The sequence below is a fragment of the Melanotaenia boesemani genome, chromosome 19 (genome assembly GCF_017639745.1).
Source record: "Melanotaenia boesemani isolate fMelBoe1 chromosome 19, fMelBoe1.pri, whole genome shotgun sequence".
Taxonomy (NCBI): domain Eukaryota; kingdom Metazoa; phylum Chordata; class Actinopteri; order Atheriniformes; family Melanotaeniidae; genus Melanotaenia; species Melanotaenia boesemani.
Genome location: NC_055700.1, coordinates 11,536,370 through 11,651,503, shown reverse-complemented (window position 1 = coordinate 11,651,503; position 115,134 = coordinate 11,536,370). Strand labels below are relative to the sequence as shown.

Genomic DNA, 115,134 nt, shown 5'->3' with positions numbered 1-115,134 from the left:
ATGAAATAATTATCTGTGATTCATTAGCCATCTCATCATTTTCTAGAAAACAACACAGAACAACAAAGGCATAAACTCTGAGTGCTTGTGAGTTTGGCTTCTAAACTCAGAATGGATTAACAGGTGGACTAAGGCACTGAGTGGTCCCAATATTTGTTTTCTGCTCTCACATTGCAGCTAATTCAAGTGGTGTTGTTGATCTGAGCTTGGAGTTTTTAAACCCTGATGGATTGATCATTATTCTCTCACTTAACAAGCAAACTAACTCTTACTCAATCTGTATGTTCTGCACAGAGGAAGAGTCTCCTCAATTGGGGAGAGCAAATGGTTCCCAAATGAAATAAGACAGAAAAACAATTAAAGGGGAAAGGATTCAGTAGGCAGGGGTTTAGTGTGGGAAGAAGTCAGGGCCAGAATAAAAAAGAAAAAAAAAGTACTAGTGACTGGACTGATTAAGGAGCCATCATTAACATCTCTGCAGGGGAACAGAGTTAGACTGGCTAAAGGTAGAAATGATTCCTTCTGATGTAATCAGTTCATGTAGGCTCAGTTCATTTGTTTGGCAAAAGAAGTCTCAAATGACATGCTGTAGTACACCGACGAGCTGTGCAAACAGAACATGTGCCATGAAAAGTGATTCAGTGTCTTGAGGGTTGCTGACATTGACATGAACCTTTGCATGCTTAATGAATTCTACACCAGGCAATGCTGCAGCAGTGGAATATGCCCAAACTCTCTTTTATCCCCTCAGTGCTTTCACACACGTGGGATGACAATGAGAATATTGCAGGGAAAGAGCATCCCCCCGCTGTCAAACTTGCCTTTCTCTGTCTTTCTCTTCCTTCACAGTGCAGCACTGCAGTGCTTCTCTGCACATGCCCAGACAGACTGAGGGAGAGCCACAGCAAGTTTGAGCTCACAAAAAATATCATCATGCATTACAGACACATTCATGTAGCCCTGCAAGCAGGCTTTGCACCAGGAAGAAATGTCCACCTCCACATGGGATTACTAAAAGGCTGTTGATGTGGACACGTTCAGCTAGAACCTATGTTTTTTTTTTTTTTTACAGGGCTGGCTGTTGTCTCAAGGTCACTGCTTTTCACATGCTCAAACTGTTCCGCATAGAGTGATAAAGTGTCAGTAAAGCTTAAATATTCAAGCATAACAGCATTTTACCACCTCTTTTTTTTTAGCTATTTAGTCCATTACAGATTTAGGGCTGTTTAATGCTGTATAATTTATTGCTGTTGAGTTAATTATTTTCTACCACTGTAATGAAAAAAGACATTTTTGGGGTATAGTTTACAACAGGCCACTAGGTTGCTTGTTATCAGGCTTCAAATTGTACTTATTGTTATAAATCCTCTCAGAGAATATATTTAGGCATGTTAAGTAATGCTCTTTACAAAAAGGAAAAAAAATGGGGGATAAAATCCTAAAACCCCCCCATCAAGTGTCTAGTTCTGCAGTAAGACTCATACATAAAAGGCCAGATGGAGCTAGTCAGGTGTATAGTAACCTTAATGGCTAAAGATTTTCCATTTTGGGATGTCTTGATGGTTGCATGTTGCTCCTGATATTCTCTCCTTGTATAATATGACTATGTAGATTCCTTCTTTACTGTGGTTGTAGCAAAATCGGATGAATGGTGATAAAATCATGACAAAATGTCATGAAGTGTATTTATTTTCTGAACCCTCTCTAATGTTTAACATGGTTGTACAAAGAGCTTCAATAAAAGGTTGAAGTCCTCCTCTTTTCTTAATGCTTCACTAGTAGAGAGGAAAATAGTCCCTCTTGTAAAAGATTACATTCTGCCAACGCTAATATGTTACTTGAACAATCTGAGTAAGACAAATGAGAAATAACAGCAAGTAAAACCAAGCTTAACACACACTGATGTGTTTTGCTGCTATTTCTTTTTAAATCTGACCTGCTTTTGAAGCTGCAGTCCTCCAAATCTCTTCACTGGCTTCCTATCTGTCAAAGAATTCTTCAGAAAATGCTGTTAGTTTACAAAGCCCTGAATAGCTTGGGGCCAAAAATACATTCAGGATCTTCTGGTTTGTTATGAACCAATCAGATTCCCCAGGTCATCAGGGTCAAGTCTACCTTCTGTTCCCAGAGTTAGAACTAAAGATGGAGAAGCAACATTCAGTTTTTATGCTCCTCACATGTGGGAAACTGCAGGTCTGCTGAAACTCTCAGCTGCTTTAAATCAAGGTTAAAAACATTTCTATTTTCTCAACTCAGACTGTAACTTTATTCCCTGCATTTTATCTTATTCTATTTAATTTTTTTGTCTCTATTTAATTGCTTTCATTTCTTTATAAAGTTTCTTTTTAATTTACTTTTTAAAGCTTTTTCTGCATCCCACTGTGATTGTTATGCTTTATATAAAGTACTCTGAATTGTCTTGTGCATGAAATGTGCTATAAAAATTACCTTGCCTTGCCCTTGCCCACAGTCATACCCAAAGTAAGATACAGATCATGGGGTTTGCAGAGTATTTTGCTGGAATGTTTTGGCTTCGCTTTTCCTGGTTACTCCAATAGATATAAAGCTGCTCTGAGAGATCACTGATTAAACATCTCATGTGAGTGGTGTTTTCCAGGATGACAGTGCTCTTTTTGGTAATGGAGTAGTGGGTCACTGAGTGATTTGATGATTATGAAATTGATGGGAATTCAAATTTTTTAGCTTTTATATCTCCAATTTGTAGCTTTTAACACCTATTGGAGATTTTAGACCAACATGTTGGACAGACAGCACTCTCCATGATAAATGATGGATTATCATTTGGTGAAATGGTGATGGAGTTTAATAAAATGTAAGGATTAGCAAAGTGGATATACACTGAGAGTACCATGTGGTGGTCCAGCACCTTGCTAAGGTACTCTATGTTTTATTTTTAATTTGTCATTGAACTTCACTTTGTCCCACTAAACAAAATAATAAAGTTTTTATATACAGAGATGTGCAGTTACTTAATACAAGGAAAATCAAAGTGGCACAATGTGTTCCTACCATCATGGTTGTACTGTCAACTGTTGTGGCAGCAGGTTAATGTACTTTCCTTACTTCCATCTCATGAGAACGACTTCCCCTTTAACATGTTATTGTGACTCTGGCTCTCTGTTTGCAGCAGCTGTTCAATGGTGAGTCACAATTGGTGCAAAGAGATGTGCTGTGTGAGGAACTCTTGCTTTTTAGTTGCTGTAAATATCTACAGACACTTGTAGAAAAAGCAATCTGTTCTTGGATTTAAAGAGAAACAGGAGAGTTATCCTTAGCCAAAAGGGCATGACTCCAATAACACCTCAAAAGCACAGTTTCATAGAGAAAAGATTTAATCTATTTTCATTTGCAGAGGTTCCACAAGTGTAATCTTGCAGACTCCCTGTGGAAACAATCAAAATCTGGATTGCTGTAAGCTGACTTAAAGCACGTCAAAAGCATACAAAAAAAAACATAAACACTAACAATTGCACAAAGACTAGAATTTACTTTGAGTGCATTTCACAGCACATGTTCCCCTACATGAAGCTGTGATCAATAAATGTAACCTCCGTGTAGTGTCCTTGAAATGGTTACAGTTCACTGCTGCTCCCTGTTATTATGTTCCTCTACCCTACACACCCCCGCCTCTGGTTCTCCAGACTCAATTTTACCATCCAGACACATATGTTCACAAACATAAGTACAGTTCACTACATCCCTCCTTAAATTAATATTTCATCTTTATCCTCAAATCAGATTCTAATACTTGTAGATCGCCCATTGTGTTGCCCTTATTGAGGAGCTACATATGTTTGTGTGTATTTCCGAAGTGAAAAAACATGAGGAGGAAAAAAAAAAAAAAGTTTTCATTTGACTTGAGTAGGTGGGCATTCCTGATTTACTCCTTTGGGAAATGTTCTGACAGGACTGTTGATAGATACTATTCTATCATGTACCCCAATTTAGAGTCAGATAAACAGATGAGTAGATTGTTTCAACCCATACAGGAAATAAGAATAAGAAGAATTACTTTTCTTTATCATACAGTTAATACTAATGAAAAACATAAAATAACGTGTTATGTATTTTCTTTATCAAATAATAAGTTTATCAAAATGTGCCATGATGTTTTTGTAGCACCCAGCACCCTGGAAGGTCACATAGACCTCTCTAATAAATATTTTGTCACCTTCATTTGAAAAATGGATGTAATGAAACTACCATAATAGAGTAAATAACATTTACAATAAAAAAAAATGGCTACAGTACAGGCAAACATGGATTAATCATGATCCCTATAATCAATGACTTAAAAGTTTATTAATTGAACATGTATAATAAAAAACATTAAAAAATATTGCAATTAAATGTTAACCATAAATGTCAGTATAAGTAAGCAAGTTTAACATTAATTCTTTCCACAACATTAAAAACGAGCTCATGGTGATCAGGAACAACGCAGGTCTTAAATTATGGCTCATCATTATTTAAATTAGTTCTGAAGCATTACACATCATCCCTGGAGAAAATTTATGGCCCAGTTGTGGCAACACACACCAGTACACTGAGCTATACTGGTTTGTGGGGAAGCTATTAATATCCCCACATGTTTCCTAGCCACTGCCTTGAGATAATGAATCTGCAGAGCTGTGACAGTCATCATTGATTTTTATAGTCCAGCAGCTATTTTTTTCTGATATTTTTCTTGAAAACAAAAGACTGTTTTAATGTGTGTGTGTGTGTGTGTGGGTGTGTGTGGGTGTGTGTGTGTGTGTGGGGGGGGGGGGGGGGGGATCATAGTATCAACACAATGCCGAGGTGCACCTCTCACAGTGATCATTCTTGGCATGCTGTAAACACAAAGGCGAGGACGTTGCCCCCGGATGGATTACTTCCTCTTCTGTCTTGTCCAGTCTAAGTCAAGTTACAGCAGAGACTGCTTTAAGTAAACAAAGACATTCCTATTGTAGGAAATCATTGCATCTTCTAATTACTGTATTCTGAGATTAATAGTATTTATAGTTTCTGTATGTATTCATGCTAGTAACTTTGCACTATTCTCATGTGCTTGATTTTCAGTGTTTACTGGAACTGAAAGAAGCAATAAATGATGGTTTCACTGTTTAAAAATTGACTGATTCTGATTTTTATTTCCCAGTGGTGATGGCTGGCAACCCAAGTTTTTCAGAGTATACATTGCCTTGTTATGTTTGTGATAATCACAAATATATTTAAAGTGGACCTACTATATAGGCTCTTGATGTTATCTAAAAGCATTTACATTGGGTCATTGAGTGGAAAAGCACTGTTTTCCTGCTAGAATTGAACTTGTCTGTCAGTTAAAAGAACATATTTAATTCATCCATTATTCCAACCTTTATCCAAATAAGTCCCCATGACATATTTTCATTCTTTACTTGGTTTAAGCGTTTTAAACCCTTTAACGTTTACACTAAGATAAAAAAGGCAAGAAACAAATGCTTTTTCTTTGGACTATAATTATCTGAATATTTTCTTAGGTTGAAATAAAAGTTACAATATAGTAACAGCAGTGAAATGGTGAAAAATGAAACAGTAATGGGAACAAACACTTATTTTTAGCCATTAGATACCCAAACCCAACATTAGCGTTGGTTCAGGCAGGTTTATTTCCACATATTTTTAATAGAATTTATCATAGTCACTGAAAAATTTGTTCTACCAAATGGTAGAGCAGGCTGTTAAAGCCAGACAGCAACCTGAAGCAGGCATTGACAGTAATAGGTGGGAGTATGTGTGTCTCACCAGCAGCTCATGGTTTGATGGATTGGATTACAATTTCGCAACCTCTTATGTGATTATAAATCTATTATTGATGCATTTTGTGTTTTGGTTTTTCTTTTGGTTGTTTTTCTATACAGGGATTTTTCCTCATTGTGTGGCTACTTGGTACTTTTTAAGCAAGTGTTTTAAACAAATTATAATTAATTTATTTCCAACTTATTTTAGAGTAATAATAATATTTTTTTTGATCTAAAGTGAAAATAATTCATCTTTAATTAATAAAAACAAATAGAAATAGAGAAGCCAGTTGACCGAAATGCTACATTTGCTAACATAGTATTTCCCAGCACTGTAAAAGATACATGAGGAAAAATGTGTCTGTACTTGTAGTAAATGAATACATACAGTATATTCTGAATCACTAACAAAAAATGATAAAATCCTGGGCAATAAAAGATGTGATGAAGTTTGCTTCGCTTTCTCCAAGTTAGGATGAAATTTCGACACTTCTCCATCGAAAGTCCTCATGATGACAACCAGGTGTTTTTCATCTTTCTCTGGCTGGAAACGCGGAATGTGGTTTCCAAAATATTTTAGTGAAGCTCCACATAAGCCAAAGTTCTCTCATTTAAAGAAGAGGCTGATCAGATCTCTCTCTCTCAGCTACAGTATCTTGTGTGTGTTTTAGACCATTCAGGTGCTTCATCCTTGTGAGTTCCTCATCTTACAGTCTGGCAAAATCTTATCAGTTATCAAAACACAAATGAAACAATTGAAAGATTATTTCTCCTACTCTCATTAACAACACAAAGGATAGCTAAAATGAGACAAATGAACTGTTTTAAACTGATCCGCTGAGTCCTGACCTAACCTTACTTTCACTTTGCTGAATGTTATATAGCATTTTTTATGGTGCAATACCTTTTGCCTGTGTTCCACTAATAGGAAGGACAGAGGCTAATGGGTTCATACATGTTTGCTATTTTAGTTGTAAGCAAGTCAAAGAAATATTGTTGTAACTTTCCATTAGTACTTTCTATGTGCTAAGCTCTGCTTGCTTTCACATGGAAAAGAGTCTATTGTAGTTTCCCCTTTAGGCTATTAGCTCAGGTGTTCTGCAGAATGAATGTCCTTTGTTATATACATAAAAAAAACATTTTCTCTCTGGTGCCTTCTTTATTTGGCATCAAATGTTTGTGGGAGAAATGTTCAAAAGCAAAAGACCTCACTGAACTCCTGTGGAAAGCCTGGAGCTTGTCGAAATCTTGGCAGTTACAGTGCAGTGACTGGCAGCTTTTATCAATAACACTCTCAATAATATAATTACCTGCTAAATCTTTTGACAGGGTTGCACTTAACAACATTTACTGATTTATATTTTTCCTCATCAGGTACTTGGCAGAGGCTTAATAATTCTCCACTCAGTCTGACATCTCATGCAGATCACTGCTTCACTGCCCAGCTGACCTGTATGAGCATCTGTCCCTTGATTGAATTACATGGGCTTGAGCCAAGATGTCAATCACAGAACACTGCCAGCCAGCGCCTCCACTTCTTGTTTTTCTTGTTTTATATTGATTTGCCCTTGAGAAATGCCATGCATTGGTTAGTCATAAATTTAAAATGCCAGAATGGTGGCAACAGTTGGTGGAGCTGTAAACAGAAAGTCATGCTGGCTGTGTAGGTGGTGGCCACAGCTCAATATATCCAGCTGTGTAACACCCCTCAGAAGCACATTAAGGGCAAATGCAGCATAGACAGAGGTAGGGAGCATCAACAACTGCAGAACATCTCATTTTTGTCAAATCTAAATTTGTATAACCTGAATGATATCACAATAGGTACATCGTTACACTTTTGTGTTCAAATTTATAGACTTTAATGAAAAGTCTTGACATGTATACTACCTCAACACATACTGTAAAAGCATGTCTCTTAAGCCTGCTGATCAGGCTAAAATCAGGGACCTAAAATTTCCTAGCGTAAGGACACTGGGACATCAACTATGACATATACCAACCAAAAAATATTTTAGTACCAATTCAAGGATAGATGTAAGAGCTAAATATGTTTTTATGCCTATCCCTGATTTCCAGCTAAGTTTTAAACAGCTGACAGTGAGTCTAACAACACAGAATAGATTGACTGCCGTTAGACATTCATCACAGAGAATATTCAGACTGTAAAATGTATTTAACTTTGATTTGATCCAAAAGGCTAAATTAATTTCTTTTTGTTATTCCTCTCCTGCATGTATTGTCAGAAAAAGTGTTGGTTTGTTGATAACATTAGTACATTTAAGTAATTACTCGATCTTGAAGTAAACAGGACATCATCAGTTAATTTTTTTTTCTTAAAGATACATAAAATATTGTGCACATTTTTTCATTGTCTGCTTTGTATCTTTATTGTTTGTATTACTGAGAACCTTCATGTGCACTCGCTGCCTGGTAATGCAAGTTTAGATTTTGGTTTATTTTTTTCAGCATCCTCTGGTGTCACATATTTGTGTCCCCCTCTGTTGCAGATTCACCTACACTGTTAACGTGGCTTAAAATATATGGTCTTACCCTATATGGTTTGAACAGTGTACAAGTACTGTAGTTTAAAATGAATCTTTACCAGGAAACATACTGTGAAAAAGAAATATTTCATTCAAACATATTTTAAACTCTATATTTAGAAAGCATTCATTCATGCAGACACACTATCAAATTAACATGCATTGTACACTCTTTGCTTAGAGGAATAAAATGCCAGGATCCAAAATAAATAAACATTTTATGTAATAATGTATGTTGCTTTGAAATAAGCCATCATTGGGTCAAACTCTAGCTGCTGAAGGGAATATTTTACTGATGTGTAATGACTTAAAAGCAATTTGGAGCAAAACTGGCTGGAGGCAAAGTGATGTGAATCTACTGTATATTGCCAGTGTAAAACCCCCTGGATTACACGCATTGTTTGTCAATTTTTTCCTCTACAATGGGAAAATACTTACATCCCATGTGGCTTGTAACATTTCAGAAACAAATGCACTTATTGTACTGCAGGCCAGAAAAGTAATCATTACTTTAATCATGGAAAAAGCACACAGCATGACACAACTCACTGGCTGCTTGTTTGATACTCATAAACAACATTTTAAAACCATTTTTACACTTCACATATGGATGCTTTGTGCAGTACATGCCACTTCAGTAAGTGCTTCCCACTTCCAGCATTCCTCCCTTCTTACTGATTGAGAATTTTCAAAAGTAGCAGCGTTAATAAGGTAGTAACAATATGTATTTCCCGGCACTGTTGAAGCATTAAATATCATACTTTACTCGTAGTGTATATGCTGATTAGTACGTTTGAAACCCTCAAGCCTTTTAAAGATACATTAAACATTAACTTTCAGGCCATTGCTGGGAGGCGGTGGTGGTAAATACTGCATCAATATGGATGAATCTCATGCAGACTCATCGCTGGAGTCTTAGCCACTTTGCTACTTCTTTCCTACTTTAGCCACAGTCATATAATCCCCCCCTCCCCCAACTGCTCTCATACTGTATATCCAGTGGACACACACACGCATAACATATTTACATACTTATGATAGAGCACAATGCACAAGACTAACCTTGGTATCTGCTGATTTTGAAGTTATTAATGGCTTTTTTAATGGCATGATATTTGTACAGAATAGTATAAAATTCAAGGGATACCCTGCATTGTGTGAGATATAGTAATATGAAAAACGAAGTACACCCTCTTTTAGTGCTAAGGTTTGATTTATCAGACTATAACAAAAATTCATCTGGTCTTCAGCAGATGGTAAAAATTCAGACGGGGTAAACAGAAACAAAGACTGACAACATTAGATGATAAATTGGTCTTTGACTAGACCAATGCAACTGTCACATCCACAGGCCTGTGGCATGTGTATGTCTGTATGTCAATACTGCTGCTTGGTTGCAACCCTGCAACTGGCTGTGGACCCAACTGAGACCACCCTACTCTTCGGCCTTCCGTGGGATTGGTCGCTGCCCATTCAGCCTTACCTTCGGTGGGACCAATCTCTGAAACCATTTGTCAGTGATTTTTTACGACTCCCTTCCGGCACTTCCTCTCTGACAGCCAACCAGCAGGACACCTGGCCTTTAAAAAGGAGGAAGCGCCGGCAATCAAGGCAGCTGTGTTCCACTAGGCCCACAGCTCGCCATCTGGGATTGTTGCAGTGTTGCTGGTCTGAGTAACCGTATGGTTGTGTAAGAGCATTAGTATTTCCACTTTGTTTAGTTCACGATTGTGTTTGGATTGAGTAACTGAGAATATTGCACTCTCATCGTTTGTGAGAAGCTTTTGGGTTAACGTTTGCATAGAACTTTTGGTTGTAGTTTGAATAGCATTTTGGTTTGAGTATTAAGCTAGCGATTGGTATTGACATTTTGTTTGGATTATATAAAAAGCTCCAATTTGTTTTGTTTTAGGTTTAAGGTTAAGATTAAGGATAATTGTAAGACTTTGAGTTTGTATAGTATTTTGACATTTGTATAAGTAAGTAGATTGTTTATTTTATATTTAATTTTAAAGGTTAATTGTTAATTATTTACTGTTAATTGTTACCTCCTTGAGGACACCTTTTGTCAATTAGTTTCTTTTTTTTACTTTTTCCGGACTAGATATTACCGACCTATAGGACACCTTTTGTTAGTGTTTATTGAAATTGAAACTGGTTTGAAATAAATCATTATATATATCTTTAAGTTGGGTCCGACCCTAATCCCCTGGAATTGAAACAGCAACACTTTGATTGTTTTCATTTCCTGTCATTCTGTTGTAGATTTGCTTCTGGCTTTGGATCATTGTCCTGTTGCATGACTGTTTCAGTCAAGTTATAGCTTTCAGACAGATGGACTCACATATGACTCCAGAATATCTTCATATACAGAGGAATACATGAATGACTCAATGACTGCAAAGTGTCCTGGTTCTGTGGCTACAAAAAAACCCAAATCACCATCACCCCACCACCATGCATGACAGTTGGTATAAGGTGTTTGGTTTTCATGAAACATAGTCCTGTGCATTTGTTCCAGAAGTGCTGTGATTTGATCAACTGCAATTTTGAAAACCTGTGCCACTGCACCATGTTCTTGTTAGAAAACCTTGAAAGTCATTGAAAGACATAGAAAGTGTATATCTATTGTATTTCTGTTTTTCAGTGTTTTTCTCTTTCCTGGTTATCAAAGGAGGTATTTAGCAAGACAACAGCATCAACATGGAGTGAAATCAGTTGTTCAAATCAACAAAGAGATAAATTATTGAGTGGCTCACAATATTGTTTCATCTCCAGTGCACTCTTCAATAGCTCTGACCAGAGAAAGTTGATTAAAAAAACAGTGTTGGTTATTCACAGGACTTTGAATGATATGAAGTGTTGGAAGTAGCCTACCTGCACATGGCAATCAACGAGTTTAATTCACAGCAAGTCAGCCTCAAGGACAGAGGATGGAGGTGACAAATTTGAAATTCAGAACATGATAGAAAGAGACAGAGAGGAGGAAGAGAGGAGAATAGTGCATAGCAGGAGGTGACAGAATGAGAAATGAGTTCCTCTCATACCTTCATAGCATTTACTAAATCACAGCTAAACACAGAATAAATAATACAACAGCAGATATTGACAAGTCCAAGAATATATGCGGTGATTTACTTTCTAACTTGATGCTTTAAAAGGGCAAGTATGAGAGTGGTGGAAAGAGTTGCATTAAATCAGCTGCCAAGAGAAGAATGCATGGATGGCTTCCGCTGGCTCAGCAACAAAATCATCTCTTTATCAAAATTCAATTATAACTTGACTTGTAACACAAATGGAGTATGGGTTCAGCGATGTTTCTCTTACTGTTATGTTCTGAATTATGATCGTGAAAAAAATCTGGGGACTATAGAAATATTCTCTCAACTAAGCCTGCACAAAATTTTACTGTAAGACAGATTTTGCAGTCAGATTTACTTGTTCAGTTCACATCATGGGTAAGGTGATCCACAGAGTTTTGGCCAATTACAGTGAGAGGCAGATGACTTTTATGAAAATATTTGAGTTGCTTTGCAGATCCAACGGACTTAGGAGAGTCTGACAGTAACGGTGTGAACAGTCTTTAGGTTTTTTGATGAATTGCCTCACAAAATGCCACAAGTTTGACGATGAAAGAGGCTGCGTGCTCCCTGCAGCTTGGTCCTCACTTCTTCTTAAGGTTAACAGCAGGAGGCAACACTAGCCTCTTCAATCATTAAATCCCAACTCTCTGAATAAACTGTTGGTGATCGAGTTGTATTATGAGGTGCAACAACCAGGTTCTGCCAAGCGAGAGACATTTGTGGAAAATATGACATTGCATGCTTGCTTCAGAAATGTGAAGGAATGTTGTGATTTATGTGAGTTCAGCTATTGTCTGCATGATGTCTAATGCAGTAACACTACACATGGTTGCTCCTTTCATCCTCCCAAATCAGAATAAGTCTGACACATAAAGAAAGCTACTCAGACTCCTCTTATTAAAATGTTTGGATGGTAAGCACTTCATAAGGAGAAGGTATAAAATCATAGCCATACAATTCAACATAACAAAACAGCAGCTTGCTTGAGGACAGACAATTTACCAAAAGAGGAAAAAAAGAAATCTCTAATTTTACAATGACAAGAACACAGTGGATATCACTCTGAGCCCCAGATGAGATAGGATGCTTTGCTGAGTGAGCCAATAACAAGAGACAGAATTGGTTCTCAAAAAAATGTGTGTGTTCCACACACACACACACACTCGCACACACACACACCCACACTGTTGCTGCAAAAAATATAGCACAGATGATGGACTGAGCATTATGGGAGTACAAAATTTTATGTTTTGCTTAAAAAAAAAAAAAAGTTTCTCTTTGCAGCCAAAGAACAAATGAAACAATTTTCCTTTTTGTCTCTGCTAATGATGCTATCTAGATGGGTGTATATTTATTAAAACAGCATTTGGCATACTATGCTGCATAATGCTTTGTAACAAATGCAGGCTCACACTCGCCAGTGCACCTTGCATGGCTCTTTGGGATGGCCTTCTCCATACCATGCAGATGTTGCTGTTAATTGCAAAGACATTGTCAAGTAAATTACTTACTTACATTTCTAACCTTCTGTCACATCTCACCAACCAGTATAATCCTGTCTCCACAACTAAATTTATTTAAATGTTTGTAGGGTGAAGCAAATCTGTTTTCTCCTTCTATACTCTGTAAACATGTAATTAGCTTTGAAATACTTATTAAAAAATCTCTTTACATAGTTTCAAAGGTGTTTTAAAAACTATTTTTAAGAACTACTTCTAAGATGTAAATCAAATACCTAATAAAGCCAAACTAGTAATTACAATACTTCTAGATTATATATGTTGATAAAATGTGAATATGATGGGTTATTTGAGATGAATAATCTTTCATTAAATAAAGTGGTTGTAGACTGGTAGTTCTTCGGGTTTTACAATCATAATAATGGTCGTAAAAGCACATGCTTACTTAATAACTAAAAGAAATATGGTGAGAAAAAGTAAATATGTCAGTTTAAAAAAGATATTTCAGCCATAACACCCTGTACATTTGATTAGAATGCCTTCTGGACACCTCTCTAGAAAGGTATTCAACTCCCAGGGAGACATGCGCAGCATGCTGGAGGGAATACGTCTCTTGGCCGGTGTGGGAATACTTTTGGATCCGCCCAAACGAGCTGGAAGAAGTGGCCAGGGAAAGGGAAAGTCATAATATGGATAGGTTGCTGGTGCTGTCAAAACCTTTCTGACTAAAAGCATAGACAGAATGAATGAATGTGCAGCCTGTAGCCGCACTGATCTCTTATGTTGCTGGAAATACGTAGCTAATGCATTTAATGTTGTAGATAACTTTTATTAAAATATTCTACAAACAAGTAATGAGGTTGTGTTGCCTGGTTAAGGTTTACCAAGAATGTTTCTCGGTAGGCTTAGGAACAAAAACTACTTTGCTAGGTGTAGGAAACATTGTTGTGTTTAGAAATGAAATGGAAAAACATTCCTTCAGTTGGGGTAGGGATTAGAAGGAAGGAAATCTTGACCAAATTTTGGAACCATTACTGTCCCAGAGCTGGCTAACCATGAACACAGAACACAGCTGGCTCAGCTGATGTTACATCACCCAGACTGACGGATGTAGAAAAACTTCTTTTATTCCTCACCAACGAAGACTGGCATACCAAGCAAATGTCTAAACATAACAGCACTGGACACATGCCTCGAAAACAACACACATTTTTCTTTTTTTTTTTTGTCTCCTCTTAGTATGTCTGATGCACTGAGTCACAAAGTGTTTGCTCTGCCCCCTACAGGTGACAACGGTAAACTGTATAAACTAAAAATATATTTGGATTCACAGTAAAACTAAACATGCAGATTATTGAGCAGAGGCATCAAACAGAAACATTTCCTCATAGGTGCTACACTGACACATCTAAAAGAGTCCCGTCCATTTGGACAATAGTAAGCTTACTGATGCACCCACTGAGTCCTGATCAACTAAACAACTAATGCAATTAATTCCAACACTTTGTCAGCAAAATTCTGGAATTTGGGTTTCATCTCATTGTTATTCTGCTGTCTCTTTTTAAAATGACTATTCTAGCTCATTTTGTTGTTTCTATTGTCACTGTTTCATTGTTTCTAAGATCTAAAATCTTAGAGAAATAAGCCAGAGAGACGAATGCCTCATTGGCAGTGAGCAGAGAGGTTTAGTTCTTTTTTTTTAGTGTGAAAAGAATCCAGTGAAAGGTCAGTCCACATTTGAGTGAGCTCAGAGAAAAACTAGACAGACATCTGTATGTGTCAGTGGATAATGTCGATTGACAACTGCTAAATAACAATTATGATAAAACTGAGTTTGTTGATTTTGACGGTGACTTTCAGGAAACCAAATGAGGGTCCCCCTTTCAAAAATGGAGACTGAAATTCAAGTTCAGGTCGATCAGACACACTGCCAATGGGTGCTCCTTGGTCACTTGGAAAATCCTGTTTATGATGCCAAAAATTAATTACCAAGAGTCTGGATGAGTGAAGTTTAACAAAGTTCCTTACAGAAAAGAAAAATAAAGATTTGTACAAGGAGAGCATCGTATCTGACCCGCACAGTCTGCTTCTCTCTCATAACAATCTGTCTTATCTTGCAGATGTCCTGTCTTCATACAACCCAGTGCCCCCTATGAGAACCACAGTGTTTCCAGTCCAGGGTCAGAGTCTCTCAGGCCATCACTTGTACTCAGAAAAATACAGACGTATATACTCAGATAAAGATATTGCATAAAGATGGCTAAAAATTGTTGCACACTATAATGATTATAATGAAAAATGTGTAAGAAATGTAATAAAGGTTAATGAAGTGAATTATTCTTCTTAACAGCTTCATAACACTCAAGAGCACTTTTATACTATCATCCTGTATTTTGATAAGGTTTTCCTTCTTATAAGTCAGAGGATGACTCATTTCTTATCAAATTTCAAAGCACAATTAGTTTAGGTGTTTCACCAAAAAACCATAAATTTGAGACCCATGAAGCCTCTTCAGGAAAAGATAATCAACAAAGTGAGAATCATGCATATTTTACCAATTTTTTATTTGTCATCTCTTTTGTTCCAATACATTTTGGTGCAGACTTTTAACTGAATAAATAAATAAACAAACAAATTAATAATAAATAAATAAATAGACTATATCTGCATGAGAGCTGGTATTCATGGCCCTTTGTCTGGAGAGAAATGTAAAGATTACATACTATGAGGTCAATGCTTCTAATGTATTAGATTAAGCAGTTTTAAGCTCCCACATACATATTTTAAAATTTAATTAATGATGCGACTTTGCTGCTTTGGCTTGACTAACTGCATAACCGCCACATGGCCAGTCGGTGTACCTTCTACATTATTACTTCAGGCTGATTATAAGCATGTGGTTGGCCACTTTGTACCACATCTGTACATGCCCTTTCATTTAGTGATGTAATGCTTCCACATAATGAAAGAGGAAACCAAATGATAATCACACAGCTTCTGTCGGGGCAGCAATGGCAGGTCCTGCTACATGAGGGTGATTTCAGGTCACACAGATGGTTTTATGAACATATTGTTCTGTCATGCTCATGTTTTCATGCTTAGTGGCTTTCTTCTCCCTAGTGCTGCTTACTTATAGTATTTATGAGTTCATGTAAAAAGCCATTTGACCATTTTCTTTATCCTTCCTTTGTTTTATAGAAATTAAGAGATAGGAGCTTTATTCCAAATATAAATGCACTCTGAAAAGCTGTGAAAAAAGGTTGGACTAAATTGTGTAGATTTACTCTACTTACTTACTAAAAATCTCCGGTGTACAACTAAAATCATGTAATTAATTATCTCAGCCAATTTAGCTCTGTTTTTAGCCTTGTGCTGGAAATTGTATAATAAAATGAGTATATCTCTGCAACCACAAGGTCCATTTGACAATTATGGGAGTCATAGTAAAGAAAAACCCTGAGAGATTAGTTAAGATGTGTAAAAATCAGTGTTACTGGTGAATAAATAAAGACATCACATGGCACAAATGAAAAACATTAGGACAATATTTGAACATTATCTCTGCAAAGACCAGCTCTGACAAAGCAAACCAGAACAAAAGTAGAAAGGTTTTAGAACAGTGTTCAAGTGAGGTCTCCAAAAATGTCCATTTTGGCCCAGTTTTCACCATCTATTGCCAAAGTCCACCAATTAGGGACCTAAAAAGTTTAAAAAGTTTTTAAAAATTTTATTTTGCTTTTAACATCATTGCACTTATTGTTAACTGACCTCCCCGTATTGCACTTATTGTTTGTTTGTTTATTGTTGTAGTCTCTTTTTGTTAAAGAGCCAGATAGCCCAACGGTATACAATGTTTCTTAGTCTGTGTGTTGCCTTAGAACTGCAGGTTTGATGGATCCCAGAGCATCTCCATTGCCCTGTTAAGCCCCTGAGTATCAGCAATGTCTTCCAGGGAGGGCAGGGGGTTGCCAAAAAATTTCTGTGCTGCTTCTATGACCCCCTGAAGAACATTCCTGTTCTTTCCAGTGCAGCCAGCATACCACTGTTATGCACTAAGTTAGCACACTGGTAGAAAGTTCTCAGCAAATTTGCCTCCAGGTGAAACTTCCTGAGCATTCTTAAGCAGATAGTGTTACTTGTAATCTGGTGCTTATAACATACTGAAACATCTTATAAAGGAAATCAGAACAAATAATAATGAAAGCAATTAAAGATTTTTGTAAATATTAAAACTGTGTGCTCCTGAAAAGATTTTTTTTTCTTTCACATACCCAACGTTTGTTATGCACAACCAAGTCTTTGTTGGTCATTTTAATGGTCAACAGAAATTTTCATAATCATGAAAAAGATAATGATCATTTGTCCCTGTGCCTTACATAGATTGTAAATGTGAGGAGATTAAAGCAAGAAGTACAAAGAAAAGGTAAAACATTTGAACTATTTTGTCTTTGAGTGTTAGTTGGTCATAGTATTATTTTTATTTGGTCTTGAACCATTAGCATGCCTTATAGTTACACAGTTTTAGTGGCCGTTTTTTGTAGTTTTACTAGCCTCATGTCAACACAAAACAGGCAGGGGAAAACTATGATTTGACTTCATGTCAAGGACGTTCTCTCACACAAATACCGGGGGTCCCAAATAGAAAAAGAGAAAAGAAAAAAGGCTAAAATCTCTAATGGAGCTTTAATAGCTTTAAAGGAAACTAGCAGTACACTTGCTGGGACCATGGCAGAACAACTAGTTCCTATCAAAATTTATTTGGGGAAAAAAATAAATAAAATGAAAGCTTATGTTGTCTAACAGACGGTTCAGGATTCCACAGCTTAGATTTAACAGACTGCAGAGATTGCCAACTCCTTAATCCATTAAATAATGAATACATATTTTGTACATCTGTGCATCTGATTTCCATCTAGAGTCATCTTTCCCTCAGTGTGATGGATGTATGTCTGCCTGTATGTGTGATGACCACAACAGTTCTGCACTATGTGCTCATTCTTGTTCTGATAATAAAGAAAATAGGGGAGAATCTGTTAGTTATGAAAACTACAACAAACAGTGAATTCATAAGGGATTTGCTCTAATCTGACTGGGTTTAACGATGGAGGGATTATTTACTGCAAGGCAGGAGGCTTTGGGTGTCACATGTCCATGGAGTCTCGGACAGAGACAGGGCTCCATGTCAGAGGGAAACCTCTAACATCCCTTTGCCCTCCAACTGCCTAGATTAGTTCTGCGGATGACAAAAATGTGCATAAACACAATATTCTCGTATTCAAGCACAGCATCTTTACCCAGACTGTAGACATATGGGCAGGTACAAAGTGCTCACATTTCAAATTTATGATTTTTTCCTGTAGCATAATTTTACTGCCATAATAACTTTGCTATCTGCATAGAAATAAGCAGCTCAGCATACTTATCTAGAACACATTGTTGAACAATATTTTCTACATTTATGTGAATAACAGACATTACATTTGAAAGAGACTCTACCATACTAAAAGCTGGAAATGTTTATACACCTTTGGTACCTTAAAACACATCAGGAAAAACAAAAATAAATAAATTTGATTGAGAATTCCTCTGAGAAATTAGACTTTGCTGATGATCAAAATGATTATGACCTCTCATTAGTATATGAGGTTAAAATTGAATGGCCCCGCATGTGATGGATTGTCTGACCTGATCCAGATCATTCATGCTTGAACTCAATGCAGACGTCATTTCCTCAGATCAGATATAATCCTGCACTATTCTACTTCATTATTAATTGTTCTCTGCAGTTTTCTGAAGCAGCAGAACTGTTTTACTCACAAGGGCCTAAACAACTAGCTTCTTTGAAGACTGATGATATAACTCAGTGCTGTGATGTGTGCTGCAATTATGTAATCTTATATAATTTCCGATTACTATCGCTAAAATGTAAGCATCACATAAAAAGTCAATTTTCACCCGTTTCTACTGTAATAGGAATTTCCCTCTGACTATGCTGTGACACTACTAGAAAGGAAGAAAATAAGCAAAGTTACACATTTCATTATATTTAAGTAATTCCTTCAAAACATAACAGAAATCTAAATTTATTCATATTTACTCTTCTGCTACATCCCACAACAAAAGTTGATATTAATAAGAGCTTTACAACTGTAGCAATCTTTTGTGTATGAAATATATTACCTATAACTACTGGTACTATAACTAAGAATAGATTAATCTACATCTGTAAATTGGGGATAATGCTTTTTGGTCTCAACTAAATGTGCTTAAAGTTACGTTTCACTGAATGTATTCTTTTGCTGCTGCCGTCAGCCAGTAATAATTGCTGTTGGATGTCTGCATCTGCAGACTGAGCTCAGCCGTCACTGCTGGTGACGTCACTCTTAATGCACTTATGCAGCCAGGCAGACAGGCTGTGAGCAGCGTCTGAGTTTGTGACAGAAAATAAATACTTTCAATGTAATGTAGAAAGGAAATGTTTCTTTTAGTCAGCAAGTAATTCTTTAAAGGGTAAAAGTGCTTTACTTCAAGGGCTCCAGTGTCTTTGTTTCTACAGATTGAGGACATGCTGCTTTGGTTTATTGGTGTTTCTAAATTGGTAGGTGTGAGTGTGCATGTGAATGGTTGCGTGTGTCTCGGTGGCAGGCCGGTGATTGACTGGCATCTTGTCCGTGGCGTGCTGTGCCTCTAGCCCAATGTCAGCTGGGATAGGCTCAACATAAATCCATTAGCTGGATGGATAATATAACACACACACATACACAATGTGGTTCCAGCCTCTCAGCGTGAGAATTTTATATTTTTAGAATTACATGTCTTTCACTTCTGTCAAACAGAGGTGTAAAAAAACAGAGGGCTGTACGCAAGTATAATACAACATTTTAATGAATCCTTTCTTTCTGTTGGTTTGGAGACAACAGATTTGACATTTAAAAACATATTTTTCATTGGTTATGTTTTGGTTCCTCACCAAGTTTCAAAGAGAAAATATTAATTTGGTAAGAAATTTATTGAACATTATGAGAATAATAACTGTGTTTTTAGGGTTGTCTAAAATAACAAGTTAACAACGTTAACTAATTCATGTAATTAATTGTGTTAAAATTTTTATTGCAATTAACGCATCCGTCATTTCTCTGTTATGACGGCAGGACATGGAGAAGCATGATGGAAAAGATCAGCTGGGTGGTTCTATGGATGGATTTGAGAATAACTACAGCATTAATGGAGCAACCCATGGACGTCGCCTCCATGGAGAATGAGGCGTCCATCTTTTCCCGGTGAGAAGATTCCACACCTGCACTTTTCTTGCATTCATTTTTAAACTTGCAACAGCCCAGCTGCATTTTAAACCAACGTGTATTCTCTAGTGACTCTGGTTGTCTCTGTTTGTGTAGAAATGGCTGTTGGTGATCAGCTGATCGGTTTAACTCTCTAGACCTTCTCTAACACAGTAGTTGACGAAAGGATGTAGCTGTAGAAAGGATTTATACTTCAGCTTTGCAGGGGTGGGGCTAGAAAAGTTCTGATGGGGGGCCAAGCAGGAGCACTGACCAGGAAAAGAGAGGCAGAAATTAAACCGTTTTTAGGTCTAGATTTTTGTCATGTTTCATGATCTTGGCTTATATTCTGGTGTCTGTCATGTTTAGTTTCTGTTTAGATCATGTTTGGATTTTTTGGTTTTGTCATGTTTAGTTCAGTTTGTAGTTTTCCCTCATGTGCTCTGTGTTTTCTGTTCCTGGCTCATGAGTTCACCTGGTCTAATTATTCATCCACTTCACCTGTTCCTCATTGCTCCCTCCTTGTATATATGCTCTTGGTTTTCAGCTACTCCTTGTCAGGTCCTTTTATGGTCTATGTCAGGGGTAGCCAACTTTGAGGGCGCCCTCGAGGGCACCAATCCAGCAGGTTTTCCAGATTTCTGTGCTCCAACACACTTAGGTCACCCAGTAAACAAAGTTTAGGACATGCAGGAATGTTACATCTAACCCATGTTGATAAATCCTCACAAACCTTATTCCAGAACTTCTGGACAGGTGCACAAAACCATAAAGCGTGTAAGTAATCATCTGCTGTGTTACCTGTGCACTGTGTGCAGATATCTGAGTGATTAAGACCCATCTTGAACATCCTTTGTCCTGTATAATGCGTTCTATGGAGGACTTTGTATTGTATGAGTTGTAAATTTGGGCTGTCTGTCATATTAAAGGCATTAAGACATATTTGTAGCCAAAATGGTTGACTAGGATTGATGGATAAATCTATCTTCCATTTTGAAGTAGGTAGGGAATTTGAGTCATCTATTTTTAACATTAATCTGTATATTTTTGAAAGTAATTTGGGGGTACAGAGGTCCATAAAATCTGCTACTATTGGAGGAAGTTCCAGGTCTGCCGCTGTTTTTAATGTACAGCATTATTGTATTATGTAACTAATTCAGGCAGTTACTTATTGTTGCAGTCAGTCCTTTGCTGGCAGCACATAGCTGATGCTTTCATACTGAGTTAGTGCTGCTGGCTGAATGTTGCAGCATTTTTTCCCTGTTCCGTGCATTACTGTTAATTAGCTGGACTTTTTCCCAACATTAGACTGATTTACTGGGGACTGTAATGGCTTCATTAATGCCGTGTTCATCTCCCAAAGCATTTGAGTGAAATAAGACTCCGGTTCTCTGAGGGAATTCATTAATTTAAGTTGGTAAAGTTTATTTTTTTGCTAAATATTTTCAATATTGTAAGCAACAATTACAGTCAATTTCTTTTCAGTGACAGTTGCAGAAAGTTTGATTTATATAATGTTGTTGTAACAATGAGTCCTGAGGACATTAAGTATAGCCAACTGACTGATCTCTCACTCCCACTAACTAGTGCACACCCCTGTAATTAATCAGAAAGTGATGCTAAAATCAACGATCATGATTGCAGAAAATCTCCAGTTCAAACAGGGAACAGAAACCGAGATTCAGTGATTTAACAATATGTTAATTTTCTCATCATCTAAATGCAAAGCATGTATAAAACTTCTCTAATATAAAGCAGTCCAGATAATCTTCACAGCACAAATTGATTACCACTTTGGCAATCTAATCAGAATAACCATTAATCTTTGGAAACTGTCAGTAACCTTCTATGTGTGTGGTGCGCCATCATTCTAATGGGATGTCTAGAAATGAGTCATTATACATATCCTCTCTACAGTCAAGTGGAAGCTCATTACCCTGTAAAATGACTGACATGGATAAAGTGTCTAGAATTGTGTCACATTCGTTGCATCACATGTTGCACTCTGGGAAACTGGGACATTGTCCAACAATATTCTGTAACAAGTAAAATAAGATGTTAAACTGGCACAACTTTAGCTGCAGTGTCCTGTTCAGAAGTATCCTGAAACATTTAGTCCATAACTGTATTTCTTTGTTTGCAGTTTTATTATAAGCATTTTAACTTGTTCTGACAGCTGTATAGCATTCATCAATGCTAATTCCTCTGTTAAGGTGAATGGTGATTTTACAGCACAGAAGAATCCAGTGTATACAGTAAATTTACATGTGCAGGGATTTAACTTCAATATGAACAAACCAACCAGGCTTTCTTTTTTTAAAATTTTTTATTTATTTTATTTATTTATTTATTTCTACTGAAACTTGCAGATTGCTCATGCACATCTGATTAAAGCTTAGTGGATACTTGTCAGCAGTATCTGTTTGTGTAAAAGGACTTAACCACAGGTAGATCAGCAGGTCAGGTTTACCTTTGTTCTTTTCCTTGTTTATATTACAGGCTGCCATTTCTGGGAAAGTATTAATCCTGGCATTTTCAGAGAGATTAATGTTGGAGAGAGGAAGAGTGGATCTGTTGAAGGGATATTGGATGTTGTCCTTTATGCAGGTATAATCTGCCGGTTGAGATAGTTTCACAGAATTCCGACACCTTGTGGCATGATGTATTCACTTTTGAGTGTGTCATCTTAAATAAAGCACAGGACAATATTATTTAGTAGAATGTGTCCTTTTTTTTTTTACACTCAGTGTCAAACCGATTACTGTAGACACCTGGAGGAAGATAATGTCTGAATTGCGTTAGTGCTGGCAAATGAAGATAAACGATCACTGGGAAGTCCTAATAGTAAACTTTTACAAGGAATTTAATAACATTCTCACTGTTATATCATTCTGCCTGGAGTTAGTCAGCGGTTTATACAGCTATTAGCTGTAAATTGTAAGTCTGGATTGGACTGATTAAACCCTGTGGTGCTCAGAGTCTTTGTAATGATTTTAGTCCTCTGATATGCACATATTGACATTTTCATTTGTGCAGAAGTTAGAAATTGAATTTTGCTATGTACCTTGTGGAGAAACTAAATTAGGACTTTAAAATCCATGAGGAATTTTTTTCTTCATATAGCTAATTGCACTCAGATTAACATGTAATTTCGTCTAATAAACTGGAGTATTTCACCTTTATTTGTTAAAGTCAGTCAGTGTTCTCAATAAACTTAATTGCACTTATTGATTAATGTCAACTTTGTGTACAGTTTTTGAAGTTTCCCCTTGTAACTCAGACCTGGCAATAAATTTAAGGCTAAAGGGAAGTCAAGGGAGGAAAATCGAGCTGCACGAATTGGCTTCATAGTGGAGAAATTTTCCAGGTATAATTGACGGAAAGATGTGTTGCATGAAGGAGATGATGAACACTGTGCTGACAGTTCATCAATACACCTTTGAGTGGTGAAGGCAAAACTACAACAGCTACATAGATCTGTGGGTGACGAGTATGCTAATAACATTCACTTGTGTTTTTACCTCACATCTCCCCCCAACGCTGTCCAATTTATTTTTAATTTATTTGTTTATTAACCTCTTTCCTCAGGTAAGCTGTCTTTGTAGCACAGTTTTGCTCATAATGATGATTTTGCTAATGATGAAGATATAAGGGCATTTGTTCTGGGGGAAAACAAAATATGTGTGTGTATTTGTGTGTGCCTGTTAGAGTTTGTTTGAGACTTACGGGATAACAAGAAGCCTCTAGCCTCTGGTATGAGGTCAGCGCAGAAGCCCAGCAGTCATTTCTGAGGTTAAACGCTATGTGAGAGCAAGGTTCTTTAGAAAGGTTAAAGTGACTCACCACACATCTAACCATCACGCAGAAGGAAAGAAAAAAAAATATTCTGCTAGATGTAGGAAACCTTGTGTGCCTTCACTGTTATCTCTCTACAAGACATTTTTTTTAATAAAAGCATGCATGCTGCTTTAAGATTTTAAAGGGTGCTCAGGTAGTTGTAATTTGAAATCATTAGGTGGTTACTGTACATTTATGGAAATGTAAGCATTTCATCTTCAAATAATTCCACTAAACAATTAGTGCAGGGTTCTGCTCTAAACTAACTTTTACCAGTGTTGCTCTCTTTTGAAAACTTAAGACTATAAAATTAAGGGGAATTGCTTGAATCATCATTCAGTGCAGCAAACCACTGTTAAATCCATCTTAACTAAATAACTAAATATTAAAAGCAAACAAATCGTCCTAAATTTCTTAAATAAGACAGCTATTTTGTTGAATATTGAAGCAGTGTCAGATTTAGAATTAGAAAAACAAATTAATAAGTTGCATTCAAGGTTGATTTTATATTGTCTTTGTATCTGCTGTAACTCTGATGTCTTGTATTTGCCTTAATATTGCAGTAAAACACAATAACTTGGATGATACTTGCAGCTTTTCCCACACAATCTGCAATCTGTATTGAATTTTATTTAATTTTAGACTTTCTTGCTGACTGATTCTCAGATGTCTGCCTTTAAAATTGTGTTTGCAGAAGCAGTGCATTCACTTCAGCACATCTGTTTCTACGTAGAGTTTTATTCTGTGGCTTCATGTTTACAGTTTCCTGTCACCTCAGCAAACAGTCTTTTTTTGCAAAAGTTGCATGTCACCAAGAGCATGAGAGGTGCATACAATGTCCCCATTATAATAAATATGGAGAACTGTACTTATTATACTGATTTACAAAAACTATCCCTGATGTAATGTCATGATATTTGCTCTTAGCTGTTGTAAAATGTTGGAATTTCACATTTTTAGAAACCATACATGTGTGTTATTTCAACATTTGTGTTTCTAAAGAGTCTGTAGTCACACAACCCTTTCATATGATGCTTTGTGACATTCAGGGTTTTTAAAGGCTGTATTTTAGTAATAGACCATAATAGATAGATAATTTATTCCTAAAGTCTTCATCACAGAAAGGAAAAGTCATTGTGCAATATAGTACTGTGTTTAGTTAACACTTGCAATTGAAAACACAAAACTTTGGTTGTAGGTTTCTAAATGTCAGCTGAGACTGTGGCAACACTTCAGATTTCTGTGTGGATATTGAAGAAGGCCTCCCATGAAGGGCAGACAGACACCTCACAGAGTTAATCTTGATTGATTTTTCTCTTGTTGCAGACTTCAGTATTGAGCAGCTCTTCCTCCTGCTGCGTCTTCGTTGAAGAGGATTCCCACTATGATGACCATTTCCACTGTAACAACCTGTCTTCTTGTTGTCCACATTGGTTTGTGCAAACAGATCAAGATTGATCTACTTTTTTTTTCTTTTTACTCCTCTTTTGTTTTATATACATCATCAGAATTTTTATACTAATCTTAATTATTAACCTGCAGACATGGAGCATTAGTTACAAAAAAGCCAAGCATGTGATAAGATGACAAGAATTTTTGCTTCTACGTTAATCAAACGCAAAATGACTTCGGGGTTGGATTATAATCACATGATAAGTTGTTCTTGTGTTTTTTAAACCTAAGTACAGATACACACAGCAACAGAGTAGCAGAGGAGGAGACCAAACAGCAGCAGGGAAGCTTTTGCATTCTAATCAGAGTCCTCTGTTTTGGCTCCAGGAAGCTTTCACCCAGCAGGCCGGGATATGTCTATCGGGCACAGAAACCAAGTAAACATGCACACTGACCAAGCAGTGTGGCACAGGATAGATATAAAACATTGGAGGTGAAAGAAGGCAGGTGACTGCAGGACAAAAGGTAAACTAGTTGACTTCTGATTTGATATCTTTCTATATCTTTGATATGACCTTCTAGACATCACTCAAAAGAACAAGGATATTTATTTTTATGTTACAGGTAATTTGATGGCCTTTTCAAGGGTAAATCACATGCTATCTGCAATACTGAATACTAAATTACTAAATTGCAGTGCAGATGGATTTTTCTGTATGAAGCAATCTCAAAGTCAAGTTAAACCAACAAGGAAACATAAAAGATACAGTCAAACGCAGGAAAATAAATCATTTCTGTAAGGTAAATTAGCAATAATGCTACATATCGCAGTATAAGATAGATAGATAGTAATAGAGGCCTACTAAACATTTGTCAACCTTAAGTTACAGCTGGATAAGCGGGGCTCAGGTCTAAACCTGCAACCCTACTCCTGTTGTATTTGAAAGAAGATAAATCCCACTAATCCTAATCGTAAACATGCATGCCTGAGAGAGAAGGAAAAGGAGTGACAGCCTGGGGTAAAAAAAGGTTTTGATTCAGATTTGTTGCCAAGTGTGGAGTAAGAAGTAAGACTGACACACTCACACACACAAACGCACACACACGTACATACACTACCAGTCAAATAGACCAGCTTTCTGTCTATGTCGGCCCTGTAATAAACTGGCAACCTGTCCAGGGTGTAAATGCCCCTTGCCTGCTCTGGATTATATATATATATATATATATATGGCATGAAAAAGCAGCAAGAGAAAGCCATTGTTATCGATATATCATCCAGAATGATGGCAATATCAGGAAAAAGTAAGATGGAAAACTGGTCATTGAAGCATTGGGGGCAGTGTCCACCACATATCATTATGCAAACTGTGGAAACAATGAAATTCTTGGAGTACTCTAGATCACCTTTCTTTTTATTTCATGGCTAATAAAGTTTACCGTCAGTATACTTCTGATATTTAAACATGCTAATCAGGCTCCTCCATCAAGCCATTAAGCCTGGCTATCTCTATAATTACAGAGACGCTGAACAGTGTTACTGGCTGGATGTAAGAGAAGTGGTTGCTGTATGTTGTTGTTGTTTGGTAGCACAGTTATAGAGAAGCCACCGATGACCTTCCACAGTTGTATGTGCTGTTGAACTGTAGAGACCTGCAGAGGTGGATAAAATATAGAGTGGGCTTGAGTTAAGGTTATTTTATTAAACATAAAAAAATATATATATATGTATATATATATATATATATATATATATATATATAAACCTAGTATAACTTCCCTGTCCACAGCCTTGTGTACTAGCTTTGTGACAGTAGAGAGACAACACATCATAAGTCTCTCTTAAGAACTCTAGAGATATAGCTCTAGATATAGCCAGTAGTTAAAATTAAACATTTCCCTATGAGTGCTAGAAAAGAATGAAAAACAGCTTTTTTCCATTTTCTTTTTAAACTGATAAAAGCCTTACTTTTTCTCCCCCCTCATAAATTTCCATAAAAAAAAAACATATATAATAACTACCAGTAAACAATAGTGTGCTTTTTTTGGAAGGGTTCTCTTGTGATGGGGTTGTATGAATCTCATGGAAATCCAGCTGTCTTTCAAGAAAGAGATTTGTAGATAATAAATGGAAATCCCTGTTGGCGACCAAGGTTAATTTTTCTTTTCACCTTGTCTGTAATCGCTGACAGAAACTGTTCCTAATTACTTTCTGAGCTTCTCATCCCTGAAATAGATGTTTTACTAATATGTAAACAGTCTGCCTCCACTGCTTACCAACAGAATGACACACATTGCTTTTAAATGACAATATGTCGTTTATTTTCTATATTTTCAAGGTTTAATATTTACAAACAAAATAAACAAAACAAAACAAAAAAAAAAAAAATCAAAAAAAGTTTTTGACAAACACTGTTTGTCTGCATATTATTGTAAGAAAGTTTACATTAATCTTTCTTTCATCCATATTAAGTAACCATCTGACAGTTCATTTTCTCATAAGCCTTGGATTACATGAATGAGCGTAACAATGACCATGTGAAGGGGGTGTAAGAAGACCGAGCAGCTCCTTGTCACTACTGCCCCCCTCTCCACTACGCATATCATCAGTAAACATATGAAATCTGTCATCATCAAAACCAAAAAACATTTGGTTTTTCCTCTCTGGGCATTAAAAATTCTTTTTGCAGCTCCCTTTTTTTTTTAATATCATTTTTCTTCAAACCAACAAAAGAATAAACAAAAAGAAACATACAAATATATGTGCTGGTTTGTTGACAGTCTCTAAACTGGTAATGTGTAAGCTTGTTAGTTTGTGTTATAGATCACCATTAATGCCCATTCCAGTATGTTAGTTGCGATTGATATTGTGAAAAAAGCACATAGTTGGGAAGCTTTCCCTCCAAAGGCAGTATCAAAAACAGCACAAACCAACAGTGCTGCAATCCATCTTGACTGTGTACTAGTTCCTATACACTATGGCATATTCACGATTAAGCGCTTTCTGTTGCAAATAGAACATCTCCCCTCATTTAGAACCTCAAACATGATCGCGGCAGCACAAGTTCTCAGGGAAATTGCTCCCTTTCTAGCTCATCCAACATCTAACCTAGCAAAAAGAATCTCTACCCTTTATAGTAAGTCAGAAAGTGCAATTTTAAACAAAGACAATGACTTAGAATGTTTTGCTTTGGCCAGTTTCTTTCCACACATCAGTATTCAACCCTAACATCAGTAGCTAGCTACAAAGAAAGGTATAAAGGTGCTCCAAATTTGTACAATGTCTCATTGAGCGTGATATTACTGCAAGTCTAAAGATTGCACTTTTTTTTTAAAACTGTACATGACCTCATGACATATTCTATATAGCTCGACTGAGAGTGATAGAAAAAAAGCCTGCCTCTAGAAGTTCACAATGTGAGTGAAGAAACCAATTAGATCAACTGAGACATTTGGCCATCATCATTACTAACTCGCTCCTTGTTTAAAAACACTGAGACATAAAACACATAGAGTATAGTAAGAATGAATGCGCAGTTGTGTGCAGAAGTGACCCTTGTATGCACCGAGCGGACACTCATAACAAAGGATGGAACATGGCGATAGCTTAGGCACAAATACTTCAAAATGTTCATGTAAAGGTCAATGCTTCTGTTCACGCACAGATAACATCTAGGCAGACAGACAATGAACAAAACATAATCTAACATTACATTTAACGTCAACATTTTTGAGATAGTATCTTTTTAAGTATTTGTGATAGCGCATGCTTTCATGACATTGGTGGGTTGACTGTATTGGTACACTATTGACACAAACTGTAGTGAAGACGTGTAATCTTTAAAAACAGTATCTCAAAGGGCTTAGTCACTGTGAACTGATGGGATATTTGCTGCCATGAAAACTGTGACTCTAAATAGAAATTCTGCATGACTGAGAACTTGTCAAATTTGATTAAGAAGACTGCTGGAAGGCCTTGAGCACAATTTACAACCAACTGTTTATGCAAGCAAAGAACCCGTGAGCTCTAATGGTCAGCTTATTCCAGTTGAGCTGTCAGATGATGTTTGATGAAAAAAACTCATTATTATCATAGAGTCACAATATTCTCACTAAACCATACGTCCGTGCCTTAATGTCCGGGTCAGTTTAGAGTACCTAAGCCCCCATATGATGGATTTACATGAGACAGAAACCTTAATGCAAACCAGCATTTCTTTTCACCCACTTCGAGCATTACAAAAACACTGCCCAGTGAACGTGTTTCCCTGTACACTAGATCATCTGGATACCCAACATCTGTGAGTGAAAAATATGTGTTGAAAAAAGGGTGAAAGATTGTTGAGCAACGGTCTATGGCTACAATAATAATAATATGACAGCTTTCAGTCCAGTCCTAAACAGAGGGCAGTTGAGCAAGATATATATATATATATATATATATATATATATATATATATATATATATATATATATATGAAGTGCAGGCAGTGCAGTTCAGAAAAATCATTAAATGATCTTCTGAAGTTTTGGGAAGTGATAGAAAATATACATTTACTTTAAATAGGATACCATATACTGTGTGTTCAACTGATGCAAAATCAGAAACTACAGTCAAACTAAGAAAAGCAAACAGACTGAGAGGACAAAAGGGATTATTAATGTCCCTCAGTTAGGTATTTCTCAGCATGAACTGGTGCTAGCTATTGCATTAAGGTTTGTTTATCTCTTATGAAACATAGTATTTTGTCATTTAACCTTTGTCGCATATAGATGATTTCCAGGTTCCTGATAGAAGTAAGACATTGTTATGATAGAGAATGCACAACACAGTATCTGTAAATTCTAGATCTACAAAACTATTTACAGCACACATATATAATCTTTATATCACAGTCTATTGCATAATGGTGATACTCTTTAGTTTATAAATATTATAAATATACACAGAATTTTTAAGCCACATTACATAACATATTAGCCATCTGAAATTAGAAATAGAAAAAAAAAGAAAAAAAAAAACAATAGCATCCATCCATATCCATCTCTGCACTCTATCTTCTTCAAAGATTAACAAAAAAAAGCAGCATTTCTTTATCTATTCCCTTTGGACCCATAACACTGTCATGGTTCAAATGTGAGCCGATGTGGGGAATAAAGCGGCTCAGCAGACTGTATTCTCATTGCTGACAGCAACATAATACTTGGTTGCAATATTTATGTTGATTTCTGAATTCAGCAAATTATTATGAGATTCATTTTATGAGAATGTGCTTTTTCAATGTCTCTGTCAGAGTTACTTGCATTTATAATTCCACAGTGGTGCCTAAAGCTGCTTAATAGGAAAAGACAATTTTCCTCTTCATTTGCTTAAAAAGGAACAACAAGATATGCACAATGCAATCGAGTTAAAAAAAAAAGCAAAAGAAAATAATAAATAAAAATAAAAACTTTATACATGATATATTCCTTATGATTCTCAGAAAGGAAGACTCCTGTTTATACTACAGCTTTAAATTGCCATTGCCAATATTTTAGTTGGATCTCACACACACTCACACACACACACACATTCATTCATCATCAGTATATATATATATATATATATATATATATATATATATAATATATATGCTGAAAGAAAGTGATAAAATGTACGTGTTTAATATACATTCTTAAGTTTTCTTAAGTTTAGGGAGACAAAATTGTCTAAAATATAATAATATAATACAAGGGCTTCTATATACAAGGTTTCTATGAGGTTACTTTGGAGGAAAGTTGGAGAGAAATAAAAATGCTGAAATTCCTCATTATTACCTCTTTTGTTATATTTCTGTTTTAAAAATGAATTAAAACAAATTTAAGTTTAAAAAAAGAGAGGGGAGGGAAACATGGGATCATAAATTCGATGCAAAACGCATTTTGTCTTGCTCAGTCTCTGTACTGCTCAGGACAGAATCTCTCCTAGATCCGGGGGATTCCCTGTGCTGGGTTGAGGACGATGAGGCTGCCGCTGCCGCCGCTGCTGCAGCTGCAGCCGAGCGCACTGGAGGCAAGGCTCCTGACGACATCTGGCGGAACAAATTGACCCGCTGGGGTACTGTAGTGCGGATGCCACTTTGAAGATTCATTCCCTGGATTGCTGCTGCTGTTGGTGGCACAATGGAAGCCAGAGAGTCTCCTGAAGTTGGATGAACTCTGGGCCCCAGAGATGTGTCATGTGGCAGTGATGGTTGGGAGGCCGATAAGTGTCGGACATCTCTACTCAAGCTGCCTGACTGAAGAGCCTGTGTGCTCTTGTGGATGTCTCCCCGCTGAGGTGAAGGGACCTGCTGCTGCTGAGGCGACGGTTGTTGCTGCTGCGCTGCCGAGGCTGCAGCAGCCGTTGACCCAGCAGGCTGCTGACCAAGCTGTTGCTGTGAGGGTAGAGATGGCTGTTGAATAAGTGACAGCTGGGAGGCTGTGGGTGAGCCATACTGGAAGCTCCGGCTGGCCAAGGGGGTCTGAACCGGCGGGCTACACATGGCTGCTGTGAAGGAGCAGGGTGACATGATTGCTCCTTGCTGCTGGAGTGGTGTCTGTGGGTTGGTTGAGGAAGAATTCAGGTTGCCATGGGAAACACTGGCAGCTGGGTAAACTCCCTGTGCTGCAGCAGCAGCAGCGGCAGCGACTGGCAACATGCGGGCAACAGAGGCATTAGCAATAGCCGAAGCACTGTAGGTCATAGGTACAGAGGACTGCTGCAGCTGAGTGGTGCCAAAGGCAGTGGAGTAGGGTGGCTGGGCTGGTGAGTTAATGATGGAGTTTCCTGACATTGGTGTTGAGTTCATCCCGGTGACTGACTGCTTGCGGTCCACCATCATCACCATCTCCCTGTCCTGACGGATAATCTGCTTCAATATCTCGTTCTCCTGTGTGTTGAAAACGCCGGCGTTCAGATCCTTCTGGAACTTCTGCAGCAGCAAAGAGTTCTTCTTCCCTGTTGGGAAGCAATCAGAAGAGGTGAACACTTACAGCCATGGCAAACTTTGGTCACATTACACAGGAGAAGGTCAGGATTCAGGGCAAAAAAGAGGTAGCTTGTAATGTTTAAATAGGTCTTAAACACATGAGAATGTTTGTAGTGTTTAAGACTCAGTACCTTTTCAAGGACTTCATCTTAGTTTTAACTAATTTATAATTAATTTCCACTGATTTCAGCCTTACAAGCTACATCTTTTTAGACCCAGTAAGGACTATTTTCATGAATAAAAACTGTGAAGGACATTTAATGATCATGACTATGGGAGATACACAGTTTGAGAGGAGTGAAGAACACATAATGAGACATATTACTGAAGGTAGGACATGACAGCATAGACTGGGAATGTGCTGATGTTTAAACACAAAAATACTGATGAATTGTACCTGCATATCACAATTCTAGAAAGACAAAGCCTAAGCTAAGCTACAATAAAGTCACAGTCTATGAAATCACATTGCTCACTCAGCTAATATAACACATCACAAGGACTTATAAAATAATATCTCCCACAGCAAATATATTTACCTAACATAGTACTATACATATATATATATATATTACTGAACTATCGATAAAAGTTATATAAATTTATTTATAAATAATAATAAATTTGTAGGAAGTTTTTTCAGCAAAAATACTTAGACATTTTGAAATATCTATAATATTATTCTTTTTATAAATTAATATAAACCTCCTTTGATACAACCAAATAACAAAAAAAAAAGTCCAGAAATGTTGAATAAAGGATACTTTGTGCCAAAGACAAATATTTAACAGTTTGCCACAAGTTATGGCTTGTGCTAATAAAAGTGTGACAGATTTCTTTCTTTTAAAAAATAAACAAATAGCTCTGGGAGCAAAACATTGTGAGATATTAAAGTCAAAATGTCTTGAAAACTTAAAAGTGGCCACTTATAAAAAGAACAGCCACATTTCTGAGGAGCTATTTAACATATTTACTTTGAGTGACTGCGTCTGACTGTCTTTAGAGGACGCACTTCCTGTAATTACTGTTGACCTTGTGTATTGACAAGTTGTGAAGCATTGTCGGTAAAGAAGACAGAGTGGACTTTTAGTGTGCTGAAGGCTTTAGCCACAGTCGATCAATCATTAAGCCCTATCCTTGAGGGCAGAAAATTTCTCCACACATTTTGCCACTTGTTCCTCTCAAGGCTGCCGGTAAGCCATGCATTCGACTATGAGAAAGAAATTAGGCATCTTCTGAAAATGGATTGATGTCAAGTTTTTTTTTTCTTCTTCTCAGAATTAAGTTATCTAAAGTGGATCAGTCTGACTGTAAAAGTCACTACAGGGTTGGGTTTTTAAAGAACTAAAACAAGCACCACAGACCAGCTATCAGACTACTGTCAACGTACAAACCTTACATTATAATTCTATAGGTGTTTGGTGCAAAATCTGTAGATTGAAAGCAAAGTACATTTATTAAAGAAAAAATAAAAATGAAAAAATTATATATATATATATATATATATATATATATATATATATATATATATATATAAGATTGCTGTTTTAACAGTAACTTCTGTGTGTGTCAGCAGCAGAGTCAGACAGACACGGGGAAATTTCTATGATTTCAGATCAACAGGTATTAATCTGTTAGGGTTCAGTGTTGTTATAAATTTATAATATGTAGAAGTGAAATTAGAGAACAGAATAAACTTTATATATTATATAATATTTTCATTACCATGCATTACATCCAAAATGTCAGATTATGATTCCTATACAACTAGTACAGTCTGCCTTCTATCTTTAGTCATGTGAAAAAGAAAGTTCATAGTCTTTTAATTCAGATCAGAACATACTAAAACAATTGTCTGGTCCTTACCATACTAAAAATGAAACTGGTGAGCAAAAAGACAGCCTTATCACAACATGCCCTCGTGGTTTGTTTAGAGTCAACTTTGCAAACCTAAACTGTGCTGTCATGTTCTTTTAAGAGAGAGGACACTTTTTCCAGGCGGCCCTTTGAAAGAGGCCATAATCTTTCAGTCTAATTGTACTGTTATGAACTCACAGCATGTTAAATGAAGCCTGTAAGGTCTGTGATGTAGTTATTAGAACTACTGAAATTACTCTGAGCATGGTCTGATCAGAGGAATCTCAGGACAAACCAGGGCATCCAATCTTGGCAAGAACTGGTTAAATATTTTACACTTGTGAACAGTGTGAACAGTTGAGACCAGAAAGCTGACAAAAATCTTCTCCTTTTATAAAGACGATCACACCTGCTGATGATCAGGTGATCCAGTGGATTTGATTAGCAGGACATGGCTGCCTCTCACTCTTTTATTTGCAATCAAAGCAGTCAGAGTGTACTTAGTTTGTCCACAATTCCTCTTAATCTAAACGTTAACATAATAAAACTGTATAAAATCCAATAGACACATAAACCAAACAAATAAAAAACAAATGAAGAACATAATGTGTACAAACACAACAGAAATAATGAAGGCCTATATAGTCAAATTCTGAGAGACAAAACCAGAGGCTTCCATGGATTTAAAGATGACACATTTTATACTTTATAACTCAGAACAAGAAGTACCCCAAAATACTGCAGAGACAACATGTCAGATGCTGAAGTTGTGGCATTTAGCTGGGTTAAATAAATAAATATTCACAAACATTTGGACAGGGATAATAAAAAGGTTAACACACACACACACAAAAAAAAACAAAAAAACAAACAAACAAACAAAACAAAACAAAACAATCTGATCAAAAATCACACATAAAAAAAGAAAGTAAAACTGGGGAAGTCAAATAATTAAAGAATTTCAAAAAGTGAATTGCAGGGAATTTAGGAATATAACAATATATGTTTCATTTTATCATTACTATAATTATCATGACTGGAAATTCTGCCACCATCTCTGGGTCAATGATCAGTTAGGAGTGGCGGAGGTTAAATGAAAAACTCCGATCTGATAAATAAAAATTAGATTTATTCTTTTAAATCATTGACAATGCGTAACCTGCTAGAGTGTGGGGTGCATTTATGAAATTGTGCACGATAATGTGCACGTCTATGCAGATATCAGTAATGCTTAATAAAATGTAAATGTACATTTTTGAGCAACATTTGAGCAATACTTTTAGAACTATAGTGATGGATTTCCTCAGTTACCAAACACTGAAAATGGGTTTAAACTGCAACATTTGATATGATGTCTCTGTACAATTAAAATAAAACTGTTTTTTATATATAATTTACATTGCAATATGTTCTTTAATATTATTTTACACAGCTTCTCTACCTTTTGGAGACAGATTTGTTGTAATCTGTAAATTGCAAAATGCCACAGAGCTGCTATAATAGTGTTTTTCACACTATTACTACAGACAGCTTTGAAAGGCTCACTGGTTTAAACTTCACACATTCTGTATTTATATAAAGTTAAAGGCTTAAAGTTTAATACAAACAATTTGGCTCATATTCACTCAATCAATATAAATTTACAATATTTAAACCAAGACAGAATCTATATTCGAATCAGACAATCAGAAACAAACTTTTTTCTAACTGGTGAAAAAAAGATAAATAATGAAATGGGAAGTGGCGTGTAACAAAAACTTTATGCTGCATTGCATTAATAAAGTTTTTAATCATTTCCAGATGTGATTTGCTTAGTGAATACACTTTTAGAAAAGGATTCGTACATTGAATTAAAATGTGATAGAAATAGAAGTGAATATGCACTCATAATCCAGCAGATTGCTCAGTGAAGTGTCTGTAACAAAGTAAAGATGGTGAATAAAATAAAAGACATTTCTTTGTTTCCTTGATTGTCGTAGCTGTTTACATTTTGTCCATCATATCTGCAGGTTTCATGTGGGTGGTTTGAGTTACGTGTCACTGATGCAGAAATTAAACAGTTAATGTAATCTTCAGCAACAAATCATAGTTTTGGAGATGAATTTGAGACCGGATCCATTTAGCAAGCCTCAACAGGTCAATTTCCCCTGTTCGAATATTGGAATTGGAATAAAGTGTTTACCTTGTGCCTACTCGTCGGCCAGGACACTCTTGAAAACGAGATGTGCTCGTCTCAAGACGGACTCCTGGTCAAATAATTTTTAGATAGATAAAAGATAATGTCAAATGTGCAACAGGTTACTGTTTTCAAAGCATGGTTACTCTTTTTCTTTCCTTTTTAGAGCAAGACAAGCATGTAACCAGATGCAGTCCATATGTAGAAACGATACAACCAGCACGGATCATGACAAAATATCTTCCATCGTATGAGACAAACCCCTTTCATGTTTTGTCTGAAAGGCCAACACATTCTCATTCCCAACTTGTCAATTGTTGACATGTGGCCTAGAGCTCTTCCTGTAAGTTTTCAGCACACAGGGTACTCCTTCACCGTCACTTTCTGACGCACAGGGATCTGCTGCATATTGACAGCTATTGTTCTGTGATGGTATGTGAAGCACCAGCTGCACTAACCATAAACACAGAAGGGAAAATGACATTAAATGGTAATGCCTTATCAAGAACACAGATTGTGTAAGGAGGTTAGAGAATAGAAAAGGGGCAAGCACAGAACACATGAATAAAAAATCATAGTTTTCACACTAAAATACTATTTAATGCTGAAAATTCTTAACATTTTGTCAGGGTGAAACACTGCCCATTACTGGAGTGTAAAACCCTGCACATCCTAAAGTGATGCTTTTTGAGTACCTTCTGCACTCAAAACTAATGTGGCAAGCTCCTGATGTCAATACGTGATGGGTTGGGAGTGAGAATAGGTTGTAAAGGATGGAGTGCACAGTCCAATACTTATTCATGGTAAAGATCTTACTCAGCTGTTATTTCTCATCAAAAAGGGCAAATGTACATTAAAATTACTGACTTCAAAGGGGCTTACAATTTCCTTAGAGGAGCACAGTGAAACAAAAACCTCACACTTCTCTAAAGGATGTGTAAAGAATTTTTGTTTTCTTAGATACTATGCTGTTCCCCAAAAAATGTAACTTTGTCTCCTGCGAATTATGTTCATATGCAACTAAATTCTAATTAGTTGTTAGTGTTGCAACGCAGAAAGTAGGGTGGCATAAAATATGCATGTCAATGTCTGGTTAGATGGAAGTTTTGCACAAAGCCAAAAATAAGAGTTTCTCTTCTCTTTCAAACTACAAATTACCTACAATCGTGTCCTGAACTTTACAAGATAGCTCCTAACTATACAGATGCAATGAAGAGATTTTGTAGGAATGAATAACTGTAACTATTACACAGATGGTTAGTAATAACTTTTCATTATGTATTGGATTTTCTCATCTATTTTGGTATAATCCAGTCATCCAGGCAAAATTATGCCTCCCTCTCAAGATATAGATAGGTGTATATGCACACAATTCGAAGGAGAATCTCTCAAGTGTGACACACATCTGTAGTGGGATTCTGATGGATTTCAACACTACAGTATTTCAGTTTGAGTTAACCTTGTGTTACACAGTAGTTTGTAAATACTGGTGTACCTGTCTCAGGCAAAAATAAATAAATAAAAATACACAAATGCTAAGCCACAACAAAGAAAAACCACAACAACTGAGACAGAAATAGCAGCCCAGTCTCACAAGAAAATGTGTAATAAGTAAATCTGTCCACATCCAAAATTGTGAGATTATGTTTTCCTGTGCCTCTTGTGTTTTATTGAACAGCATTCAGGTGATATGATGCGAACATGTAAACGTAAACCAGAATTTTATCATTTAAGCATCATCATGTGTTTTTTTTAATCCCTAACCAACTGCAATGAAATGAAAAAGTGAAAAGTATTTGGACAATACTGAGTCAGATGGGGCTCAACCTTGGCTGTCTGGCTTAAAAGCTTACTGTGTACACCATTAACTTCCTTATTAATGTTTAAAAATATGTTATAGTCTTCCAATTTTGGCATTTTAATTAAGACTAATCATAAGCATATTACAATATGGGTGCCTTGATAAAGCGCTATATAAATCTATTCCATTAATATGAAAATGAAAACTTTGTAAAACATTTGTGGAGCGGGAAAATGTAATAATCTGATCATATTTACGACTTTATTGCAACATTGCTATGTCTTCTGCTGTGGACCAACACACTGTAGGCATTACACATTCTGTAGTGAGACTGCGTGTGAAGTACATACAGGCTGCAAGCTGAACCACTGACATGAGACAACATTTGCACACTGTCATTATACAAATATAACTACAAATTTTTACTTAAGTAATCTAATTTTTCTGGTTAATATATGAAAACGAGCCTCTTCATGGACAAGAAGATGGCTTTATTGATAAAGCCAGAAATATTTGTAGTGAGGTAATGCTTACTTATTATTACCACTTGCTGTGGTTGGCAGTGTATCATAGAAGCTTATAACAGAAACTATAAATTACTTCTTGAGAGATTTATTTCTTCTGAAAGAAAGAAATTAGATTAAGCCATGAAACTGATTCAAGATTTGAGTATTTTTGCGTTAGAAAGCGAGGGAAAAATTGTAAAACATTTCAAAAATTAAAATGTGACTGCATTCACCAATGGGAAGGTAATAGATAATAGACTTTTATTTAAAGAGAATAAATTCAAGATAAAATTTTTTATTAATATAACAGAAAGAAGTAGCTAATGTTTATAAATGCATCTTCTGAATCTGTGCACAAGCACTGACTTTATATATGGAAAAAAGAATCAAAGAAATCAAATAGTAACTTCACTTTATCAAGCTTAAATCAGTAATCCTATAATGTTGCAATTCTAGTAGTCTTTAGAGATTTTACTTTGGCCTCACTGTATTAAAAATTCTCTTATCTAGATGGATGTGGGATAAGAATGTCATATTTGAAGCATTCTGGGAGTAACTAATGGGATTACCCAAATCAGGGGTAATCTCATTTGTTAGTCCCTGTGATACCAGATCTTAAAAGATGTACAGTGGTATCTGTGACATCAACTGTTCAAAGTAATCCCAATTATGCAGTTACATTGTCACTAAATGCGTTTCCAACTTGAATGTGATTTGGCTGTAAAGTAGTGAAACGGTGTGCCAAAGCTTTTCTCTGGATTTAGAGCGGCCTGATCACGTTTATAAAAAAAGGAGGGGATGAGTTTGCAACTTCAGGGTCAAGCTATTCATTAATTGCCCTGCTTATGTTTCATACATGTGCCCCTTTTTTAACTATGAAAAGTCTGTTTAGATCTAAATAATGATTACTTTTTGTCATTGCTGAGTTTTTCTTCTATAAGCATTTGTTATGTTATACACTAAATATAACATTTTTGTTGATGAGAATAGCTGATGAAAAGCTGATCAGGGTCCTCCTTGTTAGCAAACCGCATGTGGGCACTTTTCTTCCAGCCCTGCCCTTTGTTTCTCTTCATAAGTTGGATTCATTGAGAAGTCTGAAATGGGTCGGGGTGCTGCTCATACCCAGGAGTGCTGATGAGTGGAAAGAGGGCCAGACACACATGCATGTGAGATTAGCTTCCATCCACTCGCTGGCTTCCAGTGGGGGGGTCAACACCAAACCAACGAGGGGGCGACCTGACTCCCTCCCGGACAGCGACATGCACTGCCTTCCAATTAATCCAACCATAAAACGCTACTTTGGTTCTTTGGAAAGGATTAATGCCAGTTACAACAAAATTCTATTTATTGTTATTTAAGACAAAGTGACAAAAATAAAAAGAATTAATTAATAAAAAATAAAAAATAAAACGTAGCATACTGGTCATGCAGCACAAGATGGCACACACAATGCTTTTGTGATGAAAGAGGGCAAACAAATACTGATAAAGACAAGACAACAAGGCACAATGACAAGCAAAAGAATCGACCAATCAGACTGAGCAGATAGATTTAGGTCTTACCGATGCGGTCCAATCGGTCGATGGCAACAGTTTCGAAAGCACGTCGCATCATGGGATACTCTTCTAGCACCTCGTTGAAATGGTCAACAGAGAGGGAGAAGAGTCGACAATAGGTGTCTGCGCGCACACTCGCTGTTCGTCTGCCCTTGGTAAGCAGACAGATCTCTGCATGGCAGGGACACAGGGAAACAAAAGAAGGCACATCAAGAGACAGTTACAGCAGTGGAGAGTACAGAAGGCAATAAAGAAAATCATCCCAGTAATTACCAAGCATATTATCATATAGATGAACTGTGACTACAAAGGGTTTGGGAGAAGGAGAGCTACTGTGAATGTAAATAAAATGGGAAGCCCATAAGCAGTGTTGTCACATGCATTATGCTAAGAGAATTCATCATCCTGCAGAGGACTAATAGTCCCATAATATGATAGAGTCCTCAGCTTTACTGTCAGGCATCACTGCACCGCTGCATCGGTGCTTTGCATCAGTTCTGAAATGTCATGTATATCGATACAGAGTTATGGTTTCATAGCATCTCTGTATTCCTGTTTCTGGTACACTGAGATATGAAGACAACAGTCAAATTATGCTTCAGCAACATGTTCAAATTAACCTTGTACTCCTGTCATTAAACTGAATCTGATTACAGACGACCCCTGACTGGTATAAATACCGAACAGCCATAACATTAAAGCACCCCACCATTCCCACTCCTGCTTGAATTGATTTAAAAACAACAAATGAAATAAATACATAAAATAAATGAACACCTGAATAAACTCTAAAGAAAATTCTTAAAATCAGAATTTAAAATACGTTGGAGGCGCAAGTCAATTTAATTTTCCTTACCAACATGACCACAGGATAACTTGTTAAAGCAAATCCAAAATATACTTTAAGAAAATGTCTTGCATATCAAACCCTATGAAAGTGCAAAGACATTAGTAGCATCAGAAGTATTGCTCTGCAGGCCTTGCATCTTAATGAGCTAAAGAAAATAATTCAGACTGTCTACGCACATCCAGCATTTACAGTCTGATCTTAAAGTGCAGGGTTCTGTGCAAACACTGCCTGTTCATTGATCATTTGATCCTTCCTACGGTTCTTCCTCTCTTTACCATAATACTGCTTAACCTCCACCTACATTTGCACTTATGTGCAGTCTACTGCACAATATCTCTCTACATTGTTAAATGTTAACTTGTTATGGTGTGATCTTTCTAGGCCCTGCCACGAGCTGTCATGAAAATAGAGCACAGAGAGTGCAAGATGTGCAAGCAACACTCTCAAGCTGTGGGTGTGAAGAAGGTGTTAGTGCTGCTGCTGCTGCTGCAATGGAAAAAGCACCCTTTACAGTTAGTGGTACCTCTGTTAATACAAAGAGACACACAGAAAAGAGATGGTGGCAGAAAAATGCATCAGACTGGATGTCATTTCAGAAATGGGGAAGAGATGAAGGCTAGTTGAAAGACAGCCTCTGGTTGGTCTGTATTAATATCAACACACGGTTCTGCTAATAAGCCTGGATGACACACCCTGTGGCAACTTCCAGAGGTAAATGTGTTACTTGACACTGAGAAGTCAGCTCAGATCTACAACTAAATATGGACTGATGACATGTACAGCTTTTAGCACAGTTTGAACAGGGTGTAAAATCTTGAAAAGTATGGGACACTTTTTTATCTGTCTAGCTATTATCCACTCTTACAATTGAGTAACACGTTGCTTGTAGTTTAGAAAGCTAGCGATCTTATTACTAATTTATTCTCAAGAATACAAAAGGGTTTTTTCCTCTTTTACTAGAAGGTCTGTTTTTCTTTTCTTTTTGTGATGGCAGATGGATTTATTTGACCCAGAAAGCCTCATAATTAAACCCACAGTAGAATCATTTACTGAGTTATAGCCACTTTTCAAGAGGGTGCATCAGGATTTGGCCTAAATAACTGTACAACTTTACTGTTTTAAAAAGGCCAATTAAAAAAGTTGTGTATTATTTTGCACATGTGCTTATTTTTTAACAGGGCTCTGATAAATTTGAAGAATTTCATTTGGGATTTTAAAAACATCCACACTCAAAAATATGTAAAGTTGACAAGCCTTAAAATGTCTTAAATACTTCTTGAACAAATAAACTTAATACATGAAATATTTTTTAAGATATACTTTTTCAGAAGTCTTCTCTGGTGAGGTCCAGCAACAGGTCAGGTAATTAATTGATGCCTTGGTGATGCAAAACAATGTCCACTGTGCAATGTAATGCATGTTCAGCTGCTTCTTTAGTTTTTGCTTCTGTGCTGGGATGCAGGTGGGGAAGAGTGACAAAGATTTTATCACAAAACTTTTGAAAATTATTTCATGTCAGTATTTGTTAGTTTAAAATCTCCACCAAACTGTCCAGTAACCCCACCTGGAATAGACTGTTCACCCTTCAGAAAAATCTGCCCTGTCACCTGGTAAGCCTTGGTGTATCGAAAGGTGTATTTATGTGCATGTGTAAGTCGGGGCCCTGTTATCACTACTCATGATGCGCTGTGACACGTGTCTGTTGCCTTGTCACAAAGCATCACCGTTGACCCCTGGAGCATTGCGGATAATTTGCCATCACGTCATGTGTCACACTCTCATAGCAACCAGTTCCCCTCCCTCCTGTCTCCTTAAGACTGGGACTGAGGAGTATTAGTCTCACATGACTAAGAAATTCAAGCCCAAAAGGGATTCTCATCTGCTGTATGTCATTGTCCTAGCATTATACTCTATTAGTCCTGAAGCCAAACTCTGACTTCTCTACAGAGCTGTGTGATATTAATATGTAATCCCATCTAGCCAGACCCAGGAGTGGCATCATTTTAGCATTCAGGTGAGGTACTGACCATCGCTAAAGGTGCTTTGTGCCCTGCTGTCCTCGTAGATGTCCTGCTAATTACTATGCTAATAGTTTCCTATGGCTTGGCTCAGTTTTGACCCGGTTGTAAAGGGACAATAAATCATCTGAGAGAAAGGGAAAAGTAATCTGCTTCTGCCATACAAATAGGTAAAAATATCAGCCGGGCAGAAGGCAAAACATAAGCCTGGTTAGACATGAAATTTCATAAAGGATGAACATATCCTTTATTATTTTTGCAGATAATACGGGTGCATGATTTTTTACAAACTAAATTATACATGTAATTACAAGGGATCGTCTTCTTTTTGTTCTCAATGTTGTCTACAAGTTTTAGCCTTTAATATAATTTATTTTATCACTGCTGCTGATTTAATTTTCCTTGTTAAGTTTCCACCTCCATGCACTTCTAACTTAAATCTTCTTTGGTGTTGCTGAAGAAAGACAGACAGTTAATATCTGTGAATCTCTGCACAGGATGAGAGCACACTAGAGAGAATACACAAAAGTTTGGAGCCCACAAATCCTCAAAAGGATGCGTAGAAGTTGCTGTGTTAAAACATTTCCTGGATTCATACATGTGGTCTTCATTTTTCAGTTGAGTTGAGGTGCCTTTAGTAAACAGAGTGTCTTATGTAATCCTTTCTTTTTTTAATGTCCAGGTTATATCTGAAATAAAAGCTTAATTATTGGCAACTCATTAAGTTTGCAAGTTGTTGATCATTTTCACCATGTAGAACAATCAAGGGGAAGACTTCGATATGGATTATTGCATTGTGTAACTCTGCATGAGAAAGTTGTTTATTTTGTCACTATACTTTCTGAACCACATAACAATTGTGTAACAACACAGTACCAACATGGATACTGTGCAGAAATCCATGATATAGTGTTCACTATATCAAATCAAATCACTATAAACATGTTAAGGTTTCAGTTGTTTTAGATGGTAAAAATATCATTTAGTGTAGCTCTGCTATCAGGACACCTACTGATCCTCACAATATGGGAGCGCTCTGAATGCAGTGTACTTCAGGTAAAATAGTGACTATTCGTGAGTAAAACACAACTTTTCTTTTTTTTATTAAGTATGGACAAAAACAGGTCAAGTACATTGAACTATATAAAATCTGTGAAGACAGTCTTAAGCAGGGATCACTGATTCTGGAGTTTTTGGGCCGGTGTCCTGCAGGTTTTAGATGTTTCCTGCTATAACACAACTTACTTAAATCAGTGGGTCATTAAAAGGTTTGTGAGGAGCTTGACAAGAAGCTGTTGGAAAACCATTTCATTTCAACCTAGCGTGCTGCAGCAGGGAAACATGTATAACCTGAAGGACACCAGCCCAAAAGGTCCAGAATTAGTGATCCCTGGTCTAAAGAGGCTGTGTAGGAAGCTGCATTCACAAGGTGGTATTTGCTGAAGGGTATCCAAACTTTTGCTTTGCATACATTGATTTATCTAATTATTTATTATCATTTCAGAGTTGTAAAAGATTGTAAGGAAGAATGAATCAAGAATGAATTAACATAAAATGTTCAAGGATTTTTTTTAATCTACACTTTAACTGAATCTTGACAAGAGTGCAGAAAGCGGTCATGTAGTTTGAAGATTCAGGAAGAAAAAAGACTTCTTTCTTTTGTAATTCACTGCCTTCCTTAGCTCACCAGTGAGACACACTGCATTCAGCAGACACACTAAAGTGAAGGTATTCTTAGACTCCTTAGCCTCCTCCCATAGTGGGGAAGAACTCAAGAGATAAAATATGCAAGAAGCCCTAAAAAAGGAAACTTTGCTTCCTATAGACACAGCAATGTCTGCCTGTAGATTTTGTTGGAGTAAACAACGTGCAACCAAACTACATTTGACATCTAAAAAATTAATGGTATTTGTAATGTCTTGGAGAGGGAATGGGGAGCTGCGCTGAGAGGAAAAGAGAGAGAATGAAAGCACAGCCAAGAAAATGAACGAGGGAATTGCTCCTGACTTTACACAGAAGATATGTCCACAGACGCTGCTTATGGTTAGTGCCAAGTAAATTCAGCAAAGAATGTATGGAGTGGGCGAAAAGTTCATGCATGTGTATGTGAGTGTGAGATTGAGAGTGGGGGAGGGACCTCCGTGTGTCCTAAGGGATGCCTGATCCGCGCCTTGGCCCACTCCAGCAACCAGATGAGAGGTTATGTAACACAGAAGCTGACTAACGTCCAACATGAGTTAATGAGAATCTACAATAACTTAACTTCCAACAGCATCAAATGCAAGGCCTTCTCTCAACTCCTGCTGTGTGAGCCTGTGTGCATGACGGTGAGTAGCTTTTGTAACAACATATATCATTTGCGTTTACAGTTTTATATGAAAGCTATCAATGTGCAATAAACCTGTATAAAAAATGTTTTATAAGTTTTTTTTTCTTACCTCCAAAATATGATCCATCAGTTAGCTTCATCTCCTTGTTGAACTTGGTGATGACACTTGCCACACCATGCTGTATAAAGTACATCTTCTTCCCAACAGTGCCTTCCCTAATAATGTAGTCATTGGGTTGGAAAACCTCAAACTTCAACTTGCTCAGCATCCCAGTCACAAAGTTGGGGTCGGCATTAGCAAACAGAGGCATGGTAGCCACAAGCTTACGGCAGTTGAAGTTGACAATTTCCTAGTGGAAGGAAAAGGGAAAGTGTTTGATTAAACGGATGAGATCAAACTATTAATAATTCACTTCTTCCTAAAATGTGAAAGATGAGCCGGTTAGGTGGTCTGACAGCAAACACCCTCACAAATCTTGAATCTTTCTGCTCCTGTTATCTGCAAATATAAATGAATTAGATGTATAGTGCTGATTTAGCCCTAATAGTTCTAAAGCACTTCCCACATATCTCCTGAGAGGAAACTTTTTGGCACATGAATCAAAACCTGATGAGTTTGCTCTCTGGTGCTGGCTGCAGGCCATCCCTTTGGTCTCATCCTGCCCCCTCAGACAGAACAGGAGATTAGGAGTTTGTTGTCTGTTTGTCCATGCATCTCTGTTGCTGTGCAGATGGAGAGTGGGAGCACTTGGCATCTGCAATAGTGTGTTGTTGACCCCCACATGAGAGATAACTCTCCTCCAGTGACAAGAGGACATAACCAGAAAGATAACCAATCTCTGTAATGTTTTGCTTGCTGCACGAGGGCAACACAAAAAATTTTTTAGCTCAACCTCAGATGTGTTTGTCAGCTAATGCCATGGGGCGCTGACCTCAATCATGCACCAGAACTAATGAATTAGATAGTAAGCAGTTTTCATACCCAGTTAAGCGTTCTCTTGGGGAAACAATCTTTGGCTATGCCTATTTAAAGATTTGTCATATGGCGGAGCATTAAAGGCAATGAGACAGAGGCATGAGACGGGGGTGTAGGAAAACAGCCTGGATAATGGGTGGTATAGAGTTAGCTGTATGCATATTTATCTGAACTAGAAAATATGCAATATAATCTATATTTGAATATGATGTATGTATGTAAATTAATTTTAATACAGCTTAAGAATTGGCAACAAGATGCAATAGATCAAAATGTGTGTAAGCAGATGTGTTTTGGGATATTTCCTCTTTTAGGTGCAATAACTCATATTAAAGAATAAATAAATAAATAGAAAAAACTGTGTTTGAAAACAAACTTCTCAGAAATTTCAGGGCATTCTTAAACCTCTATTTCTATTGACATGAAATGTTTTTGTTGCATGTCTTGTTACGATGGCATCACAATCGCATTAGGCTTAAAAGGGAGATAAACACAAACATCCTCTTTGGAAGAGATATACTTGCATATGGTGCATTCTGCCTTAAAAGGTCAGCGGTTGGTCTGGAATCTGAGATCCAAACATGATAGCTGAATCACTAATCTTGTACTTGATCACACAGCAAAGAGATCCCCCTTGAAAATGCATTCATGTATTTTGGGCGCCTGAAAAGATCCTTTATCCTTGAGGTACTAAATGTTTCAGAAAACAACACATCAGTGAAAAAAAATCTAACAGAAACAGCATAAAAACATTCCTTAGATGTTGTGTTGCAGTGTCCTTGAATGAAACAGTAAAGGTGACTTTTCCAAACTCTCTTGTGGCGACAGATGAATAACAAGAACAAACTGTTCGTTGTGATGAATCACTTGTCCTGAACAAAAAGTTTGATTTAACTGTATTAGTTGATTTCTGACTATCAATTGACTGTTTTTCAGTGTTTCTGTGAACTTCTTTAAACAAAACTTATGGCTGCTTTGCATCAAAATGCAATATTCACATTAGATGAAATATGTTCAATGACAACATGAAAGGGGCCATCAGTCAAATGCTGTCAAATCTAGCTGCATCTAATTGATTTAGCTAAGATTTATTCTTGTTTGTAAAGCGTGCCTTTGCTTTTAATCTAATAGGATTTTTTAAAATGGACAAAGGAAAGCCCATTGAGAAAGGTGGAACTTGAAGGTTTATATAAGTTCTGTGACTTATTAAAAGGCGGCCTAAAGGAGAGGAGAGAGTGTGAGGGAAAAACAGCAAACTAGACCTTAGTGGGTATAAAAGCTGGATAGTTAGCACCTCTCATATGAAAGGGACAAACAGTACAGTTGCTTATTAGGCCAGAGAGTTTCTTTTACTCATACTGCATTTCACTGCACTGCTCTGATATATTCTAAACTGTCTTATTTGATTTAACAAAACCATATATGCTACAGCAACCTGCTGTATCTTCTTTGTTATTAAAATGCAATATTGTCTTTTACTTGACTGATACATTAATGAAAATATGGTTTGTGGTTGTGACTGGACATGTATTTGCTTATTAAATTGCATTTTTGCAGACAGGTCATCCTTAATGTTACATGGTAAAACTTGAGAATCCCTTTGAGAATTGACAGATGATTATAGTCTAGACCAGGGGTAGCCAACGTCGGTCCTCGAGGGCACCAATCCGGCAGGTTTTCCAGATTTCTGTGCTCCAACACACCTGACTTAAACTAACGAGTCATTGTGGAGATCCTTATAGGCTGTTGGATCCATTTAATTTGAGTCAGGTGTGCTGGAGCAGGGAAATCTGGAAAACCTGCCGGATTGGTGCCCTCGAGGACCGACGTTGGCTACCCCTGGTCTAGAGGAAGTTTCTGATTTACCCTGCTCCGCTTTGGTAAAATAGACTGGTGTGGAAATGCTAACTGACACATCTTAAGTCAAGTTATTCAATAAAGGGACTGTGTGAACTTGATTCAGAGGCCTGATATGCTTTAGTGAGAACAAGTTTGTTTTTACCTGTCAGCTTTTGTTACACAGTGTTGACTTTGCTTGTTACACAGTGAACTGAGCCTGTGGACTCTTCTGTGCTAAACCTTTAAATCCCTGTGCATGCTTTGTGTTTCTGGATATTTGCAGCAACCCCAGGCACATTTGACTGTGCAAGGTGACTTAATGGGGCTACATGAGAGATGGTTGGGACTTCTTATGCTTGCATTGCTGTTTATTCCTCTTCTCTCCAGTATTTATTTGCATAATTACACATGTAATCTGCTGATACAAGGAAATCTGACATGAACTGGTGCCTCACTTCACAATAAAACTTTAATGTTTCTTCTTATTACTTTTCTTTGTGAAAAGCCTGTTTTTCCCCCCATTAGTTTCCTAATATTTTTTGTCTAACATGTCAGACTTGTGAATATTAGAACTAAAACAGCAATTGTAGAAGTGGCTCTAGAACATAAGTAGAATATTTTTTATAGCCTGACAGACACACAGTGTGGGTTCATCTGATATGTTGAGGGGAATCCTTTCTGCTGTGTTTCTACTTGACCTTGTAAGATGAGATGACAAGTGTTGGTATTTTAGTCTCACCTAGTTCACGTTAATATTACCAAATAAAGATCCACCTTTCACCTTCAGAGAAAAAAAAGTTTTGTTTTTTAACTTGTTCTAAAAATAAAAACTCAAGCCTTTTAAAAGGAAACTCTGAAGAGTAAATTCACTTTAGAGTGTGACATGAGAAGCTAGCTCACCTCTTTGAGTGGGTCGTTGAGCTCACTCAAGATGTTGTCTTCATCAAAGATTTTGCCTTGATAGCGGTGTTCATAGTAGTCATGGATTTTCTGCCGCAAGTCTGCTGGAAGCTTGTGGAAGGACATGTATTGCTCCACTTGTTTGTACTGGAAAAGGCAAGAAAGCACACGCATTAGTTTAAATAGGTTTGTTATCACTTTTTAAATTCTTTGGGTATCCCATAATATATAAATGTTTATTAAAAATTTGTTGTTTTCAAAGTGCATCCCAACTAAACTGCAAAACTGAGGTCTTCACAGAGTGTACAGTTGCATCTCTGTATTGAGGACAAGTCGTACTCTCACAGTCACAGTGCTATGTCCTGGTTCTGTGTGTGGGGAGGGAGAGGCAGGATGAGAGAGGCAGGTGGTGAAGGAAAGTAGGAACAAGAACAGGCCCGGGGCTATGTCAGGCCAAGGTAGCAGTTCTGATTATCTCACCCATGCAGGAAGCCCAGTCCTAATGGGAACTAGTGAGGTATGCCTGACATCCTGGAGACATACCGGAGCAGAATATTAAGTAGATAGCATCAGCTCCTACTATAAATAATAATAATAACTCGTATTTGGAATAATTCCATGAAATATACAGTCTGGGATTTTTGATTGTTAGTGTCTAAATGGAATCAGCAACTTTCTTTTTCTATCTTAGGTGATTCTGTACATTTTTCAATTTAAATTAAACAGAAAAAATGTGTGTTGATGATGTTTTTATGTGTTTTTATCTGGAGCCTGTCAAAGAGAAATTTCTGTCACCTGTGACAGACGAAGTTGATCTTATCTTAAGCACTTTAAAACTGTTTCATTGTAAATTAACTTCCCTTTTAAAGAGAACGTTAACTGAAGCTGCAGACTTAAGCTGAAATTATATTTAGTAGAGTAATGGAAAGGAAGCAATTAATCCATGAACTGTGAAGAAAAAAAGGAATACTACTTGTATTTGAGTAATTTGTTAACACTTTTGTTATAGTTAACTTGTTACATGTGTTAACAACATGAAGCTGCACAAATCTATGAAAAAATTCATTCAACTAGTTGGAAGGTTTTTGCCTGTTACTTTAATTTCAAGCTAAAATGGAGGCGTGAAAGGCAAATGAGCTTTTATCATTGATAGAATTTAAAGATTACTATGAACATTTTATCAAAATCTGTGTGGATGAATCCAGGACTTTTGTGCAACACCACCATAAATAAAGATGTGAAAGTAAATTCTAGTATTTAATTGAATCTTTGTGGGAGTTACATTAACCTGAAGGCAACTATTGACCCAAAGGAAAAGGGAAGATGGATAGAAAAGATTCTTTAGCTCATCTATTTTGTTCAGTTTCCTCACAGTTTTATCACACATTTGCTGTAGACAAGGTGGTGAACACAATCTTTCCATCCAGTCCACAGCCCTGACACCTGAAAATAAACAGTGTCTCTCACACTCGCTCTGGTAATCATTGTGGAGCAGTAGGGGAGAGCCAACAGCAGCCGTGAGCCCGGTAGCTCAGGACAGTGGTGAGCTCTTTGGCCAGAGTGATGCAACCAGCCCCACAAAACGAAATTTGTCAGCGCGAGAGAAGACACTTGAGTCACAATGCCCCCTTCATTGATTCCTCTCCCAGCTGCAGAAAGGTGATAAGGGACCAGGGTTTTGTTTGCAGGAAATTGATTCATTTGGAGTTAAAGCTGGAGAGCATCCACAGCTTTAACAGGCCATTTTGACTCAAGTGATCAAGGTGGAGCACAGTGTCAGGCAAAGATGGCATATTTAGGTTTGATATATGTGATTTAGATAACTGCTGACTACCCCTTCTCATTCTCCGTCCTCATTCATTTCTTAGTGTGACCATCTCTGTCATCTCTAAAAAAGGACAAAATCTGATTCATGTTTATACTTGAAAGTTTAAGAATCTTTTTGTACTTTCTGTATTTCTGCTTGAACGTAGTTTTATCAGTGAGCTAAAAGTGGATAACCAGTATTTGTGCAGGAATGTAAAAAGCAGCAATAGATGGACAGGTCTTTTTCCTGTGCTGAATGACACACATCTGTCCACTGGCTTGCAGTGATTCAGCACCATGGCATCACAGCAGGGATGTCTTGATATCATGCATACTTTACTCCCTCATTTCCTTTTCTCCCCTCCATCTGTTCCTCTGACTCTTCTCCACTCTATAGCATCGATGATAACTTTTTTCTCTCTCTTGAGTCTCAATGTTTTTGCTTTTCCTTTCTTCTTTGCTAATATCACACTTAAAAAAAACTTTTATGGCGTGACTTGAACCTTTTGCCAAAAATGATTCCTTGCATAACATTTCTCATCACATCCTTGTCATAACGTTCCCTGTCCTCAAATAAATTGTAAACACACTCCCACATCCATCTTTCCATCCATGTTTCCAACCCCCCAGCTGTGGCAGAGATGGATGTAATGACTGGAGGCTCAGCACCCTGAACTCATCCCTGCTGCTCCTCATCCTGCTCCAGTGATATGCACAGCCATGCAGCAAATCAGCCCCGGCTGAACCTGGCTACACACTGAGGCTGTGTTACCACGAACGTGGCATTTACAGCCTCAAAGCTGTCAGTTCAGTGCCTGGAGGGTTGATGAAAGGGAAAAAAATGGGATGTGGATTAAGCATATTTGCTATGAAGCAGATGTACATCACACACTGAGCAAGAAATACGTCACTAATTCAAACAGTGACTTCAAAATGCTTACTTGTTTGCTCTGGGCAACCAGCTGTCATTGACTTTGATTAGAAAATGCCTCTAGCTGTTTATGATCAATCATAAGATTAAGTTTTCAAAAGCAATACATTAGGGACTGAAGAGTATTAGTAACACTCACAGTGATTTTATTTTTCAGACCTTAAGATCTTTCACTTGCCTTGGTCTATCCCAACATGTGACTTGAGGGGCATGTAATGTCTTTATCTGATCTGCCAATGGTTTATGTGTCACTATGACTAGACTTTTAGAAAATAATAAAATTGCATCATTATCATTACAGGCATCAAAAATGTGATATTGATCATATAGGTTTTCATTTAACATGCATTTTACCATTTTTAAACGTAGTATTGTGGGTAGCTTTGTATGATAATGATGTTGTACTTAGAGGACCTTTGGAAAAAACCCTTAAGTTAACAACTGCAATCACCCAGTAATAACAAGTTCTAAGTGCCATGTTAAAGAGCTCTACAAAGCTGTGCCAAAAGCACTGAGGAGCAGTTTCTCTAGATTGCATCGACCATGAAAGCAGCTGACAAGGTCAGACCGTCATACTTGAATAAATTGAAACCACCTAAATGTGTTTATAAATAAGGCATAATTTAATGAACTGGTATTTTAGCATGTCCTGTTATTGTTATCGCCAAGGTGACTCTGCAGATGCTCTGATAAGAACGATGGCAATAGCCTCCCTTGAGATAAATGATGTGGACTTTTTGTACCTGTCTTCTTTTGTGCATGTTTATTATTGTGCTTATGCAAGAATAAACACATCAAGGTTAATAGATCCTATTTTAATTTACTGTTTGCTGACAGAAAAGTTATAAACAAGATCAATAACTACTTGATCTAGTGACAATGTGATGGTTTGTTACTCTCCTTTGTCATGTATCATAGTTATGTGGATAAACTAGGGTTGGAGTTAAAAAAAAAAAACTAAAACTAAATAATAACATAAAATGTATTTAAATTTAAATTTTGATTTAGCGTTTAAACTAATTATTTTCTTAAAGATCTAATTCCTGCACTGCTTTGTGTTTCATAGAAACCTTTTATAGGATCCAAATTAACCTCATTAGATATTTTTTTTGTTTTACTGACAATCCCAAAGAAAACTAAAGGCTTTGAGTTAGAATGCACACTGTTGAATTTTTGTTGATATCTGATACTCAAATATTTTCCAACTCATTTTGGCTGATGACATGGATAGATACACATATTAATTCCACCTAAGTGAAGAGGGCAAACCTCTTGCATGTAGTGATAACAACTCATGGCGTTGCTTTTAAATAGCATGCAACGTCAGACATACCTCTGTGTATCTATTTGTCAAATCGACAGATTAACTGGAGAAAAAATGTATTGATATATATATATATATATATGAAATATATAAAATATACTACATTGAGTAGTCTGCAAATAATAAAAACTACACGAAACACAGACAAAGCTGAGAAGGTTTAAGTGGCTTAAATTATTAATTGAATATCAACACTGTTGAAGATTATTTTCCTTAATCAGTTAATTATTGAAGCTCTAAACTGGTTTGTTATCAGATTAGACTAAAAGACAAATCCAGCAATCAGAGAATATTGCCTGAAACTGTTTAACCTCTCTAGAACCTTATGTAATAGGTCTGGTTACATTTGCCTTTAAAATAAATTAAAATACATAAATGCATGAATGAATGAATGAATGAACATAACCAATAACATTTCTTTAGAGATGTTTTGACAGTACACATGCAGCATGTAAAAGTTTGTAATAATTTACATGATCATTACTTAATCACACTTTTGTTAATTGTTCTTTTAAAAAATAACAAACAGTTTCAATGAAAAGACTCAAATGTACATTATTGGTAATTGAGTCTAAACTGCCATCAGTGTTGTAACAGCATAAGTTAAAGTTCAGCTTTATGTTTTAATAATAGGCGTGTTCTAACAAAACCAACAAAGAGGAATTTAATCCCCTGCACTTTAATGTTGTTTTGATAATACATAGAACTCTGTGGCATACGTTTGAGAGTTAAACTTGGCTCTTCCGTGCAACCACAAAGCACATCAGTCATGGCCGGCTGTTCTGGGAAATGCCCAGGCCCCAAAGAGGGATCACAGATGGTGGCCGGCTGAATGGCTGGGTAATCACGCTCCACGTGAAAAAAAAAATGAATAAAATAACTACAATGATGTAATAAGGACTGAAATAAAAGGAAAGAAAAAATGCGTTTCCTGGCAGCACACAGGCAGTGAGGTGACTGGTCATGTCATAGAACTCCTCACCCTGTTGACCCTCTGTTATCTGTTTGGGAGGGGGAGAAAATCCTCTTTACAAGTCATGGTCCCGGATGTTGTGATCTGTGAGAGCTCAACTCACTGGTCCACAGAGCAACAGAGAGAAGTGCTAATTTAAGTCTAGCTCCAATGCGTAGGATTGCATATAGTCTGTAATAACAAAACCCCTTCAGGTTAATACTTTAAAATTTGCTTTACTTACCTTAAAACAACAAAATGTTAACAATTTGGAAAATCACACAATGTAGTTTCTTTTCTAAATCATTACTATATCCTGTATCATTCAAATCCTGCAAGCCTAATCTTCTTTGAAACTTGAGTATTAGATTTACTGTGTGCCGCTGCATGATTCTTACCTTTTCTTGGTACTGCCTGCGAGAGGAATCCAGGGATTGGATAAGAGCGGTAGCATGGCCCACAAACATAGCATAGCACGTGGCACCTACAATCATACTCAGCATGGTGATCCACAGGTCAGACATGCTGACGGGTGCCCGGGCACCATACCCGATGCACAGCATGTGGCTCATGGCTTTGAAGAGGGCATAGGAGTACTGCTTACCCCAGGAAACATTCTGCAAGGACAGTGAAAAAGAGAGGAGGATGGAGAGGCAGAGAGGGATTGGGGGGAGTTACTGCAAGGCAAGGAGAAATGGCAGGTTTTCCTTTGATGGATCACTGAACCTGAACCAAACATTCTACCAACATACTCTTCATGCCTCAGAGCTTAATGCCCTCATTCTACCTTTTTACTTTCCCTCACTGCTTTCACTTTCCTGGGACCTATGACATTATCTACTTTTCTGTTTAGCACATACTCAAAATCAGAAAAAATGAAAACCATCCCTGTATTTATTCAAGGAGCGTCCTCTCCTGCTTAATCTTGCGCATCAGCTCTTAGCTACCTAACAACATCTGGAGTAGGGCTCACAAGGTCTCTCTTAATCTGTAATGTATAACTGGGATAAAATCCATCCATGTCATTGTCAGCTTTTACACTGTTAAAATACAATTTGATCAGTTTCTTGGTTGGTCTTCCCATCAAAGATTTTTGCCCTTATCATTCAACACCTGAGATACTCATTGGGTAAACTACATGTTCATTTTATTGATGGTAAACACTGTCCAAATGTGAATGGAATTCTGAAAAAAACAACCACCAGCTGGGCATGTAGCCCATCTGGCCCTCTCCTCCCCATCTTAATGATATCAAGAACCAGCAGTGTGGAAAGTGGGACAAATGTTATTTTGTGCAAATGGATGGGTCAGGATTATTTTGTTGTAGAAAAACAAAATAAGGTTATGTGTTCAGGGTCGTAAACTAGCATATACAGTATGTATTTGACCAAAGCAATGCACCTCTATATTTACTGCAAGCGTGTGAGTGTTAAAGATGCACTATGTAACTTTCTGACGTTAAAACTTAGCATTCCTGACTCCTTTGATGGCACAACGACTTCTGTTATGTACATTGTTGTAGCTGTTGCTGCCCATCAGCATCCTGGGGCTGAGAAATACAATGCTATGTGACGCTGTAGCTAAGTTTTGCTTTACACACTACATCACATGCTAGCAGAAAGGAATCAACACACTGGCCATTTTAAAGGTGCATAGTGGCTGATTCAGCAAAGAAACAAAATGACTTTGTCAAAGGAAGAGAGGAAAAAAAAGAGAGAAAGGGATGGAGCAAGAGGTAAGAGAAGGGTCAACATCAGTCTGGCTTTTACTGACTGGAAAGAGCTTACATTACAGGTAGGATGCAAGATGGATGCTGAATTAAATATCGATGGGTGACGCATTATTGAGAAAATCTGTCAAAGTTACGTAGTGCATCTTCAAACATTCAAGGACCCACCTGGTTTAAATATATACAGTATTTTATTTCAATGGGTGGAGAAATTAGCTGTAAGCAAAATGCAGCCATGTTTAAGTTATTTTCAGATCACTGACTATTGTCCCCATCATTGTCCACCATTTATTTTAGACAATATTCTTATATATCTTATATTGTGCTAATAAATTTAAGGTCATTCTCACTATTTTTACTATATGTTTGTGGTCAAGTTAGTCCTCACTGAACTGGGCAGCAGCATCGATCAGTAAGGGAACATCCTAAATATAACTTCAGAGAATGAATTATGTATTTATTCAGACATCCTATAAGTAAAAATTATAGGGGTTCAAATGCTGCTTTTTTGTTTCCCAATAAAGTCTAGGTCATGCTGTCAAACAGCAGCTGAACCTGTCTGAAACTATTCTGTCAATGTCATGCAGAAACTAACTAGCTATTCTTGGGTGAAAAATATTAAAGATCTGAACTTTTTCCTCAGACATCTGTTTTCTTCATCAATTTTCTTTTCCCAAAACGTGAATAACAACAGCAAAAACCCTGTGGAGTGACAGTCTAAAAGAATCCATTAGTTTGGACTTTATTTATATGATTATAGCTTTACACCCGTCTCTATGGAGTCAGGCATTTCTTCCCGTCCTTGAATGCTGCTGCTTATAACAGCTTTAGTGTCATACCTTGGCCTTTAGGCAGTTCTTTCCATTCTGAAAACAACATTTTGCCCTTTTACAATGAGAAATCTCATTAAGAGTGACTTCCCGTGGAGACTCTCATGTTGAGGACATTTAATCTTGGTAATGCATCTGTGTTGTCGGGTTGTATCACGATATTAGGCTTGAAAGGCTTTCCAGTTGAATTTCAGATTTCTCAAGTAGCTTTTTCATCTACCTACTTTTATTGGTCTCAGCCTTGACAGTCAGGTCTAGAAGTGAGAGCAGCAGGATTTAGACTCCTCATTATTAAAGCACATGTCAAATGTGAAAGTGTGCCTTTTCCCTGAGGATAAGCAAAATCTCTAGTGGGGAAATGAAACAAGTCCTTTGAGGCTGTGAAACCCAGTAAGTCTCTATATGGAAACAAATATGACAGCTCCCCAGTACAGGCCTTCCAGCCACAGCCAAACTGCTGACTCCTCTAAAATCTTCAACCCCTGCTAAGAGAGAAAGTTAAGGATGTGCTCCATTTAGAATAACTATCGCACCCACAACTCTGTACAGGCACACAAAGTTCACAGTTTAGTAAGATACTGGGATCATGGTTTGGAACGATTTTAGAACAACAGACTAGGGCTGGGAGCTGCATGATGTTGTGTTGCATCATTGCAAGATGGTTCCTGATTTAAATTTTTGGTGGGCCGTGTCTTTGTGACTTTTCTCGCCATGCATGCATGGGTTTTCTCTCCTAGTACCCTGGCTTAGTCTAAGAGCCCGAAAACATGCATGTTTTGTGACTAAATTAACTCTAGTAGTAAGTGTGAATGTGTATGGTTATTTGCTTTGTGTTGCCCCAGTTATCGACTGACAAAAATTAAATGTGGGAATGAAAGTACCTTGTGCATTATAAATATTATGGTCTGGAAATGTTTCAGCCCATAGTATGTGATTATGGATGTATCATACTGTTAGAAGTTGTTTCCTTTGCGATCCAGCAAAGGGAAATCATACATTTTGCAGTTCAAAGTACTATATAAATACATTGTGCAGCATATTTGCATTGCTTTGACACCTTAATTTAAATATTTTTAATAAGCAATAAACCATATACCTATCATAATATCTGTTGTTCTAGCCATGTAGTTAGCAACTGAACGTATACTGTGCTTACAATAAATATTTATTTATGACTGTAAACAAAGAATCTGATAAATGCTGCTTTACTTCTTTACTTTATTAAGTTCATCTGAGGTCTCCATATGTCTAGTTTCATGTCATCAACCAACCATGAACACATATGGTGTTAATATCCGGTGTTTAAAAAATGTCTGTATTCCACTTCTACACATGTGCATGCCAGTAAGTTGGTAAAACATGCACAAAAGCACAGCATAAATGTACCTGTGCTTATTTCAAGTGAAAATGTGCACGTTGATATTGCAATACAAGTAAATCTTTCATATTTTGGGCAGCCCTACTGAGTAAAACTGACTAGGGTCTGTCTCAAAACATTCTCAAGTTTCTTTGATAAAAACACACCCACATACACACACACACACACACACACACACACACACACACACACACACAAAGAAAGAAAATCAGTCATTGGTTAGAGGTCAGCTCATTATAAACTTCCTAAATCCAAAGTTTTAGGATTACAGACTTTAGTGCTTTGTTAAGCCTATGAAGTAATCTTTTTCTGAAGAATTCCAGCATTATTTTTTAAAATCTTACTAACTCTGATAGCATTTGTTCAGTATTGGGTAATGTTTTGATTCTTAATATGATAAGCAGCTCTGATAAAAGGCAAATGCTTGCGTTAATACAGTCTTTTTTTCCTTTCCTTTAAGGACTATTATCAAATATTGGAGGAGAGAATAGAAAGTCAATGACATTTAGATTTTGCTGGTTCTTATGTATGATTCCCCAACCATGTGGTAGAGATGGTGGGATTGGGATTTCACATGCTGGACTTTCAGTTCTTTTAATACAATTTTCTAAGTCAAAAATGAAGCAAGAACATGTTGGTAATGAATATTGTGGTAGTGACATCATACACGAGCTAAAACACCACCAACACAGCAACATTGCTTTTACAATGTTGTTCTTGTATTTACAACAGACTAAGCAGTAAGCAGAGGCTTTTGTTAGTTTGCATTAGTCATCAAATGACATATGTTAATGTGCATTTTTCTCCAATTCATGAAAAGTGGTAAGAACTAGAAGTCTCTAAGGATGCCAGATTGCTGATTGGTGTATAAAGCCTTTCTTAAGGGAGAGTGAGCCTTAAGACAATTATTGAATCTTTGCCAAACTCTACAATCTTCTTTATTTCAATAAATCTGCCCAGTTTTATTCTAAATATAATAAAATCCTGCAGCAGCAGAAAAAATGACATCAGATACTGCATATTCATCTTTTAGCAGCTTTGTAGACTTGCTCAACAAAACAAATCACATCCCACTCTATCATCTAAGCATCAACTGTTTAAAAGTTTCTAAAATTTGATGGAACCAGCTGTTAGTGGTGTGATGTGCTTATAACATCTTGCCAGCATTTCAGTTACTGTCATAGTCTTGTCTCCAATGATTCCCTCATTAAAAACAAACCCGGTTCTGTGACCAGGAAGCAGTTGCTGATTCACCACTGTCCCGTTGCTTAGTGTCACCTAGAGATTTTAGTTGTCGTTGATAACGACAAATAACCATGAGCCTAACATGATGTAATGCACTTCCTGCAATGTACGTGATTTGACCTCTCAGCAACAATGTGTTTGCAGAGCAAATGTCATTTCAATGCATTAAAATTTTGACTCTACATGTGTAGATTTTATATTTTCTTAGTCTAGGTCACCATAGTTAATTTGTTTGCTCATCCATAAGTATGAAGAAAAGTGTCAGTAAATCTTGATAACAATCAAACTCTTCAGGACTGCACAGACGGAGCAGCAGTCTTTGAACACAACATTTTGAGGTCTGCAGACCTGGATACCAAATGTAGCTATAATCTTACAAGAAAGGCATTCACAATGAATTCACTGAGAAGGTTGTGGTTCTCATTGACTCAGAAGTTTTTATACTTTTTGTTTGTAGAAGTCAAAATGAAAGGCTTGCATTCTGGTGGTTGCCTGAGGTCCAGTGTTATCCTTTGAACTGTTATATTGACTTGTTAATGAGGTTGTAGCTGACAATGATTTACAGTACATTTTCAACTATTATACGATGGGCCATAAAATATCAATGGAAAAAATTGGCAAATTTTCTTCAGGACAATATTCCAGAAGTCAAAAAAATAAAAAAAATAATTGTCAATTAAGTCTGTGACTATCTGGAATTCAAAATTATTGCTATAAGTATCAAACACGCCAGTGGAAATAGGAAACACAATCAATAACTTATTCTTACAGCTCACAGGAATACAACAGCCAGATGTTTGGATTCTAGGAGCTGCTCACACCATGACAATAGTAATTTTATATTTCACTAAGATTAAATCAATGCATACTTTTGTTGAAGGAGGTGAGAGAAAACAAGGGGGGTAAAGTCTGATTAATTCATAAACTCAGAGTTGAGTAAGACTCCTGGAAGTGACTCACTCAGAGGGTTTGGAAGAAAAAGACAGAAATCTGGTGGGTGGCCCAGGAATAAAAGAACCCAGGAAGAATGACTGACAGAGTTATGCATGGCTAGCCAGGCCTCTCTGGGTTTATGAGTGTGTCTACCTCCTGTATTTGCCTGCCTGTCTGCCTCTCACTGCTTCTGAGACATGAATATTCAGCTGTCTACTACTGAGCTGTCACTATCTTTATATAGGGCACATGTGCAGTTACAAAATACACATCCTCTTAAACATGTCCTTATGTTGTACATGCAAACAAATGCAACAACCCACCACCTCCAACCAGGGCCAACATAGTGACAGCAGCATTATCTTGTCTGGTGATTAAGTAAATGTGGCCTCTAAAGAGTAAGAAGGTACACTCATGCCATTAGTCAACAAGATAACAGCCCTACACCCAGTACAGCAACACTCAGCAGTATCTATAGTCCTTGTTGGCCTCACTCCTCTAGCCAAAGCTGGGAGAAAGTGTGTTACAACAGAATTAAAAAAAATCTAATGAATTTAAAGCCATCAGTCTTGATCAGAGTGAAGATATTTTAAAGAAACCATTCATGTGAAACACAAAAAATCCCTTTGCTATTTTAAATCTTCAATTACTAGAGTGAAGACTCAGAAAATAGAAGATATGAAGATATTTAACCCATGAATGATAACACATTTTGACAGTGTAAGAAGAAGGATCCCATACGTGGGCGGGGCTTATCGCTTTGGATTCGCCAGGCCTCAGTCAGCTCACAGGCCATTACTTCTGCAGAGATCCACAGGGAAGACATTCCACAATCTGCTCACATCACAGTCTGTGACACTACGACAGCTGCTCATGAGCAGATACAGCAGAATACCACTGACTTATAGAGGATTTTTCCACCAATATTTTCTGGATTAATTGTGTGATTTGAGACATGAAGGATAAGCATGATTAGATTTATTTAGATACAGAGGAGGACAAAATTAGCATACACTAAAAACTCCATCAACATATTCTGAACTTAAATTGTAATGCGTCTCCATGATTTTGAATTCATGGTTATTTTCTGTTGCACCTACACCCAATAGGAGTAGTTCAGTGATCTCCAAAATGCTTTCAATTAACTGTTCATTTTAAACATAATTACTGCATATTTTGTGTTGTACAAATTTAAAATGCAAAAAGAAAACCATGCAAACGTCAAGTAACAAGAGCTATATAACATTTGCCAACCTAAATCAGCTCATTAGTGCACTTGCTTGTTAAAACGCCTCATAGTAAAGGCCAAACCACGTCCTGACAAGCAGCTGCTTACTACAGTTAAATTAATTCATCCAAACAAAGCTGTCAAGTCTCTTAAAAGACGAGATTTTAAGTTGTTTTCTCTTTATCAGAATGTGATTTAGAAATTGCAGTTAATGGGAGTTTTATGGGGCATGCTGAGCCCTTGATGGGAAAAAAAAAAGAAAACTTTTTGATAGAACTTCTTGAAAAGCTCAACAAACCCTGAAAGGAGAAGAATGAATTGTGAAGATTGAGCAGAGTCTGGAGTGTATTGTTCTGCTGTGCAGCAACAACTGCTGCGTTATAATATTCATGAACGAGTCATCACAGAAAAACATTCAGCATCAGAAGTTGGAGAAAGGAACATCTAAGCATATATGATGCATTCTGAAAAGAAGTCATGCTGACTGAAGTTAAAACAAAACATTTTAGCTGTAAAAAGCAAAGATGTGTTTGAAAAAAAAAGGAGGATGCAGAACTTCCTAAAAAATTACATTTTCAAATGTTAAAGAGATGAAGATGTTATAATGATGTTGTTAGTTGAATTCCAAAAAGCCCTTAAATTGAAAATGTGATATACTGTGAGTCATAAGACCCTTAGTGGCATGTATACTACCTCCCCCTACAGGTAGGAGAAGGGAAATATGGCTCATATGGTTTCATGTATGTTTCCTTTAAGAAGCCACAAAATCATCAAGGTAGGTTGGAGTGTGTGCAGCAGCTTTGTACATCATGTGGTAATGACATGTGGCAATGACATAAGGACTAACATATGACGGTTGGTTTTTCACTTCAGAGTTACATAAAGTTCATAACACAACAGCGTTTTACTTTAAACATTTTTATTACTTACAAGTTGACAAATTTCAAAGTTACTTGGTCAGGGTTAGAATAAATCATAGTCTGGTTTTTACCTGTTTCAATGATTTTATAAGACACGTGCAGCTTATCTGTAGACTGCTGTAGGTTGCATAATCTACAAAAGTAAATATAAGCTGTTTTGCCTGCAAAGTCTAAGTCAGGACAGTCACATTTGGAAAATAAAAAGATTCAGTCAAAGACAAGCAATCTCTGGCAGGAAACATAACATTCTCTGAAAGATTGCTGAGTATGAAAAGTGAATAATTTCTGTAAGTAATAAACACAATGGAATACCTCAAAAGGAGGTGTTAATGATTACTGAAGCTAAAGGTTTTAATTAATTTTGAAACATAGTGGCTGATAATCATTAGTTGTGATGCTGTTAACAAATATTCATATTCTACCAAATATCTTGTATGGTAATACTAATCAAGGAGTATATGAATCTTTGACTGATATCATTTGAAACATCTTTAATATCATGTACAGTTTAAATGTGGCTGCAGGCAAGCTGCTGAAGTCCGAAAATGTACCCAGAAACTTGATATGTGGGAAGCCAAGGGGCCTTTTTTATCTAACTGAAAAAGAAAAATTATTTTACAGTTCCATGGTACTGAGAAATGGGGAGTTTGGTTGATCAGTAATAGCTGTCCAAGATCACCTATGCCTCCAGCAGACATTCTCATATGCAGTATGCAGCTTTAGCTACAGCTTTCCACAGAGCAAATGATCCCGCCACACAGGGGGCAGCAAATTAGCCTTCTACACAAGTTCCTGTATTGATTTGCATACAAGAAGGGGAGTGTATCTGAAAAATTCTGAGCAAGAAAAACTACATGCTGTACAGATGTAGAAGCTGTTAAGTTTCAGGGTTACAGTAAATATAATTCTAGCGTTGCTTATCAATGGAAATCAAATAACCTGGTAACTGAAGAAGCTTTGCCTCTTTTTGTTTACATAACCATTAGTAAGGATGAATTATGACATTATGTGGGAAATTAAATCAGTGCTTAATCTTTTGGTGCATGCAGAGTTGCATAATGTCTGTTTGCATAAGTAACACATGTTAGCTGGTATTGAACTCGCTTGGGCAACTCATGGCCTCAAAGTAAAGATAAGAGTGGGAAACAGAGTGTGATGTTGAAGAAAGCTGACATTTACACCTCCAGTCTGATGCCTCTGAGCAGTCAGCATGCATGCAGAGCACAAAAATGTTTGTTGGATAGAGGGAAATGAAGAGTCAGAAGAGTTCCATGGGCAAACATTTACAATCAGTGTTACCCAACAGGCATGCACACATTTCTACACAATCACACTGCTCTGGGAGGAGCAGCCATGCTTGACCCCCAACTTAAGAGAGAGAGGAAGTGAGGAAAAAAGATGCATAAAGCTTTGGAAGGAAAAGCACAGACAGGGGGTGGGGGCACATCCCAGAGACCTTAAACAAAAGCTGTGTTGATGTTAAAAAGATTTTTTTTTTTTCATCCATGTGTAACAGAACAGAGATCTCATATAGGAAATTTGTGACGGTGCAATAACAGCCATGGTTTTACTCCATCTCTAACTGACCTGCAGAGAACAAATCCTGAAGTCTTTAATGATATGGGAGATCCATTAAAGCAAGCAAATTAATTATCCAATAAACTACTAAAAAGATTAACAAAAAACATTATATTGCAACAGAAGTTGTACTCTCATCATATATCTTTAAACACACCTGATACATTGCAGCTCACTCTGGGAAACAGCCACCTTGCAGAGTGAACACCCACAATTTCAACATGTCAGATTTCATCTTCTACAAGTCTCCGCTCCAGTAACACACTACAGTAGGTAATAGACCAAGTGATTCATTATGAGATAGTGTCAGTGTCACATATTGCTCCTGGAAACCCTAAAGTATACACACTGCACACATTGCCCAGTCTCACAACAGAAAGGCTGACAATGTTTGAAACTTTAACTGGTTAAAATGAATGATAGATATCTAAAATATAGGGATTCTCAAAGGATCTATGAAATGCCTTTTTCCTAAATCTAATCAGGTAGTTCCTATGCATCAACCTAAACTATCAGCATATTAAATACAGTGTCTCTTAAAGAAAAAGTCAGTGATCCCATGGAGGATTTGAACCTCAGTCTCTTTGGCAAAAGTAAAAAAAAAAAAAAAACAGATATGTGTACCTAACATTTAGGTCACATGAATGATCATCTGGTTCAGATACCAGGGAGGAGACAGTGCCAAAAACTAACATGAAAGAATAATCTCTAACACTAAAAATGCCTCAGAAGGTCTATACCATCCTTTTCCATTATAAGGATAATATCTCACTTTTTACCATCTTTATTTGCATTATGACAATTAATCGTGATGTTATGATAGTTGACAGAGGAGTGTCGTCATGGTATTGAAAATTATGCCAACATAACGTCATGAAAATTGAAGGGTTTTATTTATGACATTCAGTATCACATGTTGCACATGAGAACTAATATTTGACACCAAAACAAACAAAACCAAAACAACTTAGAGCCCTGCACTGTTTTTTAGGGATTCTCCATGTCAGAAATGCTAAGCGATTGCTGACTCTTAATGTTCTCTGCCATCCCAAATAAACACTACAGTGTGGGAGGTCACTCTCCTCAGGCCAAAACACACCGCCACAGACCAGCTCGAGTATGAACAGCACCCCCTATTATTTTCTTCAGCTCCCACACCACCAGCTGGGCATGTGTCATCACCTGGTGTTGTGCCACCTGATGACACTTCATGCCACTGTCCTATTTCCAGCTTTGCCACCCCTAAAGAAAAAATCTATTCCCCCTGCTTATATATCCCTACTAACTCCTACAGTCAATCCCTTTCCTCACTTACACCTTTGGATGTCTTTTATCTTCACTTTAGTACAGATTAGATGTTCAAGTCAAGAAATATCCAGAGCTACTATATATGACACTGAATCACAAATGTAATTGAAAATAATTGTCTAATGTGGCATTGCTCTGAATGTGAGCTCCTCATCTTGGAAATTAAGTTTAAGAAATATGTATCTATGATTTTAAGCTGTTTTAAAATAGTAAAATTGATAATTAAACAAGTATTATATTATTATATTTTATCAATATAACACTGTCAATTTTACCATGTAAAAATATGCTGAGCAAAACCCACCAGATGGAGGATGCTTCCAAATGGTGCAAAATTGTGCCATTTAATGCACATTATGGCTCAGACACTGTTTTTTTTGTCTATGAGAATATGGGGTGGGCTCAGATTCCTAAGGAAGAGACTTATGCATAAAGAGGAAGCTGGACTGGCTACCAGCACATAGAACAGAAGCTTTAATAACACACACATAGTTAAATATGGTTCTAGCTAAGCAGGCTGCACTGGTGTTAAACTCTAACACAGTATGTCACCACTCTGCATTATAATACCAAGAGTTGCTTCTTTTTGTCTGTTTGCATGAATCATTGACCAAAGAGGATGATGACTACTTTTTTCTTGGTGATGCGGCCTCATTATTAAGGAATGTAATTATATAGTCACCAAACACATTTTAAAACAATTTTATCTGTCTGTGTGCAGCTTGAAAAAAAAGAAAACAAACAAAAAGAAAAAAAACAGCTTTGTAGCCAGCTTTCTATTAATGTTCAGCTGCTCTGCTGAAAGCTTCTAGTGGAAAAAAAAAAGAAATTTTGGAAATCTTTCTTTGTCAGAAAAGCACTTTCACCATGCCTCATTTTCCAGGTGTCCAATCAATAAATTGTTGCTATAGAGGGGAAATGGTTCTGGCTACATTCATCCATTCAGAGTAGCGCATGTACAGACAAGGACATGACAAATTCAGAAAGGCCTATTTGCAGGAGAAGACTGGTCAGATTCTGAATGTTGCTGTTGGATGCTTTGCTTTGAGGTCTTCTCTTCCATGCCAAATCATCGCTGTTTTTTATTTCAGATAAATAAAATGCATTGTGGACATATCAAAAGTGAAGTCCAACTAGACATTTTCCATAAATCTGCCAATCACAATTTTCCTCGGTCACCACTGGCAGTAGCTATCTAGAAATAACAAACTTCCTTATTTAGCCTCTGTCTCAAGCTAATAACAAGCAATGCTTGGCAGGTTCAGGAAGCAGCAGCAGGAAAGTGGAGCTTTATCTACTAAATTTAAAAAATAACAAACAAAAGAGAAGATTGTAATACTTACAACCATACCATTTAGGGACACCCAGCAGTCAGGTGGGAAGTCTTGGAGGAGAGGCACCAGATACTGGAGACAGCCATCCCAGTGACACAGAAGCAGCATCATCCCTATCAAATTAAATATTCTTACCACTGCACTAGCCAGGTCATAGGTCATATGGAAAATCTGCCAAAGAGAAATAGAAAAATAAGAGAAACAAAGACTTCAGTTAGACCTCAGTCACTTGTCCAAGTTTAGATGTTTAGTGTCTGTGAAACTCCATATTTTTCAATATTTCACAGATGCAAAAAAAGACACAAACAGGCCGAAGATGCTTACAAAAGTAATTTGAAGTTGAAAGCATGATGTGCTTGTTTGGATAGCAAGGAATTTAGCTATATAAGTGTATGTAAATGTGTGTGGCTGCACTCGCAATTGTTGAGCTGTTCATAATTCAATATGGCTGCTTTCCAAAACAGACCAATGGAGGAAACACACATACAGAATAGAGTAGGTAACACATAGGAGTTGAGCTGAATGATAAAGAGAACGCAGAGCTCTGGAATAATTAGCCAGTGAGGGCATTTAAATGCCATGAGCCGGGACAAGTGTTAGTACTGGTGTGGCTATTCATTCAAAGCAGAAAAGTTCAGAATAGAAAGTCATCAGTGGGGTGAGTAAGCACATCTGCAGCGAGAAGCCGTTTCATTTGCATCGGATCTGGCCCATGTGAATTGGCTCACGCCTGGGTGGCTGTGGTGCTCATTGAGAATTTCTCATTAGCATGTGAAACCCATTACTTATTTCCAGGTTAGTTATTCCACAGTCTTCCTCACACTGAAGCTTAATTTGTCCTTTCTAAAAAAAAATAAAAAAAAAAATTATTAGATAAAAGATTATTGCTGATTGGTCCGTTTTGCATAATAAACCTGCCCCATTTCCCATTTAGATGGATTAAAAGAATATGATTTGGAAGTATTAAAGATCTATTTTAAATTGATGACTTTTGATTACACATAAATGAACCATTTTCCTTATAATAAATGTAATTACAATTTAATGGGTTCACATTATTACCAAGAGATTGGAAAAAGGGGGAGGGAGAAAATCTATTAAAACATAATCAATTTAGACAACAAGCAAGTAGTGACTTATCAATGTGAAAAAAGAATTTGTGAATCATGTTTTGATATGTTCCACCAGTCTTTCCTCATTTATTTATTCTTTACTTAGCCAGAGAAGTCCCTTTAAGATGTGAGATCTCTTTTTTCAGGGCGTTCTGGTCATTTATCTTTCCTTGTCTCAAACCATGTGATAGAAAAAATGTTAAACACAGAGTGATATACATTCTGAGACCACTTTTTCCATCTGTAAATGTTTAATCCCCAACTGCTTTAAATGCTCTTTGAATCCAAAAATTTTTTCTTCAGTCTATTATGACTGTCCTGTAACCTTCATGCAAAAAGGACAGTGTCCACACCGAACAGAGGAGAGAACAAGAGCCTGAGCTGATGCTCAGATCTCCATGGTTCAACTTATCCACAGGGAGATGCAGCACATTGCCCTGAAAGGCTAAAATTAGCCTCAGGCTTACAGGATGGCTTTCTCAATTCACCAAGTATCGTCTCTGCTCTTCCATGTGTACTCTTAATTTAGCTGAACTACCTCTCCCTCTGTTCTTTGTATGTTTACATTAATTAAAGTCTGATTACATAAGGTGAAAGAACAATAGACAGAGAGAGAGAAACAAAACAAAGAAAAAGACATAAAGGTAACTTAAATCTGAAAGAACATATTCCAGAGGGATTGCAGCAGTATTGTAAAATGGGAAGTGGCACTTTGGTCCCTCTTTGAATTGCAAATAATTTGCAGCAGGCAAAAATAGAAAAGGGTCGATTGGTTGTCTGCTTTTTTCTTCCCTGGGCGTAATAAAAAAACACAACAAAAGAGGCTGGAAACTTATGGCGGAGGTAATTAGGGAGATCAGATGATAAAGGTAATGTGTGTGAAGGTTGCACAGAGGTTTTCCAAATTCTCAGGGACTGTCTCACATTGCTGGGAAGCCTCTGTGACCTTTGGGTCAGACTGAGTCACAGAGGCCAGAAGGGAAAAATGTAGAAACTCATTAAGGGAGTGTGGAGTTTGTTTGGGTTTTTATTACAGGAGCATCACTTTGTGAACTCTTGTTGGTGGCAGCTTAAAGGTAGAAGTTCATCATTAGAGTGGAGTTTTGTTTTGGTTTTTTTTTTTTTTAAAAAAAAGAGGCTTTAGGTATATGTAGAAGAATGTAGAGGATTTTACAAAATAACCTTCACGGTGCTGTGAGGCCAACTGTAAACTCATCTAAAATGAAAGATTGTTTGCAGTAATGCACAAATATGATAGATGTGTACTTCTTTGAGCATGTTCTACAATAACCAGCGCCTTGTATTAAAATGTTAGATAATCAGAAAGGAAGGAAGAACAGAAGGAAGGTTATGTCCCAGGGTGATATCATTAAGTAAGAGAAATTGCGGTATTTCCCCAGAACTAGGAAGCTTGAACAAGCCACTTTCATTAGCTACTGCACATTTTCTAATTGTCTGATTTTTATTAAATGGAAACAAAGCTAATGTTTAAGATTAATATAGGCTAAAACTGTGAGAAGACATCCAAAATCTTGCCCTTTTTTAACTGTTTTGTGTGCTGTTTCTGTAATGCTGCATTCATTTGACTTAATGACTATCTGTTTGTTTTGGTCTCTCTCATTTCAAAGTGCAGCTTGGCTTGTATTATCCAACACAGCATCTGTAATCATAAACCAATAATCCATTTCCATATGTGCAAAAAATTAAAAAACGAGTTGTACATCTTCATATTATGGCCCACTGTATCATTTTGTTTCTTTTTCATCAATGAGTTTGTGAATTTTAAACAGTATCTCACCATTTTATTTCACATGCCATGTTGATGCATTTTAAGTTTGTTGCTTGTCAGTTTACCTGGCTGCTCGGCTACCAGTGTGACAACCTTGAAGTCATGGAAGAATTTGCATTATTTTGAATGTGTAGTTGAAATGGGGTAATACCAACATCATAGTACTCATTTGCAAATTAGGTGATATTATACAGTGTCTGAAAGCAAAGCACAGCTCAACAATCCTGGATGAAAATGATGCCTGCCGCACTGACAAATCACTCCTAACCACTGTTGACTTCAGCAAAAATTGAAAATGTCAACAGAAAATGAAAAAGAAAGCTTTGACTTGGTCTCAAAACTCCCCATATCCAATTCCAATAGGGCATTCTTGAGATGTACAGAAGCAAATCTGATCTTCAGAATCCACAGCTCATTCAAGGGATCTGTTTCCAACATCCCAGTCCCAGACATCAGAAGACACCAGAGGTCACAAGTCTGTGCTGGTGACAGCTATTGTAATGTATTCTATTCTATTCTACAGTCATTTAGCAGACACTTTTATCCAAAGCGACTTACATTTGAGAGTAAGAACAACACAAGCAAAAATTCAAACAAGATGGGACATCATAATTAAGTGGTAGTCAGACTGCTGTGAGTCTAGTTGGACCCAGGTGCTGTCATGTAGCACTAGAGGCAGTGCACATATTTATATATATATATATATATATATTATTTTTTTTTTTTTTTTTAAATAGTTTTTTGTAAGTCATTTTGTTTAAATAAAAGAATTCATCAAACAATATCATCTTGGGCATAAGTGCAAACAGCTTATTCAGTACTTGGTTGAGCCAAAGCGCTGGATAAACCTTTCTAACTCATTCTGTTGAGTAGAAGAGTTCAGCTAAGTTTGGAAATGCTCCTTAAACAACTGAATCTTTAGCTTGCTTTTAAAAGTGGATAAGGACTCTGCAGATCAGATGGAGGACCGGGGGACAACAGAGAAGAAGAGTCTAGCTACTGATTTTGCGTCACATTGTGGCGGGAGCACTAGGCGTCTTTCACCGGCAGAGCGTAACTGTCAAGGAGTGTAGCTCTTGGGCTCAGCTGTTGGGCTGGTTGAAGACCAGACACGCTGCTGCATTCTGGATCATCTGCAGAGGTTTAACTGAGCATGCAGGCAGGCCAGCCAGTAAGGAGTTGCAGTAGTCAATGCGTTAAATGATGTTGTAGAGAGCAAATCGGCAAGATCGAGCAACCGAGGCAACATGGTCCTTAGAGGTCAGCTGGTTGTCTACCATGACACCAAGATTCCTGGTAGAAGATGTAGGCACAAGTGTGATAGAGTCAAGCTGCACACTTATCTGTGGCGGTAAGGAAGGATTGGCTGGAAAGACAATAATCTCTTGGACAGATTTAGCTGAAGGTGGCGATCCTTCATCCATGCAGAGATATTAGCAAGGCATGCTGATATTCGCATTGAGACAGTTGAGTCATCAGGTGGGAAAGAAAGGAAAAGCTGAGTGTCATCTGCATAGCAGTGGTAGGAGAAACCATGAGAGTTAATGACTGCACGGAGTGAGGAGGTGTATAGTGAAAAGAGAAGAGGGCCAAGCACCGAGCCCTGAGGCACCCCTGTTGTCAGCCCATATGATCTGGACATTTCCCCTTGCCAAGATACTTTAAAGGATCTTCCTGTGAGGTAGGACATAAACCATGAGAGGACAGATCCTATTGTAGCGTGAGAGACCAACTATATACAATATAGAGGGGTTTTAGTCAGTTGTGGCTCATCACTGTATGAGAAACTCCATGTGTACATATAAGCTAAATTAAAAACTTGACTAGCGATTAAAAGTTATATCTCAGCTTAGCTTTTAGCTTTTAGCCCTCCACTTAGCCAGTTCAATGAGTCAGTCGCTCAACTCTTTTGTTTTTTATTTGTTCCCTATTTGTCAGAGAAAACTGAATCTCACTATTTCATTGAACAGGCTGAATTGCCCGGCAATAATGCAAATATTTATAATTGGTGCAAACAACTTTTTGGTTCATTACATTTGCATCAAAATGAATAGTAGATTCATATTATGTAACTGTTTCACAGTTTGCTGTGGGACTGCGGTTGCATGTGTATGATTGTGCCTTGGTGTGTAAAGATGATAAGCTCGAGATAAATTTTTAATCACTTGCTATAAATACAAATACAGAAGGAAGTAACAGAGTAGCAGTAGACCAGACCAATGGATGATCATCACTAAAGTTAGACCCAGAGAGCAGTCATCCAAACTGAAGTTTACAGTTAAAGAAAAGGCAACTTAGCCAAAAACACTACTGATGCCCCTGGTTTGCATTGCCAAAGTACTGACTGAGAATTAGGTGCATGAAGCTTATATTTGACAAGAGACAACCAAGATGTGATATAATAATTACACAAAGTCACATGCTGGTTGTGTCCAGCCAGAAAGACACTCGTCCCCATCTCTCCATATTTACAAAATGGACAATAAGATACAGGGATGTTTCCATATAGAAACACATTCCTACAAATATGATTTCTACAAATTAATGGCATCTGTAATGTTCAACATGGAAAATCCATGCATATTAATAAAAACCCTGCACACAGTCCAACATGTTTTGAACAATACCCAAGTTTTTTTTCATCTTGTCATCTTAAGCATTGTAAGCTGACCTTTTTGAATTTGATGTGCAGGGAAAAGAGCATGCAGAAGAATTACGCATCATCAAGCTGTGGGCCTCGGACATGCAATTACAAAGTGATCTTTATGCATCTTTAAATTGGACATGAGTGACCTCTGTCTGAGGTTAGTGAGGATTAGCATGGGACTAATTTGAAGGGATTAAATCCACCACTGACTATTACATTGAGGGATAACAACACTGCTTCCAGGAAAATCTGGAATTCTCCTGCTTAACATCATCTTCTAAATCTCCTTTTTGGATCTCTCTTAGTTCCATTTAATCACAAAATTACAGTTTAACTTGGATTTGTTTAAAAAATCATATGTAATGTAATGAGAATGCATTGTAATTTAACAGAATTTGCTTTCAGCATTTCCTCTGTGCTGTGTTTCTTTTCCACATGCCAAACAAGTTGTTCTCTTTGATCAGTTTATGAAGAAAGCAAAAGCAGATAAAGCTATAAATTTAGACATGGACACATTTCCAATGCCATTCTCTCCTTCAAGGAAAAGCAGCTTGCTGGAAGTAATTGTAATTCACGTGACTGTTATGCGTAATGCATAATCATGTTGATGTAAGTATAGTTCAGCAATAAATAGACATAAATGGAGTTGGCATTACTTCAGAGCTTCAGGCAATATACTGTATGCTCTGGGAACCTCATCAGTGTGCAGATCTGTTTATTATACAGTCTAGAATAGACTAGACTGCACAGGAGGAGAGAAGAAGTCCTTCTAGTGTTATTAAGTGTATACATGTAGCTTCTGCATCAAAAGCTCAGAGTCAGTAGCACATGGCCAGAGACTTAATTAAAGGGCAGTTAGTGATCAATGGGATCTTTACATAAGCAGAAAAGGGGTAGTGATCAATTGATGTAGCAAAGCACAGCTTAAACAAAAGGTTATTATGTCCAACTGCATGCAGTAGTTCATGCCAAACAAAATATTCTTTGGAAAAGTAATAAGGTCATGTGTTCATTTAAGAGTAGCATCACCATTGTGTTTGCTTATAGTAAAGAAAAAATGGCTGAATATGTTAAATAAATAAATAAATAAAAGAAAAGATCTAAAGAATGTATGAAATAAACTGCTTCTATAAGATGCCAGTACCTCATAATTATATTTAAATAAATGGCTTATATGTTCTCTTTGGAAGAAAAAAAATTAAAGAAGATTATCAAAAGACAATCACAGTCTTAGTTGTTTGTATTGATACTGTTGAGTGGCCCCGCTCCAGTCAGCTTAGCCAAACTATTTCAGTCTTAGGCTATCTTCAAAAATCATGATCAGTGCCACTCCACAATGAGGAGAAGGAAGTAATAACAGACATTTACAGTTCAAGCACATTGAGCTGAGTCAAAAATTGCATTCTTTTTGGGTCTAAGTACAGCTCACAAAGGAACAAATAGAGTAGGAGCTTATTCATGTATAAGGAAGTGACAATAGTTTTCTTATTTTTACTTTCCTAATATATATGATATCTTCCACACATTCAGTCTACAAATGTGTGATGATAGGCTTGTGACCTCAGCAGATGCATATTTATAAGTGTGACATAAAACTGATAAATGGTTGCAAAAATAACCAGTAAACAAGTGTAAGGAAATGCATTAGAGAAGAAAATGTGTTTGAGAAGTACATACTTCCCCTCATTGCACTAACCAATTAATGCTTTCATGTAGATAAGTCATTCCTTTGTAGTGTCAGTCATGAAAGAAGATACTCTTTCTTCTCATGTAGCTCTTTCCTGTGGGAACACCATTACTCCTCTGCCCTGTTCTCCATCATTTCTTTGTCTGTCAGCATTCTCTCTCTCATTCTTCAACTAAGCACATCGTGCTGTACCGCAAACCTGGCTGCCATGTCCGCCGTTTCACCCGCTCTGCATCTATTTTGGTCGTGTAACTGTGATAACCTCAACACTTCTGTTCTGCCTTAATCTGTGCTCTCCCATTCAGAGCTGCATTGGCAGAGGAAGCATCTTCTGGGAAATAGGCTCACAAAGTCATGGGGATCACGTTTATGATGTTGTACATGTTCTGCATGGAGTTGACGGGTAGTTTTAGGGGAGAATACTGGGTTTAGGACTGTAAATATCAATTTGAAATTATATTTAAGTATTTTGGGCTTTCTTCATCAGAATCTCAAGATATTGTGACCCTCGTAGCATGCTAAGCCTTCTTTTGTTCTCTTATCTCTAAGGATTAACATATGCCATTAATGTATGCAGTTAATATCTGCATATTATTCTGGATATTTCTTTCAAGGCTTATAAAAATCTGCTCTGTGTGTGAAAGGCTCAGTGCATCAGGGGAACAAGTCAACGTATTTATGGATCAATGTTCTATTGATTTGTACCTGAAACTCGAGCAGTGGTAGTATCAGCCCTACTCCGATAAATCATGTCCGTGCAACTCTTCAAACACAAGCTGTCCTTACAGTTCAGACAGCAACACCTGTAAACTTTGTACACTCAGCACAACAAAGGAAAAGAGCTGAGATATAACATGTGCAGACATTCTCCAAAAATATGCCAGCACCCGCAAGAATAACTGTTCCCACATGACCCACTTTCCCTCCATTTGTCTAGTTATGCAAGTCTGGTGGCAGTTTTCAGGTATTAAATCACCGCCCTTAGTTGGTCAGTCTGTCTATTATGAGAGGAAACGGGGGCAGAGACAATGAACTGAAAAGATAACAAAGGAAAGGCATGCAACATCCATGCATGCATCTGCACTCGGAATTTTGAAATACTTCAGTTAAATGCTATTTGTCTGCAATTATCACAAATGACTCCTTTTGCCGCTGTCATATTGTTTTCACATTGTCATTTGATGTATGTATGATAACAGATATTGTGTGTTTATTTGACCAAACAGCAGTCATAGTTTTAGAGAACAGAAGATAAAAGATAAAAGGATGGAAAAACATTAAATGCAGAGATTTTAAAGGACAGGAGAAAAGAAAGAAGGAAGACAAAAGAAAAGGGAAACATGAGGTGGGAAATGACAAAAGGGTAAAAAAATAAGAAAGGACAAACTCAACCTCAAAGGACTAAGGAAAAATAGGAAAAGAGTAGGACCGAACAGGGAGAAACAAAAACACAAGGAGATAAAAAATTAACAACAAACAGTAGACAGAGTGCGGAGGAGTGAATAAGAAGGAGGTGTGCAGCCTTGTAGGCTGAGTTGTGGTTGTCCCAAGAAGCCAGTCATGGAAGATTAGTGTCCATGTGAGAGCAGGAGGGATTTGACGGGATTGCACAGGGTGACCTGCTGTGCTCATGTAAACATCAGCAAGATAGACTCTTCCTACCACAGTGCAAAGTGAGGACGCACCTTTCTTTGTATGCTGGGGGCTGGATACACCTCGCAGTGTGAACTTGGACTATTGAATCATCCATGCTCAAAGCAGCAACTGAACCTTTCTGTCTGGCTCAAACACAACTTATGATACCTCTCATGATAGCCATGTGTCTTCTTAGCATGACGTGCAAATAGCAACATTGAAGTACAACAATAAATGCTAACACCTATGAGAGTTAGCTGGCATTATAAGTCACAGAAGAGCATCAGCACATTGTTCAAGCCTATATATCTCTTACTGTCCAAGCTGTCATATCATGCTGACACACTGCATAATCCTATTTGTGCTGTAGCAGCCCATCCATAATAATACATCTCTACAGTGTTATTAGATGCTACTGCTCTAATGATGCCTCTATGTGTAAGAATGCACATTTCTGTGTTAAAATTCACATAAGCAACTCAGTTTCAGTAAATGAGAACAGCTGTTGTCACAACAGATGGACGAAGGGTGCTTCACTAAACTCATCCAATGCAACATTAACTCTTGGGAAGTGAAATACAAAGAAGCTTAAATGCTTCACTAGTTACTAATTAATTAATTTGCATAAGGCATCATTACAGGATACCTGCAATGAGTGGTGGTACTCCATTTTAAGTATTGAAGGGATCATTACTTCATGTGTCTCATGCAGAACCAATCAATCAGACCTGCAGTAATACGTCTTTGATTTAATTAGCTAATGGAGAGTATATGACTCCCCAACAATTTTAATCATCAACCAACTGTTTTGGCTATTTTAAAGAAAAAATACAAAACCTTGGACAATTAAACTTGCTGTCTTTGCATTTGAAAAGCTTAAATATCTAATTCGTAATCATTATACATGTAGTGACTCAAGGAATGTGGAATAGACCCTTTTCAATTATTTCATGTTTCATAATCTAAATCAAAGAAGCAAGTTGCAGCAACAAGTACAAGTACAGAGAGTCTAGTACATGTCAATATGACATATAAAGGCTTATCCCATTTAAGTACCAGGTATCTCTTCCCTCAGTGTGACACCCGCACTTACCCCAACATACCTCCTTCATGCAGCAGCCAACAGCCCAGCCAACAAAAATAACTTGAAGATAAACCCAATCTCCACACTTATCACCTCATCCCCCTCCCAAGACTATATTTGTTATCTGTCTTCTGTCTGCTTACTGTACTGTGCACAACATGGTGAGGGAAGCTTGTCTCCACAAGGGGATATCCCATGGGGATGGACAGAAGATCAAAGCTGTTTTTTACTCAGAACTCTGCAGGGGGTTAATGAACATCAAGGAAAAATGTTGCTGCTAAATATGACATGAATTCAAAAACACAATTATGTAAGAAATAACAGAAGCTAACTTGGTTTAATTCTGTGTAGCTGGTGAAACATCTAAACCTTAAACTCAAGATAAGACGCTGGCAGTAGTTTGTGGAGTATTGTGCAGCATATTTCCTTTTTGCTGCATAGTTGAGATTAAAAAAAAAACATATTGTATAGATATTTATTATTTTATATTTTGCAGTGGTTGAAACTGAGCATCCTGTACAGAGAAGCTCTCCACACTCTTTTTTCTCTATTTTTTTCTTTGTGTCATTACCTTTCTGTCTTACTGTCTGTCTTACTGTCTGTACTTTGCAGACATGTCACTTTATATTTTACTTCAAATAAAGGGCTGAACTGAGAGTCAGACCGACAGCGTCAGGAAAGACACAAAGGGAGTGAGACAGTGAGAGCAATAAATAGAGGTACCCCCAGTGGAGGAGTGCACAAAATCAGCTCTCAGCAACAGCGCCATACAAAATTACCTGTACAACTGACCAGCATCTGTTGGTTTAGACAGAATAAAAAGGAATCTAAGCTCAGTTTATATGATCATGCACCTTTACATTGCAACTTTTGCAACAACAGAGTTTAGCAAAACACCATCGGTCAGCTTCTATTTTCAGTCATGTCGTGTATGTCTCATAAATGATCAAATTTAAATGATCGGCTCAATATATGTTTTGTTCATTCATTCTCATTCAACCTTTGTTTGAACTCAGAGTTTTGAGATCTCATTCAAAATCTAGATGAAAAGGAAAACTAAAGATACCAATCAAACAAACAAAAGAAAAAAGTTTTAAAGGTGACAATCAACAGTTGAAAAAAAATCTGCATTATAAAATCAATAAAGAATCATTTGAATGGCTGGAATTTAAAGAAAGGAAGCCAACTTAAACAAGAACAGCTAGAAGCAAAATAATACTAAAACATTCAATTACATCTAGGGATATAAACAAAGTAAGCTTAAGAGTTGTAGCCAAGGCCTGTATGTTTGAAACTGTTATCCTATTCCCACCGAAAGGTTGCTTCAATAAGGCTTGGTCTACAGTGCAGGGTTTTATGTCTTAATATGCTCGAAATAAGACTTAAACTTTACAGTATGTCTTACTATGCTCATAAACCATGATAAAATGTCTTTTTCTCATCCATTTAATGTCACTTTTACTTCATGATGACAAAGTTATGAGTCATATATTATCTACCATAAAAGTTAATAAAAGGTCAATACGTGGAAAGCAGTGCAACCAGCAGAATGAGTACAACATACATACATACATACATACAAACATACATACATACATACATACAAACATACATACATACATACATACATTCATACATACATACAAACATACATACATACATACAAACATACATACATACATACATACAAACATACATACATACATAAAGTTATTTTTTATAAGTGTCAAACAGAACTGGGCCCAGAGTTGAGTCCTGAGTAACATTATTATTAACAGTGACAAAGCATTTTTCAGGTGTAGAACATAAATGACACCATGAAATACAATATGCATTGGCTTGTTTCTGTCCAACACTGTGATATTATTGTTTAAAGCAAGAATGTATCTGCACTGTTATCTGCAACAGGCCTTCACCCCAATGAATATCAGCTGGCTGTTCATATGGTAAGGTTGTTTTTGTTATTTGGTTTGTTTATAAGGTTGGTTGTCTAAAAAACAAATCCGTATGAAATAAGACAAGTGTTAAGACATAGACTATACCACCATGTTTTGCTTGTCTCAGTGTTCTATATAGCATGTCTAAAGAAGTGCAGTTCTTCTTGACCAGCTCTGCTCTCATGATCTATTTATGAAGATAACTCAGACACACCTTAGTGCTTTAAACATTTGATATAATGAGACTACTGCTTGCACACTTTCAACTCATACTATTATTGATTTAATCATTGTTTTGGAGTTGTTATGCACTGATTAATGATATAAAATTTGAGACATGCTCAACTTCAAGAAAACATCAAAACACATCAATAAAGCAATGCATCTACGACTATTTTAACATCAATGTAAACCATATGGTCAAGCAATTAGCACTCTCTACTCCAGTTAACAAGACCAACTAGGAACAGAAGGAGCACTGAGTGACTTGGCAAGGGGAAATGAGTTAAATCAGCAGGGAACAAGGAAAATAAGTTGTTCTTTCAGGCAGTGGAGCTTGGGATTTTCCTCCTTCCCTTGGGCCAATAGTGAGCTTCCTCAGCGAGCTAAGCAGGAACACAGTTCATGGCACATTATGCTCATCGTCAGAGAGCTTTGTTTCAAAACAGAGAGGACAAGAATACCGACAGCATAAGAGAGAAAAAGCAAAGTCCTTCATTTTGTTGGCTTAACAAAATTGGACTGAAGAAGTCCATTAGGTTATTGTGTGTGCATGTGCTCTCTTATTTGTAGGGACATTTTTGTAGGAGAGGAAACAGAGAAAGAGCTGAAGGTAATATTTGTTTCAGAGAGGATTAACAGCCAACTTCTACACCAAAAGATATATTCACTACCTGGAAAAATGTGAGTTTCTGTATTTTTAAAGAAAGCTTATGACTCCATTACTTTATTTATGTTTAATGTTTAAAAAACGTCTCAGGTGTACAGCTAGAATAACAGAAATCCTACAATATTGTTTGAAAAGCACATTCCTAAAAATCATACCATGCTTTTTGTGACAGCAATTGTCTTTCGTCCAAACAGGGAAATGCCTGTTTCTCTCACAAATGTCAAATGTGTGACAGTCATATTGTCATACATAAAAACATGTGACTGAGCTCTTTACCCCCCTGCCGGCTACAACTCCCACATAAAAGACAAAAAAATAGCTGCACCAACTCCAACAAACCACTGGCCACCCTCTACGGGTTCCACATATACAAGGTAGAGTTCTGAAATCTCTTAATATCAGGACCAACAAGGTCACAATTATTTGCCAGAACATCCATTCATGTACAGTATGCACAGGGATCTGAATGTAGAACCCACAAATATTTTATTAGAAAGTCAAATCTGGATAAGAATTAGTAATGAGAATGCTTATCTGTTTGATTTTTCCATAAAAGTAGAGGTTGCTATTGTTGGACTTGCAAAACCAAGTTCAACAAAGCATGCACAAACACCCCCACGCAGCCTGAAAACTGATGTAAAATGCAAAAGCGAAGAGGATGGAACAGTGAATTTACTGCTCTGTAGCCAAGGGCTTAGTAACAACAAGTTGCCTCCAGACATGCTTTAGAAACATATGCAATATGTTTATTTAACACATTTGTTAGTCAGTATCAAGACTGGACTTGTATCTGCTGATATTAAGCTCACGATCTTGCTTAATATTTAGTTTTATATCTGTTTTTTGTTTTTTGTATGTTTTCCTGGACTAAATAATTTATTCCTGGTCCAATATTCAAAACGTGATTTATGGTCATGATTGTGCTGTGTCTAAAAGTGATTTAATGTACTCAAAGTCAGCTGACTAATCATTTATATTATTACAGTGGACTGGGTTGTATGTTAAACTGTCATAAAGGGCAATATGCTGATGAAAGTTCATGAACACAAGTTTTTTTTCATATACATGTGCAGAGAAATATTTATAGATATATATGAACTTTCTGGGTGTTAGAGAAAAAAGTCCATTTGCACAAATTCCATCAGGCCTCACATGCACCTGCAAAATCCACACAGTCAAATTACATTTACAGATTCATGGACAGATGCAAAAAACGCTGTCAAAGTTTTCAACACAACCTTTTCTGACTGTCCACATTTGAATTGAAAGGCATCAATGCAGAGACAGGTGACACAGACAGAGCAAATGTTCCAGTAGAAGCTTTAGGGGTGGACAGTGCCAGTGGGATTGATGTCTCCCTTGACTCTCATGTAACTACATCCAAGTGCATACTAGAAAGAGTCTGTTGAAAGGTCATGGGGCAACCACCAAGGTGCAATGGATTTCTACTTTATCATAGCTGCAACATTTGAACTTCTTTCAAGGGGGTAAAATTTCCACTCCAACCTGCACATTCATCTCAATTTATTTACCATCATGTGCTGGTGCAGTGAATCAAGGTGATGTACATCGCCTTTACTTCACTCCTGACACAGGCTGATTCAATGTGGCCCAGTGCTATGGTGCAAAAGTCTTCTCCCCAGTAGACTCTGTATAGTCTTAAGTGAACCTGGACCAGTGCGTGCCTGAAAATGAGGTCCCTGTTCTTCTTGATGGTCTGTTAAATATTAATCATCAGTGGTGTGACCTCAGCTACCGCCTCTTTTCTTTTCTTTTTTTTTTTTTTTTTAGCAGCATAATAAAATTTGTGGCTAACGCAAACCTACTCTAAACAATATTTAAAGGGTTTTGCAAATTTAATGTATAATGTCCAAGATGATCTCAATCACATGTCCAAATGATGTGCAAACACTTTTTTAAAAAGTGATTACATTTCTTTAAACTAAACTAAATATTCTTTGCCTTATCTATCATTGCTGCAAGAAAGCCATGCATGGATCTAGTGGATCAATATTTCCTATTAAGCTGTAATGAAAAAGTTCAGCTGAACTATCAAGCTTCCATAGGCCACAGGGTATAAAATGCACAGATGCACACACAAACAGATAGGCATGACAACAATCCTCAGCCTTTCACATCACATCACACCACATCAAATCACTGCACATAACAGGAAACAGTTGTATACAGTCATTAGCCAACGGCTTTGCTCCAACACAGTACTTTCACAGAGGAGATTCCTGCAGCCCAACACATTTCTGCCACTCACTTCTGTTTGTGTGTCCTGCAACTAAATCCTGCTTGAGAGAGCATAGTAATGAGTCTTGGTTCTATTTAATTATACTCCTATAAATGTCATTTGCTGCACTCTGAGATAACAAATGGATAAATTGATTGTATATTGGCTTTATTGTATAATGAAGCACCACAGTCACAGAGGAACTGAAAAATAAATCCAAAGATTCTTTGCATGTACTCAGAAAGAAATATTTCCTAGAAGCTGAATAATATATTCTCTAAAATACAGCAGGAGTATAATGCAGGAAGTGCACTATGTGAAAGAACTGTCCACACTGCCTACAGCCTATTGTTTTGTCTGTTTCTGCTCTCTCTTTCTAACACATGGTTCAGCGTGTCATGAGTCAGCACAACGCGTGTGTGCATGTGTGTGAGTGCATGTGTGTGTGTTTGTGATTATGCACCTATGTCCCTGCTTGACTCTGGGGCGGTAGCCTCATGGCTCCCAGCTCTTGGCATAGCTCTTTCTGAAACAGGTGATTAAGACCGCAACACATTGTAAGGCTCACTAATCTGCTTTGGCACCAAACTAGCTGTTGCTGCAAAGCTAACGGCCTTATCATAATGGATGAATGGATGAATCCACCTTGCTTAAGTTTATTTACCATTTAAAAGGCAATGCATTTCATTTCAAGAGATACTTTAAGAACTGTCAGATTAACTGGTTGATAGACAGAGAAATTGATCTTTATCTAGTTAAATTGGCAAGCATCGATTGTTTGTCTTTGATTTGTAAAGACTTGAAGATGTCCCTATGGGCTCAATTGTTTTGGAACACTTTTTCCTTAGTGTTTCCAGAAATGATCCACATGTCACAGACAATATGTTGATTATCTTGGCCTACATCAGAGCCAGAGAACAAACATGATTACAATTACCCAGAGGGATATTTAAGCAAGAAAAATACTAATGTCATACATATTAATTTACGAGTCAAAAAAACTTAATCAGTATTTTGTCTTTAATGCTTGTTAATAATTCTTTATAGGTTTAAGAAGGAATTTTAATGCAGGTCTTTTATTTGTGCTTGTTTTATAGTATGTTGGTATTTTTACTCTTAGAATTGAATAGTTTTTTTCCATTGGAGACCAAATTTAGGCAGTCTAATGTTATTAAAGTCTCCTCTTCTGCTTAGACACACTAAACTGGATACCCAGGTCAGTTGGCTCATATTTTCCCCCTTTCAGATCATTTTACCAACTGTGAATTGAGTACCTTTGCTCTGGCCGACAGATCTGTGCTAGCTGACTCTAATTAACACATCCCTTGCTTATTGTTAAGCACTCAGCTGTAGCAGAGAATCTAGACACAGAACAGCTTTCCAGCAGAGGGGTTTGCAATTAAACTGTAACAATTTCAGGTAATTCTTGATTGTGTGAAAGTAAAAAGACAACCTGATCCTGAGAAGTGTCTCAATCTGTCACACCGATCTTCACAGCTCTATCGCTGTTGCTGACAAAGTGGAGTTGCACATAGGGGCCTTCTTAGTTGTCACTTCCTACAAGCAGCTGCTGACTGCCCTTCAAGAATTCACGTTCTTGTCCTTTAATACTAAACATAAAACTTATTACATGTCATTTTTTTCATGAAATGAAAGGATTATTATTGATTTAGTGACCACTCCACCCTTATCCAGTGTATGGTGTGCATTAGATTGGCAGAAGTCTCAGAAAAGTCAGTCTTGAGGACTTTTTTAGACCACTAACTTAATTGTGGTGATGAAAGTGCAAGTATATAATAGGAGGCATTTAATGAGTGTTTGTGTGAATAAGAAACATGTAAAATTATTATATAAAAATAAAATTATTATTATAATTTTATATTTCATTTTACTTTCCATTTGACTTAAATACAAAATCTGGAGTTTAGGTCTATTTTTGATCAGGATATGACTTAACTCTTATATTATTTAGCCTGTTGAGTTGCCAATTTATTTACAATTTTCGTTTTGCCTCATTAGACTATTTTATCTGTATATTTTAACTTTTAAAAAGTGCCACATAAAGCATAGTCTGTACTAAATAAAACTAAAGTTAGCATTGTAGTTATGCAACTATACTGAATCAGACTGCATGATTTTATACTAATGTATTCACTGAAATATTTAATGCCGCATCACCGTCAGAAACAATGATGACATCCTAACATATGTCCCGTATGTCTTCACTGATGACTCATTTGGAAAGAAAAGGATGTTGTGGTAATGAAATCAACATTTTTCTTTTTCAATCAAAGTGCAACTCAACAGATGTAAGATGGAGCTGCAGCATCTTCTACATATATTGTTTCTTTAAAAGACTAAAAATTTGCCTTAGAAATAGCAGTTCTGCAGCCACAATATAACTACAAATGTTTAAAAATTGGTAACTTAATTTGTAGGTGTTTCTCTGTTTAGTGTATAGGATACAGGGGGATGATGACTCAGTTCTCAGTCTGGTCAGTATTGGAAATGGATTCTACTATTTTTTACACAAATTTTGAAATTGGTGAACAAAATGCAGTTGTATAAAGCTTAAATTAAATTATTTGAAGTTTAAACCCATGGTGCAGTAGCTGACATCCTCAGCCTAAGGCCTCAGATGGGCCAGAGCCACCCCTGAGGGTTGGTACCCGGCCACAAGCACAACCTGAGCCCTCCAGCTTGAGCTGGGATCTGGCGGGAAGCCTGCTGGCCATGGTGAGCCAGATGTGACACTGGGAGCTCTGGGGATTTTCTACATCAGTTTAAAAATGTTATCCCTTTAGTCTGCTTTTGCATTTTTCATTAAATACAATGAACCAAAATCAGCACGGAATGTATAAATCTGGTCCTAGCAATCTACATAGACAAATCTATCTGCGGTTAAACAAATTATTAGGATGTCTCCAACTTTAGCACTTATCAAAAGCCAATAGCATAAGTTGGAGAGAAAAAAAAGGTAGTGTGACTCAAAGGTCATTGGGATAATTAGCTCTGTGTCTGTGAGGGGATGAAATAATAAGAGAACCATATGGGCAACAGGGTTGGAAATGAATAGGAGCAGGGGGCAAAAATACCCTTGAAAGTTACAAAAAGTGCCAGTAATATAAAAGATGAAAGGATGGAAAATGCCCTCATTAGTTGCTCTCATTATTTTAGTGAATTGTTAAATACACAGTCATTTAATATGATTCCCTGCTGGGCCACTAAAGGTACGAGAAAAGAATCAATGACAAGGGGACTTTTTGTCCCCCTCAGTATCTTCTGTGAGAATTAACATAATAAGTGCATGAATTATAGCCGTATTAAATTATTAGAAAATAATTAAAGGCGCTGAAGCAAGGTGGAAACACAGCAAAATATTAAATCTTCATTCCTTATGGCTCTACTGTAATTTCAAGAATACAAAAATGTAGATTTGATTAATAAATGCCTCATTAAGATCATACAATACAATATACACAACATAAATTGGCAATTAGCTCACAGTAAGTAAATGCACCTCATTGCTCTCAAAAACCTCCACAAAAGCTATATTAATTACTAGCATGCTAATTTCTGCTAAAAATCCAACTTAGTGACTTTTTATAGATGCAAAGTGCTGACTGGGGCAACTCGAGCATGGAATTACAACTACTTGAATCTAGGCCAGGGGTGCCCAAGTCCGGTCCTCGAGATCTACCATCCTGCAACTTTTAGATGCAGCCCTTCTCCAACACACATGAATCAAATGACTGGTTCGTTACCAGGCCTCTGCAGAGCTGAATGACATGCAGATGACATCTGATTCAAGTGTGTTGGAGAAGGGTTGCTCCTAAAAGTTGCAGGATGGTAGATCTCGAGGACCGAACTTGGGCAACCCTGATCTAGGCTTAAAGACAGCATCTACTCACTTCAATGAAACGAGCTTGCCAATTGGATGGGTCAAAAATCTCATTCCTGGTCCTAAGACATTAGAACTCATGTTGGCATGATATTGTGCAAGAAAGGCAGGAATCACAAAACCTTTACGAATATAAAAAGGATGGTGAAATCAGCCAATAGTAGTTCATAGTGTTTTTTTTCTTTTTTGTGTGTTTTTTTGTGTGTTTTGTGTTTTATGTGCATATATCCTATAGAGTAAGTTAATTACATCCACTTTTCACATTACAAGTGATGTTTCACGGTCTGTTAATGAGAAAACATTCAATGTCCCCCCCCTCCAAAAAAGGGGTGCTCACACAGGAATACTATACTATGTATTGTTAAATTAATGCTTCAATGAAGCATCATGTTTAATTTTCTTTGGTAAATGATTTTAGAAAATCAACTTACCACAGAAAAAAAAAAAAAATACAGTGAAAACATGTTGTCTGAGAATCAAATCTGCTCTGTTTACACATCAGAAAGAAAGAGTTATTTTCAGATGTGTAAACAGTGCACCAGCTTCCATTTGGTTGGTGCTTGTTTAAATTGTCATGTTTGAGCACAGACCATGTTTACCTCTCTGCATGACCTTCACACTGTATGCTATAATTTCCCAAAGCTCTCCACATTGCAATAATTATGTGAGGACAAACACATGAATGAATGGTTGAACAAATGAACAGGGAAACACGCATAAACAGCAACATTCAGTAGCACGAATACCAAGCAAGGTAGAGTCTGAGTGTTTACGAATAACTCAACTGCACAGCTAGTTCTGAGAGACTTATAAATGTAATGTTACTAATGCCTACTGTATAAGGTCATTCTTCCCTTCCTCTGTTTTTTTCTGACATCTCTTACATTTATTTCTTATCATTATGAATGAATTATTATGAATGACAATTCAGTGAGTTGCTTTAAAAAGATCTGTCAGTTCCTCTGTGAGTAGCGCTGTAAACCACTTGGCTATTTTATTTAAAACCCAGATTACGTTTCCGAGCAGCACTTACTGTATGATGTCCTGTTTTGGCACAAACACATTCAACAAATGAAAAATGAGCATTTACTACAACATGACAGTTAATCAGGTTTAACACACCTGCAGCTGACAACAGACTAATTTCTAACATACATCTCTTTCTTACGCAGCATCTTACATGCTGTGTAAGAAAATTCTCCCCCCTGTGGATAAAGATGAAGGAATTTAAGACGTGCACAGAGGATTCCTAAATCACACGTATTTGACTGGTGTGAGGTTAAGATGTGTGAAAGAGAGCACTGACAAAAACCAAATCTGACTTTACCCAGTTCAGACTGTCCAGCCTGCGATGGTGAAACAACAGCCTCCGTTGCTTGACAGATGGAGCACAGAGATGTGACAAAGTGACGGAGCACATGACAGATGAAGGAATGACAAACTCACATACAGGCTGGAGGATGATTTATTGTAGAGGCTCACTGTCCAAATAACTAACTGAGCTCAATGCTGAGTGATGTAATGAAGGTTCACTCCTTGAAACCCATTACGATGGTGGGGGACTGCATTTGTCCCTCCATTAAATCTCTAATCCTGCGTCCTACACCTAACAAGTTACGACAGCTTGGAATTTCTTTCCATTCACATCTCCTGTGCATGTGTCTGATTGGCCTGTTGTTACAAAAATAACTATATTCAATTTCTGTTCCGCACAATCTGTATTATTTTAAGCAGAGAAAGATGGACATACAAGCATCTGAAGTGAGATGAAATGCCAAAGGAGGATGACACAGCATGAAGTGAGAGAGTGACAGGAAGGATAGAAGCGAGGTAAGAAGGGGACAAACAAAAGGAACAAAGGAGCAGAAAAACAAGTGGAGGCAGAGATGAAGTGAGAGCAGTACAGTGCTGTAAGCTCTGCTGTTGCATTCAAGCATTATGATACATCTCTACAGTATATACTGCACTGCCAGTCTGCATGCTCACTGCAGATTTCCGTTAACCTTGCAGCACTGAATATTAGTGTTTGTAACCTGGGCCATGCTGTTTGAACCTCATGCTACTTCCAACTCTTCAAGACAGTAAGAAAATACCAAGGCAATAACACAAGGGAGCAGCAACAAATATTACTGCTCAAGAATATAGTTTGTGATGTCTTTAAATCCTTAAGTGCAAACCATGTTTGCAAAGCTTCGAAAACTGTTTACTGGATTGTAGATAATGCTTTGGTTTTTCAAATGCCACATTATGCAGCAAAAGTAGCACAAAACTGTTTAAGCATAAAGTAAAATAATAAAGACCAGACACACACACACACACAAAAAAAAAACACTATAAAAGTCAACTAAAAGACAGTTTCTTTGGTTTTTCATATTTTTGCTAATTTATGATATGGGGCAGGCAAAGAACTAGACTGATGGTGCATTCACATTACGAACCTGTTCCCCCTAAAATATAAATTGATTTGGGAAATAAAAAATTAAAACAGAAGGGGCTATTTTTGCTTTACTGTTGCCAATGATGTAACATAAAGCAATACTGTATATGCACCTTAAAGAATTTAAGCTTAGGTTTCACTCAGACACCATAACAGTTTGCTTCAGAAACTGCAAGGATAACCAAGCGAGGGACACTGGCTTCGGTATGAGGATATTTGAGATGAGAGGCTAGCTCATTAAAAACTATGTCATTATGTTCACATATTTACATCTTAAATTAACATTTCAAGGAAGACAGAAATATAAGTACTTCATCTATAATATCTTCAGCGTTTCAGCTTAAATGCTTCACTTGTAATATGGAGCAGCATAATCTTTCAGCCAGCCTGATAAAATCATCACCAGGAGGAGGAGTAAGGAAGTGCAATGAGTAATGATGTATCAGTCTTGGTTTTGTCCAGAGGGATGAAACCTTGTGATATTTACACATATTGCACTGGAGTCATCTGGAACAAACACTATCAAAATATTAAGAACAGGGTTCATTTTGTCTCTAATTTATCCTCCTCGTATCTGAATATGCTGTTGTAATTTAAAATAGGAAACTAAATTATGCCATGAATGTATATGTGCTCACTATATTTTGAGAAGAAATCAGTCGGTTTTTATCTAAAAATAAATTTAAAAAAAATATATACTTTTGATTTCAGAGTTTCACCTGTCAAAACCACTGGGAATGTATATGCATCTATTAGATCCATTTTTGCACAATTATTTCTGTGAAAAGCTCCTTCAAGGTTGTACCTGTACTGCTGGGGAAAAAGAAATTAGGAACCAGCTAAAGATTTTTCTTTTTTTTTTTTTTTAGCTTATATTCAGATGCAAACATATACGCACCTCCTCCCACTGATGAATGTATCTGATGAGCCGGGACAATCTTAACAGACGCAGAAGACTGAGGATCTTGGTGAAGCGGACAATTCGCAGAGCGCGGGCTGTTTTATATACCTCCGAGTCAAAGCCTTTCTCCACTATTAAAAAGATATAATCCACTGGAATGGAGGAGAGGAAGTCCACAACGAACCAGCTCTTCAGGTAATTCATCTTGATGACCTTTGGATCGAGGATGATCTCAGAGCTCTCCTCGTTGACAATCCCCGTCCTGAAGTTCATGACCAGGTCCACCAGAAAGATGGTGTCCGAAGCCACATTGAAGACCAGCCAGGTGGTAGTAGTCTGCTCTGAGAAGAAGGTTATTCCCACAGGAATGATGATTAGATTCCCCATCATCATGATGAGCATTATCAAGTCCCAGTAGAACCTGCAAAGTAACACGCACCAGTCAGAAATGCAAGGCAGTTAATAATGAATAAAGAAAAACAATTAAGAAAGGGATTATAAAAGGGAGTTATACAGAGGGAGCCAGAGGATAACCAAAGAAAGCAGGATTTATCTTCTGGGGTGTGTGAATGTAGCTAAACTGCTGATTTCAGCTGCAGAGATTCTCCTGCTAGCCTGTCATGTAAAACTATATGTACTAATAACTTACAATCAGCAGAAATAGTTTAGAGATTAATATGCAAATGCTTCTACACAAAAGTGTACAAAGTCAACTTGACAACCCAGATCTCTTGGGCTTAAAGTTATTATGATTACTATGATTCAAGGACACCATGTTATCTACTGCTACCACTTACTGTATGTATTCAAGGCCTTCTAGACTGAGACCCTTTCATCCTTCACAGCTGTGTTAATATCCCTGCCCTCTGCCTTGCCACAAATGGAGACAGAAGTGATTCATCAGCTCCATGCTCTTTTCACCAAGCGTCCTGGGCCCCAGTAAAGGCCACGCAACCACGAATGAAAATAGATGCTTTCAGGAATCCTATCTCATTCTAAAACTCTCTGCTGACGCCATCCCTGCTGCCTCTGCCCTGCCTTGCTTCCCATACATTGATGTTACTCAAGGTGGAAATGGAGTTGCTGGCCACTTGGCAGGCTGCCTGTCTGGTGGAAGACCAGCCACACAGTAATGGATCTGTGTGAATAAATTAAGCCGAGGCCTTGGCTTTATAAATATCTACAGATCATGTGTCCGATAACTGTCCTCACTTCAGCTAAAAGGCGGTCTTCTAGGTGGCTAATAAAACCCACTGAGGATGTTTTTACACCAGCAGGCACTCAACCATGGAGTTGATGCACTTTGGGTTGTTTAACATCTTTTATTCCACTTAGGAGATCATTATTTTAATATACAAATACAACAATGACAATAAGCATCAGCTAATAACACCACACAAGCACAGTGTTCAGCTGTTTGACTGTTTCCCATTCAGCTGACCTGTTGGGATAAAGTGCATGTAGCATGTGTGTGTGGTATGAGTTGCATTTTATTCTTTCATTGTTGTTGTTTTTTTCTATATTTATATGTTCAATAAGAAGCTGCTATGATTCATCTTTCAGTTGCTTAAGACAGAACAGAACAATTCATATCTAGAGGGATGGAGAACAAAAATAAAGATGAAATCAAGAGTGTAAAAATATACAGTACCACCGATTAAAAACAGGGAGCTACATTAGAACAAATGACTTCAAGCACAAACAACTGCAAAAAGTAAGATACAGAAAGTTTGGGATTTTTTACACACGTATTATTGTAATCATTCAAACTGTGTTAAAAACTAAATTCTAACGAGTGTGCTGTGCACATTTCTAACATATTCTATTATTACTCGGGTAGGTAGTATTAATACTATATATGACCTCTAAGACTCCCATTTAGATGATGAATAAAACCTAGTTTTTCTGCTCCTGAATTAAAAAGTATGCATGAGCAGACTTCTAATATTCTAGATAATTGTATCCTTGAAAAGAATTAAGTAACTTTACTTTATAAAGACATCCAGAAGTCTGAATGCTCAGTGACATTCATCAATGTTAGGCTCTAACACCTCCAACAAAATCTAAAACACTGTGTTCATCACATTATGCTGCACTGTATTCCGCTCATATTCTGATGGTCCAATTCTCAGAATGTGCATAGCCCCAGTTAAACCAGTGATAGTGAATACAACTGCACCTGCACCTCAAACACCAGCAGTGCATTCAGTCTTTAGTTAATCTCCTGCTTCACATTCAACACACCGAACAGATCTGGCGCTTCCTTCCACATCCATCTATTTGTCAGCAGTGCGCTGTGCTGTACTAGCTATGTAGTCACATCCAGATGAGCTGTGCACTCCTCTAATCATTTTTCATCCCTAGCTTAAATTTATGAACTCACCAAGAACACCCAAACAAGCTACTGTTCTCATTGATTTAAGTGAGACTGTAGCCAAACAGACTCTGCAGCAAGACTGCAGAGACTGCATTTGTCCCTCTGCCAAATAAATACACTATGTATAAATGACAATAAAATGGTTATGCAGTGTTACACCGGTATATCTTTAAAAAAAAAAACTTACAATAGTTAGAGACAAGATTTTCCAACTAAAATAGGATGTGGAAATGAAAGAAAACAAACAGATGAGCAGCTCTAACTATCAGTTCATGATTATCAATGCAAGAATTGCTAGCAGGACAAATTCTGCTCCAAACCAAGCAAGCACATTTCTTCTTGTAGGTTTCCTCTTTACAAGTGATCCATCATTATCAGTGCCAGACCAATCCTGCCAAGCAACAGAGGGAACCCCACATGATGCTACTCATCAGAGCCCAGCCCAATCCAGTCTTCACTGTAACAGGTATACTGACCACACTGCAAGGTGTCACATAAACACACATACAATGAGAAAATAAGGGAACGTCAAAGTCCTTTACAAATGGATGGAGTTAATAATATATGTGCAAAGCCAAACATAATGGACTTATCTTTATTTGTTTCTTTATATCATGTGAGATGCTTTGAACTGGCCATCATTAATTTATCTCATGCATGTTGTTCTTTAAGGGATATTTCAGAGGTAAAAATTGAACAGTCATTAAACAAACTACAGAACAAGAAAATACTCAAACTGAGCATTCTTTTTATATATTTTGAGGATAATAATAGCAAATAAAATGTATAATCATAACCAAAATAAGAAGGACTATATGTTTTGTTGCAGAACCTTTAGCTTTCTGACAAAAAAAACATTCAAGCTTTGTTTTAACATATGACAGAAGATATCTTCTTACCACAAACAGAGGCGTATTGAGGCCCCAAATTAGGCCCCTCTAAAAATCTATGAATAATAAATATTACTAACCTGTCATTAATCTTTAAGCAGGTACTGTGTACAATGACTATGTTAGATATTAAGTTTCAAACACTCACACAAAGCAGAATACAGCTTGACTGAATAGTGGTGTCATTCATGTGCCTTACTTACGTAAGACCTTTTATGAAAAGACCACACAAGTTTTCTTTGTTTATGTTTTTTTTCTCTCTTTAATGTGTATGGCATAATACACAAAAGTCAGTGTACCCATAAATGTTTGATATATTTATTTATCTATCAGTTAAGTGCTCAGAAAGCTTTGGAGAGCTGGAATGTATACTCAGCCATCCACCACTTTTAATCCAGGAGATAATCTCAGTGGCATGGTGATGTTGTGTCTCTACACTGACTAGAAGAAAGTAACCCCTTCTGAAAAAAAACATCTTTGGGAAAATGCCATGGAGCTATAACAGCAGGAGACCCTTCTGGTCTGACTTGGGGAAACATTTTCTGATAACGCAGTTAAAAAAGGGGGCCAGTCTGTTTGAGCAGCCACATGTATGTTCCTATTATGGAGCTTTACACTGCAAGTTTTCACTGAAATCCCCCATCTCAGCAAAATGCTTAAAATGAAAGGACAAGTACAGTCCACTTAACATATATATTTCTTGAAAATATAAAAAAGGAAAAGGTGTGAATTTCACTTCATCACTCTGGTCCTGCCCTTCGGCCATCTTAAAAGAAATAAATCTTCTTACATAATTGTTTTGGGAGTCTGTTAAGCTCATTGACTGTTGTGTTATGCTAATCCTTGCCCAACATCAGTGTACATCTATGTGTGCACATGGGCATATGCATATAACTGTCCCTGTGTGTGTGAATCCTGAATGTCCTGGTTAGTATCATTCTTGTGTATAATTACATGAAAAGAACAAATATAAACAAATGCCCCCATGGACTTCAAGTTAAAAACTGTTGCCTGCACAGTATGTAAGTGCTGCACCATAATCAATACAAGCTTATCTATTGATCAATAAACAGCTAGCCAAAGCTAAAGAGTCATGAAAGTGTCTGGAAGTTGTAACTTTCAATGAATCTTTCCGTGAAGCTGCTCTGAAATCAGTAGCAGGGCAAAGAGAGAGCTGCTTTAAGAGGAATGCTCTAAGTTCAGAACCATGGACAGGACTTCTGTTCAGGACCATGGACAGCTCTATGATAGCTGCAGTAGGCCCTTTTGGGGGGGATCGTCACCATCAAGTCATGCCAAATCATACTGGTGCATAAGAGAGGGCCAGAATAGATGCTTACGTGTTCAAGTAGTGAACTGTTAACATGCAGCTTGTATGGAACCAGTCCTACCTCTGAATGATGTCATTTGTTTCACATTTGAAATGAGGCTAGTGTATCCAGACTCAATCTGGCAGGTCTGATTTGCTACACAGGTTAGTAGCAGTGACCAGTGGGTTGTGTCTTTCAGCAAGCAGTTTAAAAAAATACTTTTCTGCATTTTCTTGGGGAAATGGCTTGTGCATCTGGGGGCATAACAAGCCAAAGATAACCTGAATACCAATCATTATGTAGCAATAAGTTGATGCCAAGAAATGAAGTGCAGCATGATTCATCTGCATCTCAACACATTTTCTCATCTGAGCAGCTTAGGAAATAAATATCTCATGCATTAGTCCCCTCAAGTGTTTAAAAGTCAATAATTAGCTTCAGAGATGAGTTTAAAGTATTTATTCCTTTAAAAATATTTTTAAAACGGCCATTTTTCCTTTATCTTTCCCCTGCGTGATTTTTACCGCATACTGTGCATTTTCGCACACAGGCCCACCGTCTCACCACCGCCTATAATGAAATGTTTACTACCGTGATGGTGCAATGGCATTGTCACGTTGTGCCCAGGTACTGTCGCCCCATACAAGCAGATTATGTCGCAATGAGGACCTGAAACCGTGCCGTTTGCCTGGCACAAACAAAACGTCTGATCCTTGTGTGTGTTTTCAAATCATGACATTCACCATATTTTTCCAAGGACATTTCACTGCTATACCTATAGCCTTAACGCGTCAGTATATTTCTATAGTGATTTCTTGTTTTTCTGAAATGTCGCAATGAAACAGCCGTTTGAGCAGTGAAGCCCTTCAGCCAGTGAAAACTCGATTGCCTAAATACAGGGGTAGATTGGCATATGCGCTTTGGGGCAGGCTTCTAGTGTGCGCTGTGTGTGAAAGTGTAGGCTATAGCTTGCAGACCCTAGGGGTGGAGGGAGGGGTGTATAAAAAGGGAGGGGTGAGCAGGTGTCAATTCCAGCCCTTACCTAAAATCGCTATATGGGTGAATGATCCAGTATCCGGCCGTCTGGACCCTTTCTTGTTCTTTCTCCACGGCTTTCTGACTGCCGAACATACGCAAGGAGAACTTATTGACTCCGGGCTGCATCATGGCCCCAAATTGCCTCTGCATAAAACCATGTTGCCTGGACGCTCCTTCCAGATCGTCAAAACCGACCATGGCCTCTTCCCGCTCCCCCTTGAAGCCCACTGAGTTGCCATGGTCCTTCATGTTCTGGCTCCCCGTGTTATTTTTCTGTATCGAGTCTTGCCGCTGAAAAACATTATTCCCATCCGCCTTCTCCTCCTTGTTGCTGGAGAACGAATTAGATTTGTCTTCCATGGTGCTCTTAGTTTTTCCCGTTTGTCTTTAAGACAAAGCGTTCCGTCTCCTGCTCGCGAGAGCTGCGCGCAAAACTGGAGAGCACCCGCCGTGAGCTCTCCTGTTTCTTTAGATGTCCTTCAAACTGTTCAGCTCCTCTGCCTTCAATGCGAGTGCTGCAAACTGAGACAGAGTGCACGAGAGCCCGGTGGATCAGGTTTCTTGGGTTACCGCCATCTACCGACGGCCCCGGCTTCTACTGAGCAGAGCCTGTGCCTTGTCTCACTTCGCACGGCACTGCGGTTTAACTGGCACATGCTCCTGCACCTTATTTACATAATATCAATGTAGTCTGTGATCCCCCTCCTCTCCCTCCGTCCTCCTCTGTGAACGGGCTCACACTGGCCGGGGTTAGCCAATAGAAGCTGATCTAATTTATAGAAGTTAATGAAGGCTGTCTTTATTTAAATCCATTGATAAAGCACGTGTGCTTTTTGGCTCGGCTGGTAGCAGGTTTGTTACCCACTGAGGAGTTATAATGGAAACCGACACGGTAAAAACAGATGGAAAAAAGTTAGTGCGACCATATTTTCTGGTATGTGGACAACTAGCAGAGCATCTTGTGGAAGTCACACTTCTTAATGTGTTGGAGATATGGTCCAACATTCAGTTTAACTGTACTGAATGTACTCCGCTTTTATTGCGAGCTATTGACGCGTTGTTTGAATAGTGACTGATTTCACCAGATATTTAGTTGCAAAGTGCATTTATCATTTAATTTAATAACTCATTGTTTTGATCCACTACTTTGGTCATAACTCTTTATGTATACATAATAGGGATAAAACATCTAGAACAAGTGGATATAATGGAAAAGAGATAGAAAAGTAGAATGAAACACACATATGTCTCATACTGTATGTGTGTTTCAGAGCATGACGTTATTGTTGCACGTAAACAGGCTTCATTCCGCAACACGGAACCCACTTTCCGAGTGCGACTGGAGCTTTTGTTGTTCAAAGTGATTAATTTATTAACAAAATTGTATTTTCATAAAATAATTAGATTCAAGTTTGAAACCACAAGGTTCCAAAAATATAAAATCTGTGTGTTAATACAAGCGATTCATCAGTCGGATGGTGGATTCAGAGAGGATATGAGCACAAAGAGCATCTTGCTCCGTGATGGCATCGCTGTAGTACAACAGGTCGCAGCCCTATTTGCAAAGAACAAGTAGTACATCACCGCCCTGACACATCATATTTTGCATAGGACTGCGTCGTGCCCTCTGCAAGGAAAATCCACTGCTGCCACCTCCGTGTCACACACTTACTGCTAAAAAAAAAAAAAAAAAAAAACACGACCTGCGTAATTTACCCACAATACAAGAAGAAAAAGCTCCCCTATGGCATGTGGCTGTGGATGTTCATTAATCATTCACACGTTTGACATAAAAAACAAACATTAGTATTTGATAAATCCATTTTATAATGACTCTTCTATTCTGTCCCTAATAACAATATTAAAATGGCATGGAAATTAAGTAGCCCACACTCGTCCATGCTGCAGTGGCCATATTTGTGAATTTTTGGGTTAAATGACATTAACATCCTACAACATGCACAGTTGGTATTGATTCCAGTATTTACAATAGCCTACATAGGATAAGGATACTGATGAAAGCTTTGGTATTTACTGACATGGAATCATTACCCCTCCAACAACTGGAGGGTGTGATGATTTGGACTTGTTTTGTTACCATGGGACCTGGGCACCTTGCACACATTGAGCTGAACATGATTTACTCTGTATAGCAAAGTATGTGGAGTCTAATGTGAGGCCATCTGTTCAACAGCTAAAGCTTGGCTCAAATTGGCTCATGCAACAGGACAGTGATCCCAAGCACACAGAGTTCTCAGACTTCCAGCTCTTATTTCCTTTCTTTTATATAATCAAGAAAAGTTATTTATTTAAAAAATGTGTCTGTGTAAATCCTCCCTGATAATGTTGTATTTTGAACCTGTGGTTTAATAAAAGAAATAATTCTTAATCTATTTTGATGTTCAAATGTCGGTATCAGGGCTTAATCAGGGTTAAGTCTCATCACTTTCTTTCATATTTTGTTGTATAAATTAATTCAATTCGCATCATATAAATGGAAATTATCACTATTATAATTCTATATCACTACGATTTTGGTTTCATTTGTAAACTGTATAAACATAGCCATGAAATACTCTATCTCAAAATTTCCAGTTTCAGTTGCTAGTTTTAAGTATTCTCCAATACACAGTCATTTCCATGATGCCCATTTTCAAAGTAAAATCAGAAATAAAGCAAGCTATGTTTCAGAGCAAGACAACCTTGTCTTAACTTAGTCAATATCATGGGCATGCATAGTTTATGTGGGGTCTCAGTCAGGTCCATGATTATTTAATTTGCTTTCTAGCAATTGTAAAATGCAAAATTTCCTACTAAAAGCCATTAACATGTCTTCATTTCCTCTTTGACAGCTTCAGCAAAGATTTTAGTGGCCAGTTGTGACTAATAAACACATTTTGAAAATAGAATAAAAACACTTTCTGTAAAATATTAAGTGGATTCCAATGGCAGTAAACAGAAGAAAAGTACATACATGTAAGAACGGTTGGAGCATAGTGTCAGGAATGAGGCACGGAAGAGGTGTGGACCCAAACGCAGGCTTGACGAGGCAGATGGGTGCAGAATAAAGCTTTTAATAATCCCGACGAGGATGTAACATGACAAGAAACATTACTTGGCAAGAGATACACGACAAAGCATGACATGAAGACTAAAAGACATGAAGACTACAATGAACTGGCTACAAGAAAAGGACACCAAGGTGTATATATACACACAGATGGACTAATCTGAGGTGAATGAGCAAATTAAACCAGGTGCACCAATGACAGGAATCAGAAAGCAAAACAGAACCAAACCAAGACAAAGAAGAACATAACACAACAAAACTACCAAACCAAAGCCCACGTATCATGACACAAAGTCACTGATTAGACAGTTTTTTCCAAGTTTATTCACTTGGTGTAAGACTTTTTTCTCAGATAATACAGTTGTACTTTTTCTTTTGGTGAAGTAAATGGTCTGAAAACCTCTTCTGCACCAAGCAGATATTTTTCTGTAAATTTTATTACAAAAATAATAACATAATAATAATAAATGATATTTTTTCTTTCTGTTTTGGAGGATTTTGTTTGACAAATAAATGAATACTGAACTATTTACAATCATGCTTTATTAAATGTAGGTGAAAGGTAATATAAATGCAGTATCTTTTCTGTTCAGTCAGAGCATAACTGCTGCAGCTGTTTTTTTCCACAGCGTGGCATGACACACCGACACTGAACCCGTACCATCGGCGTTTCGTGGCTACATAAAACCACAGCTGGCTGCGTACATCACTGCAGAGGGTATTAGCTTGGATATTTTGCATGTTTTGGATGTGGATTATGATGTAATGATCCAAATGTTATCGTAATTTAAACAGACATCCCTTATTTTTTTATTTATCTCTCTCTCAGATGGTGTGGGTGGAGTTGGATTAGTTGGCGTGCCAACTGTTTTCCCCTACACAAAGCTTGTGTAACTTCAGTTGCACAGTTAATGGGGCTGGGAGGGGTACTGGGAGAGAAAGATGTTGCATAATATTTATGGCTTAAAGTAATACTGATATTGAACAAGTAAAAATCCAAGAATTAACATTTGTACAAAACATACAAACTTGTAGGTTTGATACCATGATGCCCTGCATTGACAGTGAGTTTCCTTAATATTTTATGATATTAACTGTAAGACATACAGAAAATATACTTGGATCCTGGATCAAACATTTATAGTGTTGCTTGAACATTGACATGAAACAGTTTAACATGCTTTGCATTTGTTGCAGTTTAACTTCCACATTTAAGCTGATCCTTGTGGAATTTGATGCCACTTCACAATATAATCTAGAATATACAAAAAAGGTTGGACCTAATGTCTCACTCTGCACAACAAAATATGTTCCAGATTGTTCTGATGGTCTCATTTGCCCTTCTGAAATTGCACTGTCTGTCTAAGATTACATCCAGTCATCTCTGTTTACCATCAATATCTCACCTGGACATGACATATTGCATATGGCTTTTTATCCAATGTTCTTTCTTTTTCCTTTTTCATTTGTTTTTGATGTTAAATTATGTTTCTTTTAGTCTGCAAAGCACTTTAAATCTTTACAAAATCTATACTTGCCTTGGCTGTTGTTCCACCACCAGCCATTGCTTATACCACATAAAGCATCAGGCAGCTACATGATGGCAGCATTGTGTTACAATTCCCCCTTGGACACTTTTTTTAAAAAGTTTTCTGTAAGTTATTGAATATATAACCCATTTATCTTCAAAGCTGTTTTGTTTGTGCTCAAAACATTAGGATATGGTGCAACTTAAAACATAATTACTTACCTCAGTGAAGATTAGGCTTCAATATCTATCTGTTATTTAACCAAATTCATTGTACTTGAATTTATGAATTTAGCTAATTTGGATTGAATGACTGTAAATCACTTATTCCAGTAACACAGAAACATCTGCTAGATCCAACTCAAAGATCAACTAATTATGATATAAAAAAAAAATCTTCCAACTTCTGACCCAAACATGACTGCTACACATGACTGCTTGTCCTCTTTAGACTCTTGTCCCATGACCAACTACTTTAATTAAACCATGATTGGGGTTGGGAAGATGGTAGTGTTGTAATAGGATTGCTGGCTTTGGTCCGTCTCCAGCTGAGAGTTTCATGGTATCATGGACCTGAGGGATAAGGCTGCATCACTGGAGAGGGACCAGCTGAGGCCAGGGTTCACTTAATCAGGAAATGGACTTGGACAAACAGAGAATTACCAATAAACAATTATAATCAAATAGTTTTAAGTTGTTAACATCATGACAAGCACCCAGTTCGAGAACTGTGCAAATTCACACTGTCTTATCTCACTGAACTTATGAGAAGCTCCAACTGAGTTTTTTCTTTCTGTTGAAACAATGTCAACTGTGGATGTGTTGGTTTATCCAGAAGATAAAGTCAGAAAAAAACATCTCATGAGTAGATTATTTCATTTAGTTGACATACTCTGTGCTGCAGCAGTTTGGGTTAAAAAGGATGAGACTGTTTCAGTCTAATAAACAAACCAGTCTCATGTCAGATGGGTTAATGTGGCAGTTGGCATTACCATACCATAATTACTGCAGATCCTCATAGCTGAGCTGTTTTTAACCTTTTACAGATTACACAGCTATAAAGCTACAGCTGCACTTAACCTTTGAGCCGATGTCATGAATTAATGGTTATCTTGCTGATTATTAGCACCAATAAAGAAAGAGATTCCATGGATCTTTAAGCTAATGACATCTTCTGACACATTCCTTTAAATGACTTCAGAAGCAAAGAAATATTTGAAGGCAGGTTTGCAGATTTCAGAGCCACATATTTAGTAGATGTCTTTGGAGGCGCAGCTATTTTCAGCATATTGATCTATTAAATGCACGAAAATTGTGAAATGTGTTTTTCTCTAAATCATCCCAGAACTTTTAAATATCTTGATTACCTACAAAAATAGTTCAAAATTGTAAAAGCTGAACAGTGAGTTTGAAGAGGTGAAATTATTATTTTTATATGATTATTTTGAACAAAAGACAATAGTGCAAGATGCTTGAAAGAGGAAAAATTTCAGCCGTGGTACTAAAATAGATGTAGACGGCAATGACCTCTGTGAGTTAAAACAGGTTCAGGTTAAATGTACATGTCAGACTATTAAATTCAATTTTTGATGAATACAAAGTACCATTCCAGCAGTTGATTTTTGAACACTCATCAAGAGTTCATTATTATAATATACATGGTGAAATGTTTTGCCAAAGTGATTAAATTTTGTTTTGTGTCATTACTTATTTTTTCTGCTAAGATCAGCAGACTTGCATGAAATCAAACCATCATCTGAGAAGCAGTTTTCCCTCATGGTGTTAAATCCCCTACAATAAAGCTGACACTCCTGTAGATCTAATTGAAAATTAATCTGTTAACTATAAATTACTGCCTTTTATTAAACCACTCTGTACAGATTTAAAATCTAAGATCAGTTAGGTGCATGCTGGGAATTATCCAAAGTAAAAATTATCCATTCATCAACTCCAGAAGTGGAGCTACAACATGCTTCATAACACCCACATGATTACTTAAAATATCATTCAGTCAGGGAGTATTCCTGAACACAACCTGTAGTTGCTATGATGTCATGTATTAATATAGAAGCTTAAAAAGAGTTAGCTTCTATATTAATACATGACATCATAGCAAAATGCTACTGCAACAGCTTACCTGTTGTGAGTTTTTAATGTTATTGCTGTTGTCATGTGCAGTTGTAAGATTGTTATTCTTGGTTTTTGTTTTTGTATGCATAGTAGATTTTTTTTTAATTATTGTAAGTATCTTATCACTTCTTTCTTGAAAATAATAAACTTCTTAGTTTGCTTACAGTTTGACATAATGGTATATATCACAGATGATGCAATAATGTGCATCTCATATCATTTTTTTGAAACAACAACGTTGCACACCTTTAGAAAGATTAAAAGTTCATCAAAAATATTTTTTTATAATTGATGCATGGATATATAGGCCAATGTTTGACTTGTCAACAGTAATAGCAAAATTAAGATAAAATGAACTGATGGCCATAGTTTAAATTAAATATGTATGGTGTTGTGTTGAAGATTTATCTACATCAAATTTTGTTGGGCACATTAATAAAGACATTGTAATAAAAAAAAGAGAATAAATAAAAACAAAATTATGCCATGTAAAAAATATATTTTGAAACAGTGATTTTTCTTTGCACAAATGATCCTTTTTATGATTTTTTTTATAATTCATATTAAATTGTTTTCTACACTGGACTGGTGAGCTGTCCAGTGTCCACCCTGGGATAAGTGCTGGGAAAGGTTCCTGTTTTCCCGCGATCCTGAAATGGACTAAGCAGCATAATGAATGAATGAATGAATGAATGAATGAATGAATGAATGAATGAATGAATGAATGAATGAATGAATGAATGAATGAATGAATGAATGAATGAATGAATGAATGAATAATTTAATAATTGAATAACTGAATGAATAAATTGTTTCCTTCACATCAAAAGGTAAAATAAACAACAAAAAATAAATTATCCTTAATGCTGTTGTTAGGGTTCTGGTTGGAATGAGCAAGAAAAATATTTCTTCTTTTAGCGTGTATTCACTGGTTCCCAGTTACATACAGAACTGAATATAAGATTGTTCTATTCACATGTTAAGCACTTAGTGATGAACTTAAAGACCATTTTTTCCAGTAGAGGATTTCTGAGACTGTGGGTTCGTGTTCCTAGAGTTGTTAAAAGTACAACGAGAAGCACAAGCTTCAGTTACCAGGCCCCATATTGTGGATCCAGCTAGTTTGGGTTAAGGAGGCAAACAACCTTCTTTTCTCTTTAAGATTTGGCTTAACATTTTCCTTTTTAAATTTTATTTTATTTTATTTTACATTATTTTATTTGAACAACATTTTTAGCTTAAACAAAATAAAGAGTAATAACCTTCACTTTTATCAAACTAAAAATGTGGTTAAAATCAGGGCTGATTTATTTCTGCTGCTTTAGTCCAAACACATTGACCTCCTTTTTTGAACTTTTTTTCTTCCCTTTTAATTTCTTTACTCTGATTTTCTCTTTTTTCCTGATCAGCAGGTGGCTGAATCCCTGGCCAATAGCGCTTATTGGCCTGTTACCTGCCCTCTAAACAATTTAAAGCATGACTAACCTACCTACAGTATGTCTGGTTCTGCTGGAAGTTTCTTCCTATTAAAAGAAAGTTTTGCTCTTTACGCTCACTCACCCACTCAGGACAGTGGATGGAATTGAAAAGAAGATTTGATGCAATCGTTTGCTTTGCTAGGCATTTATTTTATGAATTAGCATTAGATGAACATTTTGTTGTGAACTTTCTTGTTCTAAAACAATATAATTCCAGCATTCACAATTATACTATTACATGCTGTAAGTATTATGCAGCCTATACTGGAACTAAAACACAGCAGTCAATCCTAATACTATAATAGGCTCCAGGACTAAGCTGCACCAACTGCTGCATTTTAGTATAAGTACTGCAGCAACATTTAATGTAAAATAATTTTTACAGTGACTTTACGCAACTCATACCCACAAAGAAATCAATCTTTGCACCGTTATCTCTGAGCCTTTGTAACCAAATCTGCTGAAACTAGCACAACACTGTAGGTTTAATTTCAGTTGAACAGGACATTAAAGTTCACCGTATGTCCGTCTGGCTCAATTATACCACATAACAGAAACAAATTAACAAAGCCTTTAAGTCACGCGTTCTTTATTTCTTGGACAACCTTCTTCAAGAAAAATAAACATAACTGTAACACTTGGTGCAGATCCAATAAAGTGACAGTCACCAGCACCTTTGGCCTGAGAAAACATATGCCTAGACAGTGGATCAGGTGTTGATGGACCATTGACAGCCTTTCACTGCCTAATTCCAGATTTGTGGCATGCACAGTGTCCACTTGCTAAGCATAGTAATCCCAAAGGATTGGCATGTATTTTTAGTAATGGATTTACTGACGTCCGTTGATCCCTTGATGGGTTGCGTCTTTCAGAACATTCAGAGGAGTGAGCCACCCAAGCCTTGCTGAGCAAAGTGTTTATCAGTTTGTGTGTGTGTGTGTGTGTGTGTGTGTGTGTGTGTGTGTGTGTGTGTGTGTGTGTGTGTGTGTGTGTGTGTGTGTGTGTGTGTGTGTGTGTGTGCGCGTAGGCTTCTTAGCCTTCTACTTGAGGGGCTAGCCAGTCATGGTGCCTAAAAAATGGAGAATATTTAAGAAAATCAGCTGAGGAATGTTTCAAGTTGTTTATATGAAAATGATCATAAATTAATTAATCTAATAATGGATAATTGATCCCACAGTTATTACACCTCATCTATTTACATTGGAAGTAAATTAAAGGTAACTGAAAAACAGGATCACTTTAGGAATAACACCAGCCCAAGATGGCCTCTGGAGTGAGTCTGTCTTATTTAAATGGAATGGACTGCCTGTCTTAGTTCTGGGGGTTTTGTGCAATGAGTATAGCACTTGCATTACCATCAAAATGAAAAAATGCGGATCAGTCCTATTAATTAGCCTACCCTAAGTTAGTAACCGCTACATGGCTGTAAAAATGTTTTTATTACAGTATTCCACGGTAACAAAGTTGATACTGACCCACTCACACATCACAAATAAGCTGTACAAGCAGCTGCGTAAATAACTGGAGTGCAGGGCCGCTACACATGGATGCCCACAGAAGGAATCAATGCAAAACAGTCTCAATTTGTAAATTTTTTATTTTTTTTTTTTTTTTGGGAAATTGTACTTAATAAATTAATAAACACTGACTAATTAATTTGATTTTTATTAAGAGACATCAGGAGCCCATATGGAAAATAAAATAAAACTTTGTTTTTTTAGACCTCCCCCTTTAGTCTCTGCTGAGTGTTAGCTCCCCTTGTAATCCAAACCATGCACAGCATTATCTTACAGAATCCCTGACCACTTTAGCAAGATTTTTATTTTTATTTTTTTGGGGGGGAGGGGGTGTGTGTGTGTGTCCCTGAAGTGCAAATAATTTGACTATTTGCCAAATTGCTATGAGACTTTATCTGAGACAATGTCAGTGTCTGTATTGGGTTCCTGTCATACATGAATGAGGCTAACATTTCAGCGTAAAAGCTTAACATTGTGCAAACTCAAATGGACTAAAGTTGAATAATGTGACTTTTTGAAAATAATACATAATATATACAAACATTTAAATCATATCTGGAAATTATTCACATTTATTTAATGATACAAGCCAGCTGAAACACTAGAAAAAAACAACTGCTGCATCCTGGCTGAGAATGAGAGGAGTCTAAATAATCAAGGCTCCAAAAGTCAAATCACCTAAAGGTTAAAAGCTACTGGTTTTAGTGGCTGTTGGGAAAATCCCATAATCCATGGTGATGTGAGGTTTTCCAGTCACAGTCCACAGGCAGCTGCAAAGCATATATGTGCATGCTTGTATATATTTCTGTGTGTGTGTGTGTCTGCATGCATTTGGAGCATGTAACAGGAGGGAATTATTCAGGATGAATTCAAAGCGTTTTAGGGTGAGCGGATATGACATGTTCCTAGTCTAAAGTTGAGTGAATGAAGTAAATAGTTATTATGCAGAACAGATTGCGATACATAACCCGTGATGTCATCTCCTCCCTCATCCACCCTCTGTCTTTTCCTTCTAAACACTGAGCCTCCCTCTAAAATTGTCTTTTCAGCTGGTATTTTAATGGTGACACTGCAGCCCTCCCCTTTTCCTGTTCTTTTCATCCTCTTCTTCAACAGCCTCAGCTCAGCTCTCTATATTTTTCCTTTCTGTCATGCCAGTAAGACTTCCTGGTGTTTTGGTGTGCTGCCCCAGCAAAACAGCAAGGTTAAATCTCCCCAAAGAAATGGCTCCCAGCAGCTTTACCCATTACCAAATATTCACCTTGGAAGAGTGACAACATTCAGGCTTATATATTTCATATATGATGATAAACAAAGAGAAAATGTGGAACTACACATGCACTGCTGAAAAACAATCTTGTGTGATGAGAATTTTAATATAGATTCAACAGAACTACTTTGGAGTTGATTAAGTAAAATCGTCTCCCAGGGCTGCACTTAGAGGTTTAACATTGACAAGGAAGTCAAAGAGATGCAATCAGATTGAAACAGATCCAGTTCAGCAGGGGTCAAGCAGGAGTCAAGGTCAGTTCACAGTGACTTCTTTTAATCTCTGAACTTTCACGTTTTCATTCAGCTTATAAGGCAGCCATTTATATGAAGGTGCCACAGCAACTTCGACCAATCAAATAATAACTTTTGCCTTTAGTTTGTTTTTTTTCAAATGCCAGAGGAATTCATGGGTGATTTTTACATGATACCTGAATGAATTAATACTGTGTTTTATTTACACATTATAAATTTGACTTACATTTTTATACCTTCTGTGTTCCCTGAAATATCTGGATGAAGTTTCCATACAGGATTATTCCTCATTCAGTCTAACAGAACAACGTATTCTCATTACTTGTTCTTAGAATATTATATAAAAAGTTATACACAATTTTTCATTGGATTTGATACGTATTTCCAGCAACACAAGACATCAGTTATGAGAGAAAAAGTTAACATTTTTTGATAAACTATTTTGCACTAGAATAACGTTATTTTGTGTTTCTGTCAATTTACTGCTAATATCCATCTACCCATCCATTTTCTTCCACTTATATGCGATCGGGTCGCGGGGCAGCAGCCAAAACAGGAAAACCCAGACTTTCTCCGAACACTTCTTCCAGTTCATCCTGGAGGGATCCTGAGGCGTTCCCATGCCAGCCAAGTAAGTAGTCCCTTCAGCTGCTGTCAGTAATAAGCAGTAAATTTGATCTGCACACACATGTGTCATGGGTCTTCTCTGGGGCGTACATCCAGTGGGAGGTACATGGAATACCTCACCAGGGAGATGTCCTGGAGGCATCCTAACCAGATGTTGCCACTCTCCCCATAATACACTATACCAGTGGTTTTCAAAGTAGGGGCCACCAGGGGGTGCTAGGTCTGCTCAGAAAATTATAGGGCAGATAAAAGAAAAGAAAAAGTAAATTAGTCATGTTGAAAAATTTGTCATGATGACATCATAATCTATGGAGACTTGTCGTTATCTGGCTGCACTGCTCCTCAAGCTAGTGTGTAGCTGGCTAGCGACAGGATTTTGACAAAAAATAGACCAAAGGAACAGACCTACAGCCCCGCCATGGAGGACTCTGCTGCAAGAAAACCTAAAAACTCATGGCCAACTAAATCCTAAAAGATGATGCAGCATACATTAGGTATGACTTTATAGCCATACAGAAAAATGGCCATGATTGCCTGAAAAGTGTTCTCTGTCTGGAGACTCTAGTGTCCCACTCTTGTTATCTCTGTCTGTCACTCCCAGACACAGACACACACACACACGTGCACACACCCAAAAGAGTTTTGATTTAATTTGTTCTGTTCTTATCTGTCATACGTTTATTTATTAGCGGGAATATACAGTGCTGAAAAGATATTTTCTTAATAATATAATAATATTTTTATGCTAAACAAATGTGATATTATTGAATAGTGAATAAAAGCATCGACTTTTATACATTATAAAAGTTGATGTTACTTTTTGTAGCATTGTCTGTGGGCTTGGGGGTCCCTGGCCAGACGCTAATGGTTTTTGGGGGGGCCTTAGCATGGGAAAGTTTGGGAACCCCTGCATTATACAAGCTTTCATAATCAGCAAGACTTATAATTAATCACACTAGACTTACTGCTTTAAATAAATCAAAGTAAAGCAGTAAATTTGATCTGCACACATGATTAGTTTTTAAATATCTCAGAAGTGTATTTTCAAGTCACCACTAGGAGATAAAAAAACCAGGCCAAAATATTAAAGTACTTAAGAGGATGCCATTGCAAACTGTGAAAAAAATGCACACAGCAGTGTCCATAGTAACCATGTTGACAGCGATCTTGCAAGACCTGTGAAAATCTTTGTAAAGTCTGTTTAGTTTTTCTATTCAGCAATAGAATATAATTCACACACTGTCACAGTCAGAAATGTTTTCGTTTCACATAGTTTTTCCTGGAAATGAGCTGTAATGCTGAGGATTTGAGGTCTGCCAGCAGCATACTATTTTTTTATTACTTATTTATTTATTTATTTATTTATTCAAATTTTTTTTAAACTTGTAAAATTTTGTTAAAAATTAGTTTGAAATTCTTGAAAAACTGAACAGTTACTAATGATATTAGTTGGCTGATCCGGTTCCAGGCCCCTGCTGCTCTGCATGTTGCCGGATTGTCAAGGCTTACCAGCTTGATTGGATCACTACTGTTAGTCACATCTGTGCTTTTCCCGTTCTGACATGTCAAATGTTCATTGTGAGAAAGGCCCATTAAACATGTGTAATTTTAAGAGCTACTGGCAGGAAGAGATTGGAGACATGCTCCTATATCAGTAAGAATCACCTCAGAATCATCAATCTGTGTATTAAGTGCTTTAAGGGCTATCTCATGAGGGCTATCACAACATGTTTGTCCTAACAGCTTCATTTTATTTACATATTACATAAAAGGTGATTGATTCTAGACAGCTCATTATAAGATTGCTTTTTAACAAGTATAAGCTACACCTTCATATGGTAATTTGTCATCATCCATATTGTACTGAAATGTTTACAGGCAGTAATGCATTCTATTATAATTGGTACAGGAAGGTCCACATATTGGTGTAAAAATCAGACTAACTTCAATTCCTGACTTAAATAAGAATTTTATTCACTATATAAAAATACCCCTGCTGTTTTTCTTCTTCTTTTTTTCTTTTCTTTTTTTTTTTGTTTCCCCGAGGAGCTGAATCAGCAGTAGAGTAAAAACAGGGTCTCATTTCTTTCCCATCCCAGATAACAAAGACAAATATTTGGATTGTTATTACTGCAAATGTGTTGTCAGCTTCTCATTTTTTGTGGACTTTGCAGCTTAAAGCATCTTTGTGCCAGAGGGATAGAAACTGTGTTTCTGGTGCAATGACTGGTGGCATAGATTACCAGAGCTATCTAAACCAATGCAATATTTATTGGATTCTGTCGATCAGAAAGTTAGATAAGAAGCTCCTGGTCACAGCCATCTTCTCATGATCCCTTAATGTTTAATTTACTATTGAGAATCAGATTTTTAAAGTTTCTAGTGTCACGTTTAAACAGCCACCCTCAAATAAACATGTATTTTTTTCAGAGTTGTCTGTACTTTTTGTTGATAAATTCCCTTTTAAAAGAAATATAAATAAATATAAAATCTTGTGTACCCATAAGGTTTTAATTCTAAGCTGCTGCAGTAGATACATTTTTGTCCTTTATTTAAATACCCACAACTGAAGTTCCCTTGAGCTCACTCTCTGAGTGAGGTGTCAATCAGTGGTTGGGTGCTTCCAAGGCTGTGTCAGAAGAAACATTTCATCACCGGTAATAATCTTATCTAAACCAGTGAAAAGAACTGCTATCTGTGGTGTAAATTTTTGGGGAATTTAAAATACTATGTTTCATGTTTATTAAGGCAAAAAGAGACACACGACAAAGCTTTAAATGTCCTTTGAGCTCATCCTCGTAAATAATTAAAAGGCTCACAGTGGCAAGGTGCCCCACTTCGATCTCAAGCTAATGAATCTATCACTAATGACTCACTTAGCTCATCAGGCTTGACATCAGTAGAACATTTAACCAACAACACGTCGGCTCAATTCTGCTAGCTTCAAGTGTTAGCGTGAGGTGTCAAAGCTTTTCTTGTCTTGACTTGTCTTGTCTTGTCTCCAGTTTCTTTTCCCCAGTTGATGCTACCATTGGAGATCACTTTGTTGTATTAAGAAGCCAGGAGTTTGTGTTTTACAGAACCAAAATTTAAATCACTTGTATTTTTTGAAGTTTAATCATGGCTCTTTTTCAGCGGAACTAATATTTCTCCATATTAAATTTACTTTGTGAGAATGAACTGGTTCCATTTTTAGTAGCCTCTTTTTTGTCATTTTATGCACAGTATAGCAATACCTTCACATCAAATATACCTTATTCATATGAACAAGATTAATAATACTATTGTATTTACAATTCAGGAATCTAAGACCTTAAAAGTAAATTAGTTTATTTTTATTGGTTTCACATCATTTATAGAGACCAGAGAGCCCTAGTGTCACAAGCCGAGGTCTGTTCTCTGTTACTTGGATTAACGATTAAACAGGATTAAATTGTGAGGGGTTTGGCATGATCCAGGATTTCTCAATTCTTTGAAACAGTTGTTGGATTGGTCATCACAGGAACATATTCATAAGGTCAAACCCGCAGAGCAGGCTTAATCAGCGTAAACAAGATTAAATGAAGGTCTTCCACTGAGTCATTTCATAGATGAGTTAATCAGTTATGTGTCAGAAACTCTGTCATATGAATTGGACCGAAAGAAGCTGAACAGGAAAAAGTTGTTCTGAACTTAATTTGAACTGGAATTGGATTTAACTGAATAAAGATTTATTAAAAATAGAATCATGGATTGATTTAATTATTTCAGTTAGACATTCAACAAATTTGTTTAAATTATCTCTAATGTGTGCTGAGGCTCTCTCTCTCTCTCTCTCTCTCTCTATATATATATATATATATATACACATTTATATATATATGTGTGTGTGTGTGTGTGTGTGTGTATTGACTGACTGACTGATATTTCTTCATTTCAAACAAAAAATAACACAAATTAATCAACAGATTTAAAAAAAAAGAGTAACTGTTACTACAGACTCCGAAAAGGAGTGGGATGAAGTAAAAACTCATTTATTCCTGCCCCCCTTTATAATCATAATTTTATCTTCCTTACAGTTGGTACATAAATCTCTTAATTTTCAGTTTTCAAAAAATATTATTTTAGAAAAAGATAAATAAATACAGAACAAAAATAAATATAGAGATACATGTATGTAGTAGTCATATACCTGTTTATACTCACTTACCTGCATAGGCATATATACTTTTAGCACATATACATACACAAGTAACCTGTGTTGATCAACTTTGAGTAGTGACTCTAGTCCCACAAGCTAATTATAAACTACCTGGACAACACAAAGTGGCCAGACGCCAACACAGACAAATTATTGCAAAGGACAGGGAAACATCTGGCAAGATTAAAAAGTCAGACATTGTTTCATCATCAGTTTAATATAAGGTCCAGTTATAGCGGGAAAGAGGATTCAAATACAGTCTTTAGATGCTATTAGGATAGAGCTCTTTTTGTGATTTATTACCAAATTAGCATATTTTTATTAACCTATTTATTCTTTGATACATTCATTTTCTGGATTATCTCCCATCTAAATATTTGGATCTCTACAAAGCATCACTCGTCACAGTCTAGATGAAAACTTTCCCAGAGCTTTACTGAAACACTTTACCGAAAAGAAATGTTTACTTATTCTTAAGGAAAACTTAAATTGATGTTTTTGCCAAATGCACTGGTGAAACACTCATTTGAGATGGAGTCCGTGTTAAAGAGTTTAGAAGTTAGGCTTTTAACTGAAGACCAAAAGCCAAATATTCTGCCAATAACGCATCTGTTGACAAAAGCATGTTAAAATGTGTGGGTTTGTTTTTAAAGGATTGTGCCATATCAGTGCCTACTAACTTTTCTCTGCCAATAACAAAGCTGTCATCTGATGTTCACAGCACTGGATGTGTTATGGAAATTGCTGTAATCTCTGCACTGGTATGAGGCAACTGCCATTTTGATAATTAATCTGCCTGGCTTTAGAGGGGGAGTCAAGGCCCAAACCCACTGATGACTTCCCGTTATGTAGAAGAGTCATGTCCAATCTGCATCCGGTGCTGTCATGAGGGATGGTCATGCATACTGAATGCCTAAACTTTCTGAATCATGTAAAAGTCTGCTTTAAAAGTTAGATAAATAAATAGGTTTTTGCACATTATCATTAATCAGCTGGTACAATATTCGATTTATCTTCATTTAAAGTAATTTAAATTTTTAACAATACAGAAAAAGGAAAGGAACAACAGTCTAAAAGAGAAAAACTGTATCTTGAACAATGTTAATATATCTTTACATACTCTCAGTTTGTTGGAGACAGTGGATAGATTCTTAGATACTGTATGATCCATTGCTGATACAAACCTGTAATAAATCTGCTATAGCAGCAGACCAAGCAGACCATCTTCTTACATCACACTGTCATGCATCATATGTGAAGCCCGACTGGCAGAATACTATCAATACCAAGAGGCTCCGTTTCGAAAGGATGCAAACTGTCACTGTATATCAGAGTCAGTGGTTGTGGGAAGTTGGCAGCACCCAGTCCCTGACTGATGGTATAACCATGAGAACGCTTTCAAGAAAATTAGGTTTCAGAGCCAGAATATACGATCACTGATGGATTGCTTTCAACTTTTACCTTTATGGACCTTCTGTTACTCAATGGACAAGATGGATCAATAAACTGTTGGTCTAAATTCTCACAAATCAAAAATTACAAAATGAAATGGGTCTTTTGTTGTTGATTCTGTCTATTCCGTGTCCATAGCTATGAGTTTTTAGTTGGGATTCTAAAAAACATTTGGTTTAAAGTGCTGATGAGAAGTGCAGCAGGACAAGTAAACAACAGCTGGATGGGACATGTGACTGAGCCCCTGCTACAGAGGGAATGAGCTATATCATGATTGATAAGCCCAAACATACTTGAAGACACAATGCCAGCCAGGCCTGTAAGCTTCACACAAACACACATTCACACATCCGCTTATACTTTATGCATAAATAGACATCATTCTATTTTCTGTTTTTACAAATTTTCTCCCTTTGGTGGCAAACTGAAATCTCTTACACAACAACAATGGCTGCCTTTCATTAAATTAGGCAAGGCAACTTTTATGTAAAGCACGTTTTGTTGGTCAGCGTGCTTCACAATTTAAAAACACACAAAGGCATGCACAACATATGTAAAATATTCTGAGAAATTAAAAAACAGAAATAAAAGCAAAAACATAAAACAAGATAAACTGTTGCACATTTCTATTTCATTAAATTGCACTATAATATCTAGCTTTACCATCATAACACAGGCAGTGTAACATGTGGTGAACAGCTGGTACAGCTACCAGTCCATCCTATGTCTGTCTGCCAGCATCCTTTCCCCAGAAGGTCAGCTGTGCACAATTTGCTTTATTTAATCTTCTTATGCAATACAACTTTTCTTTTTCTTTTCTGGCTCAAAAGCGTTTTCCCATAATCAGGTTTCCTGGTGATACCAGCCTTTTCCAGGAGAAGTGTCATTGCCTCTCACTGCTGATAATGGGGCTTTTTAAAGTAATTTTGAAAAAAAAATATCTGTAATTGGTCATGATGTTTTCTGTATTTTGTGACTTTATTAGATAACTGTCGATCTAATCATAATAAATCAGGTATAGAAACTGAATCATGTTACTAAAAAGATAAAAAAAAAAACAAGGTTACGTTGTCATGCTCTCCATGTTCTGTCATTTAAGAACATGCATACTGGACTGCACTATAGCACACATTTAAGGACGTCAGAACCAGACAGAGATCTAAATACAGTTCAGATTGTATCTCTTCATCTGATCAAAGGTTTATGTTCATTTGTAAAATATCTTTCCCTTGAAGATTTTATACAATAACTGTGTAAAATCATAAAATTAAAATGTGGGTATAATGAGAAGAGTGTCAATTTCTGTCCGTAAATCCCTGTTAAATACAGTACAGTGGGACAACTAAAGCCATACATTTGCATGAAGCATCATTCTTCAGAACTTTGCTCACAGTACCTAAGGATAACCGTCCCGTGCAGACATATATTTCTTCCTGTGTGTAAACTTGTTGAGGTTTGTATGCAAGCCTACAGTCCCATTTTTGGGATTGTCCACAATTCTTCTGGAAAAGTAGGCAGAACATTTTTATATTTTTAGTGCCACATTTCCCTGTCAGCACAATGGTGTGTGTTTACCAGTGAGCCCAGAGCACCTGACACTTATGTGTAAACCTAGAAGACTAGCCACAACACTCACACCAGCACTGCAGCAGGATAAGATTTGATTGCAGACACCTCAAGAGCAAAGAAAGGACAATCCATCTGAGCTGAGACTACATCTCAGCTTATCACCCCAGCAGTAATTATTAAATGCTAGCATTTTTTATCTTATTGCTTAAACTTGTACAAATTTAATGTCTTGTTTATTGGAGGCATATAATGCCATGTGAGACAAGTCTCCAGTTTAATCCCACAGCTGCATGCAACCAAGTGGTGCAAATACTTTGAAGAGTAATATACTGTACCTAACATGAACGGTTAAAATGAAACAAGGTCATCAGCCATGCATTTTTTCTTTATCTTGCAGAACATAAACAGGGGTGTCAGAAGCATGGGGGAGTTGGTCACATTTGCAGGTTTTAGGTTATACAGCAGGCACAGTTCTGTGCATGATTAATATTGCAGTTAACCAAGTAGCTGGAGATAAATCACAGACCCTGCTTAGAATATAATCTTCATGGCTTTGATGTCAGCACAACTGTATACAAAGATTTTTATGTGGGTCAGGTTAATAAATTGTATTTTCACGAATATCCAGTAATGTTACGTTATCTGGAGATATCATATAGAATTATTTAGCCGTGACTTTAAGGTGAAAAAAGCCACTGATCCAACAACTACAGCAGGATATTCCCACAAGATAATACAATTCAAAGTTTGTTGTCTGCTTGGTTTCCAGTATCCCAAATCTCCACAAAAATCAGGGACAAGAAAGAAAAATTGATTCATAAAGCACATTTCATACATAAAACTCGATGTGCTGTACAAGATCAAGCTCACTAGGTTGTGTTTTTTTTATTAAATAAATTATATGTTGTGTTTATAAAATGACACATCATTCATTCATTCATTCATTCATTCATTCATCTACTATTTGCTTTGAAATTTCTCAGAAAGAGTTAGGTTATTGGGTTGGAAGTAAGGGCTTTAAGGTGTAAGACGGGTTGGGGAGGGTCTGGGGTGTAAGTTTTAGAGGGCTGAATGAATTGGGGTGGAGGACATTGTGATCTCTGGTGTGCTTAGCCAGGGGCACCTGGGCGGGCGCCAACCCACGATTGGTGGCTGTCCGGGCCAAGCCTGCCCTCTCGGGTGTTGGGCTGAGCTTTACCTGGGGCAGTGGGTGGCTCTTGGGCTCTCGAAGCAATGGGTTCTGTCCCAGAATCATACTCGGGGGGCAGTGCCTGGCACACTCCTGCCCCTAGTACCCAGAGCTTGCACGCTGCAGTGGTGGCTGCGGTCTTCCACTGCCTCTTTCTGGGCAGGTGAGTGGCCATCTCTGCAGTAGGCTGTCTGGGTTCTGTTCTCTGTGGTGGCTGCTGGTTGCCCAGTGCTTAGGGCCCTCTTGGTCTGCCCCTGATCCTTGGAGGGGGCGCGGTTGCATTTCCATGATCACTCAAC

The 115,134-nt window shown here is 37.1% G+C and overlaps 1 protein-coding gene across 1 annotated transcript; it reads right to left on the bottom strand.

The window, feature by feature from the left end:
* Positions 1 to 28,715: 28,715 nt before the first annotated feature.
* On the bottom strand, positions 28,716 to 95,177 carry LOC121630483 (potassium/sodium hyperpolarization-activated cyclic nucleotide-gated channel 1). The gene is made up of 8 exons (XM_041970788.1): positions 94,576 to 95,177; positions 88,954 to 89,377; positions 66,708 to 66,869; positions 54,614 to 54,832; positions 49,203 to 49,349; positions 45,597 to 45,837; positions 40,297 to 40,461; positions 28,716 to 32,360 (listed from the first exon to the last, which is right to left on the bottom strand). Exons 1-8 carry the CDS (start codon positions 94,929 to 94,931, stop codon positions 31,279 to 31,281), a joined length of 2,796 nt encoding a protein of 931 aa, XP_041826722.1. The 5' UTR covers positions 94,932 to 95,177; the 3' UTR covers positions 28,716 to 31,278.
* Positions 95,178 to 115,134: the final 19,957 nt, after the last annotated feature.

Bases quoted from the DNA above. Each gene is read 5' to 3' on its own strand.
- LOC121630483 (XM_041970788.1), bottom strand. From the start codon at position 94,931: ATGGAAGACAAATCTAATTCGTTCTCCAGCAACAAGGAGGAGAAGGCG. The intron at 66,870-88,953 runs GTGCGTATATGT...TCTCTTTGGCAG, and splicing joins ACATTCATCAGTGGGAGGAG to ATTTTCCATATGACCTATGA. The intron at 54,833-66,707 runs GTAAGTATTACA...CTGTCCTTGCAG, and splicing joins TGTCCCTAAATGGTATGGTT to AATGTTTCCTGGGGTAAGCA.